Source organism: Anopheles marshallii, chromosome 3 (genome assembly GCF_943734725.1).
Source record: "Anopheles marshallii chromosome 3, idAnoMarsDA_429_01, whole genome shotgun sequence".
NCBI classification, from domain to species: Eukaryota; Metazoa; Arthropoda; class Insecta; order Diptera; family Culicidae; genus Anopheles; species Anopheles marshallii.
This window is the reverse complement of record NC_071327.1, coordinates 63,347,509-63,490,097: the sequence shown is the minus strand read 5'-3', so window position 1 is coordinate 63,490,097 and position 142,589 is coordinate 63,347,509. Positions and strand designations below refer to the sequence as shown.

Here is a 142,589-nt window from a genome sequence, read left to right as displayed (position 1 = left end):
TGGACAGGTCACTGTGCACAGTGAGCAGTTTATTGAGCGTACTGGTGGCCAACAGCAGCACGATTTGACGGTGACGAAAGACTCGAAAAATATGCAAACAATTTAATCGAAGCACAAACAACCACATAACAAACACACACCCACACACACACACTCTTCACTCTAAATGTGTAAAACTCCATTTCGGGATTGTTGTACTTGTGGAAATGTTGGAACGATAGGAAACAAGCATACAATACCTTATCGGTAGTGTTTTCGGTGCGATGTGCGAGCGGTGGGTGGATGGGTAAAGAAGGCACACGATATAACGATATATTTAAACGCTAACGTAAATCTCAAATCCCGCAGGTAATTCCCAACAGAGCGCGAAGCAAACAAGCAAAACACAAAAGTAAAAACAAGATAAGACATTTGCATCCCCAAACCCCCCAAAAGATCCACCAAGTAACACTCTGTTTATGAACGGGGGATGGTAAAGCCAGCAACAGAGAGAAGAGTTGGAGAATGTCGAAGAAAAGGAGGGCAGACATTACAGAGCTACAAAATTAAGTATAGAGAGGCAGCGAGGTGATGTTGATGGGATGTTTTCTTTCTTTTCTATATTAAACTATTAATAATAATAATAATAATAATAATAAAACAGAGCATTACTGGAGACAGGTACACAACAAACACAACAAAAAAAAAACGAAACAAAACTTCAAGCATTTGTAAAACAAAAGAGAATGGAAGCATACAAATTAAGCAAAACAAAAGCTTAAAATGGTAAGGGAAATCTTTCCTACAGCAACAGAAATATTGCGCGCTTTCGCTAGTTTTTTACATTTTTCTACTGGCTGTGTTCGGTTCATTTCTTGTACTTTAACATCATACTCTACCAAAACAAAACAAAAAAAAAAACACCGTCCCCCTGAAGCAAGCGGGACACGACACGTTACACACAATACACACACACACAACCCCCGAAACAGCACGCCACGTGTAATTTCCCTTTGCGAATGAAATGAAATGGGCGTCCGTGACGAAACCATTCCTATCAGTAGGCTCCGGATTCTTGTCGTTACCTGTCGTCGCCTGTATGAACATCCCCCCCCCCCCCCCTCCCTTTTCCAAATAAAAAGCCTGTTTTCAATCGTTTTCGAAATAAAAAAAATACATGTTTTAACTATAAAACAAACCAAAGTGATTCAACCGGTGAATGAAACATTTCCTCTGCGTTTTGCGTATTTGGCGTGATGGCGTTCAATGGATTGTCATGATTATTGTTCGTTAGTGTGATAAATCGGATGTGGTTGATGTTAATATCATCCAACAATTCAACCAGATATTGTGTGACAAACAGCACTCGTTAAAAATGTGTAATTGGGCCATTTTGTAGCGAAATTTGTATAGAGCATTGCATAGCTTTAGGCGTATTTGTTGATTAGGACGTACCAATCAGCTAACTCTAATCTTAATCATTCGTTTTCAACCAAGTTAAGTTAATGTTTAAATACGCGTATCATTCTAAATTCGGATACGTTTATCTTCAACTAAACAATGCGAGCAAGCATTAAAGATTATTGAAAAAGCCATTTTACTACTAGCACATGGGTAGAAGTTCCATTCGCGTCAATCGGGGAAACTAATTCCATTGGGCGGTGTTTTACCACCCCTTTTACCGCGCCAACTTCCGCTGCAGGGGTTTGCACTCAACGGGAAGCGGGGTACAGTGTTTCTGCCACTTGCTATAAAAAATAGGCTGTCCCTCCCTTAGCTGCCGGTTGCCGGCTGCAACAAACTCGCCCGGGGGAACTCCATTTCCCTTTAGACTTCTGCGGATGCATTAGCAATTGATTGGGTTTGTTTCTCCGTCCCCGCTGTCGTCAGTTGCGGTGTCCGTAGTTATTAGTGGAAATTGAATTTCAACTACACAAAGCCACACAGCGACAACTAACTTCATCAGAATATGTAAGGGAGGAGACGGTGGATGGAGAGTCACTTGCTTTCTTTTGCTGCTTTCCGCTAAATGAGGAAGGTGTCCCCGATGTTACTACCACCACCTTTCGCACCCGGGCAGATGAGCATGCACAGGGTGTGTTTTCATAAGGGACTGCCGATAGCTGGAAGCTGCGTTCAACGCGGCCGGCCGGAGCTCATCGCCCCACACCCAGGGGCGGAGATGGAAACGCTCTGAAGATTCAATTAACCTACCGTTCATCTACGAACGAAGGCGATCCCTGCAATGAGGGGAAAAGAAACAGGCTCAGCGAAATGAGACTGATACACAACAATGTTGCTGAACGGATGCGACATCCGATCCATCATCGGATGGAGTGTATGGCCGGGCGTGAAAGTCCTTGTAACATTCCCCCATCTATCTTCACTTTTAGGCGAGCAAGTTCTCACTACAAGAGGAAGGAAAGTTATTCTAGCGAATATTTGTGCTGCTGTTATCCATTTATCCGCTGTTGGACATTGCGTTTGTCGGGAAATATTCCAAACTAATTCCAGCACACTCATTTATCCGAAAAAACGGAAACGACTTCCAATCGTGGATAGCTTTTGCTTTTGCATGTAGTTCCAAAAATGGTAATCTCGCAACGAACGATGATTAAACGGAAAACGGTCAATTACTGGTTGCACAGTGCCACGGTCCTGTGTTGAGTGGATTGCCGTTCCCTGATACGGCGCTAAATCGTTCGCTAGAAGTTGGTGTTGGCTGGAAGCTGAAAATGAAAGAAATCCCCAAACGCGTCGGTACCAATCGGCTTCCGTTTGGCACAGCAAGCAACGGGAGAAGGGACAACAAAAAAAACTTCTTATTACTGCTCAAGTGGTGGCATACCACAACCAGCGCTACGTGTGAATACCGGCACGAAGCGAACCGCACGAAACGTCGGCGAATCGTAATGAACGGAACCGGGTAGAAATACGCCGAACACTTCTCTGGCTTGGAAGTGGAAAAAGTTTGGCACGAAGGAAAAAAAAACGATCTTACGATAGATATAAGAAAAATCATTAATAACCGAAGTAATAACAGAAAAGTACCAATCAAGCTTTTTCTTACACCATTTTTCTTTCTGCCTTTTCCATTCCATGGTTAATGTTTCCGGTGGATTCGCCTCGAAATGGATGATTGTCTTGGGCGGCCCGGGAACCTCGACACACCCCGACAGCGTGGTGCACCAGAAAGGAACGCAACACGGATTGGCTTCGGAGCTTCTCTCACATCCTCGTAATCTAATCCCGTTTCGGACGTCAGCCTGTTGTTTCATTCGGGACAGCGTCGCCCGGCCTGACAGCTCGTACGCGCAGCAACCGGACGAGATAAATCGTTGTTATTCCTTTCTAATTAAGAAATTGAAAAGTGTGGCGCGCAGTCCCCGAAACGCGAAGGGCGGCCGCAGTACGAAGACAAACAAGAGCTGTGAGTGGACGGACGAACGAGCAGTACACAACGCAACGCATAAACCTCATTAAAAGACAACAAACACTGCGGGCAACGACGACGAGGTAGAGAAGGCAAGAAAGAGAGAGAGAGAGAGAGAGAGTCAACAACAACGCAAAGAATTGCAGAATCGAAACGCTACAGGACGCGTAATCACACTAGCCGGCCATTCGAAAGCGGGCAGCATTTGGAACCATTTTGGGGGTGCTTTAATCATTTCTATTTGCGCTGAAGCCACCGAGCCTAACCGCCGGCCACTTGTCTGCTGTTTGTTCACGGGCGAACGAACCACAACCGCGGGGCGAGAGCGTGAAACGGCCACGGTGCAAGTAACGCAAGTTAAGATAAATTTCTTTTCTTCCTCGTCGCGTACAGCGAGGTAAAGCAGTTGGGCAGGTTGCTCATCCCGACGCTGGTGAGGGAACGAACAAAGGAAGCGCCACGTACCTCAACCACCTGCGATCTCCCGGCATCGCCCCAGGAGAGTATTCAACGCACGGCACCAACCACCTGTCTAACCCCCGCGCCCCATCAAACATATACACACACAGCCAGAATGGGCAAGCAAAACAGCAAGCTGAAGCCGGAGGTGCTGGAGGACCTGAAGCAGAACACAGAATTCTCAGGTAGGTACTGGCCAAGCATTGGCGTAAGTTCACGGTGGTCTTTCAGCTTGTATATTTTTAGCGTTCTCGGTTTTTGTTGGTGACCCTTAATCCGAGTGCGGACTTTTTAGCCCGCGTGTGATGATGGCTGTGGGTGGCCGTAGACAAGGTGGACGCTATCATTCCAGCACATTATTATTCATCACCGATCCCAGAAGCATTCTTCGTACGCTCGTTCATCGTTCTTAAGCCACCACTCGGTGTGGCGGGGATCTTATGGCATGCGTACGCAAAAGTGATGTTCGTTACAATGAATATAACGACAAGTCTTAGCGTTTGGGGAGAGTAAGCAACACAACCATGCAATAGGGACGCGCACAACATAAAGCAGAACAAGCGGAATTAAATAACAAACCCGCGAGTCGGACGAAAAGGAGGGTCCTCCTAAAACGCAACACCATCTGTGTGACCGTACATCTCATTTGCGCGTCATGGAATGATGACGTCGCGCGCCCGCTAATGGTGGTGTAATGTTTCTGTTCTGGTTTTATTTCTGTGGCAATAACTTAATTATCGGTGTGCCTTCTTTGTGTGAAATATTATCGAAAAAAAGAAGAAAAAAACATTATCCATTAGTGCGCCGCACCATGTTGGTGAAAGGCAGCGTGATCATATGATTATCCTCACAATATGTTATTAATTGAATGTTTTCGGATTGAGTGACTCGCTGCGCAGAGTGAGACGGTAAGCTCATTACAATTGAATGTTGGCTGATGGACTATGGCAGTTTAATTAAAATTGCGTCGTGGGTTATCCGTTTATGCGCACTTGCATGGGAAATGTTCCGGACAAGTAGAGTTCTTTGCATGAACATGCACATTGCATACCTTTAGGCGTAATGCAATCAAGCGTTCAATAGTTGTATTCTTTATGTCACACACCACACACAAGCAGCAAATTGTGTTTGGTGGGTTTAATTCGTATGAAAATGTTCCCACAAAATACTCAATTTAATGCACGTTGTATTTCGTTGCAGTTAAAGATTTGTTTGTAGCCACTATTTAAACAAAAATCGCTTTAAAGCGGGAATCCTCGCCGGAAGGATCGTGAAATGGTTTCGATAAAAATCAACCACGGACGGACGGATGTTCGAATGAACCGCATCGTCAGATACGCCAGATCCGTGTGGTACGCTCATCAGGAAATACATTTCCGCTTCGCGTGTACCCGTCTGTCCGTTCGCTCAGCACATTTCTCGAACGCTAGTATCGCAATATCGCTATCGCTTGGTCGCAGATAGACTGTCGGTTCCCAACGACATCTTCTTCAATCAAATAAATCCAGTTTCCGTTCGGTGTGGCACACGGTAAGCCCGCACCATGCTCCAATAGCACGCTGCGATAGAGTGGGCACCCGCCACTATCAGCTTCGACCTTCGGGACAAGCACGGACACAAAGGTCCTGGCTGGCTGTGTCCCTGTGTGAGGTGGTAGGATTCGATACATTTCTACGCCAGGTCAATAAAACCATAACGCAACGACCGTGCCGAACAGAGACAAACCTGCCCGCGATCATCAATCACAGCGAGCTTTAGTATCAGGACGAAAAGAAATGCTTTCATACGGTGCGCGGCCTACACCCGTGTGGTCCGTTAATCCGTTCATATTGACTTCCCCCCGTTCAACGCGTTTTTCACCATACGGCTCATTAAATCGAACGCTTTGGGGCTCATAAAAGTGTTCCACCGTTGCGGTTGTGTGGCATAACGTCGTCTCTCCCATCGGTGATTCATGGTTGCCCATTCTTAACCATTTATTACCATTTCTTCTTCCGGTCGCGCTGCTTTTACGGTGTCTATGGCTGCGAGGAGTGATGTTTCTTGTTATTTTTTTGTTTGCTTGTGTGTGAAGAGCGCGAACCCATTCGGTGTCTTAGAATCACGTTTTGAGCTGCGTCTGGTGTGCGTCATGCTCCGGGCCCATCAATTTCACGTTATGATGGAAGGGCAATCAGTTGATCCGAAAGTGATGGGCTAAATGATAATAGTGTGCAATAACCGGGCCATCCTTCGATACCGCTGAATCATGAACGATCATGAGTTTTGGCGCTCGTTTTTTTTTATTAATCAATTGATTCACTGATAATCGTGCTGGACGTTGCTAACCTTCATTGATTACTGCAGTCCCCCAAATATTGGTCAAAATCAATAATTACATTAATGTATCAATCAAATATATTGCGATGCTTATTTTTGGATGGCGCCTTATTTTAAGTTAAATGAATTTCATGAAGATGAGATATCTACCCCTAAGTTCTTATTATATAATACCAACGGAAGAGCCATTTAAATAGCAGCAAAAAAAGGTAAACCTGAAAGGTAAACACCACTGAGAGATAGGAAATTTAATTTCTTAATGGATTTAAAACCAATAAATAAAGTTAAATCTGTATTCTAACTCTTTAACTTACTCAACAATGTCAAGTTAGCCATCGAGGGGTGCGGTAGAGGATTGGGCTGTGACCTTCAACTCACGATTTGTTAACTTACGATTCAACTCTTCACGGCAACTTCCAACTCACGATTTTAATCATGACTAAACTTTTGAGTGAGGTATTGTGTCAAATTTCGAGTAAACTCACACAAAAGTTAACTCATGCTTTAAATCGTGAGTTTTAGATCACAGTAAATAGTTAAATCCCGAGATAACTCACATAAGAATTAACTCATGATTTAAATCGTGAATTGAAGGTCATCGTAAAGAGTTAAATCCTGAGACAACTCATGCAACAGATAACTCGTGATTTAAACCGTGAGTTGAAAGTCACCGTAAAGAGTAATATTCTGATATGACTCACGCGAGTGATAACTCATGATTTAAATTTCGCCTTGAAAATCACCTTAAAGAGTTAAATCCCGAGGTTACTCGTACAAGAGTTAAATCATCATTTAAATCGCAAAGTTGTGAGTTGAAGGTCGTCGCAAAGAGCTAAATCTTAATCGTTTTGAATGTTTTGATGCTATGTTATTGAGTTAAATCGCAAAGAGAATTATACACATTCTTCTTTGAGATTTTTATCAACTCACTCCCTAGTAAGATTTGTAGGAACATCACTAGGCACATCTCTTATAGGAACCGCAATGAATCATGAAATAAGCAAGCAAATCCATCTCTGTTTTTTTGTAGCCAGGTTTAGGGATCCTTTTTAGAAGCAATTCTAATGCTCGGAGTTTATTTACCGCGCAGGAGACTCATTTACCCTTTGTGTGTTAGTCTGTTCGCAATTTTTACCACTTGAAGGTATTTTTCCCGTTCTCATAAAAAAAACGGGCCCGACGCAGCAAGGGATCCGATTTTTTCTTCTTCTGTGAGTCACAGCGAATACACAATCCTTTCAAGAAATGTATAATGTGCGGATCTTCTAACGATTTTTCCCCCCGCGCCAGGCACATAAAAGCAAAGCGCCCCCTTAAGGCAAGGATGCTGAATGAAGCTTGTTGGTGTTGCGTTGGGCGTTTGGGTGCCAAAATTAATGAAACCGAAACCGATGGGAAGCGTCAGGCAAGCTTCTTTCGATTACCTTCCTGCCCAGGGTTCCCCGGTACAGGTTGACCTGAAAGGATCTATTTTCGACCGAAAATCCGTTACGTTTGCGAAAAGGATAAATCACGCCCGGGGTCTATCTATTTTTCTTCGTTTTCGTGAGGTTTCTTTTTCCCTCCCTTTTTTCAGCAGAGTGCTCCTTTTTTATTGGGATCCTCTTGTAGGCTTTCCACAACTCTAGAAGGCACCGGTACCCGTGCTAATTTGCCACTTGTTCGTGTTGTGCCGAGGAAGTTGTGTGCAATATCCTTTCCGGAATACGGATTCGAAGTAACTCGGTCTGCTCACACGGATATGGACGCACACACACACAGGACACGGACACACACACACACGGTGAAGGTTTTACATTACTTTCCACAGTGGAAAGTGAACGAGAGCCACCCGGTTTCCGAAATGGCATGTTGATGCCTCATTTCATTTCGTAATTTGTAGCTACATGTGCACGGTACACGGTTTGCCACCGAGCGCGCCCTCCTCGAACTCCGAACGTCATGGTGCAGAAAATAATGGTAAATGTAACCATATGTGTATAACCGACATTCCGTGGGGCTTTACCGGCACTGTCGACGAGTCTTAAGCTCTTCACGGAGGGCTTCAAGAAATGGATCGTGACGGGAAGGCACTTCAGGAGTACCACAGCGAAACCTATCGCAGCAAGGATTCGTGGTGAATTGGGCACGATAAACGTGTGAAGTGAATTTGTTGAGCAACACTAACGCATTGTGTTGTTTGTACGAATGGATGCTACGAACCGTCACGTAATTTATCATAAAAGAAGGATGTTGCTACGTAATAGCGAGCTTTTTGGCCGGATATGTTAGACAATTGGCTAGGGGATGAAACAGAACAAAACAAATAAAGAGAGTTTAATGTCCCCGAAATGTTTACCTAACAGATTGACCAAGCAATTTAAGTCCGGACAGAGCAACGACAGTGAGTTCGTCGTACTGCTCGTGCAGGTCATCATTGTAGCGGCTCTTCCATTGTCCTTCCACACGGGGTCCAAAAATTCTACTGAGCGTCTCCTTCTCGAACGCCTGCTTAGAGGGTTTCATCAGTTATGACAGTCCATGTCTCAGAGGTGTATGCGAGTACTGGAAATATATAGGTTCTATATAATACCAACTTCGTTCGTCGCCATCAACACCATTATTCCATATACATTACGTCAAAAAGTCTTAACGAGTTGGGTTGTCCGGTGCCATTCTAATGACATGACCAGGCTACCGAAACATGGCGGATTCTAATTCCAAGAGTAAAAGCCTATAAAGCTTATCTTTGTAGTGACTGCTTCATGGTTCCTTCCAAAAACCTTCCCAGAGCGCGTTTATTATGGATGGATCGTACTTCACTTCTACCGTCATACTGGTGTTGTGGTAAGAAGCGCTGCTATTGTGATATCATGTATTTGCATTGAACTACGCCTGCTGCGGTTGTGATGTCTTCTAAGACCGTTGAAATGCCATGTGCCACGTTTGTTTTGATAGGGGTTTGCGCTGTTCTGTCATCTCAAAACCTCTGTATGTTCTTCTTCGAATCTGTAAAGAATGATGCAGCCGGTTCCTGGATTATTTGACAGATTTGGCAGAAACTTACGGTATGATCTGCCCCATCTGTTCAAGAGATTGAAGTTCTCTATGGTTCCGGAATTCAAGTTCCAACTTCCAGTTTTGCTTTAGACAATTTTAAAGTGCACATTGTGACAATGCCCTCGACGGTCATTCAGTATTGGTTTCGCTATTTTCAATTGATAGCAGACTGTCTTTTCCCCTTATTTTGAAGCAATCATCGCTGCACTCAAAACCGTTTAACCATCGAAGCAGATAAGCGGATCACCTCGGAGAACAATAACGGCGCTTCACAGCCACACAAACGGGGGGAGGAAAAAAATAAACATTGCCTCCTGCTAACGGCACCATCTGACGTTCGGGCGTGTGCAATAACATACTTATTTCCATTCCAGTCGTTCGATGCGATTCGATTACTCTCTTAAGAACCATGAAACGGTTGATTGAACGGCGAAGCGAACGGAACCGTCATCGTGGGGGGAAGGAGAGAACCACAACAACAAACAACCGGTAGAAGATTTACAAAAACGAATTGTCCGTTCGCGCTATTTTGTCCTTCCCGGTTCGAACGGTTTTTTTTCTACTCTTTCGATTCTGATCGAAGCAGTAGTTTTCGGAAGTTTCTTCCACGGCAAAAAAAAATAGGAAACGGCTCCGCTTTCGGCACGAGCCTACACGCGGTGCCCAGTTTGCGAATGCGGCTAAATAAATAATCGAATTCAAAACAATAAATTTTGCTTGCGCTTTCGAAACCTCCATTTCCCGAACGTCTTAATACGGCATTATTGTGCTATGTTTCATGTTGTGTTCGATTCGGGAAAAACAGAACAAAAAACATAACAAACAGCCAAAAGATTCGATTTTGTTGTCCGGAAGGGGGGTAAGCGGGAGAGGGAGGAATTGGGGGAGGGGGCTTTTCGATTTCTTTGCTTCAAGGGGCCCGAACAAGCAAGAAAAGAAAACAAGGTAATCGTTATTCGATTTCTTGATGATATGTGTGCTCGGGCAAACTCGGGGCTCCAAGAGATACAATTTTTCCAACAGCCAGCAAAAGGAACAAGCTCCGACAAGGCTCGAAATCATATTTAAATTTACGTCAGCACCATCGAACGCGTTCGTATCGGCCATCTTTTCGATCTCGTTCTGCTCGCTCCGGGGAGAAGAAGGAGCGCATTGTTGTTTCGTGGTACCATTTTTATTTTGTCATTTAGCTTATTTGTTTATGGGTTTTTGGGCACTTTTTTTTGCGACTATTCTCACACTCACCGCGTGTTGTTTCTTGTTCGCAGATGCTGAGATACAAGAATGGTACAAAGGCTTCCTGAAAGACTGCCCGAGCGGTCATCTGTCGGTGGAGGAGTTTAAGAAAATTTATGGCAACTTCTTCCCCTACGGCGATGCCAGCAAGGTAAGTGTAAAAATATGTTTTTGTCCCCCCCCCCCCTCCCCCTCCCCCTTCTTCTACGCTTTCTGTATCAGTAGCGTCCATCGCGTGTCCTGACCAGTCCATTCACTTCTGTATGTCTGTGTTTTTCGCACAGCGCACGCTCTCATACATACGGGCCGTTAGCCAAAAACCCGTCGCTCCAGACACCTCCGATGCAGTGGAATGAAACGAACAAACGAACGGCACGGCATGGAGTAAAAGCAGATAAAATATTCAAACTTCAATATCCAACATTAGCACGATTGTTGCTGCCGCCATCTCGTATGATACACGGTCTAAGCGCGCATGCCACTTTGTCGGTTCGCTTTGTTCCTTATCACCGGGATGTTTGTTTCCCATCTGCTGCCACCTGTGCTTTCCACCCTCTTCCCTCGTTCCCTCTGCTAAAGCAACAACATCCAGCAGCAGGTGGTCGCCCCCGCACGAGCCGAACAACCAAACAAACAGTCCATCTCACGGCGGGAGCTTGCTTGCCTTGAAATTGAATCAAGATTCCTCGTATTTGCTACACGCCGTTTTTCACCACGGCGCGCGTTTCACTGGAAACTGTCGAGTTCGGCTCGCATTGAGTGGATTAGGATGTGGAAGATTGTTTAAAAGTTGCCCGGTTTTGCGAGAGCACGCTTTGGTAACCGGAACCCCGGAGCTCGGCGGGGAATCCCGGCGTAGTTCTAATTCTCGCACGAGCGTGTTCGCGGTCGTTCCCTCGGCGAAGCGAGTAAGAGGTCTTAGTCAATTCAATCTGCAGCGCAACCGGGCGGCTCGTAATTAGCTCGTGCTTTGGGAATGGTTTTGAGATTAGATGCTATTTTGTTGGATGCCTGTAAAGCGGGTCTGTTTCCAATTACATTCTATGGCGCCCACCCAGCCAAATGGTGGGCTTTTATGTTTCATTTGATTATGCACACCGTAACATCCATCTGTGCTTGAATATTTTTAAAAATGTTTTTTTTTGGGGATTTTTTTGACATTTTTTGAAAATAATCTGAAAAGTACCAGGCGTCTCCATTATATGGTCATTAAAACCATTAACTCTAATTTGACCACTTCCCATCTTAGTTGAAGGTATACTTCAGTTATAATATATGCTTTATCATTCCATCGGCATAGTATTAAGTGCTTTTACCCTTAAAACAACATTAAAACATCATTTTTTTGAAAAAACACCATGCGCCTCCATCGGCAGGCCGCAGCCGCTCTTTGTATAATTAATAGTAAAATCAAACAATAAAAAGTAAAACCATTAAGCGAGCATAGAACCTAGCGAAAATACTAAAACCAATCAATCATTTTCACCCCTCGCTGGGGGTTAAATTTTGGCCCGAAAGTTAAGGTGTGTTCGGTACTGGCTGGTCCGCGCTACACGTGACGCCACACAGCACCATTATCGGTGGAGCACAATTTGTTGTGTTGCGAAGTGGGAAGGATGGAAGAAAATGGTTCTAGCTTGTTTTTTTTTTTTTGCTACCAAAAGGGGCGAAAATCATAAATCTGTGCGTTACGGGTCAGTAGGTATTGGGCCGAGTTTTGGTTTGATTTTTCGGTTCATTTCTTTCGAGTTGCTGCAGTTTGTTTGTTGATGTTGTTTTTGATTCCATTTCTCTCACGGCAAGGATACGATTGACCTTGTCCTTCATGACCTTCAGCTTGCTGTTTGTTTGTTCTGCGATAAATGGTTTCACTTCTCCGGGGTCTGCGCTGAGACTGAACTGCTTAAAAGGGCAGAATAAAGAATTCTTTCCGTTCGTTGCTCAACATAAGTCAATAAAAAAAAGCCTCGTTTAGATGTTCCCGAATGCTAACTTTGCAAAAAATAACCGGGCAAAAATGTAACTGTCCGTCCCGAGTTGCTTTCCTTTTGTGAAATGAAAATCGATGATAATTGGACTGGTAATGATGATTGATCTACCCGGAAAAAAGGGAAACACATTTGTCTTTCCCTGGTCTTTTGGAGTCTGTTCTCACTTACAACTGCGCGTTCGTATATGTTTTTAAATCTTTTTTTTCGCCATTTTCACGCTTTTCAGTTCGCCGAGCACGTGTTTCGGACGTTCGATGCCAACGGAGACGGTACGATCGACTTCCGGGAGTTCCTGTGTGCACTGAGTGTGACCTCGCGCGGCAAGCTAGAACAGAAGCTGAAATGGGCATTCTCCATGTACGATCTGGACGGTAACGGATACATCTCCCGACAGGAAATGCTGGAAATTGTAACCGTAAGTCTGACGGCAAATTGTGTGCCGGAAATACAATTACGTGGCGGCCATAGACATGGACGACCATTTGCGCACATACATGCACACAGACTCACACAAATACACACAAGATGATCGTTTATTTTGATTATGCGATTTCAATTCTCTTTATTTTCACTCTCTCTTCCTTCTACCGGCTCGATTGATGCCATCATGCCATCAACACAGGCCATCTACAAAATGGTCGGCTCGGTGATGAAGATGCCGGAGGACGAAAGCACACCGGAGAAGCGGACGGACAAAATCTTCCGCCAGATGGATCGCAACAAGGACGGCAAGCTGAGCCTGGAGGAGTTCATCGAGGGAGCAAAGAGTGATCCGTCGATCGTGCGGCTGTTGCAATGTGATCCGCAGGCGCAGTGAGCAATTCCATGCCGAAACATGCTCCCCCTACAACACACCACACACGCAAGCAACAAGTGCACCTCAACAGAACAGACACGGACACAGAATGCTTGCCGCAGACACACTAAAAGCGCAACTTCCAAAAAAACAACACACACACACAGAAAACAAACAAACATCACGTGTACACACCACAACCAAACAAACAAGCAAACAAGCGTATATACATTATACAAGCATATAAATATACCTATTAATTTTTCCTTACACACTTCAAACTTAACATTTAAAAGCATATAAAGTGCGAGTTGATATGAATCAAAACAAAACAAACAAACAAAAAAAACATCACGCAAAACTAGCTAAACTCCATCAAAATTCCTCAAACGTTTTAATATATTGTAAATTGCGATAAACAGCAGCAGAGGTAAGAGAGCATCCGTGGGAAATTGATGAATGTGAATTCGTACGTATTGATTATTAATTACTACCGACAAGCTAGTACGGAACGGAACGGTTAACTATTTTAAAAGAAAACGAAACAAAAACAAACCCAAACAGCAGCATTGCAGCTGCGACACAGATAGTTGTAATTGATTGAAAGGAAGCGTTAAACATTTATTCCCATTTCTTTCTTCTTCTCTTGATCGAAATTTTTATCTGTCCAATGTGTGTGTGTGCGTGCGCGCGTTTGTGGTTGCGATTTGATCGCATAACCATAACAGCAGCAAACTTAAACCGATGTAGAAGAAGAGGTCAGATAAGGTTACATAAAATTTATTATAAAAAAATAATCATTACGCGCACTTAAAGTATCAAGTTAAAGTTCTCTTGTATAGTTTTTTACCCTATTACTAGCCTATTTCTGCTACGATTTTCACACTAAGAAACATACAAATGTTCTCCTTTGTTCTGCGCCACGCGTAATGTGACTTCCTTCTTTGTCTAATCTCATCGACTAATTGAGTAAGTAAGTAATGCTCTTTTATACTGTTTCGATAATCTCAGGACACACGAATTTCAAAGCACACACTTAGGGTTAGAGATTGATTCGCCAGCGTAGGATTTGTTTCATTTTTGCCTTATTTCATTACAATGCTGTATCGCCATCACGTGCCACCTTAACCAAACTACATGAAACAAACAAATAGCCGCAAACAATAGCAATTCAGGGTGGGCTAACGTAAACACCATTCACAAAAACACACAAACACACAACGTGCAAACTTGTAAATTTTGCTTTGCCTTTGTCCTTTCTGTTTGGTGATGCTTTCCGCCACGTTACACCGAGTTGAGCCATGGCCGATGCTTTCGGTACGCGCTGAAAGAGGTACGGGATTTGCGGGAAAAGGCGGGTACGGGTGTGACTGTAGCTCCAGACATTGCACCGACCGGTCTTAAACATGTCCGAAAAAAAGTCCTTTATCTCTTCAGCACCACAGCAGCAGCACATTGCCGGTCCAATTAAGCCCACTTCTGTTAACACATTAAGTTCTGAGTCAATCGTGATGACTGTTGTGTTAGCAGTACACTAATTCATTTCATTGTGGTGTGAATCGGTGTTGTGTTGTATGCTTAGGAACAAAAAAAAAAGCTTCGCATATCTCAACTCAGCCACAAGCAACAGTCAGCGAAAGCATCGCAAACAGAACGAAACAAAAACAGAAGAAAAAGGAAAGAAGCGTCTAATGAAACAATAATTTTTTTCTTAAACACCGAACGAAACATCAACTCAAACACAAGCAATCCGCACACACACGAAACACACGAATCACACAAATACTGCTCATAAGCCATATCGACAGAAATACAATACAGAGAAATGGAATTTATCGCTGCCTCCGCGAACTCACCTAGCAAAACAACAAACGCCCGATGGATCAATGGCGCAAGATATGCATGAGTAGCAGTGAGAATTGAATGCTCAAGCTAAACTCACTACGCCCACTCACTCACGTAGCGCAAAGAAAAAAACCGTGTAGCAATGTAGTAGTCGTGGCGGTAAAACGTCAGCACGGGCTGTCAAACAGAACTGTCAAAACTATCAGAAATGTAGGAACTCACGGAAATAATCGAAACCATGAAAGGTGTGTAAAATAGCAGTGTGTGATTGAATTCGAAAACGGATAAACGAACACCATAGCTCCAGCAATGCTTGTCTGTAGCGACAGCGGATAAGGCGGATTAGCAACAAAAAACAACAACTGTACGGAATTGACTGCTACTTTTTTGCGTATCGAAATCGAGCCGCACCAGTGGAACGCGAGTGGAGTAAAGGGCCTAAGCCCTCACAGTCCAAACGAAAAGGGAGTGAGTAGCGAGAAAAACAAAGAGCCACTACCGTTCAGCCATAGAAAGTTCGATTTGCAAACACGTTGATCTTCCGATTTAGTCATTAAACGACAGGTTGCTCGATAGCAAGTGGCATAGGTTTTTATTTCAAAGCTCCACAGTCCGTATACAAAGGATGAAAAAAAAAAAATCAGAACCGCCATCGATACAGAATGCACAACAGCATTTCGACCGATTCACTTACAAGTATTTGCCTGTTTTTCTTTCCCTCCAAGCATTGTATTGTCTTTAACCGATTGTAGCGTGTACGATGATTCTTTTCGGTTTTATTCTCTTACAACCGTCACTCACATTACCGCGCGCACACAGAAAGCCCCACCATCACTCACCGTGAGTGACTGAGTTGCCGATCGCCGTATATCATAGTCGTGAACATGGTTTGACACACTATTATTATCATTATTATTATTATCGTTAATTATATTATGCTTGAATGCTGTTTTCTCGATGCGGGCACGGGTGTAACATCCCGTTGTTTCTTTTGCAAACATTATTTATTATGCGTTAGCCACGCGACGTTGACCGTACACCGGTGTTAAATGCGATTTCATCTGTACTCGTATTGTTTTCTCAACTTTATGTTTCTTTTCCGATGCTCAGCCGAATGATAGTATATTTATGCTTTAACCATTGTGTGCCCATGTACTAATAATGTCGAAATAACAGTGAGTTTGAGCTTTAAAAACCTCTCTTTGTCAATACACTCGTTTTGGTTTCGATGCGGCCCATTGTTCGGATGATTAGGGTTAGGATTTGTTTTTATTTTAATGTTTGTTTGGCTTTACTTCGCACCCATCGTACTTTGTGGCCTCTTCTTTTGTCTTGACTTGCTGCACTGTAAAAATAAACATTCGGATATTACCATTTGCGTTGCGCGGTTCGTATTTCGCACCGTTTGAACGAGTAATATTAAACGCAACAGATCTGACACAACAAAGGTAAAAAACAAACATTGAGCGAACCAGTGAAGCAACAAAACATAGCATGTGTTCTAACGAATTTATGAATTTACACCTTCTTGCATAATCTCGACATATTTAGTGGTTTGTTTTTCTTTGTTTTGTTTCGTGATTGCATATTCACTCTATCTTCTCTCTATCTCGCTGACATGCATCCACTGGGTTCAACTTTTGTCTTCTCGTTTGTAAGCTCTCCCGCATTAAATTTAAAGAAAAAACCTAAACAAACGCAGCGAATCATACTGTATGTATGTGTGTAACATAAAATCGACACAATTGCATACGGAGATAAACGAACGATTCACTTCGGAGTACAGAACCGGCCGAAAGGAACACTGTTTCCAGTGCATACAATACAAAAGGTACAGCTACATTATTGTTGAACAGATAGAACTATCGCGAAAACAACGGTACGATCGTATATAAGTTTGTACAGTCTCTTTTGATTGTTATACATTAAAACTTTTTATTTTATTTAAAGCGTTCTGCTGAGTCGTTTGCATTTGCTTGCCGTTCGTTTATCGTTTCTGGTTGCTTTTAAAGCGTTTATTTTATTGTAAGAAATGAAAGAAATTGAGACTTTTTTTCGATTTAATTGATTTATTGTTCTGTTTACATTACTACCCACACTAACACGGTACGGTTAAGGATGAGAATAAAATTTAAAGAAGGTAAAGCGAACTACAGAATTTGTATGTTTAACTTCTATTTCCTAGATAGTGTTCTAACTATATACATCATGAAAGTTGATTAAAACAAATCATAATACGTGCAGTTCGCTATTGCATGCAGAAATCAGGATGTGGCTTCACTATCTGCGACACTAAATCTATACCTGTTAGTTGAGTTATCTCTAGTTAGTATACTCCATTCACTTCCTTGTAACTCGTAGCATTTCTAGCTCTGTCTCTCTATCTTCCCTTTTCTTAACACCAGCGCTGTTACAAAGACGAAACGTTGAAAAACATATTTGAAAATGGCGGAAAGGAAACAACACAACAACAAAAATGAAACGAAAATAAAACGTTAAGATTTACGTAGAGCTTTTACATTTTGAACATATCGATGCCATACGTACCACGTGTTATCCGAGTGTTCCTCCTACTTCTACCTACTCTCTCTTACACTTACGATTGGCTCGAAACCGATTCAATTAAGCAGAGGTCATTTTAAAAAAATTTTGTCAACGGTGGAAGAAATTGTTTTAAAAGCTTCACGCCACACTACAAAACAGGGACAAGTTTTCAACGACTTGCCGTTCAGTTTAGGAGAGCTGTGGTTCGCATCGTAAGGCGTCGTCTCGTGTTTTATGTTAGACTTGTTACAAACGTTTCCTAAGCACTTGCAATGAATAGCAGTTAGTTGTCTACATGAGAGTTGTAGAATCTTGTCAGGATATTTCATCCCTTTCTTCGTGATATTTCAACAGAATGATGGGTAACTTTTTCACCCGGTTTTAATGCTTCAGGTGTTGATGAAAAATATATCATTCGGTGTAAAAGTTACTCACCTACTGTTGAACATCATTGATCCGCTTCCGTTTCGAAGAAATCCATCCGATCGAAACCCGTTGACAATGAATGTTGAGTTTGAGTGGCACAAAATTTGAAAAACCCTTTATTGTTGGTACAAGTTTTACACATTTTGATGAATCATCCAGTTGAAACACGAACAAAAGTCAGTAACGTTATAATCAGCAAGCGTCTTACGGTCGGGCATACGGAAATAATAGAAGAAGTAACAAAAAAAAACCGATTGACACAAAGTATTGCATTGCTATTTCCGTGCAGGAATTACAACTTTGTCGCGAGAGAAAAGGGTCTAGTATTTATATAGAACGTACGGTTGAATTGAATGTACCTCCAGATTATGCAGTTGCTATGAAACAAACAAACACAACATAAACAAAACACGCTAAGTTTAAGGTAAGCGACCGTCAGAATATCGCTCCATCGCCTAACAACATCAGGGTTTACAATGAACCGCCCCTGAGGAAGCTAGGATCAATGAATCTGCCCTTGCCCCGTTTCCACAAGGGATGCAACAGTTGTAAGCCTAAATTGAGAAAAAGAAATTATAAACGGAAAAAAGGATATTAATAATATTATGATTGCAAACAAACAAACAAAAGAAAACAACATATATAATTAAGTAAACGATTATGATGAATTAAACTACTAAACAACAACACAACAACACTGTGACATTTGATTGACGTTTTAGGACACTAGCGTAGAAGGGTGTGTAAATTTGTAACCGAACACGGCATGAAAGGCAGAAACAAAGCAAAAATCTCTTAAGTCGTGTCATTGACTTCTGCAAAAAAAAAAGAAACAAAAGGAAGGCAAACACATGAAGTTTTGAATCGGTTTGACAGTTTCGCTGTACGCTAGTGCCGTACTGCAGTAGTGAAGAGATTAAAGAATTGTAACAAAACTGAGCAACTAGCACCGCACCGGATGAATTGTTAATATACCTGTACAACACCGGTAGGAACGGTATCACGACCGTAATGACCGATCAGTAAACGCACGAACAAAAGGGGAAAGAGGAACTACACAAGCGCGCTAGTCGAAAACAAACAAACAAATATAAATATATATATATATACACTTAAAGAGAGAGAATTTAACGTAATACAACGGTAAAGCAGTTAGAGAAGAATACAACTGACATAGATAAGAAAACAAACGAGCACACTTACACGCGTGCATTGAAAACACATACACACGCACACAAACACATACACGCAACATAAATGCGCCACGCAAGGAGGCAAACCTGTCACGATCAATCTGTTCTGTCGTGTTAGTAAAGCAGTTGGCGTGTATGTGTGTGCGTGTGTGAGTGTGTGAATGCATTTAGATAGTATTTTGGAAGTAACGTTAGTAAGAAAGGGGATGGAAAGGACAGGGAAGGCGGGCGTATAAACATTCAACCGTGTTGAGAAGAAATAATCACTGGATCAAACCGGAAGGAAAGGATACAAATTTATCTCAAGCAAGGCGAGACACAACTACCTGATTTATGGAGTGCACCACACAGGCGCTGTTGGCAAACTGCATTACGCTATAGTTTATATATTGTCCGATCCAAAGTGCGTGCGGAAGTAGGAGAAGTTACTCGACGACTAGTGTACTGCGAAGGCGCACCTTTCCTTTCAATGCGTTGGGCCGATCGCAAAAGGGAGGCAATAAGTTTAAGGTGTGTATATTTTTGTATCGTGACGAATCTGCGCTCCTCTATCTGCTCATTACTACGTTTACTAATCCTTTAACACTCTGAAATAGTTGTCCTTATTTAAAAAAAAGCTGTTCACTTAAAGAAAGACTATTTACTATTATCGTATTATCGTTTTCCGTTTTTTTTCTTTCTCGCTCTCTTTTCCTCTCTCTCTCTCTCTCTCTCTCTCTCTCTCTCTTTCACATTCATAATCTACACTTGTTAGATAGATAGGCGAACGACATTAAAGGTACTACTCTTGAAACTCCGTAGTGTAATACTCTAGTCCATCTAAAAGCCGCGATGTTTTAAGCTCGAAGGAATTTTGGGCTGGCTGTGAATAAAAAAAAACCCCCCGCAGCAGCCACCGTTTTCGCGCCACCATTTTAGACAATGGCCCTCTCCCTTATCCAATTCCCTTCCTCCGCTCCCTTTCCGTCAGGGCTGCATTAAAGCTTTTGGCTGTCTCCCCTTCCCCACCGAAACGGTATTGATCTTCTAGCTAAAGCTCCAAAACTCCGCAAAAAAAACACACACACACACACAAACTAACACACAAGCATGTTAAGCGAATCTTTCTCTCTTTATATCTCTCTTATAAATCACTATGGACAGTAACATCAGCCATCATTTGCCATGACAAGCCGTTAGTAGATGTGTAGTGCAAAACTTGATGGCCAAAAGCCGGTGCTGTCTGTAGTGCCACACGCGGTCACACATGTACGCCCGTAAACTACGCGCGATACAAACAGTTTCCCGAAACAGAACCGCAAAAGCAAAAACCATTCTAATCCAAGTATTTTCCGAGCGTGGATAATCGGATCGGATGGTATGTAAAACAGTGGACAGTGGTCTTCAAGCGGTGTTGATTGTAGTGATAAAGAAACAAAAAACGATCTTAAAATCGATAATATCCACCATTTTTGATGCACAAAACTTCGTTTTACCACTACATTTTACCTGTTTCTCTATTATTGTTCAAAAAGAAGAAATAACAATAATAATAATACTAAAAAAAAGTCCTTTAGCGTTAATGCAACAATGCGGGGCGGTGCATCGGTGCAATGAACGCACGCAAACGTTTCGTGTAACATGACAGTACCAGCAAAGAAAACGATAAATAAAGAATCAAACTGCAATGGGATACCTTTTCTTTCTTTTCGAAGCTAAACAAAGTAAACAAACGAAAAACCGAGGAAGAAATGCCCACACATACAATGCAGCAGAGAGACAAAAAAAAAACGAAATATAATCCCGTCTTAATGGACTTTGCCTAGCGATTTAGTGGAAACAACACGAAACGAAGAGAAAACTCAAGTAACAATGAAAAAAACCACGCGCAACTGCAGAACGAGATGAAAAAGAAACAGATGACGGACGAATAAAATGCCAGGACGCTGACCACTTGTACTCCAGTGTAGGAAAGGAAGCGACAGCAAGCGATCGGTAGTGAAACGTTAAACAAAAAATGGGGTAACAAAGAAATACCAACTCTATATATTTACTTGCACAATATCTAAGGCACAGCTCTTCCGAAACTTTTCCAAAACTAACTTAAAACAACAAAACTAGCTAACTAACGTTTGCGAGACAGGAAGCGTTGTGTAGTAGCAGACAGGGTTTGCCATGCGGAAGATAAAAAAAACGGTAGAGAGCAACAGAGATGTAACACAAACACACAAAAAAACAAAGAGCAAGCTAAAGAAAACAACCCAACAACAGCAACACACAGTGTGCTGCAATCCGTTTTGTCGAAGGCAAATATTTTATAAAAATAATGCCTAAAACTGCAAACAGTGCTCACCACATAGCCGACAATGCCGAATACTGGCACGTCTCAATCAAACAAAAACAGCCGAACTACAAGGAATTTGGTGGAGTGTTTGACGTTCAGCTATGGAATGGTACGGAATGCTGGTATGGTTTGCTGTGTGAGCAAGCAAAGCAAGCCGGAAACGAAGCGCTAACTATAGATGTACGGCCACTGGCTGCCTACACGAGGATACAGGGTTTTTCAGATGACGGAATGAAGCAAGCGCCTATCACACACAAGCGCAGCTCATGACATTTCAACGCAGCAGACACCACAACGGCAGCAGGCATTCTTTAATGCGAGCACATGATATCACATTCGCAGCTCAATTTATCACAAAACTCATACGACGGTATCAGCCAAGTACGATCCGATCAGTATAAACGCGCTCTGGGAAGGATTTTGACAGCCAAACGATGTTTGTTTTGATCCGAAGAAATATTTACTGCATTTATCGAATTAAATATGCTTTATTTCTTGGAAAATACAGTAAATGTTACAAACAATCACGGCCATGGCTGTAAAAATCCAACCTAGGACATGTTTATACTCGCCGGATCGTACTTCACTTATAGCACCGTAATGATCTTGTGGTAACGCGTGCTGCCGTTGCGATATCATGTGCTTGCATTGAACTATTCCTGCTGGGGTTGTGGTGTCTTCTAAGGCCGCTGAAATGTCGTTTGACACGCTTGTTGTGATATGCTCTTGGGTTATTCTGTCATCTAATAAACCCTGTAAAGGATATAAACATGACGTCTCGGAGAGAATGGTGAAGCAAGCACATGAAGAGAAGATGCTGACGAGATGGGTGAATCGAACAACACATAGCTAAACGTTGTCCTCTGGAGGTATCTTCTGGAGCTCAACCATTAGTTGCTGACCTAGCACGTACGATCTGTTCTGGGAAGGAGCAGAATTTGCTGTACGTGCCCTTACTCGTCCTTACAAACCAAGGGAGAGCTATTGATAGGAAGTTAAAATAAAATTGTATTATGTATTACAAGACAACATATTTAGTTTAATGGAAATAATGTATAATTAATTGAATTCCTATAACTTTTTTTTAGATAATTGCCTATTAATATCATCAGATCCTCGCTCCTTTCATAATGTCCGTTCAGTCAAATCTCAGGCTCTTGAGGTTAAAGCTACCATAATTGATCTGACTCATTATTTCGGATATACACATTTATATATTACATTTGATAGCTGTCAGCAACTTACCAATAGCTTATTGTGTATTCACCATCTTCAAGGCAACTCTTGGCAATATGTTTGTCGCGAAGCAATCAGGGCAATGAAACCATGCTAAACGCGCCAGCTATAGAGTCCCATGTGGAAAGCATAAAAAAAAACCTCTCCCAAAACTCCCTTTTCTTGCAAACAAAACTCTCAAACGGGCGTAAATAAAAAGGCTCCGTAGAAATGGGACAAATTCCAGAACAGATAATGCTGGGTAACTGAACGGTGGAACGAGATCGCAAACGTCAGGAACGAATAGAGAATAGGATCGCAAAACCGCATCCACACAGCAAAACACGATCGGCACAATGGCGCTGATGGTTTGAACACAAATCGACTATGTTAAACAAATTTAAACGGAGAAAATCAATAAAACTCATATAACGTGTTGGAAGATGAAAAACAAAACAAAACAAAACAAAAACAAACGAAACGCGCATGTGTTTAATTTTAGTGGCGCTTTGACGCGTAACGTTTATTAGGTTGGTGTTAGTAAGTAAATAAGGAATCGTTTTGCCCTCCGTGTTGCAAACGAAGGTGCTGCCTACATTCTTGTGCGATCGCCGGATCCGTTGTTTGGCGTTTAAAGTGTTCGGCGAATGTTCAATCGATTGGTTTTCTGATTAAGCGCTTCCTCCAGCAGCTCGGTGTATGTTAGTGGATGTCCACCGACGTTGGGCGCTGTCGTGCTGTGACTGCGACAGGATAAACCACCGATAAAACTGGCCTCTCCGCACGATTTCAATCTACGCCGGAAGGTGTCCTGCGTTTCGGTATGGTTGTTCGCCGTTCCACGCGGTTTGGAGGGAATTCCATTGGTACGAATGTTTGCGATATATTTCGACGGCTCCATAGCTACTGTTTGACTAAATGGATGAGGGATTTGTTTTCGAGACACTTGAGAGACGTTGTTCACTGGTTCCTCGTACGTCAAGGATTGAGTACCACTTTGAGCAAGTGTTCAAATATTTATAGTCAGCAACGGGTAAGTTGATGAGCTCGGTAAGCTTCTACCTAAGTGAACTGTGCTGTTTTACCACTTTACCCTGGAATATTTGTTCCAAGGAATAGATGTATGGAAATCGCAGTAGGCGTGTCCAGGGTATTTTTTTTTCTTTTAAACTTTTTTCTTCTTTTTCTTTTTGTTTTAAATGAGATGTAAAGAATAGTTCGAACGTGTAGGTTTTTTTAGGCGAATATTGTTGTTTATACCTTTACGTTCACTCAATAATATTGTGTCATTAAAACGAGGTCAAAAAGAATACCTCTTCACAGCAACGAGGTAGGTAACGCAGCGAATACAGCAAAGGTAATAAAGCAACGCCTAAATGTATGCTTTACCCTTGGTTTTTTGTACCTGATAGGAATGTTTTTAACTCTATTCATCAACGAGAATCAGTTTTTACCTCTCTTTAGAACAGTTTTTTTTCTAACAATTTCCAGAGTTCTTCGTGTTCTAGGTGTTGTTAATAGACAATGAATTGATATATTCTCTACACCCTTTTTTACCCAATTGACCATTTGTCTACCTTTAACATGTTCTTCTCTGCTTTTTGGCCTGTTCAGAGCTGAGCACGTCGTGTAGACATGGCCATGTTGCCAATCCGCTTCCAAGAAACTCGGTCTAGGGCTGCATTCTTCCATCCACGGCTGCAACCAATCTTCGACAGGTTCGACTCCACCAGATCCAGCCACCGAACTCACTGTGCTCCTCCACGCCTCGTGTCGAACGGGTCGCTGACGAGCACCGTTCTGGTAGGACATGAGTCCGGCATCCTCAATACGTGCCCCAACCATCGTATTCTTCCGGCATTGACTACCGTCAGGGTATCAGCTCCGCCAAACAGCTCAACGATCGTAGGAGTTTGTGAAGCGCGTAATAAGCACGATTTTCCTGAACAAAGCGCCTTCGGATTTCGCTGTTCGGACTTAGGTTGCTGTCCGAAGTTACGATCGTATCAAGGTTAGTAGAACTCCTCTACCTCCTCGAGATCGTCACCGTCAACTGGTACTCTGTTTCCGAGTCGGGCTCTATCACGATCAGCGCCTCCGACAAGCAGGTACTTCGTCCTTGTCACATTGATCCTCAATTCAATCCTATCAGCTTCGCGTTTCAGCCAGGTGTACGCCTCGCACACCGCCGCAGATGTCCGTCCGATGATGTCGATGTCATGTCGATGTGCCCCAAATGTCATGACACTTTCCAGAGCAATGTTAAACAGGTGTTTCCGTCCCCTTTAAAAACGCCCCTTAAATAATTAAATCCCAACACAGTAAACAGTCACCGTTTGACGATTAATTTCGTTTATTGAAGTTCGTTTATGAAAACCGTTTTGATGCTCGATTCGATCGAGTAGCAAAGGCGAGTTGCTGCCAAAGTGTTGTACAAATGGTGGTCAAATCTGCTGATCTGCTCCATGCTCCGTTCTCTACGCTGTTCCGACAAAGGCTTGTGTGTAATGTGTACTGCCGAGCCCAACTGACAGCTCCTAACCGGTCACCAGCCTCGGTAAGTAGTGCTCAGATAGAGTCTTACCAGTGGTCGACTTTTCCCTACACACACACGTACACACGCACCGGGCAGTAGCGAGCACGAAGATTGTGGGAACGAAAGAAAAAGGATTTTTCAAAGTAAAACTATAGTCCGTCTGTCAACACTGCTTTTATTTGTTATGCAAACTCCAAAAAACAGGCGAAACAAGCTGCAAACTACAATACAAAAGCAATAATTACAAAGCAGAAGAAAAAAAAGCAGCACATCTCGAGGTCGTGTAAACAGCGCCTAACAATAAAGTTTGGGGAGGGGTGGGGAAAAAAACCCGTGCCCAGCCTGCTGTGATTCACGTGAGCTCGTGAGTGTTGCCTTCATTGGTCAGGTTTTTACAATCTGTCGCGCGCATTAACTTACTTAGCCGTAAAAGGGGAAAAGGGAAAGGGAGGGCGGAAACGGGGGGTAAATTGTAGCTAACTTCAGGGCAATAGAACGTAAAAAAAGTACAAAAATTTCCGGCCTACCACACACCAAACACACCTTAACACTGTAAACCTACGCGTAACTATGGAGGCATTAAAACAAAGCAAGCCCTACCCTGTCGCTGTTTGCGTTGTCTTTTTCATTGCTTTTTCGTGTGAGTAAAAGGGACGGGGCTGCTCTGGCGAACGTTTTTTTTTCCAAGGGCTCTGCAGCGTTAACAGCAAACTTCGAAAGGAGGACCTTGGAAAAGGGATCGTTGGGAAAGCGTCGAAGGGGGCAGGGTAAAGGTGAGCAAAGGGCTAAAATAGGGCGAATAGCAAGGCGTTTCGTTTTCGTTTCGAGTCTCTCTGTATTGCTGTGCGTGTGCATTCTGCGATAAGGACAGGTTCGTTTTGTTCGGTTTTGGTTATTTCTTCATATTTTTTTTTGTCTTTTTTTCCATTATTGAGGAAAATAGCGATTGATGTTTTTTTTGGTTATTTTTGATTTCTTTAAAGCATTTCATACAAACTTTTACAAAACTGCAGTTCGTAAGCTAAGCAAGCGGAAGCATTTTTTATTTGCGAGGGATGTTAATTTTTATCATTCAGTAAAAAAAAGCACAAATTGGTCGGGAGAAAGTTCATCCGAGATTGGCCGGTTTTCCTCAACCATTTTCTTAAAGCTTTTGGGGGGAGGTTTTGGGGCGGGAGCGGTTTTGTTTTCTCTCGGTTTAGGGGTGGGTTTTGGGGCCGCCAACAAAAAAAGCAAAAGGGAACGCATTTTAGAGGATCTTGCGGTACTTTCTGTTAGTGTATGCCTTCGAGTGGCAGTTGTACGACTTGATCTGATTACTTAGCGTGTACATAAGCTTCTTGTCGTCCTTCTTGTGGCTGATGCTGGTGTAGCTGTACACATCGTTGATGTCACGTGTGGTGCTGGAACCGGAAATGAAACGAGAACGAAATCAAAACACAGAGCTCCTTCGTGATGGCGAAACGGATGCACTCACTTCTTCTGGGTTCTCAGGACACGTTCGGCCCAGGTCTGGGGGCGTGGAATTTCCGACGCAACGCCCCGTGATCGCCGGTCCAGATAGTCGATGACGTCGTCGTAGTAGTTTACGCGATAATCGTACATGTAGTTGTATTGCAAGAATTGTGGGCTGTCGATCAGAAATGGTAAAAATGTGTATTTTAAATAATATTTGCACCTCTTTTAATAATTTTAATTATACATCACTTATTTATTCAAATTTCAAATCCTTGTCGGTTGCGTCAAAATATCCAGAAACGGCTTACTTAATTTTGAATAACAAGGGATCACACTACGGAGGAGGAAATAGTAATTCCCCGTCGCCTCGTAGGATTTAAATAGCTGTCCCTTTTTTGCACATGACAGTAGCCAAAAACCCTCTTCCATTGACACACACCTCGGTAGAGAGTGATCGATAGCATCAGCAGTAGCAGAAGAAAGGAAAAGAATCTTTTATCTCTTTTCACTCGTCAATATCCTCTTCTGTATGGAATAATATTCCCCTAAAACCATCTACGCACTGTATTTCTACGCCAATACAGTGCGTAGCACAAATATACAACTATTTGATTTTTTTAGAATCTTTGTTGTAGATGAATATTTCAAACTTATATTTAATTGTTTTGCCTTTAGTCTTGATAATCGATGAAAGAGTTAGCTATGTCTTCATATTAGTCATCCTAGATTGTAAACTGATATTAATTTGTTTATATTGAAATGGGGATTTATGAAATTCACAAATTGAATACTCGTAATAATTTTCTGTTGAATTGATAACAGCGACCATTAGTCGTTGCAAATGCGGATGAATTTAGTGTATTCGCGATTGAAGATAAATATAAAGAATAAATATGACGGGTGGCGTATTGGTGACTGCGCTGGTCTTTACACGTCAGGACCGGCCCAAAATCTCATCCGTGACGAATCCCCCGTACGTAGGACTGACTATCAAGTTACGGGTATATCACGTTCAAAGTTAGCCAAAAATGACAGGCCTCTAGACCTGTTGTTGTACGGGTTAAAAAACGTCTTAGCCAGCTGTATTAATCTTAACTACCGGTTTAATCACTGCCCGTATTGACCATTTCGTATACCATTGCTGTTTATTTACCAGCTGTTTTCACTATACACGCCAACCGGGTTTCATCCCTTAATTATCGAATAAAAAACTTTTTTTTAAGCTAAGTATAATTATGTCACGCACTGTATACAATATATTGGTGAAGAAGATACTGTTCGAATCATCCGACCCGTTTACTCCACTTGTGTTTGACAGTAGTGGAGTACTAATAGCTATTAGTAGAAGATTGTCTAACGCAATCATCATAAAACTGGATAATTTTTGGAGGATTGAACGGAACCGACAAGAAATCCGAACATTATTACTATATTTGGGCACATTTTTCGTGTAAAAGCTATTCGGCTACTATCTTTCTATAAAATTCGTTTTTGTAAGGATAATTTTCTAGTGATGTTAACGGCCACTTACCGAACCCAGTGCTTGTACAGCGGCATCTTGCGACGGTTAAAGTCATCGACGATGTTCAGCGGCTTTGCGCCCGGCTTGTTCTTCACAATGACGCCAGTGGATGCAGCACCATCATCCATGGTTAGGCAGGTTTATTTGATACTGGAAGTAAGCTGCGGGATGTGGTTTTAAGTAATTGAGAAGTTTAAAAAGAAACGTTAGAGCGCACAACATATTTTCATGACCATCGATCGATTGTTCGCGAACGGGTTTCCTGCTATTGCAAACCCAGCGCCCATCACAACACAACACCAAACGACACACAAATCCACAAAGGCAACGCGTTTAATGTCGGTGATTAAAATTAGACATTATTTGTGATTGCCTGCCGCTGAATGGTTGCGTCACGGACGGAGTGCACTTTTCGCTCGTTTTGGCATCTTTTATTCGCGCACCCGATAGTGCAACAGTGCAACGATCGATTTCGCGAGAAAGAAAAACAACCTCCCCCCCCCCCCCCTACCTCCTCTCGGGCGGCATTTGCACACAAACCAAGGAAAGGCAGCACACTCGGTGCAGGGGTTTGTTGGTTGGAACAAGCACACGCTTTTGTTTTTCGTCTCGTCAATCTTCTGGATTGACTCAGCATCTGGTCGTTGTCGTCGCCTAGCAACGGGTGACATTTCGACGTCCCGTCTCGCCTGATGGGTCTCTGTTACACGATCAAGTAGGCGGAAGTCGCCCGGCCGACATTGCAGCTGTCAAAGGGTTCAAAGAGCGGCCGGGGAATGATACCCAGCCACGGTGCTGTTGATGATTTGTGGCGGCAATGATCGTGACACTTATTCCCAGGCGGCTTTTCAGCCTGTTCCATTTTGGTTAGCGATGAGTTTGACGAATGATTTATGTGAAGTGCCGTTGATGGGAGGTATATTACCTGTTGGCACTACCCCGAAACGTTGGCGCTTACTTTGTACCTGTTGTATCAATGTTTTACCCTGAGCAACGGAAAACAATCTTGATTATTATTTTCTGTTCTTGAAATAATTATTTGCCCTCGAGGGATGTGGTCAAAAGAACACATTGAAAAATGTGAAATTATTCTCCGTAGAGTTGATTTATTCATTCCCACCAATCGACCCAGAAACACACCGTACGTCCGATCGATCGATGTGCGTAATTAATTTCCCTTGCCCTCCCCCTTACAAGCACTTTAAGCATGTGCTAACGAGGCCAATTTATGTGCCCGCTTTGAAGAGAATAATAAATTATCTTCACGCCAGTCGATAAAGGCCAATTTTAGCGTGGCACCGATCCGCACACACATGTAGTCACGAACCCACCAACAAATTACTCGCAAAAAATGGTTGAAAAAGCATTGAAAAGATGCCAGAAAGGGAAGATTTTTAATGATGTTTTACATTCCATACTGTTAAGAATAATAAAAATTATCCCTCTGCCTCATAACACCGTGCAAACACATTGTGCAATGGAATGTAATGTACAACTTTATTATACACTTTGTTTCATTGATTGTAAAAAGTCCTTCATTTCGCATCGATTCACCCACAACAGAATGATTACGCATTACACAACAAAACACTAAACAGCAACACCGTGATCGAACAGCAAATCGAACAAACTCACTGACGCGCCCCGTACCTGTTGAAAATTGACTTGTTAATCCGGTGGAATGAACAGAGAGACTGACTGCTTCCCGCAACCGGACGGTATCGAAATCGACACACGCTGTCGAGCGCTTCAAGCATTCGGGTCACCCGTTTACCTCACCGTCCCCATTACGTTGCCATTTTGATGTGCAGGGGAAAAAGGGGGGAAAAGGGAAGAAAAACGCCTCACGCAGACACTATTCCTTCCTCCTTCTTCCCCCCTCCGCATTAGATCCACCCCGGAGCATCGCTCGAAAGCTCGTTCGGTTTGGCATAGTCGCCAGCGAACGTGTCACGAACGAAGATCACCCACCGAAGCGCTGAGCGAATCAGATCCGCACGGAGTGCCATTAAGGAGGAGCGCAACAACGAGCACAGGTACGCCAGGGGAGACATTTTCGCACGTTTCGAGTGGAAACACCTTTTTGTCCACCGGTTGGATCTGTCAATGGGTGTAGCGCGCGCGCCATAAAAGCAAATTTCCGCGCAACGGGTCGGAAACACACCGAAAAAAACCACCCCGCGATGCGTCCCTTTTCGGTCCAGCGGAAGTGTACGATCGTTATGCGAACAGTGGGTTGATGTGTATGGTCATAATATGCCGCCAGACGTGAAGATCGCGACGTGAACAAATTATTGACTGTTCTTGTTATAACTTGTTGAAATTGGAGTTTTTAAGCGAAAACACTCGCGAATAAATTGTTTCCGCTTTAAAAGATGGCTTTTGAAATGTTAGTCTACGTTTAGGCGCATTTTTCTATAAGTTATGCAATCCGCATGACAAAATATCACTTTTAAAAATTCAAATATGTTAATCTTCCTTTAATATTTTAAGATAAGGGTCAGTTTATCCGTTCGAGGATCCCTTTTTTATTCAATTAATATTTTATTATTGTCAAAATATTCCCGATGTTCCTCTACATCGTCTTCAACACTTAAAACGGATCAACGGAAATGGCTTTTTTTCACGACAAACTCGCATACTCTCCCGTGATCAGGGAGTTTAATCTGGCAAAAAAAGTTTATCAAATCGAGCTCTACACAGATAATTTATCGATTTTAGTTTGTCAATAGCTGTAATCAATGCCATAAAAGAAATAATCAACAACGCCTGATAGTATGCAATTTCTTGTTAACAGACACAAATAGGCGTTAACAGGCTATTATAGTCTTGTTTGTCCTGCTTTTACACCGTCATGTCTATAGTTTTAGATGAATTTGCTAACAAGACATGTACAGGACATCATAAGACGTAAACATTTTTGGCCTGTTTTGCTGTCAGGGAATTTACATTTTGAGTCACTCGACGTTCATCCTGTTCCTTTTCTACGTTTATTTGCATTGTTCGTTACCAAACCGAACGAGGTTAAAACTGTCCGCTTGTTGTCCACAATCAGTGGCTAATTAGCACCGATTGCGAAACCACGACAAATAGCGAGAAATTGTTTGCGTTTCGAGGAAAAGCCAACTGTCCCACGCTTATTGTTGCGCTATGCTGCATCCATGGTTGGCTACACCTCATGGCATCCCGAAACCATTTGCCCCGATCCATCATCGTCGAAGGAGATCCGGTTAGCCACCGGACCACCGCACCGTCCTCGCCATCAAAGCACCGCATCGTGGATGATATAAGCGACGCGATTATTCAAAGAATTCGCACCAAGATTTACGCGGACCTCGGGCAATACTGTATGGACCGTGCAGCAGCGGCGGTAAAACTATCCTTCTCGAACGATACCACCGATTGTGCAGCTGGCCCATAAACACACATTGCTGGGGTTGCATTTGTTGGCCCGCAAGCCGTGAGGTAAAATTAACCATCTTATTTTTACCGGCCGTACCGCTTGGTCGACCGCGTACATACAGTTTTGCATCGATTTCGCGGTTTGCGCACGCCAAATTCCGACCGAATGTCGACGTCGGTCTCGAGGTGCCGCTCACCGTGGGGTTCGGGTTCGAACGCTTTATCGAGCCGCCAGGCTTTGGCGAAAGCCCTCGGCCCCGTGTCCGAGGACAGGGCACCGAAATCGAGAGGACAAAGGTGCTTTCACCGTGTGGTTTGAGCAGCAAATGTGAACCGGAGGTTGAAGCGGTGTTGTTGTTGTGTGTTTTTTTTTTGTAATTGTTTAAGGATGTTTATTTTGGGGAAAGTGGACGTCGAATGAAAATTGATTGTGTGATGGGTTGAGAAAGTGTTTAATCATCACAAATGGTTTTGTTGGGCTGCTGCGATGTTAAATGATCACCCAAAACGCATGAAAGACCAGGCGTCTCCATTGAAGACAGAAATTATCAAAGTAAGCATTACTCGATGACTGTCGTATTAATTTAAACGTAGTATCATCCTTATTACTATTTCTTCGTATAAATACGCGCTCTCTCCCTCACAACAAACCCATATTTCTGCTGTCACAACAAATGCAAACCATTTTCCAAACAACACTTCACGTGCGCCTTTCGTTCCCTTTTCTTCAGTCACCGGAAATTATTCGCACACACTGTCCGGTGTCAGCTGTGCTGTTGTTTCCCCCCCGAAAAAAAGGCGTACCGATTGTTTCGCTGCAGCATACGATACGGGGGCCAGCACTTAAAGGTGACGCAAGAATGTCCTATTTTTGGAGGACACTGGCCTGGGACACACGGGCCTGGTGCTCGAGCGTATGCCGTGTCAGTGTCAAGGAGAGCGGGCGATTCGGGCACGTACGCGGCCTTCGTTCCGGTCAGGGAGCTGTGACTAAATGGACGCTATGCTTTTCCTGGTGTTTCGACATGTTTGAATCGAGTTGTGTTTTACCATCACTTCTAATAATAAGGAAATTGAAACCTTTTAAAGAACGTTGCTTCTTTTGCACACGTTTGACCCAAACGGTTGGGTGCGGGGTTTAGTTGAGTTTGCTGTAATGCATACCGAAAGGTGTGATGTACGGTGACAACCGGCAGCTGGCCAGTGTCATTTACGTGGCTTGTTGTGTGGTGTGGTTGTGTTCTTCCACAAGAGCATAGATTTACATAAAATGTTACTTAATGAACTGAAACAAACGATCAAAAGCAATATGAAACTTTTCCTGCGCATTTTGCACTTCTTTTTATAATATATTCTTTGATATGATTTGCTGGAATGTGTTCTATATAAATTGTTTCACAAAATAGCTCTTATGAAAAGTTGTTACTCTTGTTCACTAATGATTTAAAAAAATAGTTAAAAACACATAACGAATATCGGACGGTGGGACCAACATCGGATAGTGCATTGTGAGTCATATTCGATTATCCCCTTCAAAGTACGAGGCTCAATGCAAATCAAAATGGACACATGATGCCGTCCTTAGCGTGATGTTTGATCGTGACCCCGCGACCGACACTGGAATGTAAACACTCGCATGCTACTAAGCATCCATGCCGCTTCTTCGATTCGTATCCAACCATAAATTACATTTTATTACGATATGATGCGATGACGAAACAAGATATAGAGCATGAAAGAGAAAAATAGAAAAAAAAAACTCCCCAAGCGGAAAAAATTGGAGGCTTGGAAGGAACGGAGTATTTCATCAAAATTATTCGTCAGCGACACACCTGGTCTGTACACTAGCGGTACACCTGACCTGATCGTTTGAGAAGATGTTTTCTTGTTGCTTCATTTTAAAAATAGTGCTCTTATTCGCTCTTCGTTGCTTGCACTTTCCGGCTAATGGTGTGTACCCCACATTAGTGGGTGAATTATTGGCGACAAATGGTCAGTCGAGTGTATCTTTCCTGGGAAAAATATGTTCGCCGTACGTCCAGGTTGCGTGCCTCCATTCGCAATAACGACGCAAAAAGCAGACGATGTCAGTGCGCAAACCATGGTCGGAGTTAGTTATGGACTGTACCGACACTCGGGTCTTTACAGTGTACCAGTGAGCTGAAACCTACATTCCCACCACAACGGGTATCATTGTTAATCCACACACAACGCCACCACTTGTGTGGTGTAAATTTATGTAATCACCGACGTAAGCTAATCGTTTACATTACAGCGGTTGACACGGATTGAAAGTGGACAGAAAAACCTAAGTGTCATGTCGTACAATTACTCGTACGCTCACGACAGTTGGCATTGTGTGTCTTTCGTGGCATTGTGAGCAATATTTTACATCCAACCCACGTACCGTTGGGTACCGAGTAACCCCAGACGGGTGAGTGCAAAGAAAAGCGCCTGAAGGTATGCAATTGATATGACGCATCGTCATGCCTGTACTAAAACTACAATCGCTATGCGTTTAGTACAGTACTAAAATTTTATTTTCGTCTAATTTTAGCCTGATTTGAGTGCATCATCATTTCATACTGCAAATTACCTCAATTAAAGCTCATTTTATTATATCTTTTGAGGGAATTACACCAGCGAACATAATGGAGACAAGTTGCTCTCTTTAACGAACATATCCACCTTGGCTAAAATTAATCTCAAGCAAGAGTTTTGTTTTCTTCGTGTATCATTCTTCTCAAAATTTGCACTCCCCATTCGTACATCAGCTCGAAAAACACGGACACACGCCACAAGTAAATAAACATCATTTATTATGCATCATGTTTTCACATCGGTTAACTTAGGGTTACTGGTAGCGTATGCATCATCCGATCTAGAGCGCTACAAGTGGCAGTACACGCACGAACGAACGGCATGTCCGCCGCTTACTCCTTTCTAGTGGCGCGGACTGTTGTCATTCTCATTTTTTAAACTCGTAAAAAAACACCGAACACACGCATCCGCTTTATACAGAGGCGCACGACGCGATGATGATGATGATACCTACCACAATAAATTGCTGTTGCTGTCTTTCACAAGAAAAAGGCATCGCATTTGCTTGTATCGGATTATGGCCGATTTGGTTCCCGAATTTCCTACCACATTCCGTCGCACCGTTTTACACACTATATATCAAAGGCTGCATGCACACTTAACGCACCTAACCTTCCCACCCGGACACACGTATAGGACAGTCCGAGTGAGTTTTCCTTATTAGTTCTTTTTTGTTTGTTTTTTTTTTTAACGGGATAGAAACTAAAACCTTACCAGCTAGGTGGCCCTACATCTGTACGTATTACACAAAAATATTACACGAGAATGAAAGAGAATTGAAACTAAACTCAACAACACGCGTGCCTGTTTGGACGTTTTTTAACCCCTATCCCCACCATTCGTCTTTGCCATGGCTTCCCCCCGGGGGATGTCTCAGAGTTAGAAGCTGACCATCTTCTTCTGCGTTGTCTTCACCTTCATCACACCCGTCGTCACTCGCATACCGTCGGCGTGCTCGCTTAGGCTGGCCGGAACAATGTCCTGGGCGGCCGTTTCCGCCAGCAGCTGCTTCAGCTGGGCATTGCGTCGGGCCCGTGCCGCCTGCTTCGCCTCGAAATCCTCAATCTCCTGGTCGATGTCTTGCAGGCGTGCCTTCGTCGCGCTGGCTCGCTTGCTTGCGTACGATTCGGCCGTTTCGTCTTTCCACTTCAGCGCCTGGGAGCTCTTGGCCATCGAGGACGTTTCGGTGCTGGCACGGATCTGGATCGGGTGACGCATTCCAGAGAGTTGATTTGGAATTGCGGGGACGGAAGGAAAACACAGGAAAGGATCGTCAAAAAAAACGGGACTTCAGCTTTAAAATCTTCCAAACGAACGGGTGATGGATGTGTGTGAGTTAAACGTGTCTAAAAAAAAGCATTTGCCAGGTGAAAGATCTTTCGAACACGATGAACAAGCTAATTTTGTTTTCACTATTGCATACTTTCAGGCGGTGGCTTAAACTAAAGGAAATCGGTGAGGAAACAAAAGCCCGCCCGCAGTTATGCAACACACCAACACAACTTTGCTTATAAAACCAATGTTCTTCATCCATCACCAGCAGTTTTGGTTTTGCGAGTGTACACATATACAAGTGGGAAGTGTGCTTAGTGGCACACCTGGCACACACATTCCAGGCGATCCGGGCACGCGATCCGGTCTCGTGTTCTTAGTCCCGGGAGAGATATTTGCGGTATTTGTACTGCAGACGTATCAAAAACGAACCATCAGCAAAACCGTGTACGTTTGGAGAAAGCACAGTATTTAGGTATATGGGGAGGGGGTGGAAGAGATGAACAATGGACGCAACCGGAAAAGATAGAAAAAGCAATGGAAATAGAAGCGGCGGTATGATAGCGAAAGCGTTTTGTATGCTTAGTGCGCAAAATTAATGTTGAAAGAGAAAATTAAGTGGATAAAATGTTGCGATAGGGTGGTATAAAATTAAATTCTCGATAAACTTCTCAAGAGGTACAGCGATGAGTGGCTAAAACCCTACAACAGTCCGGAAAGATACAATTGTCGTAAAATTGCATACTTTTGGGCTAATAAATAGGTTCTGTAGGAAGAATTACGCCTGGTAGGTATGCAATTTTTATGAATTTTGAAAAGTATCTTTATGCATAATTCAAAATTTAGAAACTATCTTTAAACGAAATTTTATCTTGTTTACTTAACTTATTTACTTAGTTAATTTTGTATTCTGAATTTCAATCTTCATCTCTGTACCACTCATAACTCTACCGTTAACGAGAACATACTCGCGAGTACTGTTAAAATGATGGAATAAGGACTTAATGCCCTTTTGAGCATAACTACTTTGGCAAATCGCGGGAAAAAACTCACTCCTTAACTCATCCCTGCTTACCTTGAGTGCCTTGCGTGCCGTCATGCCGGTGGAGGTAAATTCGTCCTCATCACTGTTTACCAACGACAGCTTATCTGCCAGCTTGCGGGCAGTCTGTTCGCTTAGCTTCGAGCGTGCTTCGGTGCGGTAGGACTCCAGGGCATCGTCCGACTGCAGCTGACTGAGCAGATTCTTGCTCGCCCGGATGCGATCTAGCGTTGCCTGGACCTGGGAATCAAGAAAAAAAGAACCAATTGAAAACGGGGCGGGTCAAGATGAATAATATTTTGCTTGATGTATTTTCTCGTCGAGACAGTAGAGAATTTAAACTGTTTAAAATAATTATAGGTGAGATGGTTTGGGGATTATTTTTATCTAACGGCATCAAATAAGGAGCATTTTTTGTTAAATTTAACATTATATCGACTTTGGCTTTCTTCATTTCGCTATAACAACTGAAAGCAGTCAATGGGAGATTTTATTGCTCCGCTGTTCATAATTGGCGATTGTCATGTGTAAACATTTGCAATGTCTTTAAATCGCAGTAGACAATTAAACAATGGACCATAAAATGTTTCTCTCGCCCCCTCCCCCCTTTTTACTCAAACAACGCCACATTTTCAATGGCCGATAATTACCCCCGCGGTGCAGTAAAGTCTCGCTCGTGTCACTTAAGTTAGTCATCCATTCAGGGCTTAAAAACTGAACGCCACGCCGCCCAAACCACAGCGGCAAGTAAAGCCTCAGAAACAAACGCAAAAAACCAACTACAATACAAGCGACAAATTCCTTTCAAATGAAGGGAAAAGAGAGAGGAAAAAGGGGTGGAGGGGAGGGAATTCGAAACAATCAGTATCGGCAAGAATGTTGGTGGTTTTTCCGTCTTTGTAGTACACACAGACGTGGCAATATAATTACGGCGGGCCAGCATTTGCCAGTGCCGCTTTGCCATTTGACGAGATTTTATTTTTAACGCAACGTTTTTTGCCCCCCTCCCCGGGGGGTCCCCTCTTACACAGCTTAGGCGTTTCCCTCCCCCATTTCTGTGTGAACGGGATGTGACACACGGGCTGCAGCATAAACGTGGCACCGCGAGTCGGGTTCTTCCTCGATGGGGTGGATATTTTTAAAATTACCCCTAAACCATGCAAACACACACGCAACGATGCGGGCACAAGATCGGAGCGTGAGGGTGAGGTGTGGGCAAATGAAAATAAAACCTTACTCATCCCACGTCGGGGGTGGCATAACAATTTTTGTGATAAAAATCAACCCCTCCTACCCCACCCCCCACTCCCGCTGGTTGTGTTGTGTATTAACATCGAAATTACAATACCGTACAGTACGCAGGTACTGAGTCACCAAACGTGGCTTTTGCACGTTTGCCAGACGGTGGTTTAAGGTTCAGTCACACCGTGCGGCAAAATATCTTTCGCCCATCAATCAGCTGATCAGCGTGTGTAGCGGCAAAAAGCGCGCCTAATTTATTGCCTTTTGTCCGCTACGGGCAGGACGAGATCCTCGGCAGTGTGTGAGTGTGTTGAGGGAATTATGGGAAACCCTTTGGCAGCCAAATGAAGCTTGCTGAATGAGCGCAAGGAATGCACATTTATCATCCGCGGTGATGCAGTGTTGCGTTTAGATAAGGTGTCATTGGAAATAATTACTACAAATTTTGTTGTACCGCGTTTGTCTGCCAAAATCCATTCACACGCGAGCGAGAAAGATAGAGAGACAGTATTATTAAACTGTTCTATAATAAGCACTGCTCAAGGTGGTGGCAGAAAATTCCTCCGTCCTCGCACATTATAATATGATAACAAACTTTTTGCAAAGCCAAACCATCGCTACCTTGCGGTTCCAAGTACGTCAATGGGTACATGATCGCCAAAGCACCATGCCAAGGCACTTTGGTTTGACACAACCAAAACAAACCCCACTGTCATCAATCTTTGTTTTGACTTTGTTTTCAACAGGGCAGGCGATGCGGTACAGGTATAACGTTATTTCCACGGCTCGTCGTTGCGATGAGATCATGAAGCGAATTAAAGTGTTTCAGATTGTCGTTTGTAGCTTGTAAAACACATTTTAAGCTGAACGAATGGGGCTGTTGTTACAAAACAAACCTACTTTGGCTTAAGTAGTCAAGCAAGGTAAGTAAACGTGTCTGCTGATTCAACGCTCATCTCTTCGCGTCCTTGCAATATCTTCTTCTGCTTGGGCACAACAACCTCAAGAGGTCTAGGCCTTGCAATATTAGTAATTAGTTGAGTATAACCATTTTACAACCAAATCCTATTCGAGACCAACCAGATAACATGAGGGGAGTAAAGCCTTCATAAAATGGAGAAAATTAAACGATTTTTCATTCAAGTAATCTATCACCTAGACGAGAACTAAGCACTGTTTCGTGTGTTGTAGCTCTCCTTTTATGAACAACCAAAATTTGACATCGATATCACATAATGCTTAATGCTCACTATCAAAATTTTGAGCTTTAGAGGCTTAGTTTAAATATTTCAAGTATTACACCGAACCGAAACTTTACAAGAAACTTTACATGGTATTATTCTTCGAATTCATCCAATATGTCCGATCTGTCTTTTTATTTGCTTTCTTCTATGGTAAAAAAAAAGCCAGAGTGGCAAGTATCGGTCCTGTTCTGGTCACCACAGCACAGAACGTTGCGATATTAGAGATAATCGTGAAGTACAAAGGCAAAGTGATCCGTGCGTTCTTTACGGAAGTTCTAGCAATCAGTCAAACAGTGAGGAAGTACTTGGACAAGATAGACTTTGAACTTTGGAGATAGTTGCTTCTTCTTAGTCTAATCTGTCAGAGGAAGTGACTTGTTAAAATTACTTCAAATATGGTTTATTGTATCGTTTTAACGAAGACTAGCAATCCTTCTCATGGTACACGGAAGTGGTAAAACGATTTTTTATAGAGTCATATCATAATCAGAGTCAAATTCAATAGCTTCAAGTTCAAAACGGAGTGACATTTGACAACGAAAAAGCTAATAAAATGCTAATATTTGTGTTTCGAGTGACGTTAGCTAAGGTCCTGGCCAGTTGGCTTATGGCCGCCCAATAGGACATTACAGCATTTGGCCTGAAAGCTTATAAGGCACAGGACTCAGGATCTAAAAGGTCACTGCGACGCTCCTCTATTGATATATGTAGGTAGCCGTTGACGGATATATTAGGTTCCTGTGTTTTGAAGTACAGAAGCTTGGATCTTAGCTTTAGACATCCAAGGAAACTGGCCAGATTTAAAACAGCGACACCCTGAGCAGTAGCGAACCAGTATCAATTACCCACCGGTCTACAGCCAACAGCCAACATTTGACAGCTTTTGTCAATGTTAAATAACTGTAGACCGCCGGGGTTAATAATACTTGGAGCACTGGTTACTCCAAAAGGGTGCTCAAGAACTCAAATAGAAGGGATTAATGTGAACTTAAGAATGAAAGAGAGTTATTCAGTATTCTTCTGGATGTAATTTCCGATAACTCCACTTTTCGAATGGATGATTTCCTCAAAATTCTTCACAGCTACACACACAGTTTGACAGCAGACATTGCTATAATCGTTGGTTCCCATACCATCCGATCGTGTCGGGCGGCTTGATATCATCCGTTGGATTGGGTTGGACGTTGCGTTTTCATGTCATTCAATGACCTTTTCATGTTCTAGCACAAAATTTGGTGCACTTTGCTTTTCAAACTTCCACGTACCAAACCGCCTCAGATCGCATCAGACCGTTTTCTTGTACGAAATTGACAGCAGACGTCAGACTGTGCCATTATCTGACGACTTGTCAAACTGTATGTGTGCAGTTCGACTGTCAAACCGATGTTGAAGTACGCAGAAGAACATACAATCCTCAGCTTCAAAACTATTTCTCATTCATTTCTTCGCATACTTTCATAACAAGCGCTTTGCAATGTAATGACTATAATGGGCACTGCAATGGAAATTCAGTTAATAAAAAATCTAAATAAAATAAACGACTGCTATGAAAAAACTCTTGGTTGAAAATGTTAGCCAAATGTTAATGTAGGATAAGTTAGTTAGTAGTATGGCATGCACTTCGCTCCTCTTTTCAAACAATTTTGATTAAATATGTTTCCAGCAATTTGTTTTCTTTTCTCGCTCCACTCTTTTGTCAAACAGTTTCCTCAGGTTTTCCTAATGTTTCATAAAGATCATGAACCACTATGAGGTCGCTATTAATTCACCACATTCTCAAAGAAAGCCACTCATGGATGGGAACGGATTAAGTACGCAAAATGAATGGTAAGGCAATGGCAAAGGCGTTAAACACGATCGACCAAGCATGATCTGAACGGACTCAAGAACTTACGGTAACGATCGCCACACGAATAGCCGTAACGTAAGAGTTGGACAGAAACATCTAACACAGACAGGATGCGCGTGGAAACGGAACTTCCGAGTCCGAGTCATATCACATTTTATTCACGTACGTCTTTCAAAACCACGCTTAAAAAAAAAAGCCGGACCAGGTTTGGACGGGATGGGTGTACAACAAACCAAGATCGGGTCATATCGTTTCGCGGTGTTGATCGACAGACGATGTCACACTGTGGGACGTATAGACGGAGAGATAACTGCCGTACGTGGTTCCAGCCGGCACGCGGAACGGAAACAGCCTTTCCTTTTTATAGCATCTGTTCTAAAGCTTGTTGTTCTAAAGCTTGTACTAAAATGTTAAATAAGCTACACAGTTTTTAATTTTGCCTTTCCTTCACTAACGAACCACTGAATCACTCACTCTAACCGTTTCTTACTAGCTATTGTATGTATATTTTGATTGTTGTAAATTTGTTCTCTTTTCCTCATTAAAACATTCCAAAAATAAAAACAGGACAATACTACTGCGGCAGGCAACATTCGAAAGCGTACAATGTTCTCCCTTTTTGCCATTTTGTTTTTTTTTTTTGTTTGTCTATCGCTAACATTTCAATTCGTTCGCTAATTAGTTTCGCTTACGGTAAGCGTCGTTTGGTTTACTTCCTTGTACTAATTGTGGATAACACTTGCCATCACAACGCCAAGCTGCAACATTCCGAACTCTGTGACGCCAGTTCCGAAAAACATTTGCCTAACCGTTTGACAGGGTGTTCAGCTTTGTGTATTTAATTTTTAAATATAATGTCACTTGTACGTAGCGCTCAGGTAACGCATTAACAATCCAGCTTCAACTGTGTGGACATTTCTGTCCAGTACCGTGCAAACCGACGCAATCGCGGTTTTTAGAACGTCGGATTAGAACACTCGTTGGAAACATATTTGAATCTCGTCGCAAGTTGGTAGTAAAATTAGTACGACACGAAACGTAGAGAGGGGGAGGAAGGAGGGGGAGGGAGGGGGTTGTGCTAAATAGATTTGTTAGAACAGGAGGACATTAATTTTCATTAAATAAAAACACCAACAAGTTATGAACAAAGCTAACGAAAATGTCGTTTTGCTGTACAATTTGCATAACTGTAGACGTTTAATTAAACAGCCATCAAGTCGTATGACACACTGCATGACAAAACCAACATCCGATGACTTTGTTCACAATCTTGTCAGTTGTCCTGCGGTGGATCCGGGTCAACTGGGTTGCATTTGAACAGCGCGAAGAACCGCCCTTCCGGTTTCTTCATGGCGAAAAAAAACACACACACTCAACACACAAAAGTAACGGCTGGATGAGGGCATAGTTGGTGTAAAGATTGCACCCACTCTCGTGGCGCGAGTAGTTTATCAGCAGCAGCTGTAGTAGTAGTCGTAGTAGCAACGCGGGAAGTAACTCGCATCGCTCGGCAGCGGTATAACGTAAATGACGCTGTTGTCATGGTTGACCCACGAGCGTCGCAACAGAAACCGTCTGTGTCTCACCTGATCGTCGAACTCGCCCTCGAGCGCCAGCGCCGAGCTGACCGGTGCCGGCGCAAGGCTGGAGCTGCGGAACTGCTCCGCACGCTGGTCAATGACCGACTTCTCGTGGATCACCTTGGCGGCACGGCTGCGGGCGATCTGCAGCTCGTCGTCCACTTCCGCACCGTTAAAGTCGTACCGGCTGACGAACGGTGAGCCGCGTGGCTTCACCTCCCGATCGAGTGACCTGGGTGGGGGAAAGTGATGGTGACGAAAACGAAACGAATTAAGTTCAAGCTCGTGCCCGGAAAGGGTGTAAAGCAATCAGCCTTGAACACAGGGGATGGAAATTAATGTTTACATCGCCACCAGCTTTTCGGACGTGCCGCGCTGACGTCAAACGCTACCCCACCCAACGCGGTAAAGCGTTGATCGTCAACGACAGCTGTTGTTGGAGTGAAATGGCCTCCCGGCTTGAACATATTTTCCATCCGACCTAAAGTTTATGGGTGATCCGGTTCGAAGGCCGGCACGATGGCAATACTTACGGTGCGCGGCGACTCTTCTCGAGACGCTCCAGGGCGGCCCGGTAGTTGTTCTCCACCATGCTCATGTTGGCGTCATACATGCGCGTACGAAGTCCTCGGCGGGCACTCATTGTGACTGTTACGTATAGTTAGTTTACCTACAAACGAAAGCAATAATATGGTGGAGTAAGGTTAAGAATGACATTATGTTGGCTATTTGCATAAATTTAGGCGTATTAATGTTCTGAACCCTACATGACCCTTTTCTTTACTACATTTCTTTATTTTCTAGTATAGAAAACATGATAAAGAGTGTTTAGATCATATTAAAAAGACTTCAAAAAGCCACCAAGAACTTCTCTCGAGAATGTCACAAAAAACGTTTCACACCCTTTCGGACCTGCTGACCAAACTGTGTCCCAATGCAGGTTTCGCTACCAACCCCGATCACACGCGATCAGTGCTCGTGTAAACATGCCACAGTTTACGATGTTCCACTGCCTCCATGGTCATGAACATTTCATGACCAACGTGTTAAGCCACATTGGTGTACATTGTTTTAACGGCAAGCTCGTAATGCGTAAAGTCACATAAACAACCACCTTGTGATCTTGACGTTGTTTGGCCCCTCGCAATCCCGCATCTTCACCCGCGTGCTAGCTAACCGGACCGGATCTGGAAGTGATTATTATTACACCACGGATTGAGACGGAGGCGGTTTTTTTTTTCCGTGCTTTGCTTTTCAATCATCGTGCGTCAGTGAACGGAACCGGGTGAAGTAATTTCTCCACACGCTGGAATGCTTTACGGTCGCTGATAAACAAACACAACCAAACAAATAAACTAAGTTCCGAGACCGAGAGTCTGTCATTAAAATTATTCACTCGTGAAGCTGTCCACTCATCGAGTGACCACGATGGCCAGAACAGACAAAGCGGTGACCATTTCGTTGGCTTCCTTTGGCAAGGTTAGAGTGTTCGGTGGGGCTCGGGGTAAATACACAAGCAATGCCGCATCGCGTTTTCGGCCGATTAGAAGTGGGAATTGTTTATTTGATGCTGGCCTAATTAATCTGCATTCCTGCGCCAATGTACCGCAGTACTCGCACGAAAGAATGAATTATTTTCAACTTCCCCTGGCTATTTAAAGCGATTCGCTGGTCGCATCTCGCCCCCAAAGCTCGAACGGGGCCGTTAGAACAGGGTCAACCTGTAGGCAAAGGAACGCCAAAACGGTTGCTGAAAATAGCGTCCTGCCTGCATGCCATTTCCCCCGAACGTTGCATCTTGTGCCTGCTTCCTTTTGAAGCCCGCCTGAGATACCGGGAAGAAGGTGCACCTACATCATTCAACTTCTGTCACTCTGGCTGTCGCTCGACGCGACAACCAAGCACTTAATTAGGCGACCCAATCTCCCCCTCCCCGGAATCATCGCGCGGCGTTGCATAGCGCCAAAAAAAAGTGGCCAACATTGCAACACACCGATTTAGGGCATTCGGTTCGGGGTGGGATTACATACGCGCGACACCCCATATCACCACCATAAACCTTGACTCCGATCACCCGAACGACTCGGGTGAAATCTTTTTTGCCATCGGTGGCGAGAGCATTTATGGCCCCAATTTTCGGACGCACGGGGGCCAATGCGGTCACCGGGAACCAGCTTGGAGCTTCGGCGATACGATACGGTTACGTCGTATCGAAAATAGACACTCATCAAGCGCGACACGTTTCGGTCGTCCGCCAGCCAAAAATATGCCGTCTTTTGGTGGTGTTCGACGGAGGGAAGGACGCACGCAATCGTGCACGTCTCATTCACCTTCTGAAGTCGCCTGAATGCGTGTGTGTGTGTGTGTGTGTGCCACCATTAAACGGGGTGGAACGTGAGTTTTTAGACATCAAACCCTTCGCTCCCTCTTGGCGTGTGGTGTGGAGTTGCTGTTTCAGATTAGAATTGTACTTTTCTCCTTCGTACGCTTTCCTAACCTCTCCCAACACAGTGCTAATGCATTCCACCGACGGTGGTAAAATTAGTTAAGGTGACAAGTAATTGCTCGTGATGGGCGCACACGATTACACGTGAAACCAAAAGCGTAGCAGCGATAACTAATTCCGATGCGATCCCTTGCCTCGGTGGGTGCTTCTTTGTTATTGCATCTCCAAACTTTGTACCCAGCTAGCTTGCGCCCTAATTAGCTTGGAATCGTAAAATTAATTTCAAGTGTAACGTGCGCTGCAAAGCACAACGTGTTTAGCAGCATGCCATAAAACACCATGCGCCTCCATCACAATTTGGCATAAACGACCGGGCGTCTCCATTACGTTGCAATTGAACGACCGGGCGCCTCCATGATATTTTTGCTCCATTACTCAAGATCGCACCGCCAACTGGGATAATAAACATTGCCAATTGTACTAGGCAGCCTGTTTTTTTTTTTTTTTTTGTGTGTGCACTGCTGGCGTACAGGTGGTCCCGTGTGTTGCACATTAAAAATAGTAATGCACCATTGGCTTCACTTCATGTTCCTCCTCTCATGGGCGACCACACCAACACGCACACGCTCAGGCACACACGTACATCTGGTAAATGTTTCACTGGTAGTAAATGTACAAAGAGGGTAGAATAAGCCGGTTTGCTATCAGTGGACTACCGATTGTCTCAACTGCATTAGAAAACCATCTGGAGGCGCTTCAGAAAGATTCGAATGGTGAAGGAAGAAAAAAGAAACGGCAAGAACACCCGCGTGTCGAGTATGTGAGATCATAAAGTAAAAATATTACGTGATCACTAGAACCGTCGTCCACGGTCGGCTCGTTGGACGTTATATTTTTGATGGTATTTTTTTTTTACGCTCCCATACCCCTGTCTACACTCGTCGAAGATGGTTGAACACTTGAAATTTGTATTGGCACACGAAATAGATTGGAACGTTCCATTTCCGTTCCACTGGCGACTATAAATTGATCACGTGTTTGAAGGTCATTTTACGTGATTTTTTTGAAGGTCCAAACCTCCATTTTGGAAACGGAATGAATAAAACACTTTAAGAAAACTGTTCAGAAACCTACCTAAGGTATATGCAAACGTTTGCAAGAGCTACACTAGAACACTCCAATATTCGTCGCACTGGATTGAAACAATCTATCTGTACACGTGGAACGGTTCCTATTGGACAGTCGAAACAAAATAAAACAAAAACCTCATTACGATAAACCCCACTCAACACAGCACAATCCAATCCGGCAACGTACGACCAGTCCCGACTCTAACCTTGTTGCGCACGATTCCTGCTCAAGTCCTGACTTCTGACTGAAGGCGCCCGGTTAACGTGGGGACCGTTTTAATGACTCTCCGTCCATTCTGGGCCCTTCGCTCGGGATGGGGGTTTTTTTTCTTGTTGTTCTTGTTGGGGGGGAATCGCTTTGCTGGTGAGCGCACTTGCGCAAGCTACCCCGGCCTACACCCAGTGCGCATACGCATCCATGTGTTGGGTGTGGAAATGTCACTGACACTGTGCGTTCACTTTAGGGAGAGCGAGAGATTTGCTGGGAAACGCATGCACGTCCCTTGCGGTGAGCACACACAACGCGACAACGGCAACGGAATGACAAAAAGAGCAACACACCACCGACAGTCGGAATGGATGGTGTTGTTTGGAGATAATGATCCGAAAGGAAGAGAGAGATTAACCAAAACAACAAACCGCTTAATTGCCCACATTCACCGTACCCCACGCGGGGTGTCACCCCTTATTGGTGCTTATTTATCAGATAACACTGGCTGACTGAGACTGGGGCGTTATAATTAAAGGGCTTCGTCATGATTGTGTACCATTAATTGAATGGTGAGAACCTACCGACGGCAAGTGACTAAGACGAACGGAGATGATTAACCTATCATCTAGGAAGCCACCTCCACCACTGCGTTGCGTTCCGAGAGTGCTTCCGTCACATGGATGAGTGACGACGACGGTGAACAATCAATGTCCGTCCCCGTGTCCAAACGGGGCGAAAACACATTTTCTTTGGAAAGATTGAGTATGACGCTTAAAAATAGTAACAGCCCTGTGTACCGTGTGCCTACCGTGCCGTGTGGTCATGTGTACGCGGAGCGCAACGTGTTGGACACCGGCTAGTCGAGAATTATGTTCGTTCCCGCTTGCCGACGGGATTAGGCTTGGTGTGCCCGCCGGCCCCGGGGTTTATTTGTGCCGTGCCCTTGGTACGAATTTTATGAAGACGCGTTTTGGCATTGACGTTGACGGGTTCGAGTGTGTCCGAAGTTTGATGAGCTGCCGCGTGGTTTCAGCTATCGGGGTGTGTGTGGCTGTTCTTGCACCTGAAATAGAGCGGCACCGGTAATGCGAATGTGCTGCAACCTGGGTAAGCTTGGTACGAATGTTTGTGTTATTTATTTATTTTTTATTGCATGATTCCAAAGAGCAGCTAAACGCGCTAATATATGCTCTAGACCACAGCCTTACGAGACCATTACTAAAAGAGTAGTATAAATAATCGAAATACACTAACTTTGTTAAGCGAATTACATATTTTGAGAGCTAAGTAAAATACTGCTTGAAGAGCGCCTAAAACTCTGCAATACGTATGGCACAATTATACTAATAACATCATCTACTGCTGCGTTCCTGTGGAACGCATTTTAAAAACCCCTAAATCCTAAAACCTACACCTAAGGAACACAACTGCATAACCATTATCACACCATCCTCACTTCAACTAGCAACGTAATCCGAGTTGGTTCTGATCCAATCCAAGAAGAAGGTAATCCGCGCATAAACCGTAGGCATGCCGCGCGTACACCCATCGGCCGATCCAAACGACGTTATGCCGATCTGCAGCGTCAAACCGGACTGCTCCTGAATCGTCATCGGGCCGCCCGAGTCGCCGGTACATGCCGATCGGCCACCATCCCCGGATAGACACACATTTTGCGGTTCCACAAGCATCTCGCCCCACCGGCCAATACACGCACCGTTGCTCATGATCGTGTTGACCGTGTACTGCAGGGTGGCGGCAAACGCCGCATTGGAATCGCTCGTCCGCCCGAATCCACTGATCGTACCGATCTGCCCATCGAACTGACGTTGATCCAACAGGCCGGGCAGACGCACCGGCTGGACGTAGGTCGTAAACCGGAGCGCTGTGTTCAGCCGTATAACGGCCACGTCGAACCGATAGTTGCTGACGCTATACTGCGGATGCACGGTAATACCAATGCTGCTGAAGCGGATTTGCTGCTGCGATGGTTCCACCTCCAGCCGGTTCAGGGCACCCACGATGACGGTACCACCACCGGCCATATTCACTTGATCGAACATCACGCAGTGCGCGGAGGTGAGGATGAAGTTTTGCGTCAACACGGAACCACCGCACATGGTAGTTAGCACACCGAACTCGCTCAGCACAATCGCTTGGTAGGGGAACTGTCCCGGACGGGCCTCCAGTCCGTTGGAGATACGGGCACCCGGTCGGGAAGCGTTCCGATACGCCTGCAGCTCCGGAGGCAAACGGGCCCAATAGTGGTCTAGCTCCTCCACACGCCTTACACGACTCCAGTCGATCGTTGGGAGACTTGCCCCATACACCGCCACCGTCAAAACAATCACCAACCGTAGCACGATCTGCTTCATGGTCTAGCCCTACTTCCTGTCACACACTCGAACGCAACTGAGATGTCTCGATAAGGGGCTTGGAGCTCTTATATAGCCCACGCAATGCGTGATAAATTTCCACTAATCCTGATAAAGAGTTCCCAAAAGGAACCGTAACCAAAAAACAGATTACTTCTAAGCGCAACGTACAGCTGTTATCGTTTTCTAATCGACCGTAACGTGAATATTGTGTGACAACATCACGATTTGATATCAGTCTGCAGATAAGTCAAAGTCATCGCCATTGATAGGACCGAATTTGGAGCGACATTCATTCATTCGCCAATGGCGCTCGATGGGAAAAATATTCTTCCTTCGACAGTATGCACGTAAAGCAGATGTTTTTTTTTAATTTTTCCTTCGCCGATTGTGCATGTGTCGTTGATCCCAATGTGGCTATAGAAATTTTTGGAAGCTCGTTAAGAGTACACATTGATAAAAGCAAGGGATCAAGGTCGGCAAGCGCATACGCAAAGTGGTGCGATGGCGACACGCTGATAACCTAAATATGACTACGGGGTCGTACCCATTGGTCGTACCCATTGCGGTATTTGTTAGGATAAACTCTATTGCTTTATAGCTATTGTGTTCCACCAATGAGTGATGCAATTTTTATGTGACAAACATAATTATTAATTTATGTTTTTAATTATTTAATTATATTTGTCAGAGTGTTTTGTTTCATTGAAAAAAATATTTTCTGTACTGCTTCTAACACGCAATATTATTGTTGTTAAAAACAATAGATAAATTCAAAAGTTAACCGCCATTTTGAATTCTGCTCGAAACGTTTACCATCGACCGACATTTGCTCGAATGGTGTTTCAGGTTGCAGCGCCTCTGGTGTCGAGCATTGGAAGCATATATAAAACTTCAATTTGAACCAACACGTAGCAACCGTAACGAGATTTTCATTTTAAAACGCAATTGTTTACAGTTAATATAAGTATTATAAAGCCAAAATAAGAAATAAATTCTTATTATCATATGATCTTTTAAGCCAACGATTGCCTCTACGGAAATAAAAAAGTTCGAGATGTGTTTTTAAAGGTTCTCGGATAGCATACGCTTATCTACGGGAATAACCAGCAAATTGACTTCGATATTTGCGTCAAAACGTACCGAATATCATCTTGTAGTAAAGCTTATCGAACGAGATTATGCATTATCGTACCGATTCTTAAGCTACCCCAATAATGCTACCGAGATATGTATTTTCACATTCGAAGGATTTGAACTGTTTTCGGCGCTGAGGTGACGTTCTTGCACCCGACAGTAGGTTTTAAACGTTACGGTAACCGTCCACCGTAGGATCGCTTGATGATCTTATCTTGGGGCAACGCGAATCGCCAAGATACGTGCGTATATGGCCCCGAAGATGCAGGAACTTTGTGATAGCCATTTATTACGGCCCAGTAGCCCTCAATGCGATAGCTTTCCACAGCAGCTATAAATACCACCCTCCGAAACTCCACGGCACACTAGCTACCGAAGGTACGGTTCGAACGTTTCGTGCGTGTGTGATTAAAGATGAAGTTCTCTCTGTTGGCGCTGTTTGCGCTCGTGTGTGCCGTCGTGGCCACCGACGAAATCAACTGGTCTAAGGTTCGCCCGATGTCCCGCATGCCCCAGTACCTGCGCCGTCTGCCGAAGGATATTCTGAAGCAGTACCTGTCGGAGGTACGCAGCATGCCAACCAGCGCCCGCGCTAATTCTCGCATCGTCAACGGTTACATTGCCCAGCCCGGCCAGTTCCCGTACCAGGTGGCGCTGCTGAGTAACTTTGCCGATGGTACCGGTCTGTGCGGTGGTTCCGTGCTGAGCAACAACTACGTTCTAACCGCTGCCCACTGTGTGGATATCGCTACCAGTGGTCTCGTGATCTATGGTGCAGAGGATCGCACCAACGAGAACGAACCGAGCCAGGTGCGCATTGCGTTCGAACAGAGCGGAATTCGCCTTCACCCGAACTGGAACCCCGCCCTGATCCGTTACGACATTGCAACCGTGCGCGTTGTCTCGCCGGTCACCTACACCAACCGTATCCAGCCCGTTACGCTGCCGCGTTTGAGTGATGTGGGTAATGATTTTGCCGGTCTGATCGGTACCGTGTCCGGATTCGGCCGCTTCGCCGATTCGATTCCGCAGGCTTCGAATGTCCTGCGCTACGTCAACAACCCGATCCAGACGAACCTTGCCTGCTCGGTGCGCTTCCCCGGTGTGGTTCAGCCCGAGAACATCTGTCTGTCCGGAGATTCCGGCCGTGGTGCCTGCCAGGGTGATTCTGGTGGCCCGCTGACCATCGTGCGTGACGGAACCACCGTTCAGCTCGGTGTCGTCTCGTTCGGTCTCGCTCTCGGATGCGAACTCAACTGGCCGTCCGTCTTTGCCCGTACCACTTCCTTCCTGTCCTGGATCGAGGAAAACTCCGACGTTGAGTTGCTGCCGTAATTTGCGCGTATCAACTAAAATATAGATGAACAAAAAACTGTCCGTTAACAAAATATTCTTCCTCTAAAATGTGTTTTCTTCTTTCACGATGAAAGTGATGTTCAGGTTTGTTCAAATTATTTTAGCAATATTTATTTCTCTTCTTCTCTCCATTCGTTTGCCTACCATTGTTCTCTAACCTTCACACGTTCAACGATTCACGGTTATTGGTTTAACCTAGCACACAACGTTGCAATCATTCTTTCCCTCTATACACATTCACTCAACACGACTATCAAGCCCCCTTCTACTATCACCTTACTCTTGTTTTACAGCTGTGTTTCTCTTGCCGTAATTCCACCATTTTCTTTTTGTGTACGGTTTTGCTCTCATTTCTTTTTCTGGGTTTTCTTCACCTTTGTTTTGTTGTCTTACGATTTACAAATTCACTTAACTGGGCTGTTCTACGGTTGCTCTCAAATATCTTTCTCTCTCTTTCTCTTCGTCTCTCTTTTATCTTCGGCATCTTACGCTTTCTAAAAGCTCAAAGTACCAAGGTAAGAGAGAAGGAGAGTGAAAAGAGAAAGGTATTGAAAGAAAAAAGGATGTATGTAACGCTTTGATTTCGCTGTTCGTCGTAATATATGCCGTACGGGTTTAAAGTTCAAATTTTCTACGCCTCTCCGGTACTTCACCACCTTAAGTGACCTCCCGAGATAGCTTTGCAGAATGAACACAAACACAAATGGTTCACGAACGCCGGAGGAACAAAAGGACGCCCTAGCAACACTTCAGTACATTGGTGTTGTTAATTCGGCCTGTGCCGGGATGCATTAGGAAAGAATGTCTCTATTTATGTTCATCACCATTGAAAAGGCTGCTGCTAGCTCGCAGAGGTGAAGTAGCATCGCTAGCCGATAGACAACGTAAAGGCGAGTTAAGATAAAAACGGTTTAACAACGGCTTATATTCGCTTTGCTTTTGATTGATGTTTTGCATTTGTCTGCTTCACAAAATTCGTTCCCCTTTTTTTTGCATGGACACTACAAAAACGCTCCTACGGTGTGATATCGCCAAGTGTTACGGCTAGGTTACGGCAGCTGGGGCTAGCAGCATACACCGTCCGTTCCTTTTGCAACAAAAACGCCATCTTTCTGTTCGGCCCTTTCGTTGCATGCAGAGAAATTGCAGGGACCAAAACAATGGAACTAATTTCCCCTACTGTCCCATTCTTTATATGTAAGATTCCATTACTTATGTTGGTTTTGTATTTTATTGTTTTTTTTTCTTGTTTCTGTTTTATCTGTACGCTTTGATGACATTTGTCCCATACGCAACAGTTGTTTTCGCGCGACATTTGTATCTTAAAACGCTCGTCGCAACTTTTGATGCTTTTTTTGCGTAATACTAACTCTCTAGCACTAGTAGTTCAAGTTAATTCATAATCTTTGGACTAACAGTGTGTCTCGCCCAGTAGATGCAGATCACGATCATCTGAGATCAGACACTAGATTTGTTACACAACTGTGACAGAAACAAGATGCCCGGCCTTAAGATGATCGTGACTGCATATGATGTTCGACCCTACAGCGACGAGTGGCATTTACATGGCTATCGCTATTGTTATTTACCTTCGCGGTTTAATTCTGGTACTGCTATGTAACTTGGTTTTTGCATTAACTTCTGGCATGTACATGTTTTTGTTTGTTTGTTATGTTACACTAAAGATTTCGTGCTGGTATGTCAATTGTAGATACGTATGGCTTTATCCTTTTCTGTGTTGCAGGAAACGAATCGATCGTAAACAATTTTCCCAACACTTAGTGCCTAATGAAATTGTACATAAATCCAACCTGATCATGAGCCTATGGTACGCACTGATACCCAAGAGTACCTCTTGTTGATGCCTATTTGCAGTGCATTATAAAGGAAATCTCTTTACACATTTTCTACTGCTCGTAGATAATCATGCTGTTGACAATACATATCTGCAAGAGGGTAACATCGTGAAGCAGGCTCTACCCATCGCAAAAGAAATGGGTGGCCCGTGCCTTGCCTCAACTGTTCCCGGTATCAACGAATTTTAAACCATCTTCTTCTCAACCTCATTTCTAGACGTAGCAGTTAAATCGAATCATAGTCAAACGATGTCCTTAAATTCTTGAAACATCCTATTTTAACATAATTTACACAGTAACCATATGCTCCAGTAGCTAAAAAACCTAATGGTAGTGCCTTTGTTTTTCGGTATTACGGGTAGATGTGTGACACTGTAACGATCTGATTTGTTGCTATCCACATGCACACTAGCTGTTTCTCGCTCATTTCCTCGTCCCGCTTCTTTTCCCCTTTCCTGCTAATCGATAATCTTATCCTACTATCACTCGGTTTCCTTGTCGTAAACTAAGCAAACCACGGCCAAAAATACTCTTCCTCGCACATTGTTTTCTCTTTCCACATTCAGTCCTAATTTATACACGTCATTCTCCTGCCGCCGATTCAACATTTCCTTACTATCCAACACTGAAATGTCACACACTAGCAAATAGCGCACAGTCAGCTAGTGTAGCGTAGGAAAACCTAACCCGTTAGTACCAGCATGAGCTGTGGTTTTTCATCTTTCCGTTAAATGTGTCCGTCGTTTGACTAGACTAAGGAAAACAATTGGACAAACTTGGCAAAACTTTAAAAAAGTGTTACGGTCCTATGTACGTTCGTTGTGCCAGCAACTGCCAAAGCGGTAGTAGTACGTCTCAAAAGTTCCGAACCGCAAACAGTTGGGGTTTTTGTTTTGTTTTGTTTAAAGCTTTCCATCCTAACAAACCATTGATTTTTTTTAAAAGTACGCTGTTTGGTTGATAACCACAATCCACACACGCATTTTAAAATAAACCAAAAAAGAACCGTACACATGAACAAATGTTTCTTTGCAACAAACAATAGGTATAAAACAAATCATGAAAAGAAAAACCTTAACCATCCTCGGAAGTAAACAGGACAAGGTTTGTTTAGGGACAATAATTCACAATGCTGCTCTATGTAACAACCTCAACAAGACACCATGAACTTTCGTAGTCCAAAACAAAAACAACAGAATAATACATTTTTTATACAGCACACATTTTTTCCCCAACAACATACCACTTCACATTATCAAAAACGCTTCCCTGCCTTGACCTTGATTTACATGTTTCCTCAGTACGCTACCTCCGTTCTCGCTCACTCAGTGATACCAAAGATGTTTCTGCTGCTGCTTACACTAGATTGTACAAACTAATGATGACGACGATTAGGATTATATCGAGCGCATAACACCACACCAACGTGCAGCGGGTGCTAAGTTTCTTTTAACACAACTATAGCTGAGCAGAGTCCTGGTGCATCAGTGGTGACAGTGGGCCCGCTACCTTACGCCCACGCTCGTATTCATAATCGACATCCAACGACAACCCTGGGGAAAAATAAAGAAAAAGAAGGGGAAGATTAGCATTGTTTTGATCACATTTACTAAAGTGAATAATATATAACATTTATACAGGGAATTTGTTATATATTGTCTAAGGCACTACAATAGGAAAGAAATTCGCGTAAAGTGTCAAAGTGTTGTTTAGCAATTAAGAGCTCAAGCGTACAGATTCAGAGGCTTATCTATCGCTTTACTGAGGCAATGCAAGATAGTAACGCATTATCTACTGTTGCAAGTTGTGAGATTCAACAATTCAAAGGTAGGAAAAATATATTAACACACAAAGCTTTCAATTAAATGCTATGATGAGAACTTTTAAATTTAAAAAGACTGTCGTATGGCCTCATTTTTTCAATTGCTGTAGCTATTCTAGGTTTAAGAGGAACCAAAAAATAGTGGGTAGGTAATACAGCAGATAGGATGGTCACTACTATCGTGGTTTTAGTGTTCCGATCGCTTTATACATTACAATATAGTATAAGAAAGAAGAAGAAGAAGAAGAAGAAGAAAAGAAAAAGACGCTGAATTTTATTACACTAAGACGAAGGGAAAATATAATTACTTCCGTAACAAACTGCCTTTGCATGCCCTCGATAAGCATTCCCTCGACGAAAGTGTGTTAATTGTGGTATTAAAACGGGAAAGTAAAATGAATTCATAACTAACGCGCAAACTCCACAAGGATCGGTAGCAAATCAGGTGGATATGTTTTCAATCTTCAAACTATCCAGTGAGCTAAGTGCGGCACACATACGTAGCAAAGAGTGCAATGGTGTTAATGGTTGGTGAGGTATGTGAAAAGTCTATGCTCGCACATTTCTGTCCATCTCTTGTGACGGTATCTTTCGTTGGGCGATTGAATTGTTGTATCGCCCGCTGTTTGTCACACTTAACACCGTGCGAATCAGTCTCCAATAAGAACGGTCAATCTGTCTTGGCTCCTATAGCCGCTTTCTGAAAAATGGTAGAAAGAAAGAAGCAAAAAATAACGGAAATAGTGGGAATACTGAAAAACAGCTGCAACTGGAGACAAGTTGCTTCATGGCAAGGAACAAATTGAGTTGCAAAAACCCACATTTTAGTACGAGACATCACAGTAATCGCTACTGCCCACCAATTTGAACGATATAGAGTTAAACTGTACCTCTCAATTCATGTAAAAAGTGCAACTGATTATCCGAACCTTACAGAGCACCATATACCGGTTAGAAGATTAGTCGAAAGAATACAAACTCCAATATGCAACCATTAAGAAAGGCAACTAAGAGTACAATAGCCAACCCCTTTGTTAATATGTCGTTGTTATTGCTGTTAGTTTGTCCAAACCACATTGCACGGAAACAGGAAAACGAAGGTAAAGGAATCTGAAATAACTACTTTTCTTCTCACCCGATGGCCGCCGGATGGCATCGCTGGGCGTCTCCGGAATGAACGCGGCCACGGCGATGGCACATATAACCATTAGTGCCCCGAACACGAACGGAGGGCCCGGCATAAGCTGTGAGTACTCGTCCTCAATGCGATGGTGCGCCGAGCCCCCGAGTAGCGTCTCGTTGCGCACAAACTTTGCATCGGACCCATCAAAAACTCCGCCGCCCGCCACCGCTCCAATCGCGGCACCGTTAAGACTATGGCTCGCAACGTTATGCTCGTCGTTCAGGTCGACGTGAAATACGTAGAAGATGACGCCGAACATCGCTGGCCCTAGACCGTTGCACAAACCGCGCATCCCTGTCACCATACCCTGGACCACCCCTGGAGAAGAAAAACAACAGCAAAACATTCGTTACTTCTATTCTGAAATAGTTCTTTCGAAGGCGTTCACGATTACCTTGTTGGTCCGGGTTGGAATGTATCGACACAAATGCGCTGATCGCCGGATACGTAATTGACGCTAATGAAGCAAGGATACCTGCTGCCCACATCATCCTGGTATGTACGCAAACGAACGGTAAATAAAACAAGGAATTAATTATTGCACGTTTCTTGTTCTCTTCAACGGGATTCTATTGCCAGAAGAGAGTTCTTACCATGTCTGACTGCCAAAACCATACCAAAGCAGTTGTAACATTTCGAACAGTAATCCTATTATTATTGTACGCTTTGCACCAAGTGCCCTGTGGAAAAAGCACAAAAAAGCACAAGTTAATTATGCTTGTGTGTGTATTTTGTTTGTGCCTTGCCACACCGCCAGTTATTTTCGTCCCGAAACTTACTTCATTAGATCACCTAGGATGACCTGCGTCAGTATACTTAGTATACCGACGACAGCAATAAAGATCGATACATCGATCGAGCTGAAATGCATTTTCAGTTTCAGGTAGACGAAAATGCACGAATATTGTCCCGCTTCTGGCAGATAGGAGAGCAACACCGTAACACACTGCATCAGAATCGTTTGATCCAGACCAACTTTACGGAGCGCCTAAAAGAGCGAGCAAAAAAAATCAAATTATAGAGATAATGATGTTAAACGATTTTCTCAATTATGCATCGATGTTATGACACTAACTGCAAACGGATCTGCCTGTTCCCAGCTGATCGGGGCTCCCCAGGAGCTGGGTCGTACTTTTTCCGGTAAACTTTCCGGCACCGCCACCAGAATGAAGAACACATCCAGCACAGCGATTGCAGTGGCCAGGGCTACAATTAACGGTTCCGAGTATTTGTCGTTCAGGTAAGCTCCGAGTGCGGGTGAAATAACCTGCCAAGAATACAATGAAAGCAACGGGTGAGAAAACCATGGTAAATTTAACACCGCCACAGCTCCATCGATGATCGGAGTTTGGAGATACTTACCAAACTTGCGGCAAAGGTGGCTGACACCAGACCATACGCTCGTGACCGATCCTCCACCGTCGTAACGTCTGCGACATAAGCAAACACAACGGAAAACGTTACCGCGAACACACCGCTGATTGAGATCATTGCGAAGAACCACCTGGCAAAGGAACAAAACGGTCGGTGAAGATTAACAATTTCGCTCACGTGTTCGCTGGTCCTTGCAGACCGCCTACTACACTTACCACGAGTTGATCGACATAAGTGGGATCGGAGCGCAGGTGAAGAACACCGTAATTAGCAGAAAGAACTTCCGGCCCCACACGTCCGAAAGGGCACCAATCAGTGGAGCGCTCAGGAATGATAGTATGCCCTTTATGCCCATTACCAACCCGTTCATTAGGAAGGTGTGATCTGGGAAGGTTTGATTGAGGACCTATGACAAAACACGGGAAACAAAAAAAGAAATGTGAATGAAGACGACCCCTGTTGCATCAGCCAGTCCTGCCGGACGTATGTGTCCCATGCTACTGGGAACTCGTTATGTAAGGTATCTATTTTAAGGAAATCGTTACGTTATGTCTAATACAATTTAGACCATCCTGTGCATGTCACCACAAATTACCGTACTGCCTACGGTCGTTACCTTTTTGTTACGGCATTACAATGCGTGGTTGTAGGCGTATAGGTCCCTAATTTTTGCAACATCACTTGCAAGTTTTCGTCGTACAACGCAACGCGATATATACTTACATTTATGACAGGCATCGTTAAGAGTCCCCAGGCGAAAAATTCCAAAAATATGACTACTAAGGCATGATAAACGCTCGGTTCTCCTATACCGGAGCTCTGCAAAAGAAAGGATGGGAAAAAAATGAGTGAGAATAGAACAATAAATCTTTGATAAAATGATGGACCGTAGTGTGAATGAATGGAATTTAACATTCAGCCACGATGATGACGAAGGCAGCAGCACTCTGTTCTGCGTTGGCGAAGCGCATTAATTCGATTAATGATACAATGGTGAGTGATTATATTTGATATTAACAACCGAAAAGCGTACGCAGTTTGTCAAAGATGAGTACAAGCTAAAGGAAAAATATAATTCAAATGCTAAATCTATCTTTAAAGAAAGTTTAAATAACTTTAACGCAATATTATTTGATCTTGGGTGGAGTTTGTGTTGATAATTTAATTAACAAATATCATTGAGGAAGTAACTGGAGCACCAATCGAAAAGACCCTAAGCAAATTGATTTTTCAAAAGAGTTGTTTCCTGATATTGTTCAAAATTATTCAACAAAACATCAAGATTTCATTTGGAATTTTTTTAAACTCGAAAACAATCACTGATCGGTATTGACGCATCGAACTGTAATGTACAGAAAACCAGCAAAAGGACTACATTCGCATACATCAATTCAAACCTTCATCGTCCAAACTCCCTGACCACGTTCACACTCATGTCTACATGGAATCCGCAAACCGCAAATTTCAATTCCCCCAGCCGAATTCTATTTTGCTGCACGTAAATCCGAAACGGGGTGCAATAGCTATAGCATTCGCTTGAAATTCTCATTGCCACTCGGTACAACAGCAAGAATCAGCATGAAAACATTCAAAGAGAACCCAACAAATAATAAACATGCTGCTGACAGGACGAGCCGTCCGTTGGGCCCGGACAATGCTAGCGGCAAATAAAACGCACGGAAACAATAACGCGCATTTGTGGCGGAAGCAAGCATAGCGTTTGCCCGGTGTCCATGAACACGTGACACACTATCCATCTCCAATACACCGGACTACCAACCTTACAGTGATTGAAGATCAATCGCAGGAAGTAGATGAGATTTTTGCTCTGCTTCAGCTGCACCACGGTGACGGTCGGTAGGCCACTGCAGTTGCTTAAGTTTGAGGGTGTCGTCGTGACACGGCTGTGCGGATTTCCACTGCCACCGGCAGCCCCATTGGCCGTTCCCGTGGCGGCTGGTGTGCGCGTACCATCCGGTGCGCTATTACCCGTACTACCGACATCCACCGTGGCCGCATCGCTGACCGGATTGTCCACTATGTTACAGCAAACGCCCGCATCCGGCGCTCTGCTGCTGGAGCAACCGGGCTGCTGTTCCGAGGCCACTAGTAGACGGGATTTGTTGGACGAAACGGTTGCCGTCGTTGCGGCCGAATGCGTCAGCATTGACGAATCCTCCTCCTCATCGTCATCCTCCTCTTCGGCGTCTTCGGCGTCGCAATCGAGCCGTTGCGTTGACCCGGAAAGTTTACCACACCCACCAACTGCAACCGGCCTAGGGGATTGCGCCAGTACGGTGGCCGGTACCGATTTTGTGTACCTTTCGTTCACCAGCGTTATCCGACTTTCGTCCGCTTTCGACACCGGCAATCGCGTGGCGCCCATCATCGGGGAGCACTCGCCAGGTAGGTCAAAGCAGCTGCTGCTACGACTATTGCTAATGCTTAGATAATTACTGTTCTGATCGTCCGTATCGGTGCAGTTATCCTCCGCCAGCTCCGCATCCAACGAACGTCCGGACAGTGGTAAGGTTTCACCAGCTTCATCCATAGTAACCACGTTACTTCTATCACAGACTACCGCATCACTTGCATTCCCGATTGCTGGCCGGAGCTGCGGGCACGGATGACCCACCGCACCGGGTGGCCCACCCACGGCGGGCGCCGCTTTCGTGCTGGTGTCATCCGCCCCACCGGCCAACAGGTTCGCCGAATGCTCCATCACTTGTACTATACCGTTTCCCCCTTTTCGCACTGCCGACGAATTGACCCTTTTCCACTGCTGTTCCGCACGGTTAATCGGCAAACGTTTCCCTGCTGCCAGCGATTGCTACTTTCCGCTGCCAAAGCTGCATCCAACCCAGCGGACCCGGTCCACCGATCCGTCCGCCGCTGGTACTGCCTCGGTTCTGGCTTCCGCTGCCACAGCAACAACAGTGATAACAATAACGACACCGACCGGGGCTCATTTAACCAGCAATGTTGTTCGATACTATGCGTGCCTTCGTTATAGCGCGACTAGGAAAAGAACGATGTTTCGCCCCCCGTTTTTGGGGTTGTAATTTACGGCAACGCGTGAATTTTCCGCTCAGCGAACGCTTCTCCTAAGCGCGCTTATTTCATTAGCACCACTCGTAGCGGATGCGGGCGGTTTGCCCATCTGCCAACGGCGTGATTTTCGTACGTCTTGTGCTGAAATAGCACAACCAGTGGCTAACAACCAAGTACGGAATTGGTCGTCCCGGTTACCGCAACCACCGTGCTTCGTCGCTCCGTTTTGCGGATGGATTCGTCCCTCAGGTTGTGACGCGGGAATCGATTCTAAAATTAACACCATGCGCGATAACTCGGTACGGCACACGGCGGGACAGGGCGACGGTACGGTGCGGGCAGGGTGGAATCTTCTCGGTGTGCGTTTGGGTACATTACCCGGTTTGTACGATACGCATCTAGCTTCCGACGCCGACGCCAATCAACCGTGCACCGGACGGACGGGTATTGCGAACCAGCGCTGTACAACGGTGGCCTACTATTGACGACCTTTGCAAAACCGTGTTGCCAAACGTTGACAGATGTTTGAGTCGTTATAACCCCAGACCCGCCGAGACAATCCGCTCGACTGCTCCCCTTCTCTATCGGTGTGTGGCCGGGGTTTTGTTGCGGGCAATTGATTTTGTGCAGGTTGGTTTCGATTTGGATTTTTATACCTTCATTAAGCGCAAAGCATAAACGTCGCTTTCCGTCGCGTAGGAACTTGCCGAATACGGTTGGTGAAAATATAGCTATTTGATCTCTTGCGGCGACCAGTCGTGTCACAGTTGAGTTAATGGTTGAGGTATGACAGGAATAGTGCACCGGGGCCGTTTGCTGCACTAACCCAATTCTTCTTCCCGGATGAATTCCAAACGGTCGCACCGGCAGGCACACACAACGTAACGCAATTAAAAATATATATTCTTCTGTGTTCTGTAGGCCGTTCAGGTATGGTTCACACCTTCTGGTTCGGTCGTGTTACGATTCGGTTTACGCAGGTATTCACCACCCAGCATCGGTTCGGTTCGAACGCAACCCCCCGTCACACCACGTGTATTAAAGCTCTCGGACGAACGGAAGTACTGGTTCTGTTTGCTGTTTCCTCTGGTTGATTGCGTTCCCTGTATCCGGCGACCCCTCTCGGACGTATATGAAGCCACTGGACGTCTGGCTACCAGCAGCGTACGTTTTCCACTGCTATCGCCACAACTAGCCTATTCACGGTGCCACTGTTTTGTGGTTGGGTTGTGGTTGAAAATTGAACGGATTCCTTGCTGCTTGCTTGCTACGATTGGTTGAGAGGCACTGAATTTAACAATATATACTTCTGCACAACGGTACTGTTCTGTTTCTGGAAGGGGTCTCGTCTTGCTTCAGACGCAACGATTGCTCACCTACAAAAATAGAGGCGTTGGAGGATGTGTTAGTGTCATAAAGGTACAGCGCTCATTTAATCCTGGGAAAGGGTAATAGCAACGGTATCTTTTGTACAGACAGCACGAAAGCACTCGAAATGTTTGCCCAGCGAACCGAAATGATTGAATATCAGCTATTTTTAACCTGCTCCGCATAACACCTACGGTCTGTAGTTTAATGTGTTTTCAGCTAAAGCTGAAGAAAATCTTTCGTTCGGAAGAAAAGTCCTTTTCTATGGAAATTTCTTCCTGAGGCCATAGAATGAAACACCTCTTCGGTTTCATGCTGCTTTCCATGCAAACATCTACCGCTAAAGACACCAACGCACAGCTTACACGTAGCTTAAAAGCAATCAAAAGCACCAGCGAAAAGCATAACACAACTACCAAGCGCGTGTAGGCTTCGCTTACCTAACAGGGCCGTTAAGCTTGACCGTCGTTACCAGCCCAGAGGGTGATTAGCTTTGCAATGGATGAAAGGAAGAGTAGAAAAAATATCACCTCCTCCAGCTGGCAAAACATGCACACGACCCCCGCATTCATCTATCTTTTCCAGCAGCGAGATAATGAAAATCCAAACCAAAACGACACCGTCGGTGCAGCGCGGAAGGTACACACGAGCGGCGACCGCACTTTCTAGTGCAGCGGCGGATGATGAGATGCAAAACAACCCGGTAGCTTTACTAGAGCTGCCGCTGCTGCACGACGCAGCATTATGTTCGCCGGATGAATAAAACATGGCACCGAAACGCCTTTTCGTATGCAGTCAAAGCTGAATACGGTGATATACGGCACACCGAAAACAAACGGGTTGGAACAATGTTCGTGTTTTGTTTGAAAAAATATATTGCCTCTGATTAACATGCGTTGAATGCTGTTGATAAATGTATAAACTAGCAATAAAACGGGTTGACTGAAAGTAATTCAAAGAGAAAGGGGGACTGGGGGATCATTTCTACCCTAAACAGTAAGCATTTCTTTACTTATCAGAATAAATATAAGTTCTGTGGGTTACTAGAGAACCAGTCCTTCCAGAAAGATCAGAATGTCCGGAACTCACGGGAGGAAATCCCAGAATATATACTACAATTATTGAAATGATTACAGCGAGCTCAACTGTAATGCAACTCAAAACCATTTAGTTGCATAGAAGTGATGTATAATAAGATGACTGTACATTTCAAGTCGTCTTAGACATTTAGCATTACACCTAACTGTCACGATCTCTAGGTGGGTTCTACACGTAGTGAGAAAGACATCGGACAACCCAGCTCCAAAAATACCTTTACAACGAAACGCAGTATATTCCAGTAGTACATACATATTGAACATTTAAGGTCGCTCGAAACTTCATCCATCACAAGCCTAGGATCTTAGATTTGTGGGCTCTACACGCAATGAGAAAGATACCGGACAATCTAGCTCCATAAGTAGCTTTACAGCGAAACGCAGTATATTCCAGTCGTAAATACATAGTGTATATTTAAAGTCGTTTCAAACATAATTGTTCATAAGTCTAGGATCTTATATTTGTGGGCTCTACACGTAATGAGAAAGATACCGGACAACCTAGCTATATAAGTAGCTTTACAGCGAAACGCAATATATTTCGGTAGTAAATACATAATCGAATATGAATAACTACATAACTTTAACAATGGACGTAGTCTTCGAAAATAAAATTACATCGGAAAACAACCATAACCCAATGTTGGGACCGAAACTATAAACGTTACAGACAACTTTTCCAACTGGTACACAACACACCGGAGGCCCGCAACCACGGTCAACCCTCGGAAGTTACTGAGCGGGAGATTTGTTTTTGTTCTTTTCCGGACCACTACACTCTCGGCAAAAGTCGACTTCCGACGGGAATTGGTACGCTTAAACTGCGGTTTCCCCCCGCTGCAGTGTAAACCTGTGACCGCCGGGGTTAAACCACAGTCACGGAAAGGTGTAATCACGGGAGGCAGTCAAAGCTCTGGGCCGCAAAATGGAGCATCGGACGAAAGCGAAAAAAGCGAAACAAATCCTTTTACTCATGCGGTTCACATAATGGTTACCTCAAAAAATTCGAACCTTTCCACTAGAGTGCTGCATTGACTTGAGGCTACGGTAATGCACCATACACACACACACACAAACCCCAACTCCGATGCAACCTAAGTGCAGCAGTAGCGATGCACGAGATGGGCCACCGAAAATCCGCACCAGCCATAGCAGCCGTTGCATCACACTGGTCTCTTGCACACTCGCCGCACCTTGGACGTAGCAGTTGTTCGGTCTCGTTCTTACTCGATTATTGGAAAACCAATCAAAGCCCCAAAGGGACTCTAACACGGCGAATACTGCTACACATACCGGGCAGGTCAGCATTCGTGACTCGCATGTGCTGCTGGCAAACGTGCTGAAGACGGCGATTGTCACGAAATGTCGCGCTGCTTGGATCGATTATTTACAGCAGCGAAGTTGTGATTTATTGCCGGCAGAAACACCACGGGCAAGCATTTGACGTGTCACAAAGGAACTGAGGATGGTGTGCTTGCTACCAGGCTCATGTCAAGTCCGTGGGGACCCCGTAGCACTGCTGAGAATGTTTCCTCTATTTATTCCTTACTTCTTCCAGCAAAGATATTGTTTTGGACTTTTCATTCAATGAAAAAACTTCTAAATTAAAGCTTCTTCATCATAAAAGTACCCTTTATTGCGCATCGCCGAATGTCTGATTCCTGTTGTAAGAATCTGAGCGAAAGCGTACTTTAAATGCAGTTCCAAGTATCATTACAATCAAAATGAAATCAGAACAATTCCGAAGGCCAGCCGTGGCCGTCTGCTATCACAATTGGCCCGAACCATTGCTGCGCGTTCACCACACCGCCCATCCCCCCGCTTGATGGGCAGATTTTCGACACCAAACATTCGCTGCCATGCCAATAAAAATGGCACACAACATTACTCGGCCTCGGTGGAACATGTTTTCGACCCCCCTCCACCCTCGAGGCCGGTAGTTGAAAAAGGAGCGCAACTGTGTGCGGTAAGTGTAATTGAAGCCAAAATCCGTCTGGGTCGAAGCTCGGAAGTGTCTCCGCCGTATATTTATTTCACCGTCCGGCGCAACAAACACACCGCGGCGGTCCACCATTCATCGAGCGAACAGATCAAATTTCATCCTCACCAGTAAATTTTCCCATCATCCTTGACCTAAAAAACATCCCCAAAAGCCGGCCGACTGGGCCGGCCACGATAAACGATTTATGATACGTTACGGAATTATGTTTTATGATGCTCCTGGGGGCATTACCTTCTCCTGCAAATGGCGAATGGACTAGCGCAAAAAACAAAAATAACACCTTAATCTGGACATCATTCGGACGAAAAATAACCATTTTGCGAAGAGAACAGCAACACACTTGAGCGGGATTACAGTAGCCAAGGTCAAAATATGCGATTTGTACGGCAATAAAATCTTTCCGCACGTGTTTATGTTGCAAAACAGACATATCTAACGGCAACAATTCACAACAATGAGAACTAGCATCACTCGTAGCTAGATTAAGCAAAGATAATCTAAATTATTTCCCTTCGGCTGTATCTCACCTTAAACTGCGCTTGTTCTACAGCAGGATGAGATAGTTTCCCATTTTTATTATTAATATTAAAGCAATGCGTGTTTTTTATTAACGAAATATAAAATTCCTCCCTTGCTTACGTCATAAAAAAAAGCTTGCATAATCCACAAAGCTAATCATCATCATAACTCACAACTGAGCCTGTGATCCATGATGCAGTAATCGCTAATTAGCGTAAATCCTGCAGCTCTGGCGATTATGCAGCAGTAAAGCAACATACGATAAGTAATTTCACCCGGCTGAGATCATCGCATTTGGCAGGAACGGCAAAAGAAAAACTCCCGTCTCAAGCGGCACACGGTCTGGAAATGTTGAAGCAATCAGACTAATTGTTACTGCGGAAAGTTTACATATAAAAATGTGCTTCAACTTATGATGCGTCTCATGAAAACGGACCAGATTTCAGCATTTAAATCGGTTTCGAATCTTCCTACCAATGCCAACGGAAGTAGCGACCTCGGACCAGGTTGAAATGGTCTGTGTTTCAATGATTTTCCGCTTTAAAAAAAAACACTTCAAGCGGAAATAGGCATTTCTAGCCGTAAATGAAATCAACAAACCTGCCTCCTGGTAAGGGCGCACGGTAAAGGCACCGCACAGAGACAGACACGGTTCCCTGTTCGCCCTGTTTCACAGCGCCATCCGAAGTGCTCCTGCACTACGAAAGCAAACGCGGCATGGTTTTTCTCAACGACAGCAAGTTCATCACCCATTACACTCGTACCCGGTGAGAGAAAAGGGAGGGTGGGGGGAGGCGGCTAATGCGCATGTCCCAAAGGAAAATGTTGCCTCACACATTCCGACGGATCGTCGCTGGAACATTCCCTTTCCCTTTCGTATGGTCCCATTCTCGCGCAAAACCGTAAGGAAATGTGCGCCGGAACGGGCCCGATTTGGTTGCGTCTCGCTTGCACCCGTGCGCGGCTTGAGCCCCCACAGGACAAGATGGATCCGGTTGGGCTAGACCAATAGCAATAATAAGGGCTCTCTCTCTCTCTCTCTCTCTCACGATAATCACCGCTGCCGACTGTCGTATGTGTGTGTGCGTGTGTGGTTGCGTTTTCCGAAGCACTTACCCGTACGGGCCGGACGGACGCCATCATCCAGCAGCGAGCAGTAATTTACAACAGCTGTCGATAGCGATTTTCTCAAGGTCTGCGCCTGTACCGGGTGCACGTGCACCCACCGACACGCATAGGTGCCCGGTGTTGTTTTATTTTTCCCTTTCAACGATGACGCCATCAGCGCGGCCAACATAAATGTGTGGTAAATTTGTGTGGCGTGCAGGCAAAGAAAAAAAGGAATAGAACAATGCACAACACACATCGCCATTTTGGTGGGGCAGAAAGCAATAAGCATGAAGTATTATGAATCTGCCATTAAATGTCACATCTTTTATTGTGATTTGGGCCGAAAAATAAAACAAACATACGTGAGCACGCTCCAATATTTCCAACTGATGTACGATCCCGTCGACCCTCCCCCCTCCCTACCACACAAGGCGCTCCACACCATAACGATTACGGTCCGTTTTCCTGGGCGGATGTATAATAAAGACTAAATTCCACCAAAAAACATTCGGTGCACCATCAATGGGTGCCGTCTTGAGAAATCTTGCTTTCCAATAAAGAAAATTCTAACGACACATGTCCTCGACCCACGGTACAACGAACCCGAAGGGGGGGGACCGAGTCACGCACACACACACACAGCTACAGATAACGCACATTGAAGCGTTTATCGACCGATCGACCAACCACTAATATCCCGTTGCCATGAGTGCCCCCGCGTGGAAACCGCTAAAATAAGGACACGGCAGACCGCAGAGAGTAACCGAACCGGGTGCGTCGGTATTTCTCGCAGTTGGGTGTTTTTTTTTTGTCCCGCTTGCTGTCGATTTACTTTCCAAGTTGCTTCGGTTCGGCGGAATGTTGGCTCATAACAATAATAATAATAACGATAATGCACACAACACACAGCACACACACACACACGCCTCATCGTGTTTGCATACATGCCCCCCCACATCGTTCGGGGAGTTTTACCTCTCTTTCGCCCCTGCAAAATCTTGCCGTTTGCTTGCGTCGAGATGTAAAAACAAAACTTTGGTTCACTCGACGTTTTCCTTTTCGACCTTCCCTTTGCCGAGTGGGCAAAATCACAAAACCCAACTCATAATGATGTGCTTTCGAGACATTCCATACGGTCGCGTTCGTGCTTACGAGGAACTTTTTGCAACAGACAGCGAAGTACAGTTGAAAGATGATGAGCCAAAAAAAACACACACACACATACACATGGCAAAAATAAACAGAAAAGACAATAAAGAAAAACATCACCCAAAGATGTAGATTATTTGATTAATGGGTTGGGCGTGACTTTTACGGAATCGGCTCTAGAGCAGTACCGAAGAAGTGAAAAAAAAAATACACAGTTAAGCTACGGAAAGCTGCATTACAATGCGATACACCAACATCGTGTGTCATTCTGTGCGGTGAAGAAAAACAATAGAAATTACACCCAGAAGTTCATTGTTCCATACAGCACCAGGCGCCTCCATTGAAAGGTGGATGCGAACGATCGATAAAATCCTGCCATAAACACACAAAAGCACAAGGAAATTAGTTATTTAAACCATAATTTATCAACCAAACGCATGGAAGGTATTGTGTGAATACAGGAAGTGGTGAAAATTATCATATAAATTGTTGCTTTTGCGCATTAATGAGAGGCTTTTCTCGTGTGTCGCCATTTTTTAGACTTAGTTGAGAAGTAGCTAAAAGCCCTAATCCTTATGGTTGTCTTTTATTATTAAAACCCAGTGTCCCTCTCTTTAAGCTTTCACAAACAAAGCTCTCATTAGCATCATGTCATACGCAAACGTTGTCTAAAACTCATGCCTCATATAGCAGGGTTACATAGAAACGCCAGACACTGCAAGAATTCACCACCACCATGGGGCATGGTACAGACACAGGAACAACCTCGATAAAAGTTGATCGGTCTTTACTGATCTCTCGAACGACGGTCGGTTTAAAATTTCAGCCCCATTTACAATGTGCACCGTGGCGGAAAGGTGCTAATTTAGCACTTTCCTTTGAATGGTTACTCAAACACAATCATCTCGTCAGGTCCGGCAGTGCCATCAGCTCACCCCTTTTTATCGACCAACCATAACCAAACAACACTCAAGGCAGGAAGTAGAGCACTAGAGCCCGCACTACGCCTTCCGCCACTAGAGCCAGTCGCCAAGATAGCGGGGAATGCTAAGAGTTTTGTCAATATTGACCGGTACGCCGGCCACTCCAAGACCGGGACGGGTCGCGGGTATTTCAGCGTGAAAACACGTACTCCCCAGCCCGGTCACCTTCCTGGTGTAGTAACTGCAATCAAATGGATTGGAATACACATTGTGCCGCGGTTACCGCAACATGACACAACAAAGGTAAATTTGGCATTCGATTGCTGTGTAGCGATTGCTCCAGCAGCAAACAAACGGTTTGACGTTCGGTGTACACTCAACCCCACTGCGGAGTAGCGAAATGGACCAAATTATCGGTCACGGAAGCAAAGCAAAATCACCAATTTAGAGTACACAATGTAATAAGTTGCTCGGAAAAGGTCAGAAAGGACACCACGGCACCGGTAAAACGTCCCCGAAGCCGCAGTAATGAGCAAAATAATTAAACAAAGGTGCTTTAATTACCAATTGTTTTGGGGGGAAAGGGAAATCTCATGAAATATGCAACAATGTCGAAGGTTTATTCTGCCGAAACTTGAGGATAAACAAGTGGCATAATTTTTCTACCGAAAGCGATCATCTATCGCTGGGCATGTTCTACAAGCGACTGCTTGTCGGACGATCGTTTCGTGTCGAGTTCAACTCATTGTCACTCGTTAGCAACTCATCGATTGTGGCCTGCCCATGCGACACATTACGGGGGTTAGCTCGAATCACATCGCGGTAATCCCATTAGCATTCGCAGGAATGCAGATATTTTTGTTAGCCGATGGACGTTAACTCTACGCCACATTAATCCTTTCCTATTTCCCGATGTTGCCAACACAACAACAGCTAACGTTTTCGACGCAATGTTAGTTAATACCCGTATGGCCAACAGGGGCTTGCGATCGATTGCAAGATATGTTTGCACTCACAATCTTTGAATAAACATCACAGCAATAATATGTTTTTGTACAACACTTGTGAATCAAAATATGTTAGTAAATATAGGCTGTTCAATTTTCATGAGTACTGTGCTTACAGGGTTTGGCAAGTCACTTTGCGAAGTTAATGGCATAGTTCGCCGGTCTAGAAATGTATTTCGTGTCCAATGAAGTATTTACTCCCGCTTAAAGTGTAAATCCGCTGGTTCGATAGGATTTTAGCCACGATTGCTTTAACTTTTTCACTGGGATTTTGGGCTGCACTTTGTCGTGATTTGAGCCATATTTTCAATTAATTTTAACCACTCTTTGCGCGAGTTTTAAATGAACAATATTTTAGTTAATATTATTTGAAATATATCACAAAATTACAAAAAAGGTCGTTCTTCAAAGATGGTTTGTTTACATATGATTTGGATTCGGTTTGACACATGTACAGGACCACATTCCGTTCGGCAGTGTTTGCAATTCAAAATCCCAGTGAAAAACTCAAAGCAATCGTCGCTTACATCATATCGAGCCAACGGATTTACATTCTGAGCGAGAGGAATTACTTCATTGGACAAGAAAATAACATTTCTAAACCAGCGAACTATGCCATTCACCTCGCAAAGTGACTTGCTAAACACTGTAATGAATCTTTTGAGAAGGGCCATTTGTATGAATCATTAGAGTCCTTCTTCTTGTTTGACGGCACAACAATCACAAGAGTTCTACCATTTATGACTCTCTGTGACTTTATTTACCCCTAGCTGGATAGTCAGTCCTGCGTACGAAGGATCGGTTCGGATGGGATTTTGATCCGATCCGTTCGTGTGAAGATCGGCGCCGCTACCATCACCGGGCCGCCCCAAATCATTAGAGTCCAGTAAACAGTTATTCAAATCAGGTTCTCAAAAGATTCATGAATCCTCAGAACACTGTCGAAGATGGCGTCCTGTGCAGGTCCTACGCGAAATGGTATTCTAGCATCCGATGGCCGAGAGGCCTCACAGCGGACAGGATTTTTGGAAGTCATTAATCTTAGATGATTCATGAATTACAGAACTTGCGAACTTTTGGAATAGAAATTCAGATGCGTTCATTTAGTTCAAAGATTTATTCAGATGCATGCAGCTGAAATAGATTCACCCAACAATCGTCGTCCTATTGCCAGGCATCAGCTAAACTTTGGATAAAAAAACAATGGAAATTTATAACAAAGTCTTCCTCCAAATGTGACAAACTGCAATATCAAATTAAAATAAGTGCGAAACAAGGTTCAGAACCGTTCTTAGACATTATTTAAACCAAAACCTCAAGGATTTGTCCGCTATTATAAACAACCATCCGTTTGTCCAATGTTATGAATACTGGTAAATAGAGACTCTCCAATTCTACCCCTTTTTAGCCCAAAAAGACCTAGCGCCATGTTGTCGTCGTACGGATTCATTTATCTTCTATCATGTCGGTTTTTGCTACCGTGGCAAAGCTAAACCCGCAACCTGGTATAGAGTAACACTAACTGCTGCCAAAATCGATATCAGCGAAACACCCGCTTTCTGCACCAAATGCCGGGATATTTTATCTCGCAAATTGTTCTCCACAAACTAAATGAAGGCAAAAAAACACACACACTCACACACAATTCCAATCACGGGGCAATGTTCCAAAGCGGTTCTCGATTAGTTCTAGATATGTGCTTGGCTTTGCGTTTCGGTGTCCTTGCCCATGGTCAACGTACAGAAACGAACCAGTGTACGACGTGCGGCAGGATGTTAGAGGCCAAAAGAATTGATGTTCTTCCCATTAGCAGTAGGAGGCAGGACCAACATCGCCGATTCGTGCCAATAGCGAAGCGGTTGACCTAGACCTCAGCGAGCGAGAAGGGGGAACTCCCTCTCCCCTAGCAACTCATCCATCACTATCATCATTCAGGCCAGTAAGATGACCCACCGGCATCATCTCCACGTCAGACGATTCGTCTCGCGACTTTGGTCGAACGATTGCAACGCACCAACCGACGCGGTGCAACAAATCATCGGTCGTGATGTGATGACAGCATCATCCCATCCCAATCGACTACCTTCTGCCTTCGATGCTCTCATGCGAGATCATGAGTTCATCGTTTTGAGGCCCAAGCACAACACATAGGCGCGGGCACACACACACACACACCGGGATACTTTACAAACATTACGTAATGTGTTGCTATTCGGCAAACCGTGCTAGGAGAAGCACACTCGTTCACCTCATGCTAGAGAGCATGGAAGAACAACACAGAAAAAAAATCAATCAATAATAGAAGAAAATAAAACATTCGCTCAACTACCAACCTTCCGTTCGAGCCCCGCCGGAAGGACGATATGGCGACACTGTTACATAATTGATACGAAAGGAAAACGCTACCTAAACGGACCAAAAACGGGAGGGAGACGAAAATCTTTAACTAATTTTTCGTCATCTTCCAGCTCCATTCATTCCCAAACCGCCATCAACTGTCGGCCAGTGATTCCCCAACCCAACGTGGCGTTCCTCGATGCCCGTGTCGCTTTAGATAGCACGATAGGCGTCAAACGCGCCAGAAACGACACGCAAACGAAGCGGTAGAACGAGCGAGTGAAATATATTGGGAACCTTGAAAGAAAGCAAAATACGACCGGAATTCGTCGTTAGATTCGTGGTGTATTGGTGAGCAGGTTTTGAAGCATGGTAAGCTGTCAACCGTCTCACGAGGATGCCAGGCAGAAAGGATCTCTCTTTGTGCGTTCTCTGGCGCGATACTTCTACCAGCGCTCCTTCATCCGCGCTAGAAAGGTTTTGATGGTCCTTTGCTTTTGTGCGATCGCCTTTTTATAGTACTATCTAGTATTAAGTTCAGAACGCCATTAGACGGGTCCCTCCTCCTTCCAGTTGCAGTTCGTGCCGTGTGTCTTGTGTCCTTCTTTTATGTCCATTTTGGAGACTTCGCGTTAATAGTGTTCCTTTTTTCACTCTCTCGCTCTCACTGCGGGTACATCCTTGACGAGCAGCAGTACATCATCCACCCAATATGCTTGGGAGTGCATAAAAAGAATCCAACGACATGAAGGATTAAATGTCTCAGCAAAGATACCGTCGCTTACCCTTTCTTCCTACCGCTTATACCACAGCGTCACATATATTCTAACGTGCTTATACATACTCTGGAAGGTTGTTGTTTCCCTTGCTGTTGCCGTGGTGGCTGTTGTGCCGTCGTGGCTTGCATTCCGTGCCTTGTTGTTGTTCGAATCGTGCCAAATATGTCCGTCTCTTGGACAGGGCTGTGTGAGGCATCAGCGCAGTTCGTGTCGCGGTCACAACGTTTTAAAATTCCAACACGAGATGCTTTTGCACGTCTTTTTAACTTCGACTGGGTATGTTATCTTTCCACCAGAGCTGCCAGCTTTCGTAACGTATAGTAGGAATTATTGCTTTTGTATTCCTTTATCGAATAAGATTGCACATTTTTTATTGGGATTCACACCCCACAGTGAATGATTAGATGGCTTTTCCGATTGAAATAGAACTACGCACAGCAGGTTGTTTCCGAAATGTTGGTACGGATTAGCCACCGAAGCAAAAAGCACGGCAAGAATAGGAAATGAATACGCTTGATTATTGTCGCACTGGGAAAATGAATACACACGCGAATGCACACATCGATCTTCACCGTGGGACAAAACCGTGGGGTGCAATTTCGTTTCGCACGGAGTTGGTTTTTTTGCACTCTCTCTTTTTTGTTTTGCTTCAACCACACAATGAACAGATGAAAAATTCTTTCACACCAACAGAACCTTTTACTTCTTCAACGCTCTCAAACAACCACCAACACAATTGACACTGTGCAGAAGGAATTTTCATTCACTGCTTCCTCTGATGCTCTCTGGCTGCTTGGATGAGTTTCATCCCAAAATAGATGGATGCTTGTGTTTCTTGTGTGGACAACAATGCCCTGTGCAGGGGCAGTCAGCGATTGTCGTTTTTCACCAGAAATGGTCGAAGAAACCGCGGCGAACAGTCACCGTTGCTGTACCGATCCAACAACACCACAAAACTCCACCATTTTTGTTCACCGAAAAAATAAGAAACCAAAAACGACGAACGGCTTCATACGCGTTCGATGGTAAACCACGAACTGCTGCTAAACGAAGGCCACCACGTCGGAAGCTGACCGGAGAACGCCGAGTTGCCGCGTTCAAAGAGCGTAGCTGGCTCTCGATCGGTTGGTTTACGGTGAGCGCGTGAGCGGTTCCATCTCTCGACAGGGTGCTAATTTTTAACATCCAATCCATCCACGTAAGAAACCCTTGGTGTGAGTGGAGGGCATCCAGGATGAGCGGTAAGAATGGGGTGAATGTTTACGTTCCAGTGGGGAGGCAGATGGGCCATTACGTTCGTGGTTATACACAAAAGAGAGTATCATCAGAGCGCACGGTTCTGTTGCTCAGAACTCGTGCTTCGTGCATTTGAGTGCAGAGCCATAAAACACATCTCACCCCCCCATTCATTCACCCCGAGTGCAACGCAATGTGTTTCATTCTCTGCCAAACAGTGGCCCACTGGTTGGATGATGACGAGAGAGGGAGAGACAGAGAGAGACCGAGCGGATATTAGCATTCAAATTGGCCACAAAACGATACTGTGCTCATACTTTCGCTCTCACTGGTCTGGCCACTGCCAACTGACAGGTGAACCGAACTTATCGTTTGGGGTGCCATACTCTGCTTCGAAACGATAAGTAGAAAACGGTGCAATTCAACGGTTGCAAACAGAGTTTGTGTTGCAGTTAATTAGCTGATTTGTTTGTCTGATGCCACATCGACACCAATTTAACTTAAACTACATGTTCGAACTGAGTTGAAGTCTGGATTGCACTGAGTCATCGATTGGTCTTTGACTTTGATGTACCTCCAATATAACGAAGTTTATAGTACCTTCAAATCCATTATCTCAAATAACATAACAACTAAAAATAAATAAAGAATATGATTAATTCCACAATACACAACCTTTTGCATTAATTCCGAAAACCAGCTGCAAAAGAAGATAAGCAAACGATTTTCCCGAACGAAAACGAACGCGTGTATGATCTCGTTGAAGCGAAAGAACCTTTACCCATTGCTTATCACCGAGCGTCGTTGTGCGTTCTTATCTTTTCTGTAGGCAAATAAATATATTTTACTGCCGTTCCTTCGTCATCATCATTGGCCTGTTTCGAAAAATGTGTGGAATATGATAGTTCTGCTCGATACATTACCTGAAACGAGAAAGCAAAATATAGACATTAGTTCCTTTATCAATATTTGACTAAAGCACATAGGATTAGATCATACGCAGCACAATTTTAAGTGTCGCCAGCTAAAACTCGACTTGAAGGCAAATCTACGTAGTGGCAATAAATTTGCCTGCTAATTACACTGCTCCCATCCACTTCAGACCGGTCCATTACTAAAGCCCTCATGCAAATAAAAAAAATTCCCTCGAACCCGATACCGCATGGGCTCATGTATGCTATTATCATCGTTACACCCACACACGGCTTAATTGTTAGTTTTCTTACAAAATCTCAGCACAACATACAAATGCTAGTACATGATCTCATCGCGTTTAATTGCCGCTAGTGGAGCCGACGGGGACTGGACAGCCGAGGGAGGAATGATGAATTCCATAAAGCCGGCCCTAAAAATTAAAGATTAGAGCACTCGGTATGAAACTAACCGGGCAAAGCGCCTGGAATCGACGGCGGAAAGACCTTTGACAACCTACGCGGGGGTTAGCTATAAAAATAAGTTTGAGTCATGTACATAAGCGTTCCACCACATAAACATGTTCTGTAGAGGAAGTCATATTGCTACGCAGCGGAAATAACCAAAGAAAACAAAAAGCAATACGCAAATAAATAATCTCCTCCCAATGCACACTAGCTTCATAGGCTCATCCTACGCCAATGCAATATTGCCCACCTCAACCTCGGACGAAAAGTTCGGATACATTGCCACCCGGAACGTGCATCTTATGCTTTCCACTTGATCGCGTGCGTACACGAGACGACGAAACAATGTGCAAAACCACGCGACCACTAGTCTCCACACACACACAGCAGGGGCAACACCAACAATAAAGCCCCACAATCAACACACTGCCCAGCCGTAACCACCGTCATTGACGTCAACGCGACCACCACAGTTGCACGAGGGTAACCACGATTGCTTCTTCCCATTTCGCAGGCCAGAAGAAGGTGACAATAAATTAGCTGAGCTCGCCCAACACTCAACAATAACGCTAGTCGCGGTTGGGTATTGGCCAGAGATATAAAGCGATCAACTAGCATAGGAGAGTCCCGCCATTCCGGGCCTTCCTTCCCGACCTCCGCCTAAGCAACCATCTCGACTTCAACAGCGACGGTGCAAAATTGTGTTGTTTCGATTCTGCCTCCAAGTGTCTTGGTTTGTTTTGTTCCATCTGGCACTAGCGTGGACGTGCTTGACTTTGTATGACTCTCGCGTCAGCATCACACACCGGCCGCCGTCTGGGTGGGCGAAAGCGTTCCTGACTGTTGGACGCATGAAATTAATCAAAATTTGTCCTCCTTTTGCCATCGCTCTCCCGCATCTGGAACTTTAAATACATCAGAATTAGTGCTGATAAGTGGAGGCATAAAATTGTCTGCTAATTGAGTGAAATTGCTTTACTCCAGGGGTTTGAACAATTACGCTGAAGTGATATATTTAGTAATCAGACATCAGATACGTTTTACTACTCCCTAATAGACATGTAAATTTTAAAATTTCTGCAGTTTCCAGAACTCCACAGCACAAGTTGTGAAGGTGCCGTACTGCAACCGGTGGCAGAAAATTGCAATTGGAACCGACACGGCCGACAAACAACGCTGCACCCATGCAAATTCAATCATCGGGGACAATTGCATTCGGTCAACGTCTGAGACGCCGCGTCGGTGGAAGGATTCCCGTAGGGAGGGGCTATGTGTTATGCCTGCGGTCAAACATAGGACAGCGCACTGCTTCGAGCTAGCAAGGACGTGTGAAAAGGAAAAGAGCATAGCATAGCGATTCAACACGACAAGGCAAACAGTTTGATCAACTTCAATTCATTTCAATCAATATCGGGGGTAGTAGCGGTCGCGAATCTTCACTATAAATAAAACCTCGAAATTACAAACGATTGAATGAAATTGCTTGAAGTTTTAGTGCGATTACTGCGATATATTCGAATGGGCGCCCAATCGCAATTGAACACCAACTCTTGATTGTGACACACTTTTGCTTGCGCTAATTTTTACACTTTTCAGTGCCGAAATAATGGTGCTAAAGTCCACACATTCGACCATTTAACACCAACTGTCGCAAATAGCAAGTGCGGTAGCTTTTATGGGCAACATGTAAAATTTAGCACCGTATACCTTTATGCTGCACCCGACGCTCTGTGAAACAACATCTGGCACGGGAAACTATTTGCGCGCAAAAAATGGAACCACGTTGTACTCCACTTTCAGGTAAACTTTTATGCTAAATTAAATGAAAAGTTACTTAAGTGTATCTTAGAAAAAGCGAATAGAAATATATCTTCTTCTAAATGCATGTTTTGTACCTAAGACTAAGAACTTGCAATGTCACTCGTGCTTTTCATCTTCAGCTTCTGCGAATTCTTGGCATATCCAAATTTAAAACAGCTTCGTGGTCTTGGCCCGCTGCAAGAGTCCTCTAAAACGCTCACGACCGAGTGCCATCGTCTGCCAACCCATTATCCCGACCATTCTGGCAGACGCATCAACACCATCACTCTTCCTCTGTCTCCATGTGGATGATCATGAAGGACTTCACTGGCTGGGTTTTCCGGAGTTATTCTCATGACGTGACCAACCCACCGGAGCGTCACGAGTCTAATCCGCTGTACGATAGTGAATTCGCCGTGCAACAGCTCTTAGAGCTCGTCATTGTCGGCGGCACACACAAGGGGACCAAAAAATCCTTCTGAGCATCTTCCTTCCGAAAGGCCGGCTAAGAGGGTTTCGTCAGTTTTGGACATAGTCCATGTCTTAAAGGCGCATGTGAGTACTGGAATTATATAGGTTCTACATAGCGACAGGTGTTTTCAAATAGAGAGGTTTCTTCAGACTGTAAAAAGACCGGTTGACAGCCAGTTCTTCAGCACATACCTCAACATCAATGTTGTTGTCGGTGATGACTTTTGACCCAAGATAGATGAAATTTTGGACAACTTCGAAAGAGCGCTCCCCTTTATGAACGTTCCACCTGTGTAAATTAGCAGGGCCGCTGGCGGTGCCACCATCAACTTGGAGTTTGGCTCGTTAATCTCCAACCTGAGGTTAAAATTCGTAACTCAAGTGAACTCAATTATTTATCAACACTTACTTTGAACCGGGAAACGAAACACACGGCGGGGTGAAACTTTAATGCGATTTGCATGCTACAAGTGAATTAAAATACTAATTCATTCCATCAGATTCGTCTTACCGGCGCACTAATCATGATAAAGACAAATTAAATTAAACTGTGAACAAAATCCGTAATGGGTTAATCTTGTGGGGAAGCGGCACCCCCCTGAACATGACTAATCGCTTTCAATCAACGATCGAACTACAAAGCGTTTTACGCGATTGAAGCCAAAAAAAAAGAGGTGCAACGAAGTAGAAAGCGAGATTAATCCAATAATTTGTCAGTTATCGCACAGACGAGCGGAAGTATTGCATTGGGTAATACGGCCCATATCTGTCGGCCCATCGTGACAACGCACAAGAGATGTACTCGCGCGTTGCACGACTGGAAGGGAGCTTACTGATAACGGAGTTGATAATTGATATTGCAAGCGAGCAATCCGTCCATTCAATCAATCCATTCCATTTCGCAACATAACCGATAGGAGGAGGTCGCGTTCGGGACGGTGTTAATGAAAGGCACAGGTTTCCCGTCCCTGGGTGTACTCGCCCGTCCCGACTTTCTCATCTCATCCGATCGGAACGCTGCAAATGAAAAGCAAAACAAGATATAATCCTCCGCACAAATAGGTCACATGGGGCTGTGTGTTGTTAAAAATCCATTCGCTTGCTTCCGGTCTAGCTTTTCGCAGCACCGTTGCGACCGTTGGTGCAATTGATGTGATTGATGTGCAGATTGATATCCCAATCGATTGTGCCGGATGTTTACCGTCAGGTTGTGGCCCCGTTTACTGAGCAAGAGCAGTTGACCTTTGGACATTTTCAATCTGCGAAGATTTTTTTTTTTTTGCTGTTGTTGCATGGCATGGTATCAGGTGCAAATAAATACCTTGCAAATTATTTGCAGTAATGCATTTTTTAGTACCCTTCGAAACAGTGGATTGCAAAGAGAGTTTCATTTGGTGCACTGCTGGCAATTTATTATATTTTACTTACGAAACTAATGAATAAATTAATGTTGGCTTTTTCATCTTCATTTTCATTTGTAATTAAACGAACATTAAGCCGGAAAAAGTGGTGGAATTTAATATTTAATAAAACAATTTAATGCATATTTCGCAAACTGAAGTTCGATCAAAGGACAACTGGTATCCAATAATTGTCGATCAAAATTCTCTATTTAAACCTGCCCTAGTGATCTTGATCAGGTTATTCTAGATGACTGAAATCTAGATCTAGATGTTGAAACTGAATCAAGATTTGGATTTTTCCAATTAAATCTTTTATCTGATCTCTTTATTTTTTTATTCTCTGTACTATCGACGTCTTGCGAGCCAAGCCTTATTACTATTACTTATTACTAAGGTGTTTGAAAAATTAGAGTTGGAGTAACAATTTTGTAAACAAAATTTGGTGCTTTTAAAATAAAATATTTGCACACAACAAATAAAGTTTTCTGATCAGAGAAGATAATACGAAAAGGATGAAAAAGCACACAGAACTCGTGGTAATGAAATGTTACCAATTAATAAACCCAACGCCACATCATGTGCTACTTGAAAGTGGTTTCAAACTATGAAGAACTTTCATTTAAACTACCACAAAAACATGTCTTGCCCGAGGGTACCTTTCCATCTCACGAGTGATGCAAATATACGCTCGAGGAAAACTGTGAAAAATGGGTCACATTTGGTTGTAAGACCGTGTAAAGAAGAAAACAACGTACGCGTGCACTTGCAGAAGCAAATATTCCTTAACGTAAGTGTACCGGTTGGTGAATTTACGTAACTCCCAAACGGTAAAAATACTGCACACCAACAGACCACACTGTCCATCTGTAAAAACAGTGCCTTTTGTTTGTTTGTTAGTTGGGCGGGATGAGCTCTGGGTACAGCAGAACAAAAAAAAAGCGAACGATTCCGAATGCTATTTCCAGACCAGTCCGCTGAGCCGGGAAGATTCCTTAGCCATATGGTGACGTCTTTGGTGGGCGATATGGCGAGTACTGTACCATCCACGGCGAGTGCGGTCCAAATGTTTGCATTCGCTTCATAAAACAAACCATGGTAGACAGATATTTCTCAATAACCTTTCGTTCTAAAAAGAAAATAAAACTGAAACATTGCATCGAACGTAAAAAATAAAAAAGGCATGAAGATGTCTAAAAGAAATGTCAACAAAAATGTTGAAAATGCAATCGCCAACGCTTCGGTAAGCGAATGTGAACACTGACCTACACGACTTAATCGGAAAACCGGATTCCCAAGTTGCCAAAAATGGTTTGCGAACCAAAACCAACAACAAAACAAATCAATGCCTATTCAGGGCACTTGAAATGCAAAGTTGGCATGAAGATACGGACCCATATGATTGTTTTTAAATCAGATGTTTTAATGTGTAATTTAAGTCTCAAACTCGCGCCAGCTTCTCTGACGCGGGATAGCGTTAGCAGCGGACAGCACAGAGCAAAACACGAACAGGGTCATTTGGTCCGGAGAAGGGGAGAGCGATAATCCACTATCATTACGAACCTCCGGTTTTGCCCTGAGAGTTCGAGTGCCCGCAGCTCAATATCACGGTCAAGTTCATGTACGCACCTTCGAAACCCCTCTCCTGTCACCACCCTGTCTCACTGACGCCTGTGGCGATCATCTCGAAGGCTGGCCAACGAATCGATTCAGCTGATCAGCTGTACGTACACACGCCTGGTGGAAGGTGGTCAAGTAGAAAGTAACGCCAGTCGCAAGTTTATGAACATGCTTTTCGTACGTTTGCTTCACCTCTGTTCACGTCTTTTTCATTCTTCTACGAAACTATCGCCTGATCCGCACTTGTGGATGGAAATTTTTGTATCTTTGCTTTGTTGGAAAGCAATCGTCCACCGGTACCGAACCGCGACCTCATGCGTGTTCCAGCATGTTTGCTGTAGCAGATCGAATACGAGTAGGGAGGATGTGTGTAAAAACCGGTTCCAAAAAAAGGCAACTACCACCACCCTTGAATTCACTGTCAAGTCCGCGACGCAGCGAATCGAATCGAGCCAAAGATCATCAGCATGATCGCGGTGCATCAATTAACTGACTGTCGGGTCCCTCTCGCTATCTGAATGCTTCCAGCTATTGATGGAACTAATTGTACCTTAATTACTACCGCGCGCAAGAAGAATCATGATTTGAAAATTCTAAAACAGCAAACGATAGTGAAACTATGTTTCAACCGTAATTTCCGCTTTGGTGAAATTTTGCACACTCTTCATAAATGAAACAAAAAAAAAACAACCTAATCCCCCAACAACGAGCCTCGCCGTGGACAGTTTCTCTTTCTTTTCAAGGTGAACCTGGGTGGGTTTTTGCTTTTCTTGTTTGTTTTTCTTCTCCGCTTCGCGTCATCGCAACAGATTGGTCGTGGTTTTCGCGTTCATGCAAATTACATTAGTACGCTTACGTACACCCGTACCGTGTGGCACAAACTGTCTTAGGCGGTGTGTCTCACGTACCTCACACGTAGACACCCCGATTACTAGCGCATTGGAAGTAAAATCCCCCCGTGCCAGGGGGTGAGTTTGCTAAAGCACACGTTGCCACAATCCGACCAATTGTTTTCTTTTTGCTAGGCATTAGTTTGATTGTTCAAACGAGGACTCGGGAAAGATTCGCCCCAAAGAGTGGAAACTGTTGCTCGAAAGAATGATTTCGTTGAGCATTCGACGGACCGACCCTTAAACGGAAATTAACAAATGCCCAAGAAGCACACATTAGTAGCGTTGGTCAATTACAATAATCGACTTACCGTTATCACGCCGTCCTTGATGATGGCCGTCTTGCGGCTACGCAGCACCATGATGGGTTTTCTTAACGATTTTTTCGTCATGTTTGATTTGCCCGCACCGTACGGTGGCCAGCTCCGTCCCCGTTCAGCGTCCGAACGGTATGCCGTCTCCTCGTCCTCCTCCTCCTCTTCCTCCCCCTCGCCAACGAGCAGCCGTATCCTGTCGCGCCCAATCGTGGTACCGAAATGTCAAAGCACAACACACGTACTCAAAAACTGTCGCTTATATCGCAGGGGGGCCGGCAGCGGGCCTTGGAGCGTGATGTGATCACGGAACGGAGGATGGTTATGATAATGGCACTTGTGTCGCGAGCACCTGTGCAATCATACACGAACGCACACACTTGCGAATTCTCGTTTCCGGCCGCGTGTTTCGTGTGAATTAATATCGACGCGGCGGTTCTTCTCGCACGAACCCTAAAAAAAAAATCCCCGGATGTGTAATAAGACGGGTTTTAAACGCTAATGTTACGGTCTCTTCTCAGCGTGATTGTGATCGGATGCGTTCCCTGCCGGATTTTGTTGCGCTGTGTACGGCGTTGTCTATAGGTTGACGGCACTTCGTAGCGGTTTTTCGACATCACAGTTCCGCTGATCCGGAACCCACCCCAACGTTTCACACTGCTCGGATCACTGTGGCATTTTCCTGGCACTTTTCATCCACCCACCTAGTCAGACACACACTCACACGCGTACAGTAGACGTTGTTGAAATTTTCACCACTTTTACGACCCACCGGACACAATCGCGACTGTAAAACCAGGCAGTAGGCTAATCCGTCATAAATCACTCATTGTGGTAGCATTCCCAAAAGCGAAATCGCGATGCTGTTTTGCGCGGTTGCTACAGTGAACTTCTAGAAAATACGTCACCAAGAAATAACACGCAACAGTGGCCACAACACGGCTACCCGGGCCCCCGTTGTTCTGTCGTAGTCGATATGAATTTCATCCAACTACGGGGTGTTTGTGTATGATGTATTGTTTCACCCGCGAGTCACTGCTTCCTGTTACCGTGCGTACGCGAATCTTGTGGTCGTACGGGTACGTGTGCGGAGCCCTATAGGAAAGACACACACACACACAACCGAATCCCGTTTACCTTCGACCCGTGCAAATACCTTCCTTTTAGCCAGCTGCACACATATTTTTCTCACCTTCACGTTGGATATTTTATTTGTCCGTGCAGATGATGCACGTACTTCAACCAGAGCGTTGGTTTTTTATGCTTTCACCGTCCTGCTCTAGCCCGCCACGGTACTGTGGCTCGAGTGCAAAGGAATTATGATTCACAGCACTTGACGATTCGTCCCCACACATGGGCTGCCACATGGACATTTTTATTGACATTTCACTAAAAAAATCGGGATTTTCTACATATTTTTAGCTGGAAAATTAATGAGTTACGCAAAGTTATTTAACTTAGTCTTTAAGCATTGAATTACAAAGCTATATGATACAATTATGGTGAAAACAATAGTGAAAACGCGATAGAAATTTTGCACCGAATGAAACGACCACTGTGGCACCATTTATCAATGAATGACGTTTGTTGTCGGTGTTTGGATGAAACTTTTCACGGAAACATTTTCAATCGTTGAATTCGACACAATTTCTATTGTTTATCATTCGCCGTTCTTTAGCCTTTGTTTTATTTCGCCGTTAGAAATTAGATTACAACCAATCGATAATTTTGATTCTTTTTCATACAACTTAATCCTGTTGTTTTAGATATACGAAGTATAGAGATCTTTATTATTAGGTTCGCAAATAAATAGCGGCCGTTTTGAAATCGATGGGGCACGTTCACAAACGTCACAAATCAAGTTGTAAACAGATTAGTGATTATTTCGTACGAGATAAAGTAGTTTTTGAAAATGTCTGATTTTGAGCCGGATAAGCGCCATGTGCAGGAGGTGTTTCTGGTTTTGTTTCAAGCGAAGAAGAGCTTTCGAGTGTTTACAGCGATGCTGCTCTAAGCGAAACAAGGTGTCGGGATTGGTTTCGATGCTTTCGAAGGGGTGATTTCTCCGTGGAGGACGCTCAACGCGAAGGAAGGCCCAAAACGTTAGCCGACAAACAATTGACGGCTTTACTGGAGCAAAACCCCAGCCAAACGCAAGAGGAGCTTACAGACATGCTGGGTGTAACTCGTCAGGCCATATCACTGCGGCTGAACGCATTAGGCATGATACAGAAGGACGGCAAATGGGTCAAAGGACGTAGCATTCTTTCCAAAAGGACAAAGATGATGAATAAAGAAAAATGGGCAATACTTGTATTGACCCAGTTTTTACAAATAAACATGCACCAAATAAAAAAAAAACCTTCTGAAAAAACGGCCGTTGTTTATTTGCGTACCTTATAAATCTGTCTTTTTTACAATTGTTGGATGAAATTAATGCGGCTCAATTAGTTGATAGCACACATCACCATCGTTTATTTCGTTTAAGCAACAATTTTAAGGCTGTTTTAATCTCTTCCTCAGTCATGTTTTCAAAATCTTCTGCCCGGAAGGGAAAGAACCGATTATCGTTCCCGTTAGCCAACGATCCAGCTCCACCGGCATCGATTGTTCCGGGTGCACCAGAACCCGGTTGCTGATCCCCATCATCGTCGTCGTCGTCTTCATCTCCTCTTAACCGGTGTCGATTGAGATACTTCCACAGGAACGTACCGAGCACAAGCGTATTCGCTACGGCAACCGATTTTAATCCGACCAGAATTTTCAACGGTAAAATGAACGCTTGCAGTAACAGCACCGGAAGCGTCAGCACGGCTAATCCCGCGATCAGATACTTGAGCAGGTGAATGATCGACGTCCCGATACCGATCCAGGTGTGATCGGAAATGCTGATGGACTGCACTGCCGGAGATGGTTCCGGTTTGCACTGTTTTTGCGCCGGTCCTGATTGTGGGGGGTGTACAATTTCACCATAGCCAGGATATAAACTGCAGATAATACACATTAGCTATCTATAGCACCTAAAACGCACTTGCTTCAATACGTACTCATCATTTTGCGGATCATCATATGTGTAATATCGCACGTTTCGTTTATTTCGCGTATCCTCTCCAACGGTTGCAACGCTGTTCCCTTTGATCGCATCGTAGACGGACGAAAGCACCACACGTTTATCTATCACCACCGGAGGAGAATGGGCCAAAACGCACCATAGGCAAACGGATGCCATTACAGCTAGGAAAATAACTTCCACCTTGACCATTAGTCGTCTGTTCTGTTCCGTACTCACTAAGACAAGATCTCAATCAAGAATAAACCCGACGAAAAGCGTGGGCTGTGTTTTTATAACTTTTCATCTTCCACCACATAGAGCACCGACCGGAACTAACTGGAAACGTGGTTTCATTCTAAGAGGATTAAAGATTACCGTGGGAAATTGGGAAGGGAATAATGCCTTGAAATTGGAAGAATGATATTCAAACGAAATCGATCGTTTTCCAATTGCTCTTGCCAAGCATGTTGTCATCAATTAAATGCTATGTTTAATAATGTTTCTATGGCCTTTACATATCAGCATTTATGTAGACTTAGTCCACAGATGATGAAATAATGGAATAATCGAGCATTTGGGCTGGTATCGTATGATTTTATTGAATATTAGTAAATCAGCTTACTTTATCCTCATCTTCGGACCCCGTTGACGCGTACCGCTACCACGCCCTTTACGACGAGCCCTTTGTGGATCATCGTCGTACGGCACCCAGCCATCGTCCTCTTCCAGTTCAACGTCTTCCAGCTCAACGTCCGATTCCTCCACATTGTTCGCCCCAGCGTTCTGTTCCGGTGTGCGCACCTTCCGTACGATACCGTCTTTGGTCACTTCGTACATACCTCCAGTGCGCTGCTTCATCAAATGTTGCTGTTTCTTGACGAACTTTTCGCGTAAACCAACCACAACCGGCACCGGTACCAGATTGGGATCGATAGTACTGACGTAGATCGGCAACGACTGTGACTTTTCGGTGGCCGTTGTTATGTTTATCGACTGTATGTTTAACCAACCGCCAGGAAAGGCGGTCTTGAGTTTCTCTAGCAGTGCCAATCCATTCTCAACGGCATGCTCCACCGGCATCCAGTGTGCTGCAAATTTAATTTCCGACGAATTACCCTTATTGCCCTGACGGTAGGTGTGCAATTGCAATGCATGCGCTAGAACCTCCTTGATCTTGGCTTCATTGTCCAGCTTGACAGGTGTGGGATTTTTACTGCGCTTTATAAACTGGGACCCCAAGAAGGCGAACACATGCCCACTGATGCGTGCATCAACGAGGAAACGTTCGAAGCGTTGAGCGAGCTTGCGTTTCATCTCGTACGAGCCGTAGTCGCGTTTCAGCTGCTGAAACGGAATGATCTGCACCTTGTGGCCTATGTTCAGGTCCTTCAACTTATCCTCCCATTCGTGCAACGTGAGTGAATAGTCGACTTCACGACCACGGATCGCGTCCTTCACAATCAGACAAATGTCGTCCTCTTGGCGAAGCAATGGATGTGGAAGAATACTGGAGGACGTGGAAAAAGAAACCTTAATTAGTGTTCAGTCTAAGTTTCCGCGAGCAATTACTTACATTCGACAGTTCCTTGACGGACATCGTGGCACCTTTACGCTAATAATTTGCAGGTTATACTTTAAATCGTCTCCGAACAGCTTGTTTCCCTTCTCATCACCCTTTTTACGGAATAGTTCGTAAACCTTCTGAAAGCTTTTCTTCGAGATCAGCTCTTTCGGGACGAGTTCCAACGTTTCTGTTTTGCACTTCTTGGGTAATTTAACATCCAAGTTTCGTTCCTCCTTTTTCAGTGCCTTAACCTGCGCTTCAAACTCCTTTTTAGCTTTCTTTCTCTCGTTAATTACCGGCTCGGGTTGTTTGTCCTCCTCCTTTTGTTCCTCCACTACGGGTACAACTTTCAGTTGCTTTTGCTTCTTGGCCCTTTTGCCGGGCACGGCTCCATTGGCATCCTTCGCCGGTGGTGAATTTTCTTGTTCATTTTTCTTCCCCCCAGAAGGTTTCTTTTGTTTGGCTTTCTTTTTCAGCTGAAGCTTCATGGAAAATTCACGCTTTTCGGGTAGTTTTACTGAAGCGGCCTCGGCGACCTCAGCACCATTGGTAGCCGCTACCTTGGCTGCCGATTGTTTCAGTGGTTCCTTGAGTTTCTTCGCCTTTTGAATGCCTGTTTTCGTTTTCTTTATCTGGACCACTTCCTCCCGGACAGGTTTATCCTTTTTCGCCGCTTTTACCTTCATTTTTGGGTGCCACAAATAAGTTTTTATAAACTTAAACAAAATGCACGTGTTGTTCGAACCGCACGATGCGCGTGTTGTTTTTTGTTTGACGTTTTGCTTGACAGCGTCATGTGACATGCGACGTTTTACCCAAGTAACAAATTTGATTGACGGTTATGGTTAAAAAATATTTAAAATATAAACGAATGACAACAGGAATGCAACATCTCACAAATTTAACAATAAACCATCTTATTTTGGAGACGTTTTAGAGAATTGGAAATATTGAGACAAAAATCTTTTTCAATTGAATTCCATGTAAAACACAATGAAATAGAAAGGTTTAGTCAATCGACGATCCCTGCCTGCGAGATAGCCCATGTTTGATAGTGTGCGTGTCACATGCAATCCCTTCAGAAAACATCACAGGCTGTTGAACACCAAACAACAGCCATCTATTTTCTTACTGCAGCTCTCGGTGCGTGCAGACGTGCATCAGTGTCGTCCTCGTTCGTTTGTAATTCCAGTTTCGTTGCCTGAACGTTCTTAACAAAAGGGCTTTGAAGAACAACAGTCAAATACTTTTGTGTGGGTGTATAATGTGATGTGTATTGCCTATAAAAGGTTAGCGTTTTATACCTTCCGCAGCATCCGAGCCTTCCGTGTGTCAAACAATCGTCGCGTACTGTGTGCCGCCTTTGTTTACCGAGCTCCGAGCGCGCTAAACAACAATAAACGTTTTTGTGAAACGCGCGAAAATTCGTGCCAAAACCACCGCTACCCGGTATCGTTTTTTTGTGTGTGGATCGTGCTGCTTCGAAGTGCTAATTTTTCATTAGAATAGCGGTCCGTACGCTTCGATAGAAATCGGGTCTTACCGTGTATTGCGTGTCGCATAAAGGTTTAGATGATTTCCATCAACCAGCACGAAGCAGCTCATCGTGTGTAACTTTCATTTCCTGCAGTTGGGAGAAACGCATCGCCTGCTATTTATGTTAAGTCCGTGAACGTTTCAGCGGACGCGTGACGAATTGCCCAGCTGCTAGTTATTAAATGTATGCAACAGTTGCAGAAATTCGCAACCCCTTTTCCATGGTTGAAGTGTTTGTGAGTGAACAAGTGCAATAGCAAGTAACAGATTTGATGTTGTGTATGGAGAGATTTTTTTTTCTTAAACACAATTTGTTTGAAATTTATTTCTCGTCAACCTTTCATTCGTCCCATTGTTGAGTTTAAATTATTTAAATTACCACCCCATCGGCAAGCATCCTCCCTCTGCTGAATATTGTTCCCGTCCCGGGGGTTGGAAATGTGTGCGAGCGAGTGTTTGCGTCGTTGCCTTGTGTCCAACAGTCCGCTGCGTGCGTGTGTAGTTGTGTGCGCGTCGGGCTAATAAAATCGACGGAACTGGCAAAAGTATGCAGTGTTGTTGGTCACACCCGTCCCATCACCCCATCGTTTTCATCTAGTGTGCGTTTTTTTTTTTTGTTGTTTCTGCTACTGGTGTCTTGTTTCTTTGCTGCTACACGCAGCTGGTTCAATTTCGTTTCGTTGAAAACAAATAAAAAGTGTGTGAAAAGAAACACGCACGCAGCGGTGCGCGTATGTGTGTTGGTGGAAAGTCAGTTGCGCATATGGTGGAGCTGCTCCACTGGCTCACACTGGTACAGGGCGTAAATATACTTGACGGTCGCGCGCGCCATAGCAGCACGGCTTCAAAGTTGTTTTTACAGCGCTTCCTGGCGTGGAACAGCCAGTTGTACTGTTCGGTGCAATACAGACAACCATTCGTTCGATTTGTTCGTCCGTGGCCAGCAAGGACACAGGACCTCGCTAACTTCACATCACGTCGCTGAAAAAGGTCAAACAGACACGCGGTCGGTGTATCGACCGGGAAAAAATTGAGGTAAGTAAACTCTCGCCCGGATTGCTGCTGATAACTCCCACAGGATTTGTCAAATCTCGCCCAAAAGCAGGGGAACATCCACTCAAAGTCCAAAGTGCTCTCAGTTGACCTCGGTTACTTGAAGGAGAGAACCGGTACGGTTATCTCTTTCCAACTCACCCTCACCCCCCAGTCGGGGATGATACTTTCGCCACACTCGACGACCGGAAAGTGCATCGTCCCGTGTCCGTTGTGGCCCATGCGCATGATGCAATCGAATGGGGCGCTAGTGCCAATGTCAGTGTCATCGCCTTTCATCCCGGCACCGCCTTGCCAACCAAAGGGTGGCCAAAAAGGGATGATTCGAACCGCACAGCATCCAAAAGTGACGTGGAAAAATGTGTGTGTGTTTGTCACGTTTTTATTGCAACCGTTGGGGTTGTGTGTGGTGTGGCGTTAACCTTCATGTTAGATGGGACATTAGGAGGATGCTAAATGGGAAACTGCTAAAGAGGGAGAGAGTTATCGTGTTCTCCCTCCCTCTTTTCCAATGATGATGCGAAAGAATTGGATGGATGTGCGCTGGACGTTCTCATGGCTAATATGATCATTGGTTTGCTATGGTGAGTTACGCGAACCTGTGACTACGCTGTTAAATATTTCAAAACAACACAATTTCGGTTGTCGATCGGTCTCTTGGACTTTGGAGTTGCTGGTGTTAGTGTTGTCCACCAACTCGAAGCATACAACAAAGCCGTGAAAAGGGGGATCTTGGGCTTGGAACAAATCCCTCAGTCCTCCGGGACTTTTGCATAAAAAAAATTGCTAGAACTTGCCGTACATTGCTCTGTAACAATTAATGGCATCTCAGTGCAGCAGCGGTTGCTTCCTGGAACCCTTGAACCCCTTCCCAGCAAACCAATATGTCCCCGATGGGAGACCTCTTCCATCAAGTAGCTTGAAGTTTTGAACAATATTCTCCGCCGATGTGATAAGAATGTGACTTTCGCTTATCGCCGACCATTTTGTCCATGGTGGAACACTACCAAGTGACGACATTTGCTTGTCAACAACATTCGCAAACAATCCTTGTACAGTGCCCGTGTGTTTTGTTAGGCACTGTTGCTCCCTAGGTCTTGCGGGTGCTACGGCGCATCATTAGCAGCAGACAGGATTTACCCGGGTGCATCTTGGGAAAAAAGGGAGATGAGGTGGAGTTGCATTCTGAGATGCAAATGGAAGACGAATCCCAACTGTAGCGAAGGTAAACCAGACACTGGCACGACCAAAAGGGGCTGTAGACGTGTGTAATTCCAGCTTAAATACGATCACGGCCCGGAAGACGGTCCTGCATTCATTTGGAGGGATTTTATTTTTATAGCGTTCGTCTTTTTTTTTTTGTGCATAAGCGATTTACTTCCTACACAAACACAATCACAAGAGGAACCATAATGGAATTCTCGAATGGGACGATGTCTGAAATGTCTTGTCGTTTCGGTTGCTTGAAGGCGCGTAGGCTAACGAACGTCTTGACTCCGCGTTGCAAATGGGACGCCTTCAGAACGAGAGAAATATTTCCAACGCAAAATGTATCCAATTTCGTTCCACCCCAAATGATAAGACTTTTATCACTCTCCGGGGTGAGTTCTTATCGAACTTTGAAGAAAAAAATTCCAGCCTGCCCGCGCTCGCAACATGAAAAAGGGCTTGCAGCGATTAAAGGAAAGCAAACAAAGTCCCTCCGGGTTCAACTTGTCTCACCAACCGGTTTTCAACTTGTCCCACTTGTTGGGATGTCTACGGATGCCTCTAAGCGGTCAGAAGAATGTTAAAAATACAGCACAAGGAAAAAAAGGGACCTCCGAGCTTTCGTGTTTGGGCAAAGGCAAAGGCCAAACGAACGTACATTAACCCCGAGGAGCTTAGGATAGGTTAGGGAGGTTTTGTTTAGGGCCTGTGGGATGATGGGCTCGAATCTGAAAGGCACGATGCTTGCTGCTTTTAATTCTCAACGTTCCTCACACACTGCAGCGTAGCTATAAAATTGTATCACAATAGAACATCGATTAATCGGGACGGTCTCTTCTGGAACTCTGAAACGGTAGGTCATTTTTCCCAATTGGGACATTAGCTGGCTCCGTTCTCCGTTCTCTTATGATCTTCCGAACGTTTTGCTCTTTTACGTGAAGGTATTCCCGATCCGATGGGAAGACATGATCTTGAGAACAGTCACTGGTTGCATGTGGGCCGTTTGCGAGAAGCGCTTGATTTATGGCAGCAAAACACGATCGCAAAGTGTCCACTGTGCTGGGTAAATTGGATGTGTCGTAATATGCATTTATCTTCTCTCGTTTCTAACGCCTTCGCTTTCTGCAACACGAAGCATATCGGTGTACTACCGCCTAGTCCCAAAACAAACTATGGAATGCTGATAAGATAAGGCTCCTCTCTGTGGCACTGTGTGTTGCACGACCTGCAACTCATGCCCGATGCTTATCCAGCGCGCTTATCACAAACCACTGCCGGCTGACCGGCGTTGCGCTACGGCGAAACCGAGGCCACAGTTTAGAAACATCTCTGTATCTCGACTCTGCAGCTCTTCGCGGGAACGGCCGTGCGTAACACTTGGGCCCGCCGGAAATCTGATCGCCACCAACGATGGAATTCCTGCTCGGTGGTGCCTCATCGATGTGTGCCGTGCTGTTTACGAACCCGTTCGACGTGCTGAAGACACGCCAACAGCTGGAGGGTGAGCTGATAGCGAAACAGAATCTCAAGCAGCGCGCCTACAAGGGCATCCGCCAGTCCGTGCTGACCGTCGTCCGGACGGACGGTTTGCGCGGTCTGCAGAAAGGGCTGCCGGCCGCCCTAATGTACCAGTTTTCGATGAACGGTGTCCGGCTGGGGACGTACCAGACGGCGGAGAATCTCGGCTGGACGAAGAGCACCAAACATCCCTCACTGACACCGTTGCTGTCACTGTTCTGGGGCGGGTGTGCTGGGCTGGCAAGTGCTACCGCATCCTGCCCATTCTACGTGGTGAAGACACAACTGCAGGCCGTCACATCTGGATCGTACACGGCCCGCTTCCAGCATCATCACCGTGGCACCGTGTCGGCGTTTGTGAATATCTTCCGGCAGAGTGGCATTCGTGGGCTGTTCCGAGGGTATACGGCTACCCTCGCCCGGCTGGTCGTTGGATCATCCGCCCAGATGTCATCGTTCAGTGCGTGCAAAGAGTTCTTCCTGCGCTACCAAGTGTTCCGGGAGTCTATTGTGCTGACCGCACTGGCCAGTAGCACTGTGGCGGGATTTCTAACCAGTGTCCTAATGTCACCGTGCGATGTGGTGACGACCCGCATGACCAACCAAGGTGTGCCTCCTCATGATCGTGGCTAAATGTCTGCACGGGACGATACTAACTATCGACACTCTTTCCACAGCCGTATCTGCCAGCGGGAAAGGGTTGTTGTACACGAACATCTTCGACTGCTTCCTGAAGATCTATCGATCGGAAGGCATCCACGGTTACTACAAGGGATTCGTGCCAATGTACCTGCGGGTGGCACCACACACGATGCTCAACCTCACCTTCTGGGAGTTCTTCAAGGGTCTCCACGAACGTTACGGCAAACAGTGATAAACCGGAACCACTGCAGAACAGCACAGAACCATTCCGAACCTAGCCTAAATGGCGCGCGCTACAACATACAAAATGATTGATGAAAGACATATCAAATGTGTACTGTCGTCTTAACCGCTTATCTTATCAGCAACCACAGTAGAAGTTCTAAAAAGGCTTGGCTTTTATGAAAACAACCCACACACACACACACACAGCCAGTCACGCAACTCCACTTCCAGACGTTCGCATTTCAAATGCACGCCACACCTGCCTCGCTTAGCAAATATTGGTGCTATCGAATAGCCACGAATAGACGGTGCAGGAACAGGGAACCTAGTTTGATAAGCAGCGAGTATCGAGCGATTCTCGATACGGTCGTTAAACGATTAGATTTTAGCACAGAAGTAATCTTCCGATGTATGCGATGGATACAATGCAAGAGTTGCTTTAGTGGAACAGACATAGCAAACGGAAATGTGCCATTTTATTCCCTTTGGAGTACTTCCGAGTACTTGAAATTGATGACATCACTCGGGGTGGATAGACAATGTCGGAAGTAATGGTAAACCATATAGCATCGACATTATGTCTGGAACATATCAACTGGATCCGAACAATCGACTCCATTGTGTGTTTGAAGGGTATTAAATACATCAAATATATGGCCGTGTTTGGACGACCTCTTCGACATAATTTTGTGAGTTGGAACCGCTTCCGAGGTTCGAAGATGGAACGATAGCTTAACTCGTAAGGCTTCCAGCATCAAGTCTTGGATTACTGGATAAGAATACAAAAAAAAGCTGTTTTAGCTAAAAACCTTGGTGGCCTTGAGTTTCTTGCTCATAGTCATCCAAAGTCGGTCGTTGTCATTCTAACAGGTCCGGTTCCTTTCCGAGTTGAAAATTGTGTTTGACTCCGTTGAGTTCGAGATCGAATCCCGTCCTTTCTGGCGAATCCATCACTCCATCTTAATTTGGTCCTTTCCACGACTCCTCTGCCCATGTGGACGACTTAAAAGGTCTTTATGGGCTGGGACGTCCGGTGTAATTCTCATGACATGACCATGTCCACCGGAGCCTGGCGAGTCTAATCCGTTGTACGACAGTGATTTCGCCGTTCAACAACTCGTAAAGTTCGTCATTGTAGCGACTCCTCCAGTGTCCTTCAGTGACATAAGGGGGCCAAAAATCCTTCTGAGCATCTTTCTTTCAAACGCGGCTATTAACAACGAAATGATAAGCTCCTTACGCAGGACTGGCTATCCAGTTAAGGGTAAATTAAGTACAATATAAGCCAAAGAAAGCCACAAATGGCAAGCCTAGACCTCTTGAGGTTGTTGTGACAGTAAGGAGGAAGATGTGCGATAGACTTACTAATATCTCGGACGGGCTAATGCCATAAAAACCGAAATACCTGAACACAGATAAACTCTCCAATTAACTCATTCACTCCATCGAATGGTCCAGTACAAAGCTCTTAGATACGCCTATGTTTTGCACTATTGTTAACATAACCCAATGTTTACATCCGAGGAGTTCTGTGAAGAAACAAAATAAGGCCAATCCACAAATGGAGGCCCCCAATGGCGGAATAGGGTCAGTGCATTCGCCGAAAGAACTTGTTAGACCTGTGGAAGGTACAAGTGTTCAGCGATTTGTTGGGTGGCACGCAAAGCGAATTCCCCAGAAGCTTTAGGCTGTGAACTTGTATCGCTTGTATTGCAGGGGAACGGGATTGATTCTGGGAATTTTTCGAACGCAGCGTACCTAACTCGTCCAAACGCACTCAAAACAAAATGGATCCCAGTTGGCGATGTGTTGTACAGTGGCCCGGGTTAGTGTGCTAAAACTAGCCGAAGGTTGTGGATCGTGCTGGTGAATAGATTTGGCTGTGAGGTATCTTCACAATGCTTTCCAATATGTAAATCCTAAGCAAGGTTCCAGCATGTTGTATTTTTATTTGTGCGAAATGGTCAACCATTTGCTTTCTCCATTTTGTACGCGACAACCAACCAGGTGGTGGTAAGTGTGTAATACTTTCTCCTTGTTGTGTTTTGCATCCGCCACGTCCTAGATTGCTCGTTCATCGATCAGTCTGCATCGTCATCGATCGGTCGCCAGCTATGATTGGTTGCTTGGTGAAACAGAATTGAATTGAATTATTGAAACGTTTCCATCGGCCCGGATATGGCACACCCGGCGGGCAAAATCACGCCATCGATTTGAGTGGTTGTGTCGACGCAGAACGGTTGCCGGTGGCCAAAGTGTGATCCCCGTCGAAGAGGTGCCATTTTAAGCTGGGTGCATTGGCAGATTTCGTGTGCAAACACAAACCCCTCGCTCGGTTAAGGGGAATGGTTTCCCTTCTGCGGCATATGTGTTCCAGTGACCCGATCCTCGGCGAAAGAGTGAGTGATGGACGGAGGTGGACTTTCCAGTTCCCGTTTGCTGTGCGGGTAGAGGGCTTAGACAGTCGCGGGTCATAAGGGCTCTGTGGCGTCGGTTGGGAGTGCAATTATTACCCGCATACGTGACGGGTTCTTACTTTGCCGTGTGTCTCCCTTTCTCCTTGTTTGACTCAGTGCAGTTTCGAGATGCTTATTGAGGTCAGACAAGGGTAAAAGAAAGCTCGACACTCGAAGAGTTGGAAGGGATTCTATTTCATAACACAGGGTTTTTGGCATATGAGTTGCATTTTTAAGGGGAATTGTTTTATTGAGGTGAAGCATAGACTTCAATGCTACCTCCTGCGTTTTTGAGTTCCAAGGATGATTATAAAAAAAAGATGATTAGAATATTATTTATGGATCTCTGGGGCTTTTACTGTGGTATTTCCTACTTTAAAACAATCTACCGAGAGCGCATATGGCCGAAACAGTATTATAAATGGGATGTCATTGCAACAAATCTGATGAAATATTAACAGTTCCTGATTGAAGTCGTTTCGCGTCTCTTTACCCTATTTGATGCGATATCGTGACGTTATTGCTATACTGCACTTGCTTAACCTAACCGCAAAACACGAACCTAAAGCTGAAATTAGAGGTGCATGTGGGAAAATAATACCCACCGCCCGCACGTACAACAGGTTCGCGTGTAGATCGGCAGAGTAGCGCATTGTTTCTAGGCGATCCGGCCCTCGCCGCGCGTCTACAACAACCCTATGGGTGGGTGGTGGTGAAAGCGATGCGGTTTATGCGCATTAGGAAACCCTGCCGGTGGAACATTATCTAACGCCCCCGGCAATTCCCGGGGGGTGCTCGGAGGTGGGGTGGAAAGAGTGGGTGTCCGGGAATTCAGTTGCAAGGCCAGCCAACATCCCCACCGGTGGGTTGTGGAAACGGAAAGTATTCCGACCGCCCGGCCATTTCTTTCTTCCGGCATCGGACAAATGTGGGCCAATATGTGTGCCCTTTTTCCCTCCCCCGTCCCCGGCGCGTCTCAGTCACTGGTAAAGGTGTATTTACATCACACGCCATCAATGTTATCAATGATCGGCACGCAGTAGAAAGAATGGCAATGGAATGTTTATCATGCTTGCCTAAGGTGGAGCGAAATAAAAAAAAACACGTCAGATTAGTCACAGCAAGCCAAGAAAAAGCCACTTAATATGGACCAACCGACTATAAGAGAAGCGAAAGTGATCCTACCGCAAGGCTAAGGCTGCGTTGTCACAAAAACAGCTTTAATGTGTGTGTGGAATGGAATGTTTGACGTGTGGTTTTTATTGCTTCATCGTAAGATGTTGCCTAATTACATGTTTTTTTATGTTGGGTTTATCCCATATTGCAGATCAAATGAAAGCGAAAGTGTGCTGTTCGTAGGGAGTTTTTAATGGCGTAACGTTACGTTTTTTTGTAGGTTAATTGAGCTAATTAATTTTCTATTAAATAACAACGTAAGTAACATTTAAACTAATATTCTAGAAGTTAGATTTCTGGGATCTCTAAGTCTTCAATTTGGGGCGGCCCGGTGGTGTTTGTGGTAGCGGCGGCGGCGCTTCACACGAAAGGACTGGTCCAAAATCCCGTTTGGACCTTTCCCTCTTACGCAGCACTGACTATCCAGGAATGGGTGGAAATAATGTCTGGAAAAGCCAGAAATAGCAGACCCTGTAGACTATAGTGGTGGGTTGTACGAAAGGTACAAGTATCCAAGATTCCGATAGGTGCAAGCTGCCATAAGCGACTCCGACCCGTAGATGCAGCGAGTTTGGGTCGGAGTCGGGTCGAAATTAGGTATAAATAAGTGCCGTAAGCGACTCCGACACGTGTTTACAGCGAATTAAGGGTCGAAGTTGGGTCGAAGTAGGTTCAGTAGGTCCAGTAGGTGCAAGCTGTCATAAGCGACTTAGTGGTGGCTCTTACGATTCATTTCCCGATTCGGCCCGGAGCCGGCCGTCAGCATGTCGGAATCGATTCCGAAACGTTGGTGTAGCCGGATTCGCAGAGTCATTGTCGGAATCGGATCCGACCCGTGGATGCAGCAAGTTTGGGTCGGAGTCGGGTCGAAATTAGGTCGAAGAAGGTGCACGTTGCCATAAGCGACTACGACACGTGTTTACAGCGAATTTAGAGTCGAAGTTGGGTCGAAGTAGGTTCAGTAGGTCCAGTAAGTGCAAGCTGTCATAAGCGACTTAGTGGTGGGTCATACGATTCATTTCCCGACTCGGCTCGAAGTCGGGCGCGAGCAGAATCGAATCGATTCCGACCCGTGGATGCAGCGGATTCGCAGAGTCATTGTCGGAATCGGAATCTGACCCATGGATGCAGCGAGTTTGGGTCGGAGTCGGGTCGAAATCAGGTCGAAATCAGGTCGAAGTAGGTGCACGCTACCAGAGGCGACTCCGACCCGTGATTGCAGCGAATTAAGGGTCGAAGTTGGATCGAAATAGGTTCGGTAAGTCCAGTAGGTGCAAGTTGCCATAAGCGACTTCGACCCGTGGTTGCAGTGAGTTCCTACTAGGAACTTCCTACCGTTAGCGACACCTAACCTACTCGTTTAGTTTACGGATGGGTTCGGATCGACCCGCGCATCACTACTCAGGATCTCTTGAGGTTTATGTTCCGGTAAAGAAGAAGAAGTAGTAGAAGTCTTCAATTTTACTAATCACCGATTATGGATCGTATGTGTCATTTGATATGACAAAACAATCAGTTGCTTAGACAAACATTCGGTGTTCTGGAGCCCTGTCTACTGTGTGTCTCAGAATCAATGTTTAAAAACTCCTTAACAATGGCACACAATAGAATGAGAGCGAATGATCATCAAACAGTCACTAGCTGCAGCGCAACAGCGAATGATTACCACATGATCACAACCTATAATCTGTTGTTTGTGAATACAATGCAACGGGGAAAAAGCAAAACAAAAGTAATAAAACGGTTTTGATAAACATTTAATGTCATCGCGTTTCCGTTATTGTGCCGCTGCCGAGTTGCACATGCATATTTGCCGCGTAATAGAAGTCGACGTCAACGTGTGTGCGTATGCGTGTATTGTCACATAAATTATGCATCCGGCAAGGGTGTGTACATTGCTGGCGGAGAAAGGTTAGGCGCTTTTGATGAAGTTTCGTGATGGAAAAATAATAACAACGTGACCGTGGGGGAACCTAAGGGGGGGAAGGGGGGGTGGGGGTAATACATGTGTGTGTGTGGGACCCCACATTTGATTGCGCTCTGCATTACATTAATCGATGCTGCGATATCGATCGGTAATTACCTTGAACTTTTACTTGCGGGAATAACCATTTCCGTTTGATTGATGTGTGTGGACATTGGGTGTTAGCATGTTATGAGTCAAGTTCAAGCACAGAGGATTTTGGGTGTCCGGTTGAAATAACGCCTAATGTGTACAGAAAGATTATAGTTAATAATTGATAATCCTGCACGAAGGTCATGTGTGGTGGCTTCACGAATCGCTTCAGTCAATGTTTTCACGATCGTATCAGCAGCAGCATGAGTCACACAGCTCATACCGCGCAAGTACTCTTCAGGCGCAGGTTCCATAATATGTCACTTACTCGCTTGTTTGTTTTGCAAAGCACAGAGCAGCGCGGGTTATAACATTGACTGTTCGCAAGACGGCTTGTAACACGCGTGATAACAGACACCCCAGTGAGAAAGATCGGAAAACCCCACCAATGTGATACGGAAAAACAGTTGTGCGAAACTTGTCACCATGTCCAGCAAGTGGAATTCAGTTTAAACTTTTCGCAACAATAGCATCACAGGAATAACCAATTTCGAATTTGCTGATTGTTGGGTCACCCTGTGTGGTAGATTGGGCCAGTAGGGTTTTGCAATTGGGAGGGGGGGGGGAACAAAAACGCGGGGGTTTTCGTTGGTCCGTCTGGCCATTATGTGTACGCCGGAGATAGAAGGATACAGAGGAAAGCAAAAACACACTATTTGCAGTCCCCGTTTATCAGCATCGCATGCGGGTACTGTTGCTGATTGGTGGCGGCACTAGATGTAGCATAAATCACAGCATAGGGCGGGGGAAAAACGTTAATATTCCCCTAGAGTTCGGTTTTCCATACGGGGTTCCCTGTGTACGGATGACTTTGTTGAAAGATAAAAAAAATACAGCCAGTTTGCACCATCATGGCCTGCATCGTTTGTAGCCCGTGCTGCGGCGCCTGAAACCGATCGGAACCGATCGGACGTACCGAATGAAGCCATTACAAGCTGATAATTGTTTTTTATAGGGGCTTCCGGTTGCAGCCGATGTGTTAATAAGCGGGTAATTAATCACACAATTCTTCACATTCTTTGGAAAAGTTGCTTCCGATGCATGTGAACTTCTGCCTAGAGGCGAGATAGAAAAATCATCTGGCACAGGCATCTCCTTGGAAACGGAATGTCTTGTTGACTTCTCGAGAGTAGTCAGTGCGGAGAATAGCAGAGCACGTTAAATTGAAGTAAGCTATGATTTCTTTCGTCACTACAGTCCTAAGGTCGCCAGTTGCAAAGAAGATTCCTCACAAGTCCTTAGTTAAGCTTGATTTTGCGGTGCGTGTGTTTATTCTACCGATAAAATGTGTAATTCTACAAATGGTATGCATTTTCCCTTTTTTGTTTTTTTTGCTCTCTTTGTGAGAACGCATGTGCGTGAGTACATAACTTTGTTGCCCTCCCTAATTTAGGTGGATGATCCGGACACGCCAAGCGAAAAGAACGGCCTCAGTCGACGGTCGCTGGCGTGTCATATAAATAGCTGAGAGTGCAATGAAAATAGATTGAATAATATATCCAAACGCGGCGCAGCGTAACCCTACACGCATTGGCGAATGGTTGGCGCCCATAGACTAGGACCCGTTCTCGGGTTGCAACGGTTTCACACAATAATTTCTTACCTCATCCACAGCGCATCAAGGGCCCAGCCCGAACATTATGCAACCAAAGCGGCCAGATCGTTGTCCTTCATGTCGCGCCATAATGGTACGAAGGATATTGACAAATTGTAACTGCACGCCTGTCTTAACGGAGCCCAAACTCCTATCCAACGCATCTCTGGGAATTCAATCGCTGGGCATAGTAGGCTATATGACTTGTTGGTTAAATTGCATGGTAATTCTTTAATCTCTTTGTACTCAATCTGTTCTGCTTGCAACAACTAATTCGATGTATCTTGTTTAGCTTCGAAAACTAATCATATCGAGCTTACGCATCTTACTGACTTTTGCTGGACAGTTTTTCCCGAATATGATGCTCAGCAGCTACGATCCTGTACAGCAACTGATATCGTATTCCGAAGCGGATATCCACTCCACCAAGCGGGGCAGATTCGAAAGCGTATGGGGTGGACGAAAATCTTGCGAAGGATGGCGTCCTGTTCAAGGTTGTCTGCCGCGAAGAATGATCGTAGAAGATCACTTCAGCGCGCGGAAAGTGTGCCGAACGATTGCCTACGCCGCTTATTTTGCGCTAAAATCCATCCTCCTGCTCGCCTTCACCGTCCTGTGCGGCTCACTCTGGTTCATCGTTGGGTTTATCTACATGTTCGAGTCACTTATTGCATGGACACTGTCTACCTTTCGGTTGCGCTGCTATAAGTGCAGCTAATCTTGGGATGAAATAAATATTACACCCACAGTCATCATCCCACGTGTGCGCTATACCTCTCCCGCTCGATGGGAACATTAAACAGATGTTCAAACGTAACTTGTTCCACCGCGTAGCGATCGACGCAGTGTGGAGTTGGGGAATGATTCAAGAAAATTTCCGCGTAGCCGAGAAAACCTTCACGAAACACACACTGCACTGGATTTGTAGAGTGTATACGCTGCCGATCGGTGGGGTGTTGGTGTATTTCTTCATCGTTTTTCAATAATCCTAATAATCTAGTCAATGAGGAACGATTGTGTGGTTTAGTTTACTCTAGGCGAGAGTCAACTTCAACCGGCTGGTGATGAATGAACCAGTGGCCCGAACTGTTTGGCGCCAATTATCTCACACGGCGTGGTCAAGACGGATGCGCGAATTTGTGGCTTCCAAGAACATGGTCACATTTGGTACGGACTGTATTCAGCTGACCCCACCCCTCCACGAAAACTTCAAACTGACAGATGTGCTCGGTCCATCTCGGACCGAGGTTTGGACGTGGATGCGTCGTGGGGTGTTAAGTGTCAAGACCTGTACGTGGTCTGGCAACTCCTGCCGTTAGGCCAAGCGTTTCACTTGCCACACGAATGAGTCATTCGCACGCGGTGATGTGGAAGAAGCATAAGAGATACGGGATGAGATTTAGTACAGTTTAATGCGTCATACACACCCAATCAGCCAATTTGTTGATGCGCTATAACAAAATGATTTTCGTACCAGAGATGATGGGAATGTTAAGAAAACGTGCAGCGTTAGACGCTCATGCCTGTGCTCGGGGAAAGTGACGACACTCGCGTGGATTGTTTGTGAACTTGTTCCGCTGAATTATTATTTGGCACAGGCTTTGCGTTTCTAAACGTGGATGAGCGATCACTTACTGACACAACCGAAACGAAACCATTTGCGGGGTGTGCAACTTAGCGAACACACAATGGGAAATCAAGGGACATTACGTGTTGTCTGGTGTAGAGTGTTAATTCGAAGAACGTCATGCTATGTCGCGCACCCTATTCAATTCTTGCTGGACATAAGAAGAAGCTCGTGGTTTTTGCGAACTCAACTCCCAGCACCAACACAACACCGTCTTTTGCGCATGGCTTAACAAACTCTTTAAAGCTAACAAATGAAACAAACAAGCCGGTCAGACAAACATTGGAAGAAGGAACTCGAGCGCTTTCAAACGCAACTTTGACACCGATGTCCGATCGTTCAGCGTCAATTTACAGTTTCCATGCCCGAAACCCCGTTGTTGTTTTTAAAAGTAACATGTTGCAACAAACGTCAAGGCGCAGATCGAGCAGATCGGTGCTAAATAATTAATGAATCTAAGCTTTTGGGCATTGGCGCTTCTTCGTCTATCTTCTTCGTAATCGGCACAACAGTCTCAAGAGGTCTTAGGAGAGACCTAACGATTTACAGAGTCGAGACCGGAAAAGTCAAGTCCTGCGTACGGAAGATTGGTGCGGATGGGATTTTGAACCCGGGCCTGGTCGTGTGAAGACCAGCGCCGCTACCACTACACCACCGTGCCTCCTCGCATATACGCATCCCAAATACCTTTAAATACTGCGCTTATCGATGGGGAATGGTTTTGCGGAGCCAAAATACTGTACACAAATGGAAATCGATTTGTAAAATTGCACTTCATAAGAATCCATCCACTGCTTGTGGGAGCCCCATCGCCGAAAGGCGGAACACAGTCCGAATTACGCACAAGCCCCGGCTAATCGCTTCGTGGAGGTTAAACTCCAAAATTGAGCTGACTTGGCCAAAAAAAAAAACAATACTGCCGAACTCTCCGTTCGGATCCATGCCTGACGAAACAGCCACAGTTCGTGACGGTAGTGGGTTCAATTAATGATCGCACAAAAGAAATAATAAACACTGTAGCCATCCAACAACAACAACAAAAAATTCAACACCGCAATGAGGTCACGCCAAGTGCACGAAAGTGTGGAGGATGATGTGAAGCATTATTTGCTTCGTACAAAAGCAAAACCTTTACTTTCGGGTGGGGGATATAGTGAAAACAGTTTTGGCAAACACGTAGGTGCTTAAGAGATCGTTTCATAAGGCATTACGTGGATGACTCAGGAACGCGAGAACGCGTTGTACAGTTCGCTGTACAAGAATAGAACCGGGCAGCGTACGATAAAAGTAAAGTCCCGCTCCCCTATGATAGCTGCACTTTAATATCTGGGACGTCTTCAAGGGTCGGCTATTGCTGCCACTTGTCTAATGTGCTGGTGCTGATAACCGTCAAGACTCCCAAGACCGTTGCCCTTTGGCTTCTTCGGAGTGGCCTGTTTGTGTGGACGTGTCTAAAGCGCTTTTCCATTGCAAGTGATGACTCGCATTCGCAGGCTGTTGGCCAACAGCCCTTGGATGCACCGGAACCAGCATTAGCTGTAATGATGGTGCCGATTGCAACACCAGTAACAAAGCCGTAAACATGCCGAACAACTGTGGGGTGACAACTTCAGCGACATGCTGTGAGCGTGATTGAAACTCCTCTACCCCGACCGATTCTTGAGTCATTGCCGGAAGACAACTTGGCTGGTGGCTGTTCCACCATTATCATTTATTCTTTTTGTTTGCCGCATAGCCGACCATATATGTAGCGCTGGTACTCGGCCGTGCGTACTGTGCGGATGTACTTTCGAGGCATAATCCTCAATACAATAAGGTGCCCAGTAAGTACCGCTTAAACGGAGACCTTATCGTGTCATATCTTTCGTATCGTATCATTGCCCGGTCGACCGTAGCTGTCTGGTGGATATTGGTAGTGTATGCACTGGACGGAATAGGCAAACAACTACCATCCAGTGCGATAAAGACGACAACTCAAACGAGGAACACTCGCCGTAAAGACCCGCGATACCCAGCGCAATAGGGAAGCAATTGCCTCAGTTCTATCCCTGTGATTCATTGAGTGCGCTGCGAACAGGCACTTCGATGTTGTGACTGCAATTGTCACCGACAAACAGTTTCACACGAGCACGAAGGACGAAGAGAAGTGTGTGCCGCTGGTGCGGGTCAGCAAGTTGCCAGCAACAGTTGTGCCTCGCCGGTGTCCAATTTCCAACGAGCAACTCGTGTCCCACAGCTGCAATGGAATGCGTTGTGTGTGTAATCGATCGTGCGGAACGCGATCGATGGTTGGATTAATTGCGCTGCGGTGGCGTTATTTTTCCCCTTGCTTAACGAGAGCCTCCTGCAACTCACCAGTTATTGGTCGATAGAATGGCATCTGGAGAGAGAGGGGGGGGGGGGGGGGGGGGAACAACAAGATGAAGTTAGTTCTTCCTGTAAACTTTCCTGGAACTTAGAATCGAAGCAGTACGCGTGAGGGTTTTCAGATTTCTGAGTTGTAAAAAAAAAAATAACGATTGTATTACTTCCACAAGAACAAAGAAATTGTCGTCTAAAATGCGTAGCGGGCCTGAGTGGTGTAATGATAGGCAATGATTTATTATCGTCTTATGCCGCTGTCGGCGAAAAAATAGCAATTATTATTCTCCATTTGTGTGACAATGAAGGCTCAAAGGCGATGCGGTGATGCGTTGGCTAACACAAAGAAACTGCAGAACCTGCAGAGCTATCTGGCGTGAAGGCAATATTTTTGTTATCAGAAATAGCTGAGCTCCGAAGTACCTCCGCGTGGATGCGTTTGTATATTGGAACTCTGAAGATCTGCAAACAAAGAATCTTGACTTTGAGCAAGAACTGGTTGTCAGAACAATAGGGTGGCAAGTCAACGGCATGATGAAATTACTGTAATGGGATTTAAACAGGTCGTATATTGTTGTTGTATCTCTATACCTGCCAAAGAAGCAGTTGGAAGCGTCGAAAAGTATGGTCTAATTGTGGAAAAAACATAGTCTAAGAGATGCAAACTAAGCTGTGCAACTACGAACGACAAATATCCTCAAAATTTCCGGTACATATGGGATCTAAACATAGCTAGGCTATATGATTCACCAACACACAGCGTACGGTTCTACCACCAACAGCAGAATATCGCTCTCCATTCGCTACACCAGCACAGTTATGCTAATTAGCTGCTTCCTCTAACATCAACCAGTCGTCGTTGCCTAGTGTACCGTTACCGTGCAAGATCTTCTGTTCGTCTTCTACTATCGTAAATACCTCATCAGATACTCGCTAACTAACTAATGCTTACGCTTCTCTTTCGTTTGTTCACTTTCTTCCAGCGATCGCCAACGCCAACTCCTGGTGCACCTGTCATAACGAATGCGGGCGGCAAAGATGATCGAGAATGTGCCAATTCTGGATGGGAGAAGCAGTTGCAGTGCAGAAAAGCGTTGATGATGCAGATCGTATTACACAATACCGAACGTACTGGTTGCGATGAATAACGCATATCAGATAGTGTGGAACTCTTACACAGGACAGCAAGTGAAATCGTGATCGGTGACGTGCGGAACAAAGAAAACATTGGAACCGTCGCACAGTCGTCATCGTGTGCGGACGCGGACAAGTGGTTGATTGACTGGCCACGGGGCTAAGCTGCTGAGGTTATGAGTGTGCGTGCTGATTACACAGAGATTAGAGATCTGTCAGAACTGCGCAACCGAGAGTGTGTGTGTTGGTGTTAGTGCTAATGAAGGTACAGCGGTGGTGTACCTTCACCGTTAGCACAAGAATATAGCATGTATGGTAACACACTCAAACGCTGCTCGTATTTATGAATGAAGTTCCACCCTCCCTTCTCTTTAAACAGAAAAGACAAACAGGTGCATTGCATTGCAGGGTGCAGAAAAGTAAACAAGTGAAGTCTGGGTGTATAGTTGTTGCAATTCGCTAGTGTGCAGCAGTGTGTAAAGGTGACAGATTCCGTTTTGCTGTAACGGGTCGCAGTCAAGCAGCACCTACACAGGATGGCACGGGCACGAAAAAAACCGTGGATGCAAATGGTGCTGAGCAGTACGGGCCGATCCTTCCTGCTGGTAACGTTGCTGGTGTCCGTCTGCATCAACAGTCGCGTTTTGGCGTACACCGATCATGTCAAGGATGATCACCTGGAGGGTCCGAACGTTTGTAAGGAAGTGGATAAGTAAGTATAATGGTGCGACTCTCCCACCACCGGCCAACAGAGTGCGTTGCGGGTACACTTAATTGTTGCGTGATTTACCTTCGAGGTAAATTAATTACACGGTGGGGTTTGTTGAAGTGTTGGGCGAAATTGCCCATACTTGCTTGACCAATCGCTGCCCGCAGTTAGGTTAATAATCGAAGGTGAAGCTGGGTTTCCCTGAGAACCGACTTTCGATGGCTAGTTAAAGAGTTTTTTTGTGAGAGATGTGGAAGGAAATTAGAAGCAATTACCCAAGAACGTCAAGCATTGCGTGATCAGTGCAAAATACATTAAACTAAATATGTAAATGATTAAGATATTAATACTAGAAAGAGAATAATATAAAATAATCTTCTATTCCGACAGCATCCCCATCACGATAACCACACCGAGAGAGGAAGCGTACCAGGAACGGTACCAGAAATGGTGTCTCGGCATACCACCTCGCTGTTCCGCGTATCGCATCAAGATCCGAACCGTGAACGAAACGCAAACAATTATCAAGCAACGAATCGTAAAGAAATGCTGCGTTGGCTATCAGCTCGACGAGAGTAAAACCCACTGCGTACCGGAATGTAAGTCGGGGTGCGTTAACGGCACGTGCGTTAATCCGGATGTGTGCCGCTGTAACAAAGGATTTGCTGGCAAAACCTGTAATATTAGTAAGTGTTCTTCGGTGAATGGTGCTTTCCTTCCTTTTTTGGCTAATGGAATTGTGTGAGTAAAATGTCTTTTTTTTCCTTCGCTTTCAGGCTGTCCACCGAATGTATGGGGATCGGATTGCAAACAACCGTGCAAGTGCATGAACGATGCCGCTTGCAATGCCGCGGACGGTAGCTGTGAATGTAACCGTGGTTTTAAGGGCCGCTACTGTGAGGAAACGTGTCCGAGCGATCGGTTCGGGCAGAACTGTGTCGAAATTTGTCAGTGTGAAAACGGTGGCAAGTGCGATAATGTGTCCGGGGAATGTTACTGCGCGCCAGGATTTACCGGACCACTGTAAGTGACACACGGCGTCATTAGGCTTTATCCCACTGAGGATTAATATCGGTTGCTTACTTTTAGCTGTACGGAAACATGTCCCGCCGGTACGCACGGGAAACAGTGCCAGTCGAAATGTCGCTGCCAGAACGGTGGTACGTGCGATCCAGTGACGGGTAAGTGTATATGTCCGGCCGGTTACACCGGTACGGTGTGCGCGAACCGCTGCCAGCCCGGCTTGTACGGGTTGGAGTGTGCGAACCGTTGCGAATGCTTCAACGGTGCCGACTGTGACCGGGTGACGGGCCAGTGCATCTGTGCGCCAGGGTTCATGGGTACGAAGTGTCTCGACTCCTGTCCGAGCAATCAGTACGGTATCAACTGTACGGAGACGTGTCGCTGTTTGAACGAGGCGCTCTGCGATTCGTCCGACGGTAAATGTACGTGCCCGGACGGCTGGACCGGGGCGGACTGTGGCGAACGGATCTGTCCGATCGATCGGTACGGGGCCAACTGTACCGGCATCTGTGACTGCAAATGGAGCAACACGAAAATGTACGCACGCTTTAGGGTTTGGTTTCTCTTTCCCATAATGTTTTGTTTCGTTGAGTTTATGCTTATGTTTGATTGTTGTTTTATTTCCAACCGCTGTTTCGGAACCATGCATCGTTTCGTTGTTTGTTTTGCCGCCGGGACGAATCGAACAGGTGCCATCCATGGACCGGGAAATGTTTATGCGAACCTGGCTGGAGCAATAGTGCCTGCGATAGACCTTGCCGCTTCCTGCGCTACGGACAGGACTGTCAGCTGACCTGCAACTGCAAAAATTCGTCTCCATGTTCACACATTGACGGTTTGTTTTGTCTTTCTTTATTATCTTCTTTATATGTTCTATTCTATGTGTTTATTTTTATGTTAACGTTTACTTGTTAATTACATTTATTATATTTAAATTCCCCAAAACAATTTCTATTATCTTATTATGTTTGCTCCCTTTTTGATTAATTTGGCATGTTTTTTGTTTGTTTCTTTTTCATTCCTGCCTGCATGATGGTTTCATTTCCAACTAAAGGAACGTGCTTGTGTATATCCGGATTTAAGGGCGAAAGCTGCGAAGAACCTTGCTCGAACAGCATGTACGGTCAGAACTGTAGCGAACGGTGCCAGTGTATGAATGCGGCCACCTGCGATGGTGATACGGGTAAATGCAATTGCGCACCCGGCTGGCAGGGCATCAAGTGCGACAGGCCATGCGACGCTGAGCATTATGGGCGCGATTGTACGGAGAAGTGCCTCTGCCAGAACGGTGGTGTCTGCAATCCGATTAACGGACAGTGCACGTGTCCGGCTGGATGGACGGGCGAACTGTGCGAGAAGAAGTGTACACCGGGTCGGTTTGGCCAAAACTGCGAACAGTTGTGTGACTGCCATCTGGATAATATTTTGGCGTGTAACGCAACGACCGGACGCTGCATTTGCAAGCGAGAGTGGGGCGGTGAGTTGTCGATAAGGATGGTGGAGAGGGATTCCAAATGACAGACAATCAATTAAATCGATCGAATTACTTCACAACATGACTCTTATAAATACGAAACATAATTTACACGTTTGCACACGCACTAATTTGTGATTTTATGTGTCTTTCTAGGTGTCCGTTGTGAAAGCCGCTGTCCGCTAGGATACTACGGTGAAAGCTGTAGCGAAATTTGCACTTGTCACAACAATTCGTCCTGCGATCCTAACACCGGTGCGTGCATTTGTTCGCGTGGCTGGACCGGTCCTGCGTGCAACGAACCCTGCCCAAAGGGATTCTTCGGGCACGGTTGCATGGAACGATGCGCTGGCTCGACTGAAACCAACCGCACCTGCAATCCAATCACCGGTCAGTACGCGTGTTCACCGGGCTATATCGGACTGACCTGCGAGCATCCCTGCTCGTCCGGATATTACGGGCAGGATTGTGCGAAGGCTTGCGACTGTAAGAATGGCGGCGAATGTAACCACGTCACCGGCGAATGCCAGTGCACACCGGGCTGGATGGGATTGAACTGTACGAAGGCGTGCGATGACATGTACTACGGTACGAACTGCAGTCAGCGTTGCAACTGTCACAATAATGCCGATTGCCGTAAGAACGATGGTGTCTGCATTTGTAAGGCGGGTTGGATGGGACACCGGTGCGAACAGGTGTGTCCGGAAGGATTCTACGGTAATCATTGCATGTCTACCTGCCAGTGTCCGTCCGGCAACTATGTGTGCCACGCGGCCAAGGGATGCGTGTGTATGGTGGGCTGGACCGGCAAGAACTGTGACGAGCGTATGACGAATAAGCTTACTCAGGAGATCGAATCAGGTAAGCGAGATAGTAATGAAGTTCACTTATTAGTTGATAAGTATAACATGTTTTAAAATAGGCGTATGAAGGGTTGAAAACGGGCTTTCATTTAATAATACTAAATCCTTTCTTGGCGATACGTTTAGTAAATGAAGCAAATCCAACATCTTCTGAAGGCTCAACATCGAACAACACTCAGCTATGGTTCGATCATATTCCAAAACTGTACAACATTCGAATAGACGTGATAAATAATTCCTTTGGGCAACATCCCGAACGAGACCATCATCTCATCGCAACCAATGACAAAAATCGGCCTGAAGTATCAGCAGTATACAACATTACGTTGGAATTCTCGCTGTACGGGAACAGCTTTCTGTCTAATTACAACAGGACACATTCCCTTCGGCCGGGGCAACAGATTACTCTTCTTTACCGAGACGATGGCTTTCTCGATCTAACACTCGTGCAAATGAACTCCTACGTCACCTTGACGGAGACAGCGCAGGACAGTTTGATAAGCGGTAGCTCAAACTTTATGGAAACGTTCATCAACAGCACAAGTTACCGAGTAGCAATGGATGAAAAGTTCACAGTAAATGTAACTTATGTGGATCTGCAAACAAGAGCCGATGAGGAATGTGATTGTGATGGAAACAGGACGGTTTTACTGCAAGTGGGACAGAAGATTGTAATAAGATTGATTAGCTTGAACGGTAAGACTGAACCAAAAGATGTAACAACGGTCATTAAAGCCAATTGGGCGACTACAACTGCTTATCAAGAAGTGGAGCAATCTACTAAAACGAGGACAGATGAAACATTGTCTCCTGGTGAAGATCTCCCAGAATCTTCCGTTTATGATGAGTCTACTGTGGAAAGTTTAACTGAGGGAGTTACTGGTGATCAATTGATTACGCCAAGAGAGGAGAGCGTTGATATAATGGAATTACCTTATCCAACATCCGCGACAAGGTTTGATTCAGAAACTGTTACTCAAGACCACGAGTCCACAGTCGGCACAGTGTATTCTTCAGAAGGAACTTTTGAGGGAGAACAAGGAATCTTTACTGACGGACGAGAAAACTCTTCTCACAAAGAGGAATACGGTAATCCAGTCACCGAATCTTCTATACTGGGCACTGAAGCTACTCTTGAACCCCATAAAGCTCAAGAACAATATTTTACCATGCTGCGAGAAATGTTTCGTGCTCTGTACGGTTCAAAAGGACACGAAAAAGACAGTCAGGACAATGTTGAGAATGAAACCAACTCATCTTCGGTGGTTGCCGAACGAATAAGTGCGCTGGAAGGATTGGCTGGTAATATGTTTGCGTGTATTTGAGTGTTTTTTTTATTCGCGTTTGTGCTGATTGTGCTGTATTGTATTAGACTTTATATGCCACCAATTGTATGTAAGCTCTACCACACCACTGTTCCCATCACAAAAGCGATTCTTCCGCATATTAAAGAAGCATTGTCACCGATTGTGCACTCGCGATGCACAAGTGTGCACTGCGTGTAGCACCAAACGCGATGTTCTGTCTTGTTTTTCATTTTGCCAGCTAAACACTACCTTTAACAACGTTGTATTTTCCCATTCTTTCATTTTTGTTTTGTTTCATCCCATTCGCAGGCTCCACCAGTTTTTCCGTTTTGGCAGTCGTACTGACGGTCTTGTTCCTGTGCATATTTGCCGTGATGCTGCTCTACTATCGGCGTCGTGTCGCTAATTTGAAGGCGGAAGTTAACCACGTCGTAAACTACATGACACAGGAGCAACCGAGCCATTTCGACAATCCCGTGTACGCCCGAACGGGTGGCGCAAACGGAGGGCTGGCGAACGGTACACTTTCATCGAACGGAACCATCGTTCCACCGCTAGATGCCCGCACCGGTCTGCTGCGGAACGTGCTACCGAACAATCTGCGCGACGTCATGTCCGGTCGGCGTAGACCGAAACAGGACAAGTACAGCTACCCGGACAACGAGTACGGTGTGGATAAGTGTAAGTGTGGAAAGTGTAAATTTAAAGCGTGGAATGTTTTGTTATTATACTAATTGTATGTTTGCATATTTGTAGCCTACTCCATTTCACATTACGGTGCGGACAGTTTGAAAAATTACGAAGCGGACCTAACCAACCCGAACCTTGTCCATGACCATGTTTATGATGAGATTAAGTCAAAAGAATCTTATGCCCTTGGTAAGTTTGCACCTGAAAACCGTCTATCAAAAGTGTGAGCGGTAAAACTTTTCGTTCAATATTCGATTATTCGTGTTGCGCCTAACAGTATGCAATCGGGACAGCACTTCATCGTATTTCTTTGCATGTCCTATAGCGACCGCGCCTACTTGTTTTAATTTATAAATACTTATACAGAGTAGTGTCCGTTTCTAAAAGTACAAGGTTTAAACCTTGCATATTGAAGGATAAAAATCATTGAAATGTTAAATTAAATTTTACGCATGCAGCTACTTTTTCGCGGGATTCAAATTACGCCTATAACATTTATACCTCGCGTAAGTTGCTTCGCGCTAAACACTCTCAGACTGCAATGCGCACAATAGCTCTTCAATAGTCCGTATTTAATGCTCGTTTTTTCCTTGTTTGTCCTAGATGCCGATCACTACGATCATCTTGACTACTCTCGTCCGGGAAGTTCACACAAGGCGCACTATTTCCATATGCCCGATGGTAACACAAGCCGAAACATTCCCGGTTCACCACTACCTAACGGTACGATGATCGGTGGGCCCTTAGCCGGTACATCCAGTCGTGGTTCACCCAAGGCACTTAATGTACTGCGTGAAGCAACTGGCGGGTCGAGTAATGGCGGTGGCCCTATCAATAATCTGTCCGCACCGACAAGGATGAACAATTTGCTGCCGGCCGTACCGTCCGTGATTGAAGCGAAGTGTAGCAACACCGACTCGCCGAACCTCGGTAACGATCTTTCCTCGTCCTCGAACTCATCCCCAACGCCACCATCATTACCACCCTCACCGTCCCAGCAACGTCAGCGGCTCGTACCGAGCGGTGACGATCTCTACGTGCCCATGACGGCTGGTGGCTGCGAACCCGGTACGTCCGGTTCGACCTCCGGCTCGTCCGAGTTTGGTGGGCTAAACATACCCAATCATCAGCTCAACATCAAGGAGTAAAAAACCAAGCCCCTTTCGAGGCCATCCCTGGTTACTCATTCGGCGCTCTGGCCACGTGATATCCCTTTGTGGGATCTACGCCGGGTGCGTTGTGTTAGCCGTTGCCGTGGGTGTTCTGCCCGCTAGTGGCATTGCATTTTTGTGTGATATATCTCCCATGTCCCGTACGTGTCCCCCTTCGTTTCAGTTCCTTGTCGGTTCGTTCATTAGTGCCCTTCCCGCCTGCTTCATCCAACTCCTTCCTCCATTCGTAGATGTGTAAGGCGTTCAACGGTGTCGGTGTTTTCATTCCCGCGTTCACTATCCGTTTACTTTTAGGTGTTTAACTGTTTTTTGGTGAGCCTGTTTCATCATACCTATCACGTCCCATAACGTGAGCTACCCGCCGCGTGTGTGTGGATGTGTGTATTTATAGAATTGTAATTGTGATGAAACAAAAGGAATCGTTTGCAACGACGGTACATGGAAGAAGAGCGTAGTGCGTACATCAAACCACGTGCCAAAATGTAGTAAAGTGAAGAAGCGCAATCGAAGTTGAACGAAAAGCAAAACTGTGCGCAGGGTGAAAGCAGAATTAGAGTGTATCCAAACTAAGCATTATTGAATCTCAGCCTTAGCGCGGCCAGGAGCTATTCTATTATAAAGCCCTTGCATTTTGGTGTCGCAAGGAGAAACGCATCGTGCCACGTCGGGCGATGCATTAGAAGAGAGCGACCCAGAACTGATTTTAATCTTTTCTTTATTTTTGCGAGTGTATGTGTGTGTATTTTTTTTAATTCCAATTCTTCACAACGATATCATGTGTGTAGATGTGAAGCCGCAGTGTTTCATAGTAAGTGTGTAGAGAAATATATTGTTTTAATTCGTTTTTGTATTAACGCATAATAAGTATGAACCTTTAATCGATTTATTGTCAACTACTGCCACTATTTCGAGGGTTTGTTTGGGAATCTTTCCCGTTGGGTTCCGTCTATATGCAATTACTATCATCATAACTGTTTTTCCTATAAGAAATGGTTAGGCGAAAAGCTAGAAGTAGCAGTATAAGTTACTACGAGGAACGTGCGAATGGTTTCCTGATTTGTGTTTGTTTGGATGGAGCATCAATAGCAACAATTGTATTACAAAAAGCACGATTTCAAATTCTTAACTGTAAGTACCAGAGCGAATAACGCATAGTAACGCTATGTGGGTTTCAATAAGAATAATGTAACCTTGCGAGTAGACATCTCAGCGAACTTTGTCATTGCAAAAACTCTCTTTGTAAGGGCACAAGTCGAGAAAATACGATGGATATTGCGTTATTACTATGTATGTGAACTTTGTAATTGAATTTCATCGGATTTCGTCGAATTTGACTGCTCTTCTCATCGTTCTCGGCGCGACCATTCGCTGTACGGCTAATTTGCGCGGGTTACATTTAAATCACGCATGCAAACATTGCAATCATACAAAGGAAATAGTTTGATAATGAACATTATTTCAGGAGAATTTTACATTTCTCCAACAAATTGTGAAATGCGCTGCATCAATTTAGGGTGTAAAGTCAAAGACGAATATAAGAAATGCATTTGAAGCGAGAAAACCGTAAACGAAAAGTGCAAAAAAACACACACACAAAACACGGTAAGCAATTTGATATAATACAAAAGTTTTCGATAAGATTATTTTCTAGAAGAAAAATAAAACAATACAATAAAAAAATAAAATAAATATATTGTTGACAAAAAGGAAAGGGAACTGTAAAATATTCATATTTACGGAGTGCTCGATTCGAATCGATCGTTAAAGCGAAGAAATGAGAAGCAGCTTCTCTGCTTTTTTTCTGTTCTACAAATTTCTAATCATGTTAATGTGTTAAGCTAGGAGTTAAGGCGAAATCTTCAAATGTGAATGGTGTGTGGCGTGTAAAAAAGAGCAAACGCTCGATCGATATTGGATTGAAAATTGAACAATAAACGAAATTAGAAGAATTACTATTTACTGCTGGAAAACAAAAAAAAAATAAAAACAAAGCGCGTTTTCTTTCTTCACTAGAGTCTGTCAATTCTCAACTGGAATGGTTGAGGTGGCTACAGTAGCTGCACCATTAATGAACACAACCGTTTTCATTTGTTTGATTTTTTTATGGCAAACTCTGTTTTTATTTCGATTGTACCGAACCAGTAGTAGCAGTAGTAATAGTAGTGGTAGTGATAGTAATCATAATAGTAGTAGTAGGTGGTAGTAATACATCATACTGCCACATGCATGTCCGTCCGTCATTTTGTCCGTAGTAACATTCACCATTCTGTGTAACACCCACCGCGACTCCATTGTAATGCCTAGCTATATTGTACGCTTTACTTTTGCTACACCTTTAAATACTACCAAATCTGAACTATCTGCTATCTGTCGGGGTGTTTTTTTTTTGTAATTGAGACGGATTAGTTTGATAGTGTTGCGGAAATATTTACATTATGCACATTGCGCAGTAAATAACATAAAACTGTTCCCTCACACCCTCTCTGTCTCTCGCACACGCGCATGCTTTAGTCTTTCCGTTTCTTACGTCTGTATGGATTCAACAATAACAAAATGAATTTTTCTCCTGAAAGCCCTTCACCAGCAGTCCGTTTCCGTTTTTGTTTTTCGTTTGAATTTGAATATCGAAGGCGCCTTGTTATTCCTGTGTTGAGTTTACATTTTTGACCACATCTGTTTGCGTTCTGGTTAATTCTACTGCAGCACTCTTATCGAAACCAACACTCAAGAAGGAAATGGAGTAGTTTACATTACCTCAAAAAACGTGGTTGTTTTTTTTTTACCTTTTCAGTTGCTTTTCTATTTTTATTCTTTCGCTATTGTTGCACTGTATCATCACGCAGTTGGTTTAACTAAAAAAAAAACCATAGTGTATTGTATAATATTACACCAAGCCGAAATTACGAATCCTATCCCCACTGCATTCTACACACACGCTCATTACAATATCCCAAAATATCTTAGCTAATTTACTACATATCTATATATTTGTATAGTTCCATCTGTTTGTTTTCGCATGTGAAACACCTCCGAAAATAGGGTGATTTGTGTAGTATAGTGTAATGTTGTTTGTTGCTGCTGTAAACTGCTCCTATCTTTCACCGTAATTGATCGAATATCTTACATAGCTGGGAGGTGTACCTTGTAAATTATTCTCTAGTTTGGCGCCCACCTAAGCAACTTCCTTCGGCAAACGCCCACCCGTTGGCTAACACACAACTTTACCCTCTTTCTACTGGGCCTACAGTTGGCTGGTAAACAGTACTGACCACTTGTTGATTTTTACTTAAAAAATTCTTCCCATTTCACGCGAATCACCGTTAAAAATATAGTTAAATTATTTCATATCGTTGCTTCTAACACATCGACTCAGTGATGAAACGAGCGCCTATGGCTCATATGCATACAGCAAACTGGACCCTTCGGAACCACATACGTGTCATGGTTCTCTTCCGCTAATCCCCTAAATGCCCACATACCTTACTAAAACGCTTCTACCCAACCCCTCCTCCCAACCCCCTCCCCATCGCTTCTATGTACACCTGGTGCAGGGGGTATATTAACTACTTAACCTCAACCGCACGCGCACGCCTTCCGTTTAATTCTAGTATCTGTTTTATTTCTGTGTCACGCACACCACCTTCTTGAAAGGATTCGGTTGGAATGTGTTCGTCCTAATTTACTTATCGAAACCCGAGGTGATGATGAGAGAAGGTAACTAAAGACTGTTGTCCGCTTGTGGGCAACGCAACTACAACGGTGCCTAGCTTACCCTTAGATTCCCTAGCAGGCCAACAGGACACTGCCGTCCACGTTCGCACCACAGGTATTGTTACGGTCAATCCGGCACCGTCCGCTGTCCATTTCGGATCATTTCTCCTTCAGCAGCTGGTTCAGGAAATCGATCTCACCCTGCTGCTGCTGGATCGCTTTGTTCTGGTTCTTCACGATCTTCCGGCAGGCGAACAGCTCCTTTAGCGTTTGCTCGTACTTCTCCTTGTAGTCGATGTTGATCTCCTCCACGCCGCTACCGTTCGCGTTCACGTTGTGGATGCTGTTGTTGTTGATGTTCGGGGTGGAGGTGGTGGTGATGCTGTGATGGTTGGTCCCGGCCGGTGTTACCGTGAGCTGCGACTTGAGGGACGGTGGTATGACCGCCTCCACCTTCGCAACCTTCAGCTTCTGATGGTACGCGTAGTCTTCGTCGGCCGAATTTTGATAGCTCGAGTCACCTTCGGACGATTCTGGATGTGGATTGGAGGTACAAAAGGAAGATAGAAGAGGTTTTAGTCAAATGGAATATGCCACGATAGTTTTGAGAACCAGCCAGTAACGACTTTATGGGTTAGCGATGACCTTCAATCAACTTGAACTATCGAGAACTTGATGCAACAATCTTTCAATCAGGTTTAAATAGTGTGAGCTACAAAGATCTACTACGGAATCCTAGTCTAAGTTGGACCAGCACAAGATCAAATGCCTGATAGAGTTTGATAGAACTTTGAAGATCTTCTGTTCACTTCACTATTTGCTTCAACATTAGACATTGAAACGGGCAAGAACACGTTTAACTGTCCTTTTAGAGCTTTAGATAGCTTCGGACACTAGCTGTTCAAGAAGACGCTTAAGTGTCTTCGATATAGGAATCATGTGCTTGTTATGGACGGAACCCAAACCTCAGTAGATGGTGGCACCACCAGCGGCCCTGCCAACAATTCCTAGCTTACACAGGTGTAACGTTCAGATAGGGGAGCGCTCTTTCGTAATCGTCCAAAATTTCATCTATCTTCGGTCAAAAGACAGCACCGACGACAACATTGATGTTGAGATATGCGCCGAAGAACTGGCTGTCCACCGGTCTTGTTACAGTCTGAAGAAACCTCTTTACTTAAAACACCTGTCGCTATGTAGAACCTATATAGACATGGACTTTGTCCAGAACTGACGAAACCCTCTTAGCCGGCCTTTCGGGAGGGAGATGGATCAGAAGGATTTTTGGGTCCCAAATGTGTGGAAGGACATTGGAGGTGCTGCTACAATGATGAGCTCGACGAGCTGCACGACGAATTCACTGTCGTACAGTGGATTAGACTCGGCGTGCTCCTGTGGGTTGGTCACGTCATGAAAATGACACCGGACTACCCAACCCGTAAAGTCCTTCTAGGTCGTCTACATGGAGACAGCAGAGGCGTGGAAGGCCCAAATTGAGATGGAGTGATAGTGTTCATACGTTTACCAGAAAGGCAGACGACGGCGCTCCACCATAAGCGAGACAAGAGAACTCCAGCAGCAGGTCAAGACCGCGAAGCGTCTGATAAGTAAGTACGTAAGTTGCGTGAAATCGTTGTTATCTTAAACGGAAGAATTAATTCCAATAACTGTGACTTTCAATTAAACGGCTTCAACCAACTGCTCCGATGTCTTTCAGAATTGAAACCTTTACCTTTCTGGATCTCCTTAAGTCGGTGGAATTTGAAATGCGAAAGAGGTGAATCATCGTAGCCCCAAAGTGTCCACACACCCCGTGAAAGTCAATAAATCGATCCTTTTCATCATTTCGTCGGCGGGACAGTGTGTTTTGAAGCGTTTGGCGTAAATTCCGCTGATTGGTCGCTGTCATTTTATTATCTCCAGCCTATCCCCCCCCCCTCCCCCCTGCTCCTCCCCCCAGCCTTCCACACTTCATTACCACGCGTCATAATGTCAAGGTTTTCGGCGAGTTCCCGGAATAGTCTTTCCGATAACACAGCTCCAGCTCTTTTGCTTTCTTCTAAGCAACAGCCCCAGCCGAGATGTCGTGGGTCAATGGGCTTTCGTTGCGGTTGGACAATGTTTGCGGTGACGGATAACGCGACAGAAAGGCGACTCCGTGTGATAACATCGCCAAGGAAGCAGACAGCTTGAGTTGAGCTGAGGTTTTCGCATTTCCCACGCTTAATCAACATCGGTCGATCGGCAGATAATTGCCTCCGGTTAGTTAAGAAAACGCGGACTTGACAACGATCGTGACTGAAGTGACCGGGGCGCAGCAGTAGTACACGTTCGAAAAGGGAACCTCCTTACATAATGGTGTGATCGAGTGTGTGTGTGTGTGTGGGGACATGCAATTTTTGTTCCATTTTCTTTCCCTTTCTAAAAGCAAAGCATAGTAAACACCGCAATAGAACAGGTTTCCACCTGTTTTCGTTTCGGTATTTGTTTACCCGCCGAGCGAACGAACGGAGGAAATATTTGCGGCGATAGGAATAGGAAAAAAAAAGCAGCGAAACATGTTTTTATGCTCGATGCAATTCGCGCACCATACTTGCTCGGCCAATGCTGAGCGAGTGACTGCGTGCGTTTGTGTGGTGGTGGTGCATTCGATGGCTAATATTAACCTACCCGACACCACCATTCCTAACGACGGTGCGGTTGTTGGAAATATTGAAAAAGGAAACACATTGCCGCTCCGTTATGCTACTCCCCACCCGCGGCCACCTTCCACGAGCACTTCTCCCTCCCCCTGTCACCCATTATGCCCTTTCCTTCGACCCCCGTCAAGGTCAAATGCGCGAAGAAACAGAAACCGGTTCTCTTTGCGTGTTAAAACCGCTGGTGCTGCCGTTTGCTGGCGAGTGACCGTGGACTTGATCGTGATTAGTTAGACCAAGGCACCGAATGGCATCGGGCAGCAGTATGGAAAACGACGTCACGTGTCGACGATGCCCACACTTGTGCCCTTCTGCACTCCGCTTTTACCATCGCGCGTGAACGTTACGTCTAGCGGTGCGACTTGGCACATGAAGTACAAGGCGAATAGAACCAAGACCCCAACAGGGTCCATTCAACAGAGGGAATAGCGAAAAGAAAAAAAGTGAAACTCTCAAACAGAACCACAAAACCGGGTATAGTAAGTAATGAAAAACAATAAACGTAAGTAAAGAAGAAAAGCAAACGAGAAGAAGCAAAGTAGAACGAAAAGGTGAGAGAAGCAAAGAAAAGCAACATAAAAGAACGAGCAAAAGTAGCAAACAAAACAAGCAAAGCAAGAGAAAACAAAACAAAACAATCACGTGGTCGGAAGAATTGATTAGCAAACACCAAACCACGACGACGATGATGGTGGTGATGAATGATGATAATCGTCATAGTGCGGACCAAAAGTAGGTAAAAGACGAGTAGCAAAGTCCACGCGTAATAAAAGTGGGAAACCCATGAATCAAAACAAAACAACACAACGAACCATCGTCTGTCTCTTTCTTGGGCCTCGTGCGTTTCTTTCCTGCCCTAGCCTCTTAAGCAATGCTGGCCGCGTGTTGAAGCGGAGAGAATTTAAGCTGTTGATTAATAAAAAAAAAAAGAAGGGCACGCGCCAACTGCATATACTTTCATTTTCGTTTTATGTTGTGGTTCAAAATAAATAAATCAAACCAGAGCGAATAAAAGAAAGAGCGAGAAAGAGAGAGTGAGAGAACAATAGATGTGGGGAGTGTTGAGGAATTAAAAAAAAGACACACACAACAAACCGGCCACCTTTCATCTCACCCCCACCCCTCCCCCTTCCTCCCTTCCCCTTCACCCCACCACCGGCGAAGAGTGTATTGAACCGTGGTGGTTGGACATACATTAGCATTATGTGTGTCATGAAAAGGCCAGGGACACAATACAAACGGTGCAATCGGAAAAAGAAAGGTAGTACACACGCACGTCAAAACAACCGGCAACGTCATACTAACACTCCATTGCCCTCCCTCAGGCAGGGCGAGCGGGTGTGGGGACTGTCAACCCCTTTGTGCTCCATATTTCGATTCCATTTGTTTACCGGCAATCGGCAATGGTGGTGTTTTCGCCAATTTGTGCCTGTCGTCGTCTTAGGACGCCACTTCACTTTCATTCATTCAACAAAGACCCTCCCCCCCACGCACACACACAGCCAGGGGGTGACGTCTGTTACGTGGGGTTGTGTGCGTTCACTCTCCTTGTTTGCCATCTGATAAGACCGTACACCGAGCACATGCGGCCTTTTTACTCTGGGATCATGTTTTGTTTTGAACTATTTTCATTTTCTTTATGCTACAACGAGAGAGAGAGAGAGAGTGAGTGAGAGTGATAGAGCTAAACTACCCCCCGAACAGGTGGTAGAAAACACACTGGCACATGTGTATAATCGAGTTTCGGTTAGAAGAGAGAGAAAGAGCATAAACTGTAAGAAGCAGAAAAAAGTGCGTGTGCAAATGTTGTGGCTGTTTCTGCGCAAACGCCACCCCGCGCGCCTCGTGTGTGTCCCGTATTTTCTTACTTCTTTCACACGACCGCATGTATTTTCTATTTTCGCATACATTCTTCGCCTCATCTCTTTCTTTTTTCTCTCTCTCCCACACACACACACACACACACATCTCTTTGTGTCCCCTTATGCATTTATAAAATCGAGTTATGTGGACTTTAAAAGAAGCTCCAATAATGCTCGCGCATCTACACCTTTCACCCCACGTGGAGAGGGTGGTATGACGTTTAGGTTTTCTGTTTCTGTCCCAAACATTCTTTTCACCCCCTGCACCTATTTATTTTTTTTTCGCCAAACCACTACCATGTCCCGCTCTAGGTCAGCCGAGAATGTCGTAAAAAAAATACATGCGATGACCTTTGCGCTCACACACTGCACATCAAAACAAATGCCCATAATCACAATACACAGAGATTAACACCCGGCTTAAAGGCGTCGTCTGCCGAATGAACACGTGCACGGGTTTTTAATTAAAAAAAAAGGTAGTTATGTTGCGCCCCCTCCTTCCAACGGAGAAGAAGCAGAGACGATAAGACGGTTATCAGGGACGGTTATGACTAATACGTACACGAGAAGCGGATTGGAGTTGGCAGAAGCATCTCTTGAAGCACACGTTTTAACATTAGTCTGGTGGGATCAGTTACAAATAGTGTATTATGAGTTGTGGGCCAACGGTTGATTTAATGACTTCTTGAACCTATCGAGCGGAGAATTCTCTCTTTAGCTATAAGTAATTCAAGTCCCACAGAAAACCCTGGCCGTTTAAAAAAATCCCTCAGAGTGACTTTAAGAGGCTGGTGGGATCAGTAACAAATAGTACATTATGAGTTGCGGGCCGTAGCCAAGGTTTGACTTGATGACTTCTTGAACATATCGTACGCAGAATTGACTGTTTACCTATGAGTAATTTCAAAGTCCCACCGAGAGCCCCGGTCATTCGAAGAAGACTAATAATAGCTTACTGAGTCTTCATGGCGGGGACGAATTCCCGAGTTTTGACAGATTTTTAATGATCGAAAATCCTCCGAGAACCTTCATGAAAACATTTTCAGGATATCATCATTGATAAGACTGTGTCAGCAATGCGAGTTCTGGATGTCAAACTTCCAAGAGAAGTGCACTTGAAGTTGCAGTAGTGCGTCAATTTCGGTTAGGACTAACTTTTGACCTTATCGGATCGATCTCATCTTACTAATCGAAGGCCTAGAATGGAAGTCAGCATCAGTCCAAAACAGGCCAATCCGATTTAGAATTAAAGCTCAGATCAGATTTACATACCAGAGCTTTAACCTGTTATCATACAAAACCGATGCATACAAATGACTTGAAAATTCAACCAGTATCTCCGGTCAAATACTCTCAAGCAAAAGGTTCTCCAATTCAGCATCACACACACACACACACACATACAGCATTTGCATTCACGTCAGGTGGGAGGATTAAAACGAGTCCCACTGTTTGTGACCTTCACATACATACCCGGTTGACCGGGCCCCGTACAGACGGCCATAGCGACATCCACAGCACAACGCAGCGAGTAAGAAGGAAGCCTCACGCGGGAGACGACGCACAAACACACACGCGCTCTCGCTACGGTTGGCCACCTTTGTCACCCTTCGGCGAGGGATGGACACGGGCGTATCGCTAATGGGTGCGATGCGAAACCGTCCCGCATATGGTGTGGTAACATCGCACGACTTCTTTTACCCGATGTGCAACACCTACATACGTACGGTTGTATCACAGCGAGAGAGCGACAAAAAGAGAACGGAGAGTCCATTCGGATTCCCACAACCCCCCTTCACACGACGGGACCAGTGTATGAAATCGGGATCGGCCTGGAACGGCGGGGTGGAGGGTGGACGATGACGACTTCAACTTTGGGGTGTCAAGACGCGATTGCACATGCGTGGCTACCCAGAGCCCTCCCTTCCGAACTCCTCCGGGCCGGGATGGTCTCCCGGGGTTTCGCGTCCCCGGCGACACCCCAAACGACTAGACAGATAAAGGAGAGGAAAGAAAGAAAGACAAAAAAAACACACACACACACAGTCCCGTCTGCTGGCGCGCTACTTGTGGCAAGGGAGCCATTGTTGTTTATGTAGGTCATGTTTTGATAAAACAAAGCCGCGGATTGAAATAAACCGACCAAGCTTCTGCTTTCGCGTAAACGAAAGCTTCTTCTGCCGAAAGATGACTGATCATGCGAAACGGATCACGTCCTTGAAGGGATCTCCACTGTTGGAGGTGGAATTTCAACTTTGCATCTTTCAATTCAAATCTTCTCCTTCACACACACACATGGCGTCGTCTCACCGGCCACGTGTTGAATGGGGCGATTTGACTGCTGCATATCGAACCACCGCTCACACATGGGGGGGGGGGGGGGGGGGAGGCCGCCAAAAGAGTTTAGAGAAAATTCCTCTTCGAGTTTAAAGAACCCGCGCGTCCGCCTGCGTGGCAGGAAAACGCAACAGTTGGAACAGCTAGTTCACCTTCGGCCTAAAAGAATTCTGACGAACACTTGCGCACACACAACCGAACAACGTCGTCTCGTAGGCGGCGATGTCACCAGCGACCATGCGCTTTTCTTTCTGCTCTCTCTCTCTCTCTCTCTCTCTCTGTGCCGCTGCTTCGTTCGGTCGGCTCGTTTATCACATGGTTGAGAAAATTCACACACACACACAGCGCACAGTGAAAAACAGGAAAATGATGTAGAAAATGTCCACTCTCACTCTCTTTCTCGCGCACTTTAACAATACTACCGGCCAGATGTTAGCGATTAGAATCCCGCCCTTCCCGTAGATACACCCGGCTCCTATATCCACTATTTATGCTCCTCTAGACAAATCGTACACGTTTTTGTGAATGAACGTTAGTAGCAAAGGAGTATGCTATATACGCGACCTTGGTGGTTGCGTGGGGCCTTGTGTATTATTGACCGGATACGTTTAGGGGCACATGGAAGTACCGCACCAGTGTGTTTGGTAGTTATACGACGCGTGAGACATCGCACTAGTTGCTTGCAAAGTGGGGAAAATCTGTGTTGGAGTGCAAGCAACTTCATGTCAATGTCCAATATCAGCAGTAACCCGATGTACACGCGTTCGATAACAGGAGACAGTGTTCTTAAAAAATAAATTTAAATACAGTCAAGTCTCCCTAAGGTAAAATCTCTCAAAGATAGCAAATCTCCTTAAGATGAACATTTTTGACAATCCCTTCATATAAAATACATTGTATGTCTCTCAAAGCCGTAAAGTTTCCTTAACATCACTTTCTCTAAGATGCACATGATGTTTGTACACCAATGACTCTCTAAAGTAGTCGTGTTTTGGGGGTTGCCAATGACAGCTCGTAATCGCTACGTTTACAGAGTATGATTGAAGACTTTTGGCATATATAAATGGTAAACCATTCCATTGTGTTTGTTTCCCAAAGCTGCAAGATAGCGGTCCCTGCAGCAGGTTAAAGAGACTTGACTGTATTTAATGTATTACATTGTTGGATATTTCGAGTACTTCCATTACTTCCACAATCAGTGACTGAGTGACCCACTACAAGATTACTACGAGATATCTCTCAACAATTGAACCGGCTCGGTGGTGTATTTGGTAGCTGCGCGAGTCTTCACAGGACAGGACCGGACCAAAATCCCAACCGGTACTAAGGGGTAAATAAAGTCAAAGAAAGCCAGAAATGGGGCAGGCCTCTCTTGATCTCCTGAGGTGGTTGCGCCGATAAAGAAGACGAGATATCTCAACAATGCAACAACTTCCTTGGATCATCTCTTCACCATGAAGGATCTGAACCACTAATGATCACAACACACACCTCGGAGCTTTTGAGTTCCAAATCCATTCCTCCATTTTCTGCTTCTCGTCCTCGTCACCATCCCCGTCGTGCGCTCACTTCACCTCCCATCCGTGACATTCGACGCACGGAACCATTATCACGATCACGGGGTTTTCCCCGCGCATAAACACAGAAGAGGCCGACACACAAGCAGCAGAAACGTGCAAAAACGCGTACATCTTCTTCTGATTGGCGCAGTTACTGCAGTGGAGTTGCTCCGTGTCCGACGCGGTTGTACACCAGTTGCGGAGGTGAACAAAAAAACATCCCGAAGACCTCACATATCTTCCCCCGCCAGTGAGGCGTAAAAAAGAAGAACGAAGCATCGAAGCTTTCAGCGAAGTGATCTTCGGCGTATGTGGAGGCACGAAGAAGTCTCCGGGAACTCGGTGGTGCACCGATGGTAGCGGTGGAGTCGCCAGCTTCATTAGTGGCTGTGTGTTGTTTGGAGCGTGGCGCTGTTTAGATGCGATGTTGAAATGGCACACACATAGCGCGCCTGACCTTGATGGTGACAACGGTCGTTTAGTCGATCGGAAACCAAAGCCACCATATACGTACGTAATCTAGCCAGTTATCTGGCACCCGTAGCCTGACTGATTGCGTGCATTAATTCTCACCAGCTTAACATTTATGCTGCTGCCGAGGGGAACCCATAGATATCTCCGCTAATATTGTAGCTCAATTTCCATGTGCGAGTGCTACTACAACCGTAGATCTTCGCAGGGCTCAATGATTCAGTCCATGCGCTATAATCGTTCCACGAAACGCTTAGATGCTACGGTACTACGTACAGGGTACGCGGATTTCGCAATAAACGGGAATTGTTCTGTGATAACAAATCACGCCGCTGGTCAACTGCCGGGAACCTACCTCCACCGGTCATATCCATGTCGACCATGTTCAACCCATACTCGCTATGGTCCCGATGCTGCTGGTCTAATCGCCCTACACGCCCGCTGCTGCTGTTCAGCTTGCCGTGGTGGTTGTGGTTGTGATTGGTCGCGTTGTTGTTATTATTGTTGTTGTGGCTGTTGGCACTGGATTTCTTCGTCGTCACCAGCGAGATCGGACCATTGTTGCTGCTGTTCGGTGACGTAACGGCACCGATGATGGCCGGCGTGATTGACACCTGCCCGTTGACGAGTCCACCGGCAGCAAGGGCGGCCGCCTTCCGCTGCTGGTCCTTCAGCTGCTGCTCCTTAATTTGTTGCTGGCGCTGGATGAGGTTGGCAAGTGCACCGGTCGGTGCGGCCAGTGGCGGCACCGCCCGGTTGCGCTTCGACGAAACGGGCGTTGTGGTGGTGGTGCCGCCGCCCGCCTGACTCGCTGCCACCATGGTGCCACCGCTCATGGCCGCGACGGATCGTTTGAGGTTCGGTAGACTGCTGAGCAGGTGGTTGGCGTTCGACTGGGACTGGGCCGCGGCAGCGACCGCCGCCATCATGAGCGACAGGTTGGGGTGTAGATTCGGGATCGAGGCCACGGCCGATAGCAGCTTCTCATCGATCGGTGAGCCGGCGCCGTTGCTGCTGCCACTTCCGCCACCACCACCACCCCCAGTACCGCCATTGCCACCGTTCGGTTTCGTTTCGTGGCTCGCTGGGTTTACCGAGGGAATAGAGCCTTTCTTGAGCCTACAACAACAGTACACAAAAAAACACACACGGTTTAATGCAGCCGAGAACGACGAACCGCGGCAAGGTGTTAATGAGCGTTCGTGCCAGATTTTGTCAGTCCCCACCGGATACACACGATTGGGGACGCAGTTCGCGCCATGACGTCAGTTCACCAATGTGGGCCCAGCCATCAAAAATTCGTCGTTTCCATACCGGGTTTTTGGTTTCGGTGTTTTTTTGTGTCCATCCATGCCAAGACAAAGGACATCATCATCCGCCACAATGCGAGGCCATTTTGGGGGTGCGCGAGGTGTGAGAAAAATGAAAGAAACAAAAAGAAGAAGAAGAAGAAACGTCGTTAGGATTTTTGCTGCTAGTTGGTTATGTTAAAGTGTTTTTTTGTTTGTTTGTTTGTTTGTTTCGCTTCTTGCACTACCGAAAACTCTCCCGGATCTCCTCAGCAGTCGACTTGCCCGGAGACCAACAAAATAAAAAAAAAAAACACCCGAGAAGAAATGAAGCTGAGTAGAAGGCAAAAAAAACCGAGCTTGAAGAATATACCAAGGATGAAAAACGATGGTCCGAAGGGGTACCACGTGAATGATAGATAGAGGACACACGCACAGGCATCTCGGGCGAATGGCAACTATGTGCGAACGCGTCCGTTCCCGATAGACCCACCGAAGCGGCGGATGGACCAGGTGACCAACGTACAATACCGTCGGACTCTCCAACACACGCGCGCACCACGGCTTGCCTGCCTGTTGTGTCACGCAGCGCCGAGTTTTCGGTATCGATTTGAGCCTACCGGAGGCACACCGGTATGACCGTTGGGTAAAGCGGAGGCCATCACTAACTTCAGGTAGGAAGCCAAACCGAACGAGAGAGAGAGAGAGGGAGATGCCGAGCGTGTGTAAGCGAGCGCAGGTAAAGGAACAGTGTCGAAAAGGGTACGTTGGCAATGCCCGTGTTGGAAGAACCGAAGCGAAACCGGTGCCAACCAGCCAACCAACCTTCAAATCCTTCGGCTTCGGGTCGACCTGGGCCCCCGGTGGTGGCAAAGTGAGCGCGCTCGCACACCTTCTGCGCTTTGGGAGTGTGTGCGCGCGAGGTTCGAGGCCAGCAGGGTTCGCCGCGCGGTATTGTCCGCGTGTGTGTGTCAAGCCAAGTTACACAGATACCTGGAGTTGAAATCACGGGAGGGTGGTGGAGGAGGGAAGGGGGGGGGGGGGTTCGTCTTTGGCGGATGCGTTGAAGAGAACGCTGCCGAGAGACCGAGGCTCTTTAGGGGACAACCGATTTGACATTGACGCGCAAAGGTAGAACTGTACACGCTTTTCGACGGTACCCTGCGTCACAAAAGCCGAACAACGGTTTGCCGGTGAAGTGCGAAAAAAAAACCCGCCGCATGGGAAGACAGGGTTTTTGTGCCGAAAAAAAAAAAAACACGGATGCGGATCCGTACTCCGCAAAGGGTGGTGGAGGGAGAGGGAGAATAACTGGCAAACTGGCAAAAAGTTCCACAAGAAATTCACTGCGTTCCGAGAGTTGGTGCGTGGGTGCTGCCTTCCTTTGCAGTCCGGGGGCGAAAACCCTCCCGGCCAACAGGAAGGTTGCAGGGTTTTTACAATAGATAGGATATGGCGAGCCCAGCTTACTGAATCGAGCAATAAGATAAACGGCAACATTGATAGTGAAACACTTTACTGATGCACAAAAAATCTCATACGGAATCGCGTGCACTGTTTGGCGAATGGAATATCAGTTGTCGATTTATACATCGATGGGTTCAAGAGTTGAGATATAAAATGAATTTTTGAGGATTAAATTCGTTGGAAATCAAGTAAAAGTATTTGTTTAACAGTATAAACTAATTTTTAATTAATGTTCTATACATAATTTGTACAAAATTTTATATCTCATATGTGAACTCTTGAACCCGCCTATACGTAAACACCATTCACTAAATTGTGCAAGCGATTCCATATCTAATTTTGTGCGATTCAGTAAAGTTTTGTTTGTTTGTTTCACTATCAATCTTTCGGTTGATCTTATACGTTTATGCTTTATTTGTTTGTTTGTTGTGTCTTATTTGTTTGTTTGTTTGTTTATTCCGTAAGGCGAGCTCGCAATATCCCCTCAATCGTGAAACCCTGTAATTTGAACTCCGGTGCAAACGAAGGCACCGGAAAAAAGGGACATCAAGGTACTTCTTCCTTATCATTGTAGGGATACGAACTTTTTTTCCTCCCCGCAGCCGAACACACTTCTCGAGGTACTGGCCCGCACACCCGTCCGGTGAGGTCGAGTAAATTAGTCTCTCGCCGGTAAACATCCTCACCCCTGCCAACAGGCGAAGGCAGTGAAGCACCCGGGATAGAGACAAACCCCCTACCCGGCACTGCAACTCCACTCCCGTGGGCAGGCGGCAGGCGGGGTGGGTTCAAGAAAGAGTCAAGGAAATCGATTACCATTAAGTTCTCCTTCGCCCATCGGACCGGTCGGTTCGGACGGGTCGCGCACCGAGTGCCTCCAAATTCGTTCCCTACACACGAAGTTATTTTACGACGAAAAAAAAACCCTCAAACCTCCCTCTCCCCTCTCAATCCCGGGGGTTGGAGTTGCGTCGAATGGAACCTATCGCCAATGATCCGGTGCCGCCGCGCTAACCGCGGTAAGTTATTTTCATTGGCATATGGAAGACCAGCGGGGCGTTGGCGGGACGAGCGGGCGCTCACGGTCTCTCTTATTCTTGCCACCACTCCCAGAGCATGCCAGCTCGTTTCGTTTTTTTTTTTTGGTGGTAAGGTGCTTCCTCCACTAACACACCTGCCCTCTGCCGGTCTGCCTGTCGCTGGGCTGTCGATATGCGCGCGTTGTGCCTTGCCGTGCTTTTTTTTTTCTTCCCTTGCGCGCACCGTTTTCTTATTCTTTTGGTTGGGCACCTCACCACCACTGGCTGATCTCGCCACAGCGGTGTGCACGCGCGTTACGCCCGGCGGAGATGACGGCGGCGACGTCAACATCATCAACTGCGACCCAGTGCTGAACGGCGGTGAAGCTCCACCTGAACGGTGGAAGAAAAAGAAATCCCCACACACATCTTTTCTTCGGTGTGACTTTTTTGGGGGAGCGAACTGGTGCGTCCTCCACCTATACAGACCCCCCCCCCCTCCCCCCTCCCCCTCCACGCATCGATACACCTCCGGGAGATAATGATGAGTGGTAGAGGCGGCCCGTGTTGACGGCACTTGGGCATGTGTGTTGGGAAGTGTCGACGATTTTTGCGACGACCACGGCGACCGATCGGGTGTACCTTCATGCCTTCTCTCACCGAGTGACCGACACCGAATGAAGGTGTGTCGGTTTTTTTTTTTTGTTCGTTGTGGTCCACCAACCAGAAAAAAAAATAACAGTACGCGGAGGGAGTCTGCGTCTTCCGAGGAGGATGAGCAAAAACCGAAACCAGTCTCCTCCGAATACCCTTCGCGGTTATGGGGAGGAATTGGGTGTTTTTTGTTTTGTTGTTGCTGGTTTGTTGCAGCATCTCGTAAGAAGACACGGGGCAGGTAGCAAATAAATAAACACTTAGCGCGAGGTAAGAGAAGTGCACAGAAGAAAGGCACCAACCAACCAAAAAAAACAAAACTGTTGTAAGGTTCCGCACAAGACCACAAACGACCACGATATGGGGGCCGCATGCTGGCCCGGCGCAGTTCACTCTCGGTTGGTCTGTTTTATCACTCGCAGGGGTCTTCGCAGCACAGTGTTCCCCTACTTGATGAGGCGGACTGGTAACGGCAACGACAAAAAAACAGTACCGACAAGTCCCCATACACATGCCGGGGGAGGGGGGGATGCGTTGGGTTAAAAAGGGGAGATAGAGCGGTTTTAGAGAATTTCTGCCAACTCGACTAAAAAGCCCCAGAAGCGCTGTACCTTCGAGCGCGCACGAGAAGGCCATCGGATTTTGATCACCGACCAAGGAATACCAATGGCAACAGCAAACTCAGAAACCCCCGAGCCAACTACGCACACACACACACACCACAGCACATTGGGTGCTGCAGCGAATAAGCAACCCCCTCCTCCCCCCGCTCGAAAGATCCGGAGGGCAAGCGAAACCGAGATGTGCGCAATACCGTCCTTCTCGAGGTGGTGTTTTTGTTTTTCGTCTTCTTCCACGGTGGACGGTTCAGAAAGCGCAGCACCACGCAGCCGGTCCAAAGGTCCACAACGCATCATCAGCGCCCCGTCATCGTCATCAGCGTTACCAACCGCGTCCGGTCATCAGAGGTCCGGTTGCCCTCGTCCAGTTGCCGCCGTACAAGCGCCCTCGTCGGTAATCGTTCCACACCAAATCCGGTCCACGAGCGGTGTGTGTGTGTGTGCGAGCAAGAAACTCCCGCATATGCTGAGAGTGCGGTGAAGACGGAGAAGGCTAACGCACACACGCACACACACAACAGCAACAAAAATACACCAATCTGGTACACAAAACGACAAAAAAAAGCTAAGGTTTTCCAACGAAAAAACCCAAGGTTCCCTGCTGGCGGGATCGGTCCCTTGCCCATTGGGTCCTCGCGGGGTTCCCCTTCAAACCTTAAGCGCGGACCAAGCATCCCTGTTTGGTGCGCACCACGTCCAAGGATTCCACCCCGTGCGATGCTGGCAGGAACTTACCCTTGGCTGAAGAGGTTGGGATTGTTGAAATCCGTCGGCTGGAAGTGGTCCGAGCAGATGCGGGAGCTTTTGTAGAGATATTCGGGCCCGTTCTCGTCGTACTTTTTGTACAGCTCCGGACGGTTGCAAAAGTCGACCCACTTCTTGCAGCTGCAGGTCGTGCCGGACATGGAAGGAAGAGAAGCAAACAAACGGAGAGGAATTAACACACGAATTAGTATCATTGAGGAGTTTGTACAAGTAGAGAGTAGAAGAGTACAACGCACTTTAATGTCACCAGAAACCTAATCTTCGTTTGTGGCGTATCTAGGAGATTGTGATTTACACACTGACAACCTCAAGAAGTCCAGAGAGGCCTGTCCGGAAGATTGGTCTAGATGGGATTTTGGGAAGGTCTTGTCGTGTGAACACTGGCGCCGCTACCAATCGGCATATTCTGTTCTGAAATTCTGAGTTGTTCTTGTGGAGTTCATATTCTTAGACAAGGATAGACTCCGACACGGAATATCATTTCTTAATCCCATACGATCCATCCCACGCTTCCCCAAATGCATCGTCCGTAATGTTTTGAAGGTGATGGTCTCCAAAACGCGGACATCCCGCTTGGTATTCTTGGAAAAACAACGCCGAAGGTTGTTGTCTCTAGACTTTAAAACCTCCAAGGAGATGAGAACTACGTGTTCCTGCTGGACGGTGCATCAGAACAACCGAGAATCTAGTCCAAACCTTGTTTCTCAACGATTTAGCCGACGTTTTTGGACACAACTTTGTGAACTCCCAGCTCCCCGGTTTTGAATTCTAACGACTTTTTGTTTGTTTTCCTGTATGATGTCGGTTCTCAACGTATTCTAGGGCATCGATTTGCACCAGCTCAAGGCGATCGTTCTCGAATCTTGGACGAGTCGAGCTGGTCGCTTGCTTCTGGCTCGATCAACACGGGAGCTAGCTCGTGAAGGAATTCGAAGTATTGGGTTTTTTTCTTCTAAAGAGATGTTGTAATCGTTCCATAGAAACATAGCTTCGAATAGCAAAAACCCAGCAACAGTTTGAAATTGTATTCCAACCTATTGATCACGCTGTGGAAGACCATCTACCCTGGTATCAGGGAGTAGATGGAAGACCATCTACCCTGGTTGCAATCCGGGAATCAGGACAGGTAGAGTGCGACGAGTGAGCAATTAGCAGCGGTACGGTAACTCCCAGATTCCCGAGCTGCTCCAGGGTGCTTCGGAAGCTTTACCAAGGCCAACCCCTGCGAGAGTCGTCTAGACGAGTGCGCATCCCAGAATTTCTAGTTACCACGTCCGGCCACCGTGCGTCTGTGCGTGTGGACGAGTGTTCAACGCGAAACCTGGTGTGCGCGATCGAGTTGGACCGAGGTTGGGTCGAACCCTGGGCGGTAATCACTACCGCTAGGGATCTTCTCGCGTTGGCTCGTGTCGCCGAGAGTTGAGTGAAAAGAATGTCGTAATCATCGCCAATGAAAAAATCCAACATCACACATACAGCCGCACACACCCAGCGAGCTCTCTCGGGCACTCGTGGGGGGGGTGGAAGGGGGTTCGATTCGCTTTGGCTAGCGACGAGTACCGCGCGGTGCGACAATGACGCCAAACAGCGCACCACACAGCGGGCAAAAGTCGCCACCGACCGAATGTACTAACGCACGAGCGCACGAGCTCTCGATCGCTGCACGGGTGTTGTTGGGAAAGGAGGGGGGTGGTGGGGGGGGGGGGAGAAGAAGGCGCAGCTGGAAGTGGAATGGAACTGAAGGGAGGGGGGAGGTGGGAGAGGGCTGGGGTTACGGGTTGGTGATTGCTCGGAATGGGGCACAATGACCGACGATGACGGACGACGGTTCTCTGCCTGGGCCTGGGCCTGTGCACTGTGCGCGCGCTGCACAGTTTGCCAATGATGTTACACAGCCACAAGGCGGCAGCGGCAGCAGCAAAAAAATAAACCCCCCAAAGGGGACTACGACGGGCCGAAGGGGGTTGGGGTCGCGTCACACGGGCGGTTACAAGCGCGACACAGTTAGCGCGGCTGCTGCAGGCGGAGGGTTGGTGTGAAGCGAACTGGTGGCAACCAGTGGCAGAAGAAAAAAAAAAGCGAATGCCACACACCGAAACTGACACCCCACGCCGTTACCCAGCGAGCCAAACAAGAGTGGCCGAACCCGAGCGAACAGCACACACCAGGGTCGCAGCGTTGGCTCGATTGGGGTAGCAGCCGCCGTCACACGCCACACACCGTTCGGGGGGCGGAACGCTGGGTTGATGGGGGGGGGGGGGGGGCGATGGGTAGCGGCGCATTGTGGCTTCTTCTCTCCCACACAGCGCGCGCCGGGTGCAGAAGGGAATGGGCAATGTTTTGGGTGGGTTTTCGGTTTCGAACAGGCGATTACGGACCGTCGAGCACACCGTCGCCACCAATTGCCGGACCTTCCCACCCCGTTACAGGGGAGATATAACAACCCGGGCCGGGAGGGGGGAGGAATCGCAGAAACAACAAGCGAGGGGAATAAGCTCACATACACAGACGGGGCGGTGATTGCTGCGCACGTCCGGGAACGTTCGGACCTGGCGACCGATAAGAAAAATCGTTGGAACGCCCAGCCCCCCCCCCCCTTCGCGATGCGGGCGACCGTGGTGTATGTGCGGCTCGTGACAGGGGGAGACCCGCCGTACAGCGCTCGCCATCTCGGAACACGAAACTGGACGCGGTTTGCGTCGCGGTGCGGCCTATACATCACCAATACCTTCCACCGAAGATGCTCCAGAGGATGCTCCGCACACACCCGAAAACCCTGGCCTCGGAGTTGGTGACTCGTCTGTGAGGATTGTGTGCTCGGTAGATGATCGGGGATGCAATGCTCCACGATCCGAAAATCTTTTTCGGCTCCACAACCGGACGAAATTCCTGCCCGCACAGTTCAAGGTTTCTCCTCGTGCGAGTCGCTCCACTCCAAAACATTAAAAAAAAGGCTCTCCAAATACATCACCAGTGTGTGGCCGTGTGCCACGGAATCGATGAAGGACAAAACCGGCCGGACATTCGCGCGATCCATCGCCGTGTGCGCAGCGATCGCAAGGGAAGGTGCGATGCGGCGGACGGGCGCGTGGTGCGTTGGTGAAGGTTTCATTTTTCTCGCGGTGGCCGGCGATCCTCCTCGATCGCGGTTGTACCACACACATGCGCACTGAGCCATGCGCCCTACCCTTCCCAACCCAACCCCCACTCGGTCGGTTGTCGTCCGGCGTTGCAGCATGCCCGTGTTGTTGGAGTGGCGGCTGTGCTGTGTTTTTTGTTCGGCGGCGGTTCTTCATTTTCGTCTTTCGTTTTAAGCAAACTTCTTGCGCCCGGTGTGATGCCCGTCCCCGGTGCATCATCTTTCGTGCTTGGCAGCCCCCTTACCGAACGTTCTCGCTCCCCGGCATGTGCGGGCACGCACACCAAGAGGCAACCGGCACGGCAGCTGTCGTCAGTTCATGCCCATGGAGAAAACCTTCCCTTTGCGTTGTCCACCAGCAGCAGTGCATGCCAGCCAGCTTCTGATTAACCCCCTCGCTGCTCATGCTTCGTTGATTATTATTGGAGTTTGTCTCTCTCTCCCGCTCGGTTGCGCTCTTTCAGATCGTCAGCCAATGCCAAGTCGCCGAGCCAGTACCGGCGGGTGTGCCAGGACTTCCCAAGCAAGACATAAACCAGGGGGTACAAAACTCTCCAAATCGACCCCTATTTACCACGCAGAAGGTTGATAGCTGGGCTTTCCTGGGCAAGGCTACCCCAAAGCAACGCCACAAGAAACCACCGGTGGGGGGAGGGGGTGTTGAAAAAACGTCCTGCCGCAAACGAACATCAAGCTTTAAGCGGAGCAAGTTAACCGAGACCGGGGCTGCAGGGTTTCGTTTCTGCCCGCTGTGCACCAGTAAAGCGCTCGGACGACATATGTCGGGGTGCGTTTGGTCGATGGTGCGTTTGGTTCGCTATCTTCAATTTACGTACCACCACCACCACCAAAGGGGAATGCAGTGGGTCTCATCTCGTTGCTTGCCAGCTGGCACCAGGGCGACGTGGCGAACGGCGAACCATCGCCTTGCCGGGGCTTCGTCGCGCGTAACACCGAAAGGGCACGTAGGCAAGTCGTTGGGTTTCTTTACCTACTCCTCCTCCTCCTCCTCCTCCTTCTCCGTAGCCTGAAGGTTCCTCCTCCCCCCCCAAGAGGGGACCGAGAGCTCAGCAACACCTGTCCGTAGCCACCAGCAGCTGAAGTTTAATCGATCCTCTCCTCTTGGGCCCGTGAAGGGCTACCTTTCGCAAAGGGAATGCGTGCAGGATGTTGTCTCCTTCTCCTGCTCTGGAGAAGGCTTTCGCAAACTCGCATTTTCCCCCGGCATCGTGACACTGTGACGTTTTCGACACAATTTTGCCGGGCGAGTTTTGTTGCATTACTTCGCCGATCCATCACGAAAGATTGGCAGCATTCGAGTCCGTGCACGCAAAACCCCACAGATAATGCTTATCAACGTGGCGAGGTTGATGTCTTTTGCGGTCCGTGTATGAAGTGACTCAACGCGCAACATTGTACTGCGGCGGATTCTTCCAATTGCCCAAACTCTCCAGCTGACCTTCACCTTTCCCTTTGGGGTTGGCTTGTTTGCTCGTAAAGATGGCGCGATTAAACACCCTATTTTAAGGGCCCTCCTCAAAAAAAAAGGCCGGGATGTATACAGGCGAAGACCGTACGGGCCCATAGGCAAAGTATTAATCACCCCGATCGGGTCCCACACCACAGCCAATAGTTGGGAAAATGGTCGTCCGGGGGTGCGTGGGATCGGAACGTGCGTCTGAGTCATCTTCCTACCAACCCGCCATCCGCCAGGAGGATGGGACCCGGAGGGGGCATTAGCAATTGGCAAATGCTCAACACGGCACGTCCCACCAATGAATCTTAGGGGCACACACATAAAACTGTCCGCGGGTTCCGCCGCACGGCGGACGTTAGAAAACCCTACCCCTTCGGTCAGACGATAATAAACCACCGGTGGGATGCACACAAACCCATTGGATTATGGTGATGGTATTGGGCTGTTACTGTGTGGGGGGTAATTGATTCCGTGAAGCGTTACGGATTGCCGAGATAAACGAACTGACCGTCCCGGGTGCACCCGTTGAGGAATTTGTAACGGAAAGCAAGGCACCCCGAAAAGGCGTGCCGGGGGGCTCCAATATTGGGGTAGATCATACCAAAAGTTAGAAAGCTTAAGCCTAAAGCCTGTTTCTGCCAAATAATCCAGGTACCGGGCTGTATCATTCTGTACAGATTCGTAAATGACACAGTATTTTGACATAAAGAATGACACAAGGGATCATTTTTGTAAACTAAAATTTGAGAAAAATCGATTAAAGTTTAGAAATTTAATTTTAATTTCAATGCATTTGAAATAATATACAAGTCTGATCAATAAAATAATCCATTTTCAGTTGTTTTTGTTAAAAATAAAATTGTTTACATTTCTCGCACACGGGAAACATGGCCTAACCTGGCTCAGATCAGCTAGCAATTTTTTTTGTTTTGACATTTGTCGAGTTTGGGTTTTGGGTCCTTGGGTACTTTCATCGAGAAACCAATCTAATCCTTCTTTCCTAGGCTTAACTTGGCTTGCCATTTATATGGCGAGCTGTAAGCGCACAAGCCTGGAAACGTCAAAACGCATACAAAAAAACTGGCTTATAGCGCCGATCTACCCCATTTTCGGACCATGATTCATTCGATTTATCCCTAACCCAACAAAACTCCAAACATAGCCACGACCGGGCCCCCGGCTAACGCTTTACTGCGGCAAAGGGAAACCCGGAGACCTCGCCAGGTATAAGACCCTGCGCGCCAAAGGTTTCCCGGAACGGCACGGCTCCGATAAAGATCGTAAGCTTTTCCTGGAAGTGACGGTGAGTTTTGCAATGTGCGATACTCAATACTCCACCAAACCGATCCGATAAGCAACAGGGCAACCCAAACAAAAAAAAAAAAACTGCCTTCCGTCCACGGCGCTTCCCGCCCCGTACCCGTAACCCCAGTCACCCCACAGCTGGAGGGGAAAATGAGCAAAGGGTGGCCGAAAGTCCGCCACAACGGGCTCGTGTTTTTGGCACTCGTGTACGGGATGGCACACAATCAAACGGCGGGGTGTACGTGTGATAACGCATCGTTTGCTGATACGGTGGCCAGCGAATAAAAAACCGGATCAGGCACCGTTGCTCTGGCGACGCTTGTGAACCGTATGATGATCGTGCCGAATGAGGTAGAATTGTAGGCATTTTTGGCCAAAAAAAAAAACAAGCCTCATCAGTGAGCTAGTGTTATTATCATCATCAGGGGGGTGGTTTTTTTTTTGGATCTCCTCCAGTGGGATCACTCCTCCACCCAGTAAACTAACGTCGGCCCGAATGGTGTTCTGATGCTAGCTGAAGCCCCCGATATGCCCCCCCGATGGCCTTGCTACAGGGCCCACGGTCAGAAGTCATCAACAGTGTGCGGCGCGGGTGATGGAGCTGTGGACAAGCGACTCCTCCGGTAAGTTTTTCGTACTCCCCCCCCATTCCCCCCCTCCCCAACCACCACACGTGAGCACGCCGTGTACTTAACTGCTGCACTGGGGCAAAACCGTTTCCAGCCACCTCCCCATCGAACTGCCATCGCCTCGCGCAGCAGTGTGTCGTTGTTGGTGTACTGATCTCGCCCTTGCCACCCCCCACCGTCACCCTTCCCTCTCAACGCCCCGAATTCGCTTCCGTCCAACAGCACCACCACCGTTTCGTGGGGCTTCTCGCTGGGAAGTTCCAAAGCGACGTGCGCGGCACACACACACACACACACACACGTAGAGCTCCGTGCCAGTAGGGCACCCTCATAAAGGTTTTTTTTTTCTCGCCGATGGCTCCAAAACGTGCTGCCTCCATCACCCTTCCCCCTGTTGCTTCGTTGCCCCTCCCGACCCTCGTGCGGGAGCTGGAGCTGGTGGCGTACGGCGACCGCTCTGTGAGCGTACACTGGTGCACGCACTGGTGCTCGCTTGCCCTCTCGCTCGCACTCGCGCCCGGTTGGAGTTGGCAAGCGACCAACAACAACATCGCCCGCTCGATCGCAGTGCCGGCGCGGCGAACTTGGGAATGTGTGGTTAGCTGGTTGTTTGTGAGGCACTGCCGCTACTGCCAGATCCACTTCAAGCGCTGGATGGAGCGCACTGGAGCTGGATGGAGAGGGGTGAGGGGAGGGGGGGGGGGGGGAGGAGGGGGAGGGAGGAGTGTTAAACGCGTGATATCAGCTACCGATGATGAAGGCGGACGGACGGCACTGTTGTTTGTGGGGGGCAGGAGGGGGGAGAGGAAGGGGAGGGGGAGGGGGGGGGGGGGGGTTGCGGCGGGCGATTACGAATGGATGTGGATTCTCGAGTTCGATTCGAGCGAACCGGAGCGCGGTTTCGTGATGGTGGTACCGTCCGCTCACCGTCGACTACCTCCCAACCCCCCCTCCCACCTCTCCCACTGCTTCCGTAACGCTTACCTTCCTCCTCCCCCCCTTTACTCATTTGTCCGTGTCATTTGTCGCGCTGCTGGTGATGCGGCACACCATCATCATCATCGCCATCGCCATCATCAGCAAGTTCCTGCGGTCCCGCCGACCGAAAGCGAAAACATTGCGTTGATTGGGAAAAACCACCTACCATATAGCCCTCCGCGCTTCACTGTCTCTGTAGGCGCAAAGGAAACTCGGACGGGGAGGATGTGAGGCACCACCCTCGCTCACCCGCCCGCACCCTTTCCGCTCTTCCGCTTCTGCGCGGGGTTTTTTTTTTGTCGAGCGGTTTCTGTGTTAGCGGATGCGCGTGCAACAACACCCAAGCTGCTAGTCGTGCGCCGCGCACAACCCGGAGAGCGACCATCATCATCATCATTGCCGGATGCACACCAACACACCGAGTGTCCGCGGTACACGGCACCGCACACAGCGCGACACTGTCGTTGCGATCGCGCAGCCACTGGGCAGCAGCAGCAAATGACGGGGGGGATGATGATGATGCCAACGGCGGCGGCGGTCGGTCGGTCAAGTTTCGTCGTGCACGCGGTGCGGGCGGGGCGGAAGCGCCGCGGGACAGGGCAGGAAGTTGGCTGGCAGTGATCATCACCATCGGGCGGCTAACGCACACTAGCGCGCAGCCCAGCAGCAGCAACCACCAGTGCAGGCAGCTAGCAACCGACCGCCCCGAGAGCCAAGTTCGTCCGGTCGGTTGATTTTATCCACGCCGAGCACAGTTTTGGGGGGGGGGGTTTTGGTTGGTTTTTTTTTTTGCTCTCTCGGCCCTCCTTTCCTCCTGTTGTTCGTACAGCTGCCAGCTGTGTGCAGCATACCGTGGCAGTTCGGCAAGGTTTTCGGATGCGATCCTGTCTTCCGCACCTGTCACCGCACCGGTCTACTGGGAGGCGTTCCAGCGTCAGACCAAATCCACCCCTAGACGATCTCGAATGATCGATTCTAGATGTGAGCAATTGAGCAAATTGGGATGATATCAACAGGAGGCGCTTGGAGGCGATTAGACCAAAATTCCTCACACTTTCACAAAGGAGTTCGACCAGAATTCCTCACCCTCTGGACAACAATCCAGTTTGGGGAATTTTTAAACAACTTTAGGTCGATAGTAGTCAAAGCAGAAATCATTACCTTCACACAAAAAAACGGATCAAGCGCCTCTTTAAAATGGCATCCCTTTTCCAGCACGCACCCTGGACACTCCCAAAAAAAAAACGTCCTCCAAACAAAAGAGTTTTTTTTTTTTGCTGCTCTTAAGCACCAAATACAAAAAAAAAATGGACGACTTGTATCCCCACCGGTTGGCCGGTTGGTTAGAATTTGGAATGGCCGTCAGTGAACCGTTCGGCAGGGAAACCCAAGCCATCCCACGCGCTTGATGCGGAGCACCACATCGTCGAAAACTTCGCAAACGCCACGCAGCTGCCAGCGTATAAATTGAAACCAACGTACCGCCGCGCGAGAGAGAGAGAGAGAGGTGGACAGCTCAGAAGCAATCATCGAGTTGGGTATTTCACCCCTCGAAACGATGGCCACCGGAACACAAACACACAAAGACACACATCAGCTCAAAATCCACGGGGAAAGCATTCCCAAGGCCTCCGTCCGTCCGATGGGTTTCATCATCATGGCGACCGGGTGGGGACGGGAAGCACGGTTACACACCCCGCGTGGAACGGCACTACCACACACACACACACGCAAAAGTCCCCGAGAAAAGCCCAAAAACCGAACCGATTGCCCAAGCGTTGTGCGCTGGGTTGAAGGTGACCCAATCGAGCGTGCGGCCGGGTGTACACCCGGGGGAGGAACGGATGGGTTCGCTTTCCACCAGCACCGGCGGGCGAGCGTTTTCTGTGTCCCAAAAACAAAAAAAAAGGCCCACAACAAGAGGACGGTACGGTAACATCAATAGCAGCACCACCAGCAGCGAAGCGGGTCGGCAAAACCGAAAACCAACACACACCAAAACAAAAAAAAAAAACTCCGTCAGTCCGTGAGCCCTTTGGAAGAGAGGGAGGAACTCCAAGACCCAAGTGCCCATGCCCATATGCCGGTGCGACGGCTACGAAACTTCAACCACGACGACGACGACGACGTCGGGCCCGGCGATGATGACGGCAGATGGTCCTTTTTCCAACCTCCTTTCGGCTCGTTTCGCCAGCCTCCGCCGCGCGCGCGCCCGTCCCGTTGCCGCCCGCCTTGTCCGTTTATTTCCACCCTTGGTATTTGGCTTTCCTCCATTTTGCTTGCTGCACCTCCTCCCCCCACCCCACGGACGGGCCAGCGTGCCAGCGTCGTCCCCTTCCCGTTTTCCACTTTCTTCGCCGCAGGGCCACACCAAGGATCATCGGTTCGGGATACCGTTTTCTTTCTTGCATGCCAGTTGTTGCGTGTGTGTGTGTTCCGCTACCCAATCGGCCCCTTTGTGGTGCCTGCTGGACAACCACCCCTTAGATGTTCGGGGCCTTCACAGCGCAGAGGGAAAGGACTTGCACCGTACGTTTCGGTCGCTTGTTTTTTTGTTTTTGTTTTGGGATTTGGGAAAGCCGGAGACCTACCCGTACCGGGCTGGTACGGCCGGCCCTAGCGCTTCCCTTTACATCCCGAACATCGTCAGGCCGACTGCCAGGTGGAAATTCATCCATTCGGTTGTTGCCGGGGTGAGCTGATCCCGACCAGGCTGGAAGCAAGTCCCGGCCCGGAAAAAGGAAGGAGGGAAGGAGTGGATGAAGAAGCAAAACTCGCTCACATCCGGCCATCGACGGTCGTGGGGTTGCGACTGGCTGACGCATCCGGTCGCCTTTAGTCGGTCTGAAGTACCGATTTTTGGATGTTCTTTTATTCATTCAACCTGTACACAGACCCAGATTTGGAAATGCAACTCCAAAATCCTTGAATAATACTGATATTCTTCGGGAAACTGAAGAATATTACGGAAGAGGCCAAGATACGGGTCCTTTAATTCATTTAACCTGATATCTCACTCAGCATGCCCGGACAGAGATTAAAGGCAGCTCTAAAAACCTTGAACGACACTGAATATTCTTGGGAGATCTGAAGAACACTGCGGCGCAGAACCCAGATACGGAGTGTGGGACTTCAGCACTAGCTACTACTTACAGGTCGGCATCTCGCGGAAAGCGGAAGTAGGAACGCGTGTTGGCCTGGTTGAGCAGCTGCCGGTTACGGCAGCCAAGGACGAGACAGTGACTTCCGGAGATTTTGCCCATCTCCGCTGCTTAAGTGAAGTGATTATCCAACACTCACACACACACACACACTCTCGGACACTTCTTCACTCGTTTATCACACACCCAAGGGGACAGGTGCCCCACTGACGAATAGCTAACGCTTGCGGATGACAACGTTCCCCGATGTCACCGTCACACCGAATCACGCTCGCAGGAGGAATCTTCTGCAAAACGGGCATAGACACACAGAACCGATTAGACCAAAACAACACGCCGGCTTCATACACGCACAGCACACTCGTTCTGGCACGCGCGTCTTCTCGGTACGTCCTTAGCGACGTGCTAACGAATGGCGACCGGTCGCAGCACTATCTACACCACCGTGAGCCACCTTTTGCCTGACGTCCTTCCCGCTTTATTTGGACAGCAGGAGCCCCAACAACGTCCCGTCTCGTTCACTCTCTCTCTCTTTCGTTCGGAAGCCCAGGTCAGTTTGACCCACCGAACCGGATCCCCGACTCGACACGGTGGAAGGCGTCTCGGCTCTTCCTTTGTCTTCTCAGGGCGGGAAGGTTTCTCACCGGGTTTGGCAGAAGAAGCAAAAAAAACCTACCAACCAACAACGCAACGAATACAAACACCTTCAGCGATGGATGTTGATGCCAAACTCCCTGTCCGTGGGCCTCCCGGACTTGAAGCGTCACCGAGCACGAACGAGCGAGAGAGAGAGAGAGGAAGAGCGAGCGAGTGAGATGTGCAGGAGGGGAGGGGGAGAGCAACAGTCTCCTCGGGAGGACGTGTGCGGGAAGTGCGCTCGTGTGACACAATGGCGATGGCGGGACTGCTGCTGTCCACCGCTCGGCCGTGTGCCGTGTTTGTTGCCCCGGTTCACAACGATAAATGGCCGAGGGGTGAGCCGATTTCCCTTTTTTTTTTGGGTGAATCCCCCCCCCTCTCCCTGTTGCGTCGGTTTTTCCTCCCACCACCGCTCCACG

The 142,589-nt window shown here is 46.0% G+C and overlaps 11 protein-coding genes across 11 annotated transcripts; 4 read left to right on the top strand and 7 right to left on the bottom strand.

Moving 5' to 3' along the window:
* The first annotated feature begins 3,974 nt into the window (after nt 1–3,974).
* On the top strand, nt 3,975–13,289 carry LOC128716209 (neurocalcin homolog). Its single transcript, XM_053811128.1, has 4 exons — nt 3,975–4,056; nt 10,498–10,616; nt 12,683–12,871; nt 13,079–13,289. The coding sequence occupies exons 1-4, from the start codon at nt 3,987–3,989 to the stop codon at nt 13,271–13,273; spliced, it is 573 nt and encodes a 190-aa protein (XP_053667103.1). The 5' UTR covers nt 3,975–3,986; the 3' UTR covers nt 13,274–13,289.
* A 13,294-nt stretch (nt 13,290–26,583) lies between these two features.
* On the bottom strand, nt 26,584–28,465 carry LOC128712066 (flightin). Its single transcript, XM_053806960.1, has 3 exons — nt 28,324–28,465; nt 26,812–26,964; nt 26,584–26,737 (listed from the first exon to the last, which is right to left on the bottom strand). Exons 1-3 carry the CDS (start codon nt 28,440–28,442, stop codon nt 26,584–26,586), a joined length of 426 nt encoding a protein of 141 aa, XP_053662935.1. The 5' UTR covers nt 28,443–28,465.
* Nucleotides 28,466–35,196: 6,731 nt separating this feature from the next.
* Nucleotides 35,197–43,189, bottom strand: LOC128714939 (uncharacterized). The gene is made up of 4 exons (XM_053809821.1): nt 43,080–43,189; nt 42,553–42,778; nt 36,665–36,871; nt 35,197–35,517 (listed from the first exon to the last, which is right to left on the bottom strand). Exons 1-4 carry the CDS (start codon nt 43,187–43,189, stop codon nt 35,197–35,199), a joined length of 864 nt encoding a protein of 287 aa, XP_053665796.1.
* A 4,601-nt stretch (nt 43,190–47,790) lies between these two features.
* LOC128712989 (brachyurin-like) lies at nt 47,791–48,708 on the bottom strand. The gene has a single exon (XM_053807854.1). It carries the CDS (start codon nt 48,706–48,708, stop codon nt 47,791–47,793), a length of 918 nt encoding a protein of 305 aa, XP_053663829.1.
* Nucleotides 48,709–50,259: 1,551 nt separating this feature from the next.
* LOC128712988 (brachyurin-like) lies at nt 50,260–51,180 on the top strand. Its single transcript, XM_053807852.1, has one exon. It carries the CDS (start codon nt 50,260–50,262, stop codon nt 51,178–51,180), a length of 921 nt encoding a protein of 306 aa, XP_053663827.1.
* A 3,234-nt stretch (nt 51,181–54,414) lies between these two features.
* LOC128716354 (hippocampus abundant transcript 1 protein) lies at nt 54,415–60,158 on the bottom strand. The gene is made up of 10 exons (XM_053811274.1): nt 59,217–60,158; nt 58,160–58,255; nt 57,652–57,842; nt 57,425–57,566; nt 57,138–57,329; nt 56,842–57,050; nt 56,656–56,742; nt 56,457–56,554; nt 56,003–56,380; nt 54,415–54,610 (listed from the first exon to the last, which is right to left on the bottom strand). Exons 1-10 carry the CDS (start codon nt 60,156–60,158, stop codon nt 54,516–54,518), a joined length of 2,430 nt encoding a protein of 809 aa, XP_053667249.1. The 3' UTR covers nt 54,415–54,515.
* Nucleotides 60,159–84,352: 24,194 nt separating this feature from the next.
* Nucleotides 84,353–85,150, bottom strand: LOC128715236 (uncharacterized). The gene is made up of 2 exons (XM_053810117.1): nt 84,936–85,150; nt 84,353–84,875 (listed from the first exon to the last, which is right to left on the bottom strand). Exons 1-2 carry the CDS (start codon nt 85,148–85,150, stop codon nt 84,353–84,355), a joined length of 738 nt encoding a protein of 245 aa, XP_053666092.1.
* A 408-nt stretch (nt 85,151–85,558) lies between these two features.
* Nucleotides 85,559–87,190, bottom strand: LOC128714545 (ribosomal L1 domain-containing protein CG13096). Its single transcript, XM_053809419.1, has 2 exons — nt 86,514–87,190; nt 85,559–86,447 (listed from the first exon to the last, which is right to left on the bottom strand). The coding sequence occupies exons 1-2, from the start codon at nt 87,188–87,190 to the stop codon at nt 85,559–85,561; spliced, it is 1,566 nt and encodes a 521-aa protein (XP_053665394.1).
* Nucleotides 87,191–91,712: 4,522 nt separating this feature from the next.
* Nucleotides 91,713–92,694, top strand: LOC128713997 (solute carrier family 25 member 35-like). The gene is made up of 2 exons (XM_053808872.1): nt 91,713–92,427; nt 92,498–92,694. The coding sequence occupies exons 1-2, from the start codon at nt 91,713–91,715 to the stop codon at nt 92,692–92,694; spliced, it is 912 nt and encodes a 303-aa protein (XP_053664847.1).
* A 12,993-nt stretch (nt 92,695–105,687) lies between these two features.
* Nucleotides 105,688–112,365, top strand: LOC128716391 (protein draper). Its single transcript, XM_053811311.1, has 11 exons — nt 105,688–105,863; nt 106,251–106,546; nt 106,637–106,883; nt 106,950–107,420; nt 107,573–107,718; nt 107,938–108,360; nt 108,514–109,218; nt 110,837–111,208; nt 111,284–111,406; nt 111,676–111,723; nt 111,821–112,365. The coding sequence occupies exons 1-11, from the start codon at nt 105,688–105,690 to the stop codon at nt 112,363–112,365; spliced, it is 3,552 nt and encodes a 1,183-aa protein (XP_053667286.1).
* A 3,894-nt stretch (nt 112,366–116,259) lies between these two features.
* On the bottom strand, nt 116,260–141,633 carry LOC128714809 (rho GTPase-activating protein gacZ-like). The gene is made up of 4 exons (XM_053809688.1): nt 141,524–141,633; nt 130,813–130,962; nt 125,384–126,147; nt 116,260–116,633 (listed from the first exon to the last, which is right to left on the bottom strand). Exons 1-4 carry the CDS (start codon nt 141,631–141,633, stop codon nt 116,260–116,262), a joined length of 1,398 nt encoding a protein of 465 aa, XP_053665663.1.
* Between the last annotated feature and the right edge of the window lie 956 nt (nt 141,634–142,589).

What these genes read in the sequence shown, in the direction of transcription:
- LOC128713997 (XM_053808872.1), top strand. Translation starts at nt 91,713, where the DNA reads ATGGAATTCCTGCTCGGTGGTGCCTCATCGATGTGTGCCGTGCTGTTT. An exon ending in GACCCGCATGACCAACCAAG is followed by an intron (nt 92,428 to 92,497) that starts GTGTGCCTCCTC and finishes CTCTTTCCACAG; the next exon opens with CCGTATCTGCCAGCGGGAAA.
- LOC128716354 (XM_053811274.1), bottom strand. Translation starts at nt 60,158, where the DNA reads ATGGAGCATTCGGCGAACCTGTTGGCCGGTGGGGCGGATGACACCAGC. An exon ending in TTCCAACCCGGACCAACAAG is followed by an intron (nt 56,381 to 56,456) that starts GTAATCGTGAAC and finishes TTTCTTCTCCAG; the next exon opens with GGGTGGTCCAGGGTATGGTG. An exon ending in GCCATCGGGTGAGAAGAAAA is followed by an intron (nt 54,611 to 56,002) that starts GTAGTTATTTCA and finishes ATTTTTCCCCAG; the next exon opens with GGTTGTCGTTGGATGTCGAT.
- LOC128715236 (XM_053810117.1), bottom strand. Translation starts at nt 85,150, where the DNA reads ATGGTCAAGGTGGAAGTTATTTTCCTAGCTGTAATGGCATCCGTTTGC. An exon ending in GATGATCCGCAAAATGATGA is followed by an intron (nt 84,876 to 84,935) that starts GTACGTATTGAA and finishes TATTATCTGCAG; the next exon opens with TTTATATCCTGGCTATGGTG.
- LOC128712989 (XM_053807854.1), bottom strand. Translation starts at nt 48,708, where the DNA reads ATGAAGCAGATCGTGCTACGGTTGGTGATTGTTTTGACGGTGGCGGTG.
- LOC128714809 (XM_053809688.1), bottom strand. Translation starts at nt 141,633, where the DNA reads ATGGGCAAAATCTCCGGAAGTCACTGTCTCGTCCTTGGCTGCCGTAAC. An exon ending in TTTCCGCGAGATGCCGACCT is followed by an intron (nt 130,963 to 141,523) that starts GTAAGTAGTAGC and finishes CACGACCTGCAG; the next exon opens with CTGCAAGAAGTGGGTCGACT. An exon ending in CCCAACCTCTTCAGCCAAGG is followed by an intron (nt 126,148 to 130,812) that starts GTAAGTTCCTGC and finishes CTGTTGTTGTAG; the next exon opens with GCTCAAGAAAGGCTCTATTC.
- LOC128716209 (XM_053811128.1), top strand. Translation starts at nt 3,987, where the DNA reads ATGGGCAAGCAAAACAGCAAGCTGAAGCCGGAGGTGCTGGAGGACCTG. An exon ending in GCAGAACACAGAATTCTCAG is followed by an intron (nt 4,057 to 10,497) that starts GTAGGTACTGGC and finishes TCTTGTTCGCAG; the next exon opens with ATGCTGAGATACAAGAATGG. An exon ending in AAATGCTGGAAATTGTAACC is followed by an intron (nt 12,872 to 13,078) that starts GTAAGTCTGACG and finishes CCATCAACACAG; the next exon opens with GCCATCTACAAAATGGTCGG.
- LOC128712988 (XM_053807852.1), top strand. Translation starts at nt 50,260, where the DNA reads ATGAAGTTCTCTCTGTTGGCGCTGTTTGCGCTCGTGTGTGCCGTCGTG.
- LOC128714939 (XM_053809821.1), bottom strand. Translation starts at nt 43,189, where the DNA reads ATGAGTGCCCGCCGAGGACTTCGTACGCGCATGTATGACGCCAACATG. An exon ending in AGGGCGAGTTCGACGATCAG is followed by an intron (nt 36,872 to 42,552) that starts GTGAGACACAGA and finishes CTTGATTCCCAG; the next exon opens with GTCCAGGCAACGCTAGATCG. An exon ending in CGGCACGCAAGGCACTCAAG is followed by an intron (nt 35,518 to 36,664) that starts GTAAGCAGGGAT and finishes CACCCGATCCAG; the next exon opens with ATCCGTGCCAGCACCGAAAC.
- LOC128714545 (XM_053809419.1), bottom strand. Translation starts at nt 87,190, where the DNA reads ATGAAGGTAAAAGCGGCGAAAAAGGATAAACCTGTCCGGGAGGAAGTG. An exon ending in CCGTCAAGGAACTGTCGAAT is followed by an intron (nt 86,448 to 86,513) that starts GTAAGTAATTGC and finishes CACGTCCTCCAG; the next exon opens with TATTCTTCCACATCCATTGC.
- LOC128712066 (XM_053806960.1), bottom strand. Translation starts at nt 28,442, where the DNA reads ATGGATGATGGTGCTGCATCCACTGGCGTCATTGTGAAGAACAAGCCG. An exon ending in CTGTACAAGCACTGGGTTCG is followed by an intron (nt 26,965 to 28,323) that starts GTAAGTGGCCGT and finishes TCTGATCGACAG; the next exon opens with CCCACAATTCTTGCAATACA. An exon ending in GTCCTGAGAACCCAGAAGAA is followed by an intron (nt 26,738 to 26,811) that starts GTGAGTGCATCC and finishes TTCCGGTTCCAG; the next exon opens with CACCACACGTGACATCAACG.
- LOC128716391 (XM_053811311.1), top strand. Translation starts at nt 105,688, where the DNA reads ATGGCACGGGCACGAAAAAAACCGTGGATGCAAATGGTGCTGAGCAGT. An exon ending in AAATGGAGCAACACGAAAAT is followed by an intron (nt 107,421 to 107,572) that starts GTACGCACGCTT and finishes CGAATCGAACAG; the next exon opens with GTGCCATCCATGGACCGGGA. An exon ending in TCCATGTTCACACATTGACG is followed by an intron (nt 107,719 to 107,937) that starts GTTTGTTTTGTC and finishes TTCCAACTAAAG; the next exon opens with GAACGTGCTTGTGTATATCC.